General features: G+C 35.5%; 7 protein-coding genes, 1 non-coding gene and 1 pseudogene across 11 annotated transcripts; 1 reads left to right on the top strand and 8 right to left on the bottom strand.

The window, feature by feature from the left end:
* Nucleotides 1-13,567: 13,567 nt before the first annotated feature.
* Nucleotides 13,568-15,683, bottom strand: LOC132190067 (gibberellin 2-beta-dioxygenase 6-like). Its single transcript, XM_059604949.2, has 3 exons — nucleotides 15,190-15,683; nucleotides 14,467-14,788; nucleotides 13,568-14,098 (listed from the first exon to the last, which is right to left on the bottom strand). Exons 1-3 carry the CDS (start codon nucleotides 15,648-15,650, stop codon nucleotides 13,862-13,864), a joined length of 1,020 nt encoding a protein of 339 aa, XP_059460932.1. The 5' UTR covers nucleotides 15,651-15,683; the 3' UTR covers nucleotides 13,568-13,861.
* Nucleotides 15,684-50,726: 35,043 nt separating this feature from the next.
* On the bottom strand, nucleotides 50,727-53,251 carry LOC132190346 (gibberellin 2-beta-dioxygenase 6-like). Its single transcript, XM_059605313.2, has 3 exons — nucleotides 52,621-53,251; nucleotides 51,393-51,714; nucleotides 50,727-51,173 (listed from the first exon to the last, which is right to left on the bottom strand). The coding sequence occupies exons 1-3, from the start codon at nucleotides 53,079-53,081 to the stop codon at nucleotides 50,952-50,954; spliced, it is 1,005 nt and encodes a 334-aa protein (XP_059461296.1). The 5' UTR covers nucleotides 53,082-53,251; the 3' UTR covers nucleotides 50,727-50,951.
* Nucleotides 53,252-71,583: 18,332 nt separating this feature from the next.
* LOC148583587 (small nucleolar RNA snoR100) lies at nucleotides 71,584-71,695 on the bottom strand. The gene has a single exon (XR_015909262.1). It is a non-coding gene; the product is annotated as a small nucleolar RNA snoR100 (small nucleolar RNA).
* A 1,392-nt stretch (nucleotides 71,696-73,087) lies between these two features.
* On the bottom strand, nucleotides 73,088-75,468 carry LOC148583586 (putative L-type lectin-domain containing receptor kinase S.5). The gene is made up of 4 exons (XM_088510457.1): nucleotides 75,366-75,468; nucleotides 74,441-74,643; nucleotides 73,914-74,397; nucleotides 73,088-73,245 (listed from the first exon to the last, which is right to left on the bottom strand). The coding sequence occupies exons 1-4, from the start codon at nucleotides 75,466-75,468 to the stop codon at nucleotides 73,088-73,090; spliced, it is 948 nt and encodes a 315-aa protein (XP_088366583.1).
* A 5,225-nt stretch (nucleotides 75,469-80,693) lies between these two features.
* LOC132189621 (uncharacterized) lies at nucleotides 80,694-85,267 on the bottom strand. Its single transcript, XM_088510456.1, has 3 exons — nucleotides 84,543-85,267; nucleotides 83,384-83,520; nucleotides 80,694-81,115 (listed from the first exon to the last, which is right to left on the bottom strand). Exons 1-3 carry the CDS (start codon nucleotides 85,250-85,252, stop codon nucleotides 80,694-80,696), a joined length of 1,269 nt encoding a protein of 422 aa, XP_088366582.1. The 5' UTR covers nucleotides 85,253-85,267.
* Nucleotides 85,268-87,889: 2,622 nt separating this feature from the next.
* UAP56A (DEAD/DEAH box RNA helicase family protein) lies at nucleotides 87,890-94,516 on the bottom strand. Of its 2 annotated transcripts, XM_059603899.2 has the most exons (12): nucleotides 94,357-94,516; nucleotides 94,064-94,182; nucleotides 93,400-93,500; nucleotides 92,423-92,595; nucleotides 92,070-92,301; nucleotides 91,846-91,964; nucleotides 91,233-91,289; nucleotides 90,931-91,115; nucleotides 89,794-89,938; nucleotides 89,627-89,710; nucleotides 89,467-89,530; nucleotides 87,890-88,314 (listed from the first exon to the last, which is right to left on the bottom strand). In XM_059603899.2, the coding sequence occupies exons 2-12, from the start codon at nucleotides 94,174-94,176 to the stop codon at nucleotides 88,304-88,306; spliced, it is 1,284 nt and encodes a 427-aa protein (XP_059459882.1). In that variant the 5' UTR covers nucleotides 94,177-94,182; nucleotides 94,357-94,516; the 3' UTR covers nucleotides 87,890-88,303. The 2 variants fall into 2 exon arrangements, with proteins under 2 accessions (XP_059459882.1, XP_088366500.1); XM_088510374.1 differs by lacking the exons at nucleotides 94,064-94,182; nucleotides 94,357-94,516 and having other exon boundaries at nucleotides 92,423-92,729; nucleotides 93,400-93,488.
* Nucleotides 94,517-96,804: 2,288 nt separating this feature from the next.
* Nucleotides 96,805-98,500, top strand: LOC132189915 (protein BUNDLE SHEATH DEFECTIVE 2, chloroplastic). 3 transcript variants are annotated; one of them, XM_088510487.1, is made up of 6 exons: nucleotides 96,816-96,895; nucleotides 96,987-97,081; nucleotides 97,179-97,242; nucleotides 97,370-97,466; nucleotides 97,768-97,814; nucleotides 97,900-98,007. In XM_088510487.1, exons 1-6 carry the CDS (start codon nucleotides 96,838-96,840, stop codon nucleotides 97,908-97,910), a joined length of 372 nt encoding a protein of 123 aa, XP_088366613.1. In that variant the 5' UTR covers nucleotides 96,816-96,837; the 3' UTR covers nucleotides 97,911-98,007. The 3 variants fall into 3 exon arrangements, with proteins under 3 accessions (XP_059460736.1, XP_088366613.1, XP_088366612.1); XM_059604753.2 differs by lacking the exons at nucleotides 97,768-97,814; nucleotides 97,900-98,007 and adding an exon at nucleotides 98,071-98,500 and having other exon boundaries at nucleotides 96,805-96,895; XM_088510486.1 differs by having other exon boundaries at nucleotides 97,768-98,011.
* LOC132189914 (putative carboxylesterase 17 pseudogene) lies at nucleotides 98,204-99,854 on the bottom strand (annotated as a pseudogene).
* A 1,654-nt stretch (nucleotides 99,855-101,508) lies between these two features.
* Nucleotides 101,509-105,611, bottom strand: LOC132190393 (SPX domain-containing protein 1). The gene is made up of 3 exons (XM_059605367.2): nucleotides 105,144-105,611; nucleotides 103,538-103,664; nucleotides 101,509-102,011 (listed from the first exon to the last, which is right to left on the bottom strand). The coding sequence occupies exons 1-3, from the start codon at nucleotides 105,429-105,431 to the stop codon at nucleotides 101,656-101,658; spliced, it is 771 nt and encodes a 256-aa protein (XP_059461350.1). The 5' UTR covers nucleotides 105,432-105,611; the 3' UTR covers nucleotides 101,509-101,655.
* Between the last annotated feature and the right edge of the window lie 1,631 nt (nucleotides 105,612-107,242).

Raw genomic sequence — 107,242 nt, 5'->3', positions numbered from 1 at the left:
TTAAAATATTGGACAAAAGTATCATTTGTGTTTATCATATTATATAGGTATCATCTTACGATACTTTCACCAAGATATCTGTTTGATTTATACTCAAAGGAATAAGATCATCTTCATTTCAAATGAAACGAATACTATTTATTTTATAATGAAGATTTAGAGTTATATGTATATGAAATCAATATTGGCATGACTTTAAAAAAAATTAAAGAATGTGGAATCATGTACATCATTATAAGTACTAACTTAAAATCTTAACCGTGAAATTGATATTATCAATTTCATTTGACATGGGGAGGATCATTGTCTGAGTGAATGAACATGTAACCCTTCAAAAAGACATGAAACATATTTATTTCATATTTGCTCACTTCAAGCATTTAACCTTTTTCTTTTTATTTTTTCAAAGGTTTGCATTTGGTAAAGCCTTTTGAAGTGACTTTTTTTTTTTAAAAAAAATTTTATTAATATTAAGAAATTATTGATGTGATATAAAATGTAAAAACAAAAAAAAAAAATTATAATGTTTTGAAGTTGACTTTTTTAGAAAAAAAAAGTGAGGGCGGGGGAAATGAGTTTGCCAAACGTCCTCTTATGATTTCGTGCCTGACGGTTTAGGGCTTATTTCAAGTTTTTAAGTTTAGGATTAAAATTCTAGGGTTTTTTTAAAAAATCCTAAACTTAAAATGCTTGAAGTTTGACCACACATACTAAACTTGATGTTTTAAAATTCTAGGGTTTAGGATTTATTCAAAGTTTTTAACCTCCTAAACCCTGCAATCTATTCCATTTATTAGAAATTTGACCACACATACTGACTAGTTGAACATTTTAAGTCAATTAAGTTAATTAGCTAAACAAATTGATTTTAAGCTCAAGCTCCAAACATTAATGCTAAGAGTTAGGCTAAAAAACATTCTCATGTCTCTCTTGTATCCCCTAAAATTGATCTGGCTTTTAAAATTATAATCAAATCAAAATTTTATAGTGATCTATCACAAATTCAATAATAATTTTAAAACTACGTTAATTTTAGGAGTAGTTATGGAAATTTCTCTTGTGTCACTCTAAAAATGACATGGTTTTTTTTTTTTTTTTTGCAAAACAAGATTACCTCGTATATCATTAAAATAGAGTTTAATACAAAACTCTCCAAGGAACAAGAGCAAGTTGCTCTAAAGAAACAAAAGAAAAGATACAATCAGAACATTCCTCCATCCATACTCGATCTGGTAAGTTGAAGAGAGCATACTTTGCCCAATTATGGGCCGCTGAATTAGCTTCTTTCTTAATATGACTCACTACCCCAACTCCTTCTAGTGTATAAAACACTACGTGCGTCTTCAACAATCTACCCGTAAGGACTCCAGTTATGGCTCATACGCCTTAGGGCTTGGACTACTTGAAGGGAATCTCCTTCCAAAATGACATCCGGAAAGCCCAAATCGCGACATAACTCCGCCGCCATTAACGCACCCATAGCCTCCGCATGTACTGGCTCTGGTTGTCCATAAACTTGTCTCCCTTTGGTTGCAATAACAAAATCATTGTGGAATTGTGGAATGATATGGCTTTTAAAATTATTATTTGATCAAAATATAATAATAATCTATCACAAGCCTGTTGGGAGTGCGATTTCAATAAGTGCGATTTTAAAAATTGCGTTTTTAAAATCGCACAGGCGTTTGGTAAAACATACTTAAAAGTACTTTTTTTATCAATTGAGTGTTTGGATAACATTAGCATATAATTGCGATTTCATAACCAAATTACCAATAAGGATGAACAAGAAAGAGAGGATGAAGAAAAAAAAAAAAAAGAGAAAAGAAGGGTTTTAATATATTTTAGGTGGGTATTCTTGGTATTTTTTTCATTCCCGTTCTAAAAAAGGTAACTATTGCGCCAAATATCTTTTTAATAAAAATCGTGATTTTGTTTTAAATTCGTACATTTTCAAATAAGCACCCTCTAATCAGCTTATGGAAATCGCAGATTTTTTTACAATTTTAAAATTTGCGTTTTTAAAATCGCAATCCCAAACACCCAAAAGTTGTGATTTGGTTTAAAATCGCAGATTATTTTTTTAAAAACGCACTCCCAAACGCACCCTAAAAGTCACAAGAGTAGCTTCTAACATTACTCTAATTTTAAAGGAACACAATAAAAATATAAGAATGACTACTAAAATTACTCTATTGGTAAAGAGGAATGCTACAGTCCCTCCTAGTATTCTTCTAGTGTTTTGTAAAAAAGTAGAAAAAAAAAAAAAAAAATCTTACCCCACTTATTTCTCATATTTTTTTTGGAAAATAATATTCAGGTAAGATTAAAAAAAAATAATACAAAAAAAAAGGGAAAATTATAGTTTACCTCCCCAAAGTAGACAACGTTTTTCAATTCGAACATTAAAGTTTCAATTTTTGCAATCCACCCCCACAAAGTTCCAATTTTTTTTTTTCAATTTGACCAATATCATCCAAAAATTCCCATATTGCCCCTGCTATTTTTATTTATTTTTTATTTTTTTATGAAAACGAAAACAAATTTAGGGGTGAAAAAATGACCAGATGATGACAAATTTTTTTTTTAAATTTTTTTTATAAAAAATAAAAAAATAAAAATTAGGGGCAATATGAGAAGTTTTGGATAAAATTGGTCAAATTGCAAAAAATTGAAACTTTGGGGGGGTGAATTGCAAAAAATAAAATTTTAGTGTTCGAATTAAAAAACGCTGTCAACTTTAAAGGGGTAAACTGTAATTTTTCAAAAAAAAAAAAAAAAAAAAAAACATTTTAAAGTAACAAGCAAAGTGCCTCAATAAAAGGACGTTCAAAAGGCTAGATGTTAGAATAGCGGGTCGTATTTTAGCTTTTTTTTTTTTTTTTTTTAAAATATTATTTTTTATTATTTTCTTGCCCATACCCCACGCTACCCAATAATGAAAGAAAACAGTCTAATAATTTAAGTTTTGTAAAACCAAATATAAAGGAGAGATAATTTTTTATTTATTTATTTATTTTTAGAAAAGAAAAAATACGCTTTACCCCTAACTATCATTCCATTTGCACTTTTAACCCAAATGTTTAAAAAGTGACACTTTATCTCCCAAACTTCCAAATTATTGCAATTCGATCATTCTAACTTTTTTTTTCCCCAAAATGTCCCCATCCCAAGTTACATTTTAAAAAATAAAAATAAAAAAAATTAAGGGGTAACTAGTCTGGGGTGGTCGAAGTCACTCCCAGGCCCAATTGGGGTGGTTGACCACCCCTTAATTTTTATTTTATTTTTTAATTTTTTAATTTTTTTTAACTTGGAGATGGGGCATTTTGGGAAAAAAAAAAAAAAAAAAGTCAGAATGGTCGAATTGCAACAATTTAAAAGTTTGGGGGATAAAGTGTCACTTTTTAAATATTAAGATTAAAAGTACAAATGATTAGGTAGTTTAGGAAGGTAAAATGTATTTATCCCAAAAAAAATAAAAAAATTAAGAACTACGAAAGCCTCATATATAGCACACTATAAACTCCCAAAAAGATTAAAAAAAAAAAAAGATCAACAGCAAGGAAACGAAAGCCTCTAAAGAAATAGTGAAAAAAGATTAAAAATGGTGAGAAACTATTGAAAAATAAAGTAAAAAAGCTAAGGTTTGACATTATAGATTCATGGAGAATTTGGTGGTCTTTTGAACATTTATCAGCCAAACATTAGAGAGGGAGATGGTTTAACTAAAAGACAAGTTGAATTTAAAGCAAGAACAGTTCTTCCAAGGCTGCTAAGAAAAGTCTTCCATAAATTATAGGTGTCTTTTTCAGGCTACCAAAGACCATGAGGTGGACAATTTTGAGCCATTGATGAGTCAAAGATTGATGAAACTACTTAAGATGATTAGTCCCTGACTGCGACATGCCGTGTCTCTCGGTCTGATTGGAAGTAAAAGCCTAAAAACTAAAGGGAGACAGATTGCTGATTCTTTACCAAACCATTCATGTTGGCAGACTTCATTATCTCAAAGGCCTAATCCATTTGTTATGCTATAATATGTGTAATTACTATACTTAATTTATATATAAATTAGAGGAGTTAGTTAGGCAAAAAGATGAGACAAAATTGTTCCAATTTTACAATTTAAAACGGAGAGGATCAATTTCCGTGCAATGGTGCTCTTTTACGGCTGGTGTAACTCTTACGAGAGTTATGCATATTGAATGGATACAAGTATTCAGGAAGCTATCCTGAACAGATATCTCGGAAACGTATTTGGTAGAATATATTAGAGTATCTTTAGGAGTCTCACCAAATTTTATTCACCTACATTTTTTGTTATTTTAACAATTCACTTTTTTAGGGCATCCCAGCAGTCTCACTATTTTAATAATTCACTTTCACTACTCCATTTAAATATTTTTTTTCAAAGATTTGTTTATTTTTTATTTTTTAACTATTAAAAGAAGAAATAAACAAAAAGTAAAAAGGAAGAGAGATAAATAAGTTGTTTAATCTGGCTTACATACTGTTATTTTAACTGTAGTGTAAACAATGGTTAAGATTGAATCTCAAAATTGATTTACTTTTAAAAGCTTTTAACGGAAGAGAGAAAATGAAAAAAGATTTTGAGAGATTCAATCTTAACCGTTACTTAAACTACATCATACATGCAACATGTAAGCCAGATCCGTTGTTTAATCAATAAGTGAGTGAATAATAATTTTTAAATTTGGTGAGTACTGTTCACTTCACTACTTTTTTTTGTTAAAGTAATGAGGCTGAAAATTGGACATTTAGGCCATTTTGCTTAAATTGCCTCACCAAAATAACTAAAAAATGGTTTTGCTGAGGCTGTAAAGAGTCTCTTAGGGATTTGATTTTAGAAATTTGTTGTAATTAGTTGTAATCTCTTACAATTATATTTGATTATCATTAAATCTGATTGATTTTATTGTAATCAGATTTGATTGTAATCAAATCACATGATTTGGTTACCATACTTACCTACTCCAATTTTTTCTATAAACATGTATTGTAAAAATATATCAAAATATAAAAGCAAATATATCAAGGAATAAAAGCAAATATTACAACAAATATTTGAAATAAAATCCCTTCATATATTCTAACATATACCATTATATGAAATTTTGGTGCAAGAGGGTGCACACTATCATGATGTGATCATCCTTCACATACTTTGATATATTAATAAATGCGGAGGCGGAATCAAAAAAAAATTTGCGCAGAGAGTCGGAACCTATATAGATTTTTTAGTTCTTCATTTGCTAATATATCAAACCCATCAAATTAGTCAGAAAAATCCAACAATCAAAGTAAATTCTAAAAAATATTACTTTAAAATAATTTAAGAATTTTTAAGGTTATCAAACCCCCTCCCCCGAATAAATGTAGATGTTGGAATATATTACTAAACTTAAGAGGTTGGAAAATAAGGAAAAAAAGAAAAGAAAAAAAATCCAAAATAGGTGGGAAATCCACTAAACAAAACAATAATACGTGGTTTTGTTTTGTACTTAGCCGGCAAAGTTTGACTTAATTAGGACACTGTATGGCATGTGATTGGAACATTAAACATGCTAATTAATACTTTTTTTTTTTTAATTTTTTTTTTCTTTTGTGTTTTTTGTTTGTAGGTAATTGCAAGTGGCGACGTGAAGTCAATTAATGCTTTCTAAATAGGCTGTATATGAATGGTCAAATTACATAAAAGATAATGTAGAAAATAGATGGGTATAGATTTATAATAATAATAATAATAATAATAGTCCATTATGATACCTACCCTAGCCATAGTCTCCGTCGTGTGTGCATAAATTCTATCTATTTAGGCAGGGTGCCCCTCAACATTTTAAAACTCTCTCAAAAGTATATGTTTTTATGAAATAAACTTTTTTAATTTTGTTTTTTAGTTCCTCATTTGCTAATAGTCTGTTTCCGCCCCCTGTGTTTAGAGGAGATTTTTGTCGTCCAAAAAAGAAGAAGACCAAGAGATGAACCTTCGAAGATGTTTAACATATATTCATGTCTTGGTTTGGTCCATGGCCAACTAGTCCATTGCCCATAGGACATGTTAGTTGACTGACCACTTCCATGGAAATTGTCAATCCATAGTTTTCTTTTGCCATTTTTTTGTTGATTTGGTTGGAAAGTTAAAATATGGACATCACATTTAATCCACTCTGTGGCATGAAGTTGTTACTTATTGTCTTTTTGTTGAAGTATTAAATTTATCATTTTTTAATAATATAAATTTTTGGGTAAAAGTGGTAGTTTAAATATAGTATCGGAACGGAGGTCTTATTCAAATCTTGATTCTATAATTTATTCCTTATTTTAATTAAAATAGTTTACGTGTTGTACGATCGTACATGGGCATGTAAGAGAAAGAGTGTTAAAATATTAATTAAATTATGAAATTTGTCATTTTCTATCAAAGTAAAGTACTTTTGGAGCACATTTAGTACGGATAAATAGATCGAGAAATAGAATAGCTATTCTTCCGATAAATAGATCGAGAAATGGAATAGCCTGCTTATAGAAATCATATATATATTTTTTCCTATTTTAGATTAAGTGCTTTTTAATTCGCAATGCCAAACGCTTTACGTTTTGCGTTATTTTTTAAAAACACAAATTATTTTTACAAAATCGCAATCCTAAACGCATCTAGGATAATCATCATTCCAGTTTGGTCATTGGAGTTAATGAGTATAATTCCTAGTTATATTTGTTGATCTTGGGGCACTTGCCCTTCTTATATGGAGCTATCAGCAGCTAAAAATCATTATATTCAAGTATATGTTACACTACATTTAAGGATGGTCAAAACACCTCGATAACCAAGAATAACTACAATTATCTTGAGAAACGGTAAGTTCTTAGTATCTATTTTTCCGTATGTAGTTTTATATCTTACGTGTGACAGGATCTCAAGGCGTTCATATATTGGCTTAAAAACTAAGTTTGCCTCCTATTAAAATTATACTTCACCTTTCATTCATACTTTTTATCCCTCTCAATAAAAATTTTTGGTTCCGTCTATACCTACCGGCAAGTGATATCACAAGTTGAAGTTGAGAATGAAGATGATATTTTGCAAGAAATTCTCGAAGAGTTTAAAGAGAAGATCATGAGGTGGAAATTGTTGAAAATGTTGTAGGAGATCTAATTAAAGTCAAATGTGATAGTGAGCTCAGCTCATGACCCACAAGGCTCAGGTTTCCATTAATCTGCCACCATGATAGTGAGCCCATAACCTACAAGTCCTCGTTACTACTATTTTCGTACTTTTTGAAATTTTAGAGTTTGGGAATTTATTTCCTTATTGTTAATTATTTTTAGGATCAATTTAATAATGTTAGTATTTTTTGAAATCTTTTGTTTGGAAGTAGAGGGAATAAGGAAAATGTTAGGTATTCTATTCTTTAAGAGTATATTATTTTCTTAAAGGGGAATGCTAAGTGTTCTCTTGGTCTTAGGTGTATATTATTTTTTAAAAATCAAGTGAAAAAAATAAGGGTCAATTTCTTTTTTGCCTTTTTAAAAAATAATATACACCTAAGATGAGGAGAACACCAGGAGAGCACATGATAGCATTTTCTTTTCTAAAAATTGGGTGAGAAAAATAATTAAGGAACTATTTCTTTTTTGTGTTTTTAGAAAATAATATCTACCTAGGACCAAGAGAACTCCATGAGAGCACCTAACATTTTTCTTTCCAAATATCTTGTGAGAAAAATAAGAGACAGTTTCTTTTTTTGGCTTTTTTTAAAAAATAATATTTACATAAGATGAGGAGAACACCTAGCATTCTCCTAAGAATAATTCTTTTACCATACGTTTCTTATTTATCTATAAATTTTTCACGTTTCCTTTTTTTTTTTTTTTTTTTTTGACATGTTCACACAAAAGGAGGGAGATAAATTCAAACTAGTGACATCCGCTTCATTAGGCGTGCATGGTCCCAGCCGATTGGATTGAGTCAAATATAAACAGCAAGAATATTTCATTTATGCATGTCGGTGAGATTTATTGGAAACTGAATATTATAAAATTATATTTTTAAAATATATCAAAAAATAATTGTTTATGAAGAACCCCTTACTGCATCTTGAACCATTTTATAAATCAAGTCATCTACGTGAGCACTTATCGTACAAAAAAGTCCAAATCAACTAATGAAAGTGAAGTTAATTCGAAGCAAATAGTTTATATAGAAATGTGTGTATTATAATGGGAGATGGGTCTTGGCATTAGGGCCACGTTTGATATGCAGAAATATACCAAAAAAAATTGATTGACTACCTTATTAAAATAGTTAATCCGTGATTTGGTTGCGCTGCCACCTCATTAAAAATAGTTATTCCTTTGAAAGAGGTTGAGGAATAAGGGAATAGGATCCTCTCCATTTAAAAATCCCTCCATTTCCTCCATTTAGTACATTTTAAAGGGTATTGCATTTATTGCACTACCATCATTAAAACTTTTGGACAACACTACCCTTCAAAATGCACTAAATTGAGGAAATGGAGGGATTTTGAAATGGAGAGGATCCTTTTCCAGGAATAAGTCTGTCTCCATTAAATGAAATAGTCCTAAAAATAATATTCCCAAAAAATTATTTGTCATTTTCTCCTATTGGTGGTTGACACCTCATTTTCATCAATTAGGTACCAATTGTTGAATAAGGATGAAATTGGTTTCATTAAATATCATTTAGTATATTGTTATATGACTGTCATACATAATATAACTTAATAATATAGTAGTAAAAATAAATCATCAAATCAGCACTTACAAAAAGATTGGATTTTTTTATTAAAAAAATTCAATATATTAAATTAATATATATTCTTAAACACGTGATTTTCACACAAAAATGAGAAGAAAAGCTGAAAAATCAAATAACAAAAAAAAAAGAAAAAAGTAGGAGTTACTTGTTTCCTAATCTTGCATACAAGGACTCAAAATGCGTAATTGCATAATCCAAGCAATAAAACAATTTTATAGGGGAGTGGACCCCTATTTTCTTGCTCCAAGTAAATGAGTAGGGGAGGGCACAAATTACTTTTTTATTTGTTTGTTTGATGGCACCTTTTATTTTAGGAAAAAAATATATATAAAAAAAAAATCCTCCAAACTGATAGTCATTTACGATAAAGCTCCATAATATTCAAGAGATACTAAAGTAGCCTATCAAACTACCAAAATATATCAAAAATGTCACATATTTTTTTATATTCCTATAATACCCCCATTATTTTAACAAATAAAATAATAAAATAATTGTAAAAAAACAAAAAACAATTTTTTTTAAAAAAAATACAAAATTAAAAAAAAAAACCAAGGTGTGAATAAAAACAATTTTTTAACGGAATTTGATTTCAGGGACTAAATTGTTTTTTTTTTTTTTGGAATATCTCAAGAACCTTTGATTTTACTTTCATACGACACGAAGCAATTTGTAATTTAGGCTAACTACAGTAACTAATTATTTATTTATTCCAAAAATCATTTTCTTTTTTATATTTATTCGCCCATTTCTTAAAAAAAAAAAAATTGTTTGTTTTTTTTTTAACAATTTTTTTTGTATTTTATTTGTTAAAAGAATATGGGTATTATAGGAATATAAAAAAATAAGTGGTGTTTTTTTATACATTTTGGTAGTTTAATGGGCTATTTTAGTACATTTTGAACATTATAGAACTTTATCGCAAACGGCTGTTAATTTGGGGGACTTTTTTATATTTTCCCTTTATTTTATTTATAAAGCTTCCTTCCTTTATTCATTTTAATTCTTCCATATAAACAATTGTATTCTCCCATGTCTCAACATGTTAGTACCGAAGTCTATACTTTTCCATGCTGCTTGCTGCGGACGAAAATACTCTTTAATGGTAGGGTTGATGTTGTGTAATTTTCTGGTCATATTGTTTGTAATTTGGACCAACAAGTATGAGAGGATCTCTTACGAAATTTATTTGTTTGAACAAGTCTCGGACTGAACATGCAATTGTGAGAGGCTCTTTATAAAGCCTGCTCGTGGATCCTCTCACAATTCCTTACACAGAAGTGTGAGAGAGCAGAGAAAAATGGTGTAAGCAGATAAAAAACATAAACCATTTATGCATCATAAAAGTTTAACCTTTTTTGGTCAACTAAAAATACTTTTATGTTTACGTACACCGCACTAGACACTCAATTAAAAAAAAAAAAAAAATTTACGCTAAAACAAATGGTATTAAAAGTATTGATTAGGGTCCGTTTGAGATTGCGGTTTTAATAAGTATGATTTTGAAAATTGTATTTTTGAAATCGATACTTTTTAAAATCACAAAGGCGTTTAGTAAAACATGTTAAAAAGTATTTTTTTTTTATCAAATATTTGTTATTCAAAATGGTGATTTTAGTTTAAATTCGTGCTTTTCAAATAAGGAAATTCTAGAATATTTATAGAAATCGCAGATTTTTTTTTAATATTTTAAATTAAGTGCTTTTTAAATCGCAATGCCAAACGCCTTACGTTTTGTAATATCTTTTAAAAATGCAGATTATTTATGCGAAATCGCAATCCCAAATGCACCCTTAAATTTACTCATTCCTTTCAGCTTAACTTTTTGAAATAAGTGGTAATTTAACAAATGAAACCTAAATTAAGTTAAAAAAATTAATGGAATATAATATATTAAATTTACGTCTATCTGTAAAGTTAAAAAGATTGATGTTAATTTAATAATAATAATAATAATAATAAAAAATTCAACCTAGTTTAGACAAAACTTTGTCCATGATCAACAATGATATAATTTGAGGTAATTTATTTGGTGCTCCAATGCGCGCGTCGTGGAACAACTGGATTATGGTAAATAGTTTTTGTTAAGGATGTCGGTGGTTCCTTGCTTTACATTAAGAAATGATCCTGGAAAAGCTGTTGTGTTTGTTTAAAGTTAACAAACACATAAAATTGTCCACTGCAGGGAACTGGGTTTTTACCATTTTCACATGAAAATTATGGTAAAGCCACCTACCTTTGTATATCATAAGGTACATGGGGCTCCCACAACCTTGTAATCTTGTTTGTCTACCCCCATAAAAAGGTTTGTTTTAATTGTCTGCTTTTGATGTGGGTCTTTCTTTTTTGTCTCTCCCACAACCATCATCTCCCTTGTCTCATTTTACACTATTGGTACCTTTTTATGGATATTCCTTGGCACCTTTGGCACCAACTGGGGGAGGGGGGTTGGGAAATTTGGGCTGCCATCTATTTCTTATTTATTTTTTAAAAAAGGGTCCAAGGTTGGAAACTAGCACCCCAGCCCACCATTCAGTCCACTAAACATTATCAAATAATAAAAAAAGAATAAAGGAATAGATTGGTAGAATTTGAGTCCAATGGGTTTGTGTTTGGACTCCAGCGGCATCAGTCACAACTTAAAACGATTAAAGGGAGATTGTCTTTTTGTAACAGTCATATTATTTCAATATAAATCAGTAGTATTTTATATGAGTATGTTAACTAGTGGCGGATATAGAAATTCGTATTAGGAGAGGCGGGAGAGGAAGAGTATGGGTTAAGATAAAAAAAAACTAAAAAAATTACCATTAAAAATGTTTTTTTTTTTAAATTGGGGGGGGGGGGGGGGGGGGGCGTGTGCCCTTGCGCCGCCCCCCTTTGCATCCGCTACTGAGCATGTGTAATATTAAAGGTCTTATTGTCGTGAAAGTTCTCCCAAATTCTTGTCCAATACATCTTCTTTGTTTGCTAATTTCCTTGCATTGGATTAGAAGTACTAGTATTTATCCATGCTAGTACAAAGGAGATTATCTTTTTCTATGCCGAAAGTTTTCACATCGTGGTTTCTTAACACACTGGATTCTATTTCAATTCGGGGTTAAGACATTTGAACATTAGGTTTTGAGATTTCATCGATTCATTATCAAGTTACCACCCCTCGTCTGAGATATTGGGGAAATATGTCCCTCATTGAATTTGCGAAAGCCCAATAAAAAAAGAAAAAGAAAAAGGGTAAGCTAGTCAATCAACATATGAATCATATAGAAAAGTACCCATTACACAAGAGTTTATGAGTGGCATGACCATTGTCTACTTATTGTCCAATTAGTTAACGTTGTGTCACTTTAGACCAATAAATGAAAGCCACGTAACTTTATATTGTCACATCGTGTGTCAACTGTACGTGCCACGAACGCCATGTGACATATATATATATATATATATATATATATATATATATTCTAGACCATGTGAGGGCGACACCATGCACTATAAAATAATTAATACCATTGAATTCCAACCCTTTTGATTGAAATGGACAGGCCACCACGCACTACGCCGATGACTGTTTCTTTTCTTGTTGATTCAATATCTAATTAATTAATTTCCGGGTTTCATTTTCCTAACAATCGAAAATGGACAGGCCACCGACATTTGGAAACTTTCAACTCCTAACTTGCAATTATTTTCTGCTTTCTGTCGACTTAAAGACATTTGGAAAAAATAATATTGTATATCATAAAGATATCATAACCAAAAAGTATAGTTAAATGAATTATGGGTCTATCAAGACTTGGTCTTATTTGCATTAATATATCTACCAAAAACATAAAAAATGATAGCGACAAATACAACTAATTTGTTTAATATGATATTATATCTACATGGAATCAATTTTTCTAATTAAAATATTTTTGCAAGTCATTATACATTGAATCCATATAAAGAACACACGGATCTTACAAAGCAAAATGTGTTTTTTTAAATATATTTTGTGGCCTCCAACAATTTTTAGTAAAGCATTAGAAGTTTTTAAATTAAGATTGTTTTTTGGAGACTTTTTCTTTCTTTTGAAGCATGTTTTCGGCGACCTTGGCACGTTGAAATGTGCTATGGTAAGGCACTCATATTTTTAGGTGCATAATGATGAGCTTTTATGAAGAGGAAAATAAAAGTTGCAAAAGCAATATTTGCCTGTCGGGTTACGAGTCGATCTGATTCATTTTATAGTCCAGATTATGTTTTATTGATGAAGAGGACAATAAGAGTTGTAAAAGCAATATTTGCCTGTTGGGTTACGATCTTGTCAATTTCATTTGAAAAAGATGATTCATTTTATAATCTTGGTTAAATTATATATATATATATATATATATATATATATATATATATATATATATGTCATTTAAAATCCTCGATGTAGACCGAGGATTGTGTTTGCTTGGCAGAGGAAATTAATATTGTGTTGAAAAGCCTGAAAAATAAACTTTTTAATATCATGACTTTTGAACTTCATAATTTGTGTTTAGTTTTTCTGTTTTTATGATTTTACATAATGTAAATTTTTGAGGTTTACAAGATAAGTAACGTATGAATTAAGGTTGATTTTTTTTTTCTCTCTCTAAATTTTTCACTTATGCAAGTGAAGTGAAATTACAAAAACTCAGACTATAAACTTTTGACTCTTAATTTCTTGCAAATTAAGTTCAATGAATGATAATAAAAAGATTATAAAAGATCCAATAATCTACACACCTCTAATAATTCTTTAACTTAATTATCTCATTATAAGCAAATCCAAGATAAAAGTACACACACTAATTCCGTTACAACTGAAAGAGTAATGCTATTTCGCAAACTGTTATACAACTGCCATATATATATAACTAGGATGACATGACATGAATATCATCAATCCTTAATTTTATTTTCTTTTACAAGTGCTGATTCAAGTATGATAGTAGATAGAATATCAATCTGCTAATTAAATAGTATTACGAAAAAGAAAAAAAAAACCCCAAAAAACAAGATAAATTAAAACATACCAGAACCCCATTATGGTGAAGAGGCCTGGGTAAGCTTGAACTTTTCAAGTCCAACCTTAAACCCAAGGGTCTTGATGTCTTGTTGTACTTGTGCTCGGAAATCACCATGAGTAAACGGCTTGTACTTGGAGCTCCGAATCACACTATCTTCTTTTGGGAACACAAAGTAGCCAATAGAGATCCTCTCCCTATCTTTGTTTAACCTAACTCTGTGTTTCACACTCTTGTACTTGTCGTTGCTTATTGCCTACAAATACCAAAGAGTCATCAAACACTAAAAAACAATTTGAGAAATGCTTCTTTGTATTATGACGTCCATTTCGTGTACATCTCTGCTAAGTTGGCATATTCTATCCCCCTTAATTAAAAAAGGAAAAGAAAAACATTAATAGTGGATGAAACATGCCAAATCAACTAGTGTAAATAAGCATTTCTTAAAAAATCAATTAACTGAACAAACGTAACTTGTTCAACGACTATTATACAATCGGGATGACGTGGTAGTGGAAAGTTTTTGTTGATTCAAAGACCGAATTTCACTGTCTCGTAATAATCGTATAACAGTTTACTAAATAGAATTTTTAAGGCGTTAATGCATGGTAATTAATAAAGCACCTGCATCATATCTCCGAGGTTGACAATTAACGTGTCGGAAATAGGTTCAACTTGGAGCCATTGGTTGTCTTTGAGGACTTCAAGGCCAGCAACTTCGTACTGGTTCAATATGGTCAACAGCGAGCTGTCTGTGTGCACCTCTATCCCCCATGCAGAGTTAGCCATTGAGCGTAATGGATAGCGGTAAACACGTAGAAATCCTGTACATTCATCCAGATGGGTCTCGGATTCTCCCGGATCCAGATTGAGCTCCATCACCATTGTTTTAAATATGGTTCTACCAAGTCTACCCATGTGCTTTCCATATTCTTCCGCTAGCAGTCTTGTGATGGTCAAGCATATACATATTACATATAAAATCATATCTCTCAGCTTTTTGTTTTTCATGATATCTCAATGAGTATGATCATTTTTCCACATTTGAAAATCAAAACATCATTAACAGCAGTCTTGTGCTGTTAATGATGTTTTTATAAATACATTAATCTTATTCTAACTATATATTGCATCAAAACATGAAAATAATAATCAAATTATACTTAAAAGGATTTTTATATATATCTAATAAGATTTTATGTAATCTTTTTATACTGCGCATAAAATCTAGACAGTCCAATCAGTAGGGGACTCTTCCAAAAATTGTCACAATATATAATATCTTCCCACAATAGAAAAAAGGAAAGGGGACAAATTAGGGGAAAGAAATTAAAGTGTTGTACGTACCTGAAGGAAGCAAGCGTAGGATGTTGAGGTTGCAATTGGGAGAGTTGACCAAGAGGAAAATGGAAGCCTTCAACCCAATGGATATTTTGGGGGCCTGTCAATAGGGCTGCGCCTGAAGGGGAAATAGCAGTGGTGCCCCAAAGGTACGACAAAGGGCTACAAAATATCTCCTTTTTGCATTCAAATGAAAGAGAGAAAAGCTCTTTGGCATGCTCATGAAGTTGCCTCAAAAGGGACGAGGGAACTCCATGGTTCACCAAACGAAAAAGTCCCCAATCTCTACATGCCCCCCCAAGCTCATCATGGCTCAGGCAATGGAGATCTATGACAGGTATAGTAAGCTCCGATTCTCCGACCGGCTCGTCGACTTTCTGATGACTACAACTCTGGTTGTTCTGCTGCCGGAACATGGGAGGGTAGGTCTCCAGCTCCAAGTTCATTGTAACTTCAGATTCAGACATGTTTTGCAGTGCTACAAAGGCATATATAATATTACAACATATATATAAATATAAAAAGAAGATGTTCATTTGTGGGGAAAAAGGACCACTTTAGGCTCTATTACGACACATGTCCTCCTGGTCCCTCCGCACCGTTTTGGCTTAGATCGATCGAACACTGCTCTGTCTGACAAGTGCCAAAACGTACAAGTCTCCTGATCTTACACGAAGAATATGAATTACTATTTTTTAATAATTGATAATTGAAAATGGGGGTGGTTAGGTGAGGTTTGAAAATGGAAAAGAATTAGGCAAATTTTTATACTTATCGGCTAGCTAGGCAAGTTTTAGTGTCCCATCTTAATGTTATAAGGTTATATTATATGGAATCTTAATCCTTAATAAATTGTTTGTTAATTAATTAAGAGAATTGGTTTTTTTTTTTTTTTTTTTTTTTTAAAACTCCTAATTTGACGAAAAAGAAACAGGTCCTCTCTTTACCTTATAAACATATGCAATTTCCAGTAGCTTAATTTGTATATCTTAATTAAGAAGGGCATACTGTTTTATGGTACATGTTTACAAGATTTAAAGAGGGTTTTGTTACTATGCATGGATTCTCGTATGTTGTTTTTATCAATTTACTGTGAGAATCATGATATTTAAGATTTAAGATCGAATTTATTGAATATTATGTTGATTTATTTTACATGTGATATCAGAAGGAGCCTGAATTTTCGTTGAGTGATCATTATATGTTGGAAACTAATGAATTCATAGTACATAAATTGCACTTGCTCTTAATTGTTCCATTGTTCATAACGTCATATATACATTTTCTTTATATTACGTTTTCGTGCCACCAGTTTAACATTGTTTGTGGAAAACTCCCCTCATTTAATTCATGAAAGAAATATTTTTTTGTATTATGGTGTTCATGTCATGTCGCATAACGTTCGTACAAATTTTGTTTACAAATTTTATACTATATGCAGAATGTGCAAATTAAGTATAGTCCACCATGCTCTCCGACAAGTTTTGCATACAAAGTATGGGTGTGTTTAATTATTTGATGTCCACATTTTGTCTTTTAGTGAGATCTTTTGAGTCGGCCACTTGTGTTCTCTTTTAGAGTAATTATACATTACACTAAAGCTCATTTTATTGTGCAAAACTTTCAGTACGCTACTTACAAATATCTTTGAGTGCAGGTACAATGTACGTTATGGCGGTGAATGTAGTCTTTAAAACATTAATTGTTTTATTTCATGTGTTGTTTTCTTGTTGATTAGATACATGGAATATGTCTGTCACATTGTAATAGGGTGTTCATGCATTTTTTATTAATCGCTTTGTAATTACTAACCGCTAACCGCTAACCGCTAACCACTTTTGAATGTAGTCTTTAAAACATTAATTGTTTTATTTCATGTGTTGTTTTCTTGTTGATTAGATACATGGAATATGTCTGTCACATTGTAATAGGGTGTTCATGCCTTTTTTATTAATCGCTTTGTAACCACTAACCGTTAACTGTTAACCGCTCTTAAAAGCGGTTAACAGGGTTTTTGAAATTAAACCGCTAACCATCAACTGCTTTTTTAATATATATATAAGACCAAATCACTACAAAAAACTACACAATTTGTAACGTGTCTACTATTTATTACTTTTTGCCACGTTACCATTTAGTAACGTGTCAATTTGTGACACGTTACTAAATCGAAAACTTAATAAAAAAAATTAAAAAAAAAATTCGAAAACTTTAGTAACGTGTCAACTTTGACACATTACTAAATCGAAAACTTTAAAATTTTTTTTTAAAAAAATCAAAAACTTTAGTAACGTGTCAAGTTGACACGTTACTAAAATGGTAACGTGTCAAAGTTGACACGTTACTAAATCGAAAACTTAAAAAAAAAAAAAAAAATCGAAAATTTTAGTAACGTGTCAACTTTGACACATTACTAAATAGAAATTTAAATAAATAAATAAATAAAATTCGAAAACTTTAGTAACGTGTCAAAGTTGACACGTTACTAAATGGTAATTACCAAATCGAAAACTTAAAAAAAATAAAATAAATTTAAAAAAAAAAATCGAAAACTTTAGTAACGTGTTAAAGTTGACACGTTACTAAATGGGCATTAGAAGCACGTGTACGCGCCAGTCCCTCTTTTTCTCTTTTTCTTTCTTCTTCCCTCTTTTTTCATCCTCCCAGCCGCACTTTTTCTTTCTTCTTTCTTCTTCTCTTTTCCTCCCAGTAGCTCTCCGTCGTTTTCTCTCTTACTTACTCTCTCCTCTGTCGCCCAATGTCTCAGTTGTGCTCTCTTCGCCAAAATTACCTCTGGCCGTCACTCTATCTCCCTCCGGCAGTACTCCGGCCGCCATACCCTCTGCATCTCCTTCGATCTCCTCTCCTCAGGTATACATATGCGTTAATATGTTGATTATGTTGTTGATTTAATCGATCGATCTCAGTTATATTGACTAATTGTTAAGGGAAATTTATGGGTTAGTAACATAGTATGTATGGATGATTTTCGATTATACCCACTTAATGATTTAGCTAAAATCCCTAAAAAATTTCAGAGCTCAGGCTGTAAATCGAGAAAATTTCTCCACAGTATTTGGGTTGCTTCAAATTCGGTTTTGAATGCTACCCATGAGAATACAGCTTCCTTTTTGGGATACCCATTGGTTAAATTGGTAGATATTGAATAATTTTTGGTTGATTTATGGTGGGTCTTTGTTTTATATAGCCGATTAGGGTGTTCTATTTGCTCTTGCTGAAACAGATGTGGCCAGGTTGAATCAGAAAGTTGCAGAACTCTACTATCTGGGTTTGCATTTAATAATTTTTTGCTCTTTATACAAATACAGGTTGCAAAAATGACATACTTTCTTATTATTTTTTAGAATTCCTTGTTTGACGTGTCATCATACGGTGGTTTAAGTTTAATCCATAATTTGAGTTTTAAGGTACTTCATTCCTTTTCATACAAATTGCATATGCTAAAAAGATTTATGTGATTAAAATAAATTGGGTGGCTTGCGTGAGGAACGAGGAACGTGTTGTAAAGAACATAATAATTTTTTTTTTTGTATTTCTAACATTTTCCAAGTCTTATTAAAACGCCATTAATTACAATATTGATGTTATAAGCTTAGCTTCCAATAATGCAATTTAACATAGGAAGAAGTCTCATATCTCTCTACTTAACAGGAAATGACAATGAATAAAGGCAACTTTGGTGTTGGGCAAGGACCACCTTATGGCTTGGGGGCTTGGCTATCTGGTAGTTCCGCCCGTTGTTAATACGACATTGCGTGGTATCATGATCAAATGATAGTCATTAAATAAAAATACAAATTGCACTTGTGCCATGTTTTTAATTCAAATTATAATTAATAAATTTGAGCTCAATAATGTTAATAAATTTGAGCTCTATAATTATTAGGGTAAAGTCTACATATCTCCCTCAAACTACCACCCAATTGACAATGCCCCCAAAACTTTCAATTGTGACAATGTTTCCCCCTTCCCCCAAACTACAAAAACATTGTCAATTTCCCCCCAAGACTCGCAATAAGACAAAAATACCCATATAGATTTCTCAATAAGACAAAAATACCCTTATAAATTGAAAAAAAAAAATATTTAAAAACAAAAAGTTTTAATTTAAAAATAATATTTTTTTGAAAAAACAATTTTTTTTGTAACGAAAATTTTTAATCTTTTTATTTTTTTTAACTGAAATTTTTATTAAAAAAAATTATTTAGTTTTAAAAAACGAAAATTTTTTATTTTTTTTAGGCGTAAATTTTTATTTAAAAAAAAAAGAAAAATTTTAATTTAAAAAAAAAAAAAAAACCTGACCACCGTTTGGATTTTTTTTTTTTTTGTTCGTTTTAGGTTTTTTCTTGAAGTTTTAGTATTTATGTTTTTGTTTTACTAAGGGTAATTTCGTCATTGGAGGGAACATTGTCAATTGTGTGGTAGTTTGAGAGGGGGGGGAGGGGTATGTAGACTTTCCCCTAATTATTAAATACAAATACAGGTTGTACAAATATAGGTTGCACAAGTGACGTACTTTCTTTTTTTTTACTATATGAAATCCACACTTTGACACCTAAGATTCAGTAACGAGTAGATACTTCCGCATGAGCATAATCTATTTTCTGGTTAAATATATTACGTATGATTTCTTAGAACTCGCTGTCCGGCCTGTCATCACACGGTGGTTTATGTTTAATCCATAATTTGAGTTTTAAGGTACTTCACTCATTTTCATACAAATTGCATACGTTAGAAAGATCCACATGATTAAAATAAATTGGGACGCTGGCACGAGGAATGAGGGTAATGTTGTAAAGAACAAAATTAGTTTTTTTTTTTTTTTTTTTTTTTTTTTTTTTTTTTTTCAAGTCTTATTAAAAGGCCATTAATTACAATATTTGTGCTATAAACTTAGCTTCCAACAATGCAATTTAACATAAGAAGAGGTCCATATCTCTCTACCTTACAAGAAATGACAATGAATAAAGGCAACTTTGGTTTTGGGAAAGGACCACCTTATAGCTTGGGGGGCTTGGCTATAGGGTACTTTTGCTTATAGTTAATAGGACATTGCGTGGTAGCATAATCAAAAGTTAACTATTAAATAAAAATACAAGTTGAACTTGTGCCATGTTCTTAAATCAAACTATAATTAATAAATTTGAGCTCTATAATTATTAAATACAAATATAGGTTGTACAAGTGACATACTTTCTTATTATTTCTTAGAACTGCTTCTCCGACCTATCATCACATGGTTGTTTACGTTTAATCCACAATTCGAGTGTTAAGGTACTTCACTCCATTTCATACAAATTGCATATACTAAAAAGATTCATGTGATTAAAATAAATTGGGAGGGTTGCAAGAGGAACGTGGCACATGTTCTAAAGAACATAATAATTTTTTTTTTTTTTGTAATTCTAATATTATTCAAGTCTTATTAAAAGGTCATTAAATACAATATTGGTGCTATAAACTTAGCTTCCAATCGTGCAATTTATCAAAGGAAGAGGTCTATATCTTTGTACTTAACAAGAAATGATAATGAATAAATGAGACTTTGGTGGTGGGCAAGGGCCACCTTATAGCTGGGGGCTTGGCAATAGGGTAGTTCCGTCCCTAGTTAATAGCACATTGCGTGGTAACATTATCAAAAGATAATTATTAAATAAAAATAAAGGTTGCACTTGTGCCATGTTTAGAGCTCTATAATTATTAAATACAAATACAGGTTACACAAGTGACATACTTTATTATTATTTCTTAGAACTTCTTGTTCGACATTTCATCACACAGTGGTTTAAGTATAATCCATAATTTGAGTTTTAAGGTATTTCTCTCCTTTTCATACAAATTGCATATGCTAGAAAGATTCATCTGAGTAAAATAAATTGGGAGCTAGGCTTGCACTAGGAACGAGAGACGCTTTATAAAGAACAATATATATTTTTTTTCTTTTGTATTTTTAACATTTTTCAAGTCTCATTAAAAGGCCATTAATTACAATATTGGTGCTATAAACTTAGCTTCCAATAGTGCAATTTAACATAGGAAGAGGTCTATATATCTCTACTTAACAAGATATGACAACGAATAAAAGCAACTTTGCTTTTGGGCAAGGACCATCTTATAGCTTGGGGGGCTTGGCTATAAGGTAGTTCCGCCTTTGAGCTGCGTAACGTTAATAAATTTGAGCACTATAATTATTAAATACAAATACAGGTTGCACAAGTGACATACTTTATTATTATTTCTTAGAACTCCTTGTCCGACATTTAATCACACGGCGGTTTAAGTTTAATTCATAATTTGAGTTTTAAGGTACTTCACTCCTTTCCATACAAATTGCATACGTTAAAAAGATTCATGTGATTAAAATAAATTGGGAGGCTTGCACGAGGAACGAGGAATGCATCATAACGAACATAATATATATATTTTTAACATTTTTCAAGTCTTACTAAAAGCCCATTAATTACAATATTGGAGAGGTCCATATCTCTCTACTTAACAAGATATGACAATGAATAAAGGCAACTATAGTTTTGGGCAAGGACCACCATATAGCTTGGGGGGTTTGGCTACACCTTAGTTTCGCCGCTAGTTAATAGCACGTTGCGTAGTAACATGATCAAAAGATAATTATTAAATAAAAATAGAGGTAGCACATGTGCCATGTTTTTAATTCAAACTATAATTAATAAATTTGAGCTGAATAATATTAATAAATTTGAACACTATAATTATTAAATACAAATATAGGTTACACAAGTGACATACTTTTTTGGGTTAATAACTTTTTTTGTACCTGAGTTTGCACTTTTTTATTTTTTCTTTCCTGAGTTTTAAAACCGTACAAATCTAGTACCCAACCTATGAGAAAAGACAGAATCAGTACTTCTGTCAGTTCAGTCAACGAAATTAGCACGTGTTACTCCCATAATATGCTACGCAGCGTAAAAAATTTAGGAGTGGCCGAGCCACCCCCTTGGCCATTTGGGGGTGGCCCCCCTTGGCCATGGGGTAGCCTGGCCACCCCCATCTGGCCAAATGGGGGGTGGCTCGCCCCCTCCTTCCCCCCCTTTGGCCATGGGGTGGCCGAGCCACCCCTTGGTAATGCCGAGCCACCCCTAATTTTTTTTCTTTATTTTTAATTTTATGCCATGTGGCGTATTATGGGAGTGACACGTGTTAATTTCGTTGACTGAACTGACAGAAGTACTAATTCTATCTTTTCTCATAGGTTGGGTACTAGATTTGTACGGTTTTAAAACTTAGGGAGGAAAAAATAAAAAAGTGCAAACTCAGGTACCAAAAAAGTTATTAACCCTACTTTTTTATTATTTCTTTGAAAACTCCTTGTCCGACCTGTCATCACACTGTGGTTTATATTTAATCCATAATTTGAGTTTTAGGGTACTTCACTCAATTTCATACAAATTGCATACATTAAAAAGATTCATGTGATCAAAATAAATTGGGAGGCTTGCAAGAGGAACGAGGGAAACGTTGTAAAGAACATATATATATATATATATATATATATATATATATTTTTTGTATTTCTAACATTTTTCAATTCTTATTAAAAGGCCATTAATTACAATATTAGAGAGGTCCATATCTCTCTATTTAACAAGAAATAACAATGAATAAAGGCAACTTCGGTTTTGGGCAAGGACCTCCTTATAACTTGGAGGACTTGGCTATAGGGTAGTTCCGTCCATGGTTAATAGGACATTGCGTGGTAACATGATCAAAAGATAATTATTAAATAAAAATACAAGTTGCACTTGTGCCATGTTTTTAATTCAAACTATAATTAATTAATAAATTTGAGCTAAATAATGTTAATAAATTTGAGCTCTATAATTATTAAATACAAATACAGGTTGCACATGTGAAATACTTTCTTATTATTTCTTAGAACTCCTCGTCTGACGTGTCATCACACGGTGGTTTAAGTTTATTCCATAATTTGAATTTTAAGGTACTTCACTCATTTCCATACAAATTGCATGCGTTAAAAAGATTCATGTGATTAAAATAAATTGGGAGGCTTGCATGAGGAACGAGGAACACATCATAACGAACATTATATATATATATATATTGTATTTTTAACATTTTTCAAGTCTTATTAAAAGCCCATTAATTACAATATTGGAGAGGTCCATATCTCTTTACTTAACAAGATATGACAATGAATAAAAACAATTTTGGTTTTGGGCAAGGACCACCATATAGCTTGGGGGGCTTGGCTCTACCTTAGTTCCCCCGCTAGTTAATAGCACATTGCGTGGTAACATGATTAAAAGATAATTATTAAATAAAAATACAGGTTGCACATGTGCCATGTTTTTAATTCAAACTATAATTAATAAATTTGAGCTGAATAATATTAATAAATTTAAACTCTATAATTATTAAATACAAATACTGGTTGCACAAGTGACATACTTTTTTGGTTTAATAACTTTTTTGGTACCTGAGTTTGCACTTTTTTATTTTTTCTTCCTTGAGTTTTAAAACCGTACAAATCTAGTACCCAACCTATGAGAAAAGACAGAATCAGTACCTCTGTCAGCTCAGTCAACGAAATTAGCACGTGTTACTCCCATAATATGCCACGTGGCGTAAACAATTAAAAATAATTAAAAAAAAAAAGAAAAAAATTTGGGGATGGCCCTTGGCCATGGGGGTAGCCTGGCCACCCCCATCTGGCCGGATGGGGGGTGGCCGAGCCACCCCTTGGTGCCCCCAGGGGGGGGGGGAGCCGAAACCACCCCTAGTAAGTACTGGAGGTGGCTCGGCCACCCCCATGGAGCCAAGGGGGTGGCCGAAACCTCCCCCAACCCTAGTGGGTACTGGAGGTGGCTCGGCTACCCCCATGAAGCCAAGGGGGTGGCCGAAACCACCCTCAGTACAAGCCAGATACTGGGGGTGGTTTCGGCCACCCCCTTGGAGCCAAAGGGGTGGCGCGGCCACCCTCAAATGGCCAAGAGCCACCTCCAATTTTTATTTTTATTTATTTTTAATTATTTTTAATTTTTATGCCATGTGGCGTATTATGGGAGTGACACGTGCTAATTTCGTTGACTGAACTGACAGAAGTACTGATTCTGTCTTTTCTCATAGGTTGGGTACTAGATTTGTACGGTTTTAAAACTCAGTGAGGAAAAAATAAAAAAGTGCAAACTCAAGTACCAAAAAAGTTATTAACCCTACTTTTTTATTATTTCTTAGAAAACTTCTTGTCCGACCTGTCATCACACTGTGGTTTATATTTAATCCATAATTTGAGTTTTAGGGTACTCACTCAATTTCATACAAATTGCATACATTAAAAAGATTCATGTGATCAAAATAAATTGGGAGGCTTGCAAGAGGAACGAGGGAAACATTGTAAAGAACATAATTTTTTTTTTTTTTTTTTTTTTTTGTATTTCTAACATTTTTCAATTCTTATTAAAAGGCCATTAATTACAATATTAAAGAGGTCAATATCTCTCTACTTAACAAGAAATAACAATGAATAAAGACAACTTTGGTTTTGGGCAAGGATCTCCTTATAGCTTGGAGGGCTTGGCTATAGGGTAGTTCCATCCATGGTTAATAGGACATTGCGTAGTAACAAGATCAAAAGATAATTATTAAATAAAAATACAAGTTGCACTTGTGCCATGTTTTTAATTCAAACTATAATTAAATAATAAATTTGGGCTAAATAATGTTAATAAATTTGAGCTCTATAATTATTAAATACAAATACAGGTTGCACATGTGAAATACTTTCTTATTATTTCTTAGAACTTTTCATCTGACGTGTCATCACACGGTGGTTTAAGTTTATTCCATAATTTGAGTATTAAGGTACTTCACACATTTTCATACAAATTGAAAACGTTAAAAAGATTCAAGTGATTAAAATAAATTGGGACGCTTGAACGAGGAACGACAGAAACGTTGTAAAGAATATAATTAGTTCTTTTTTTTTTTTTTTTTTTGTATTTCTAACATTTTTCAAGTCTTAGTAAAAGGCTATTAATTACAATATTGGTTCTATAAACTTAGCTTCCAATAGTTCAATTTAACATAGGTAGTGGTTCTGATGCAGCTTGACTATGTGGAAGCGAAAAAAACAATGCAAGAAGAAGGATAAATAATTCTTAGATCTTGAGTCTATCAAGGATCTGAGAATTCTTCGCAAAACAATAGAGTCTATCTAGGGTTTTAAGGAAAATATGAAGAAAACTCCTATGAGTAATTCTTATTGAAAGAAAACTGATCAAATAACATCAACCGTCTTTTCAAGAGGCTATAATTATGTATTTATAGTCTCAAAACCCCTAGTAATAATAAAGAATGGAATCAAGGCTTCCACATCCCTAATCCTAGTAAAACAAGTAAACTAAGTTGGTTTAAAACAAATAACAGCGGAAAAATAACATAGGAAGCCCCGAGTGCGCTCGATCGCAGGTAGAGTGCGATCAATCGCACTACCAGGGATTGATGTGACTGGGCAACTTCAACTGATAAGCAACTTCAACTGATAAGCATTGGGGTTGATCTTCTTCACAATCTCTACCGGACCAATCTTGCGAGCCGGTAATTTATTGTACTCGCCAATAGGAAATTTATCTTTGGTGAGCACCGCCCATACAAAATTACCTTCTTCAAATTCCACAGCAAGTCGCTTCTTGTCCGCGTCTGCCTTGTTCTTGGCTGTAGAGTCTTCGAGGTTCTTGATGGTGAACTTGTAGCCCTCTTGTATATGTGCAATAAGATCCTCCGCCTTGGTATGTATGCGCTTTAAATCAGGGAGAGGTGCTAAATCCAGTGGTGCCCGTGGATTACTTTCATAGATAATGGTGAACGGACTAAGGCTGGTGCTTCGGTTGACGGATCGGTTGTAGGTAAGCTCAGCTTGGTACAACTGCTGGTCCCATGACTTGAGGTGTTCGCCCACTAAACTTCCTAGCAACACCTCCAACGGCCGATTAACAACTTCCGTTTGCCCGTCCGTTTGTGGATGGTAAGCATTACTGAAATCAAGTCTCGTGTGAGATAACTGCCACAAGCACCGCCAAAAGTGGCTAAGGAATCGCGTGTCGTGGTCGGAAACTGATAAGTGCTAAATATTGCATATTTGGAACCCTTTATTTACATTAGTTAATCCTTTAGCTGTGTCGTTATTTAATATTTTGTGTTAGTTTTGTGTTTTTAGTATTTTGTAGGTCATTGAAGAAAAACTACAGCTTTAAAGGGAAAAATGCGAAGTTTGGAAGAAAGCATACTTTGAGAAGACCTAGATGATGTGGTTAAGTCTAACCAAATCCAAGAAAAGGTTAAATCAGATTAAAGTTCAGATTGGATAAGATTTCGGATCGGATTCAAATTCAGATTCTGCATATGTCTTAGTATTTTGACCATAACTCTCCGCTCAAATATCGGATTGAAGTGAGTCAAACGGAATTGGAAAGCTAGCTCAAAATACTACAATTTGTTGTGAAATAGGATTTTCGTAATTCGTACAGTTTCTATGCCAAAATTGCCCCGCAATTAAAGGACACAAATCTGGACGAATCCTATTCCGATTTCAGACTTCTATTTTAACTGGGAGACAGACCTCCGAATTATCTAGGTTTACTTGGGCTTCTAGGACTTCCCTAAGCTTATAAATAGACTTCTTTGCATTCAAGAAAATATACACAATCCCAGAGAACAAAATTCTTTTGTTTAGTTTTTCTTTAGGTTTAGATTTAGGTTTAGATTTTATTTTTTACGTGGAGCTAAATTCCCAACTAAGGTTGGGGATGAAGCCTCACCGATGAAGAACAACATCACCTTTATGTAAGTTTTTATTATTCTGATTTTATTGGGTTTTTTATTTCAATTGTTTTATTTTTAATCAATTGTATTGATTGATTCTTGGATATCTCTTGTGATTCAAGGATACATGTGATGATTTGAGATAATTTCATATGATTGATTGCTTGGCTTTTAAATCATAAAAATTGGATATCCCTTGTGATTTGTTCTACGGATACATCTGGTGTTTCAATTGAATTTGGATTCCTTTTGTGATTTGGTCAATGAATGGATACATGGGATGGTTTTGATTAATTCTTTGAAGTATAGTAAAACATATCTATGATTTAATTTGTGAGAACTTCGGATTAATATTGATGAACATAAAGTATGTTGTTATGATTTGGTGAGTGTGAATTCCCAAACCTTAGTACCTTTATCCTTAGATTTACTTATTTTATTTAGTTTATGTTTATCCTTTAATTTTCAAAACTCAAAAATCAAAACCCTTTTGGAACTAAATTAGGATTTAATTAGTTTAGATATAAATTGTTCTTTCAAAAATACAATTCTCTGTGGGATCGACCTCGCACTTGCAATCCATTAAACTACAATTGATTCGTGCACTTGTGAGTTAAATAAATTTGCACAACAAGTTTTTGGAATCTTATCCAATCTGAACTTTAATCTGATTTAACCTTTTCTTGGATTTGGTTAGACTTAACCACATCATCTAGGTCTTCTCAAAGTATGCTTTCTTCCAAACTTCGCATTTTTCCCTTTAAAGCTGTAGTTTTTCTTCAATGACCTACAAAATACTAAAAACACAAAACTAACACAAAATATTAAATAATGACACAGCTAAAGGATTAACTAATGTAAATAAAGGGGTCCAAATATGCAATATTTGACACTTATCAAACACCCCCAAACTTACATTTTGCTAGTCCCTTAGCAAAAAAAAAACGAAAAATAAAATGAAAGCAAGAAACATAAATCCTCTTTCGTGGGAGAGACGATTGCATTTAGCATATGCAATAAGCCTTTTAAACCCCTAGGCATCCCTAGTGGACGAGTGAAGTCTCGTGAGGGCTTAACAGGAATGATACCCACAAACATTGTGCACTATGTTGTTAACAAGAAAGAAGTTTCACATGAACCATGGTTCTTATTCATGAGCAAACTTAAAAAGACAAACACCATCATAATAGTCAAAAGGAAATCCAGAATCAAATCACTCATAAATGGACAATTTAGACTTCATATGTTCTGAAATGTGTAAAGTGTAATTAGCATATAATCATGAAGCTTTCAGCTTAAACTCAAGACAAGTTCCATAAAATTTATAAGAATCCCTAACAAATGAAACAACCAAGGCAAGATATGCATTTTTTTTTTCAGAAACGATGGACAATGGAAGGCCGTGGAGGCGGTAGACCTCCCGAAATATAATTGCGCCACATTCACGGCATCGGCAGTCTTTTTACACGCAATAAAATGAACCATCTTAGAGAATCGATCAACTACAACAAAGATAGAATCATTACCTTTTTGGGTCCGAGGTAAACCCAACACAAAGTCCATGCTCACGTTAGTCCATGGGCCCTCCGGAATGGGTAGTGGCATATATAACCCGGCATTTGTAGCCGCTCCTTTTGATACTTGGCACACCCTCCAACAGCGCACCAACTTCTCTACCTCCTTTCTCAAACTTGGCCAATAAAACTTCTCCGCCACCAGCTGGAACGTTTTGTCCCGCCCCATGTGCCCTTCATTATGGCGCTCTTGAATAATCCGCAACCGGAGACTACCCTCGGGGATGCAAAGCTGAGTGCCCTTGAAGAGGAATCCATTATGCAGCCCAAAATCACTCCGATTGCCCAACAACACCTCATCAACAATTGGGCCAAAAAAAGGGTCAGTTGATAAAGAATCCTTTAAAAGGTCAAAACCAATTACCTCATTCGCCATGGTGGTCAAGAGTGTCGACTTCCGGCTAAGGGCGTCGGCCACTTTGTTCAAAGCTCCCGACTTGTGTGTGATGGTGAAGGAGAACTGTTGCACATATGCCGCCCATTTTGCATGGCGGGAGGAGAGCTTATCCTGACTATTGAGGTGCTTTAACGCCTCATGATCCGAGTACAATATGAAATCATTGTAGGCGAGGTAGGAACTCCAATGCCTCAAAGATTGCACCAAGGCGTAGAACTCCACATCATAAGTACTATAGTTGAGTCTTGAACTACTCAACTTTTCACTAAAAAAACGCCACCAGTCTCCCACCTTGACTTAGAACCGCCCCAATGCCGGCTTTGGAAGCGTCACAATGCAACTCAAATGGCAATTCAAAATCCGGAAGAACAAGTAGTGGAGCTGTTGTCAACTTGAGTTTAATTACCTCAAATGCTTCGGTCGCTACCTCACTCCAAGAGAATTTTCCCGCCTTCATACACTCCGTGATAGGTGCCATGATGGTGCTAAAATTATGAATGAAGCGTCGATAAAAGGACACCAACCCATGGAAACTTCTTACCTTGTGTAATGTGGTAGGAATGGGCCAATCCCGAACGGCCGCCACTTTTGCTTCGTCCACCGCCAACCCGTCCTTAGACACCACATAGCTAAGAAAAAGCACCGAATCTGTAATGAATGAGCACTTGGCCGGTGATGCGTAGAATTTTTCTTTCCGGAGCACTTGAAGTACTTCCCTCACATGTAGAAGGTGTGTCTCTCGATTGGGGCTGTAAATGAGTATGTCATCAAAGTATACGACGACAAACCTCCCAATAAAGGGCCGAAAAGCTTGATTCATCACCCTCATGAATGTACTGGTGCATTGGATAATCCGAATGGCATGACCAACCATTCAAAGAGTCCTTCCCGCGTCTTAAACGCTGTTTTCCACTCATCATTTGGTCGGACCCGAATTTGATGGTATACACTCCTGAGGTCCAGCTTGGTGAATATCTTTGCCCCACTTAATTGATCTAACAAATCATCCAACCGGGGAATAGGGAACCGATATCTCACGGTGATCTTGTTTATGGCCCTACTATCCACGCACATCCTCCATGAACCATCCTTCTTAGGGGTGAGTAAAGCCGGTACCGCACAAGGACTCAAGCTCTCCCGAATGTGTCCTTTGGCTAATAACCCCTCCACTTGCCGCCTCAACTCTTCATGCTCTTTGGGGCTCATGTGGTAGTGTGGTCGATTGGGTAGGCTCGATCCTGGCACCAAATCAATTTGGTGTTGTATGTCACGAAGAGGAGGTAACTCATCGGGTAACTCAACCGAAAATACATCTGCAAACTCTTTGACTAACCCCTTGGCTTCTTCCGGCACCTCTTCTACCTTCTTACCTTCTTTACACACTAGTAAGTACCCACAATCCGCTTCTAGCATCTACTTAACGAACTCATGTCTGGCCAACAATGTTTGACCCGTTCCGGTGGAAGGTTTGGGACATTTGCCCGGATCGGGTAGGAGAGTGAGCTTCACATTGTCAACCAAGAAGCTGTATGTGTTCTTCCTCCCGTCATGATGCGCATTCCTATCATATTGCCATGGTCTCCTAAGTAATATATGGCACGCATCCATTGCCACCACATCACACCACACTTTATCCTTATATCTTTTCCCAATTGAAAAACTCGCAAGGCAACGTTTAGACACAATTACCTCGTCTCCTTTCTTGAGCCATTCCAAGCGGTATGGTGTAGGGTGCTTCTCTGTTGCAAGGCCCAATTTCTGAACCGCTTCCTCAGCCACGACGTTCTCACAGCTGCCCCCATCAATAACAAGTTTGCACCCCTTGCCTCCAACCATGCAAATTGTATGGAAAAGATTATGGCACTGTCCATCATCTCCTTCTACCTTCCGGGGTGTATAACATATCCTTCGCACCATAATAAAGGAGTGTCATCCCTAGTGGCAAATTCTTCTTTGGCCTCATCGTAATCATCAAAATTTGCTGCTTGCTCTTCTCCATCGCCTTGTTCATCGAAGGCTTCTCCCGAATCGACGAGTAGGGCCTTTCCATACTTCTCACCCTTGCGACAATCCGCCATCCGGTGGCCCATCTCTCCACAACGAAAACACTTGGGCCCGGTTGCTGCTCCGGATCGGCTTGGCTGACCCATGGGTGTGGGGTTCTTACTTGGGTCATTCACTTGGGAAGGGGTCTCCCGAGTTGTGAACGGAACTCTTGATCGGTTGTAACTTCCACCGCCACTTTGTCCAAAAGAGTTGAATGACCCACGTGCCGACGCCTTTTCAATTAACACTGCCCTTTGATGAGCCTCCGACACCTTGGAAGGGTCAAATAGGTTCAATGTGTCTTGAATTTGAGGCCGCAAACCCCCAATATACCGGGACACTAATTGCTCTTCCGTCTCGGACAAATCAACTCGTGTCAATAATTTGTAGAACTCCTCCTTGTATTCATCTACGGACTTCGAACCTTGACTCCAATTTTGTAGCCGTTGATACATGGTTCGTAGGTAATTGTGTGGCAAAAAGGCGGGTCGCATCTTTCCCAATAATTGTTCCCAACTGTCGAGCTTTCTCTTGCCCTTGCGTGCCCTAGCTTGCTTCAACTGCTGCCACCATGCCGCATCCCTTCCCCGAAATTTGGTTGCGACCAAAGAAACTTGCCGATCCTCCGGCACATCCTTGAAGTCGAGAATCTCTTCAACTGCCGCCACCCAATCCAGAAATTCCTCGGGTTCAAGACCCCTGTGGAATTCTGGAATCTCAAGTTTGAACCCGTTCTCTCACCGATTAGCATGGGCTTGTGTAGGGGGTCTACGGCCCTGCGTTCTGCGCTCCGCAAAAGGGTTTGCAGATCCATACCCGTCGTCGTCTTCATATTCCTCCTCCGGCACACGTGGTGGGGGTCGACGTAGACGCTAATCATGGTGGCGTGCGTCGGCCAGTTGGGTGGTGAGGTCTTGAATTTGATCCCTCATAGCCCCAATCTGCCCTTCCTCGCGCCTTCCCGGTGTCGCCTCATGTTCTTCATGAACTGAATCGTCGCGTTCGTACACGTCATGCAAAGTTGCAAAGTGGTTGCCCTTCCTCCCTCTTGTGTTTGGAGCCATGGAAAATGACTGAGCTCTGATACCAACTGATGCAGCCTGACTATGTGGAAGCGAAGAAAACAATACAAGAAGAAGGATAAATAATTCTTAGATCTTGAGTCTATCAAGGATCTGAGAATTTTTCTCAAGACAATAGAGTCTATTTAGGGTTTTAAGGAAAATATGAAGAAAACTCCTATGAGTAATTCTTATTGAAAGAAAACTGATCAAATAACATCAACCGTCTTTTCAAGAGGCTATAATTATGTATTTATAGCCCCAAAACCCCTAGTAATAATAAAGAACAAGAATCAGGGCTTGCACAACCCTAATCCTAGTAAAATAAGTAAACTAAGTAGGTTTAAAACAAATAACAGCGGAAAAATAACATAGGAAGCCCCGAGTGCGCTCGATCGCAGGTAGAGTGCGATCGATCGCACTACCAAGGACTTGTGCGCTCGATCCTGTGATCGATCGCAGGTGCGGTCGCAGTTCCAGAGAGTTCTACACTCAATCCTGCGATCGATCGCCGAGACAGGGGCCATCGGTCGTAGTTCCAGGAACATCAGTCTCCAAAGCAGGGGTGCTGCGCTCAATCGTAGTCAGGGTGCGATCGATCGCAGTTCCAGGGGATACTCCTTTTGCTGCACGACTTTGGGATCTTGTCACCATCTTCTGGGGTGTCTTCACACATTTATCCCTCCGGGTCTTCCTCATATACTCCCAGGCATTGTAGTCTACATCAGGTTCATATCTCTCTACTTTACAAAAAATGACAATGAATAAAAGCAACTTTGGTTTTGGGCAATGACCTCTTTATAGCTAGTTTGGGGGGCTTGGCTATAGCCTATAGGTTAGTTCTGTCCCTAGTTAATAGCACATTGCGTGGTTATATGATTAAAAGATAATTATTAAATAAAAATACTGGATGCACATGTGCCATGTTTTTAATCCAAACTATAATAAATAAATTTGAGCTGAATAATGTTAATAAATTTGAGCTCTACAATTATTAAATACAAATACTGGTTGCATAAGTGATATACTTTCTTATTATTTCTTAGAAAACGCCTTGTCCGACCTGTCATTACACGGTGGTTTATATTTAATCCATAATTTGAGTTTTAAGGTACTTCACTCATTTTCATAGAAATTCCATACGTTAAAAGATTCATGTGATTAAAATAAATTGGGAGGCTTGCACGAGGAACAAGGGAAACATTGTAAAGAACATTAATTTGTTTTGGTATTCCTAACATTTTTCAAGTCTTATTAAAAGGCCATTAATTACAATATTGGAGAGGTTCATATCTCTTTACTTAAAAAGAAATAACAATGAATAAAGGCAACTTTGGTTTTGGGCAAGGACCACCTTATTGCTTGGAGGACTTGGCTATAGGGTTGTTCCGTCCATAATTAATAGGACATTCGGTGATAGCATGATCAAAAGATAATTATTAAATAAAAATACAGGTTGCACTTGTGCCATGTTTTTAATTCAAACTGTAATTACTAAATTTAAGCTATATAATTATTAAATACAAATACAGATTGCAAAAGTGACATACTTTCTTATTATTTCGTTGAACTCCTTGTCCAACTTGTCATCGCACAGTGGTTTAAGTTTATTCCATAATTTGAGTTTTATGATAGTTCACTCCTTTTCATGGAAATTGCATAAGCTAAAAATATTCATGTGATTAAAATAAATTGGGAGGCTTGCACTAGAAATGAGGGATGCGTTGTAAAGAACAATATATATATATATATATATATATATATATATATATATATATATATATATATATATTGTATTTTTAACATTTTTCAAGTCTTATTAAAAGGCCATTAATTACAATATTTGTGCTATAAACTTAGCTTTCAATAGTGCAATTTAACATAGGAAGAGGTTCATATCTCTCTACTTAACAAGAAATGACAATGAATAAAGGCAACTTTGGTTTTGGGCGAGGACCACCTTATAGCTTGGGGGGCTTGGCTATAGGGTAGTTCTGCCCCTAGTTAATAGGACATTGTGTGGTAGCATGATCAAAAGATAATTATTAAAAAAAAATACAGGTTGCACTTGTGCCATATTTTTAAATCAAACCATAATAAATAAATTGGAGCTGAATAATGTTAATAAATTTGAGCTCTATAATTACTAAATACAAATACAGGTTGCACAAGTGACATACTTTCTTATTATTTCTTAGAACTTCTTGTCACGTGACACTACTACTTTTTCCTTACTAAATAACACAACGAAAAACACTTGATAAATTTTTCTTTTTCTTTTTATAACCAACACTTGCTAATAAATCCATACCAAAGCTTCTATTATCCATCATTATGACATCACAACTTTATCCCCAATACAATGAGTCATTGGCGTCATAAATACAACTAAACTAACCATGCTTACTTATAGAAAGATGACTCTTGAAAAGTAAAAGCTTCCTGCAAGCCTCCAGGGTAAAACTCTAATCAGGCATATGGATCCTTAGCGACAGTCTTTGCAGTGACATCTGTAGAATATATCATTATGGTTTTACAAGTAAAAGTGTGAGTCTACGGCTCTATAAGTTCAAGCAAACTAACAATTTATAATGTGAGCCCATCGTTATTTGAAAATCAATCTTATCACCAATGTTTACTAAACAACCATATATGCAAGATTTTCACAAATGAGTTTTAATAAATGTATGACTAAATGGTAAACTAGATGATAGATAATTTGATACATAGTAATAAATCGTAATAATATTTTCTTGCATTTTCTTACCATATAATTAACTTCACATTTCATAATATGAAACGGTAAAACAGTTCATAACAAAATGAGTAAAACATCAGTTAAAAATCATCATAATTGAAGTGCATAGCTTTGCGCATGCATAACATATCATACCACAACATAAGTGAATTTATACTCCCACTTATCCCCTAAAGTTTGCTAAGTGTTACCTTAGTTAACCGCAAGGTTTCTAATCATTTATCCCTCTCATAGCTTTGAGGTGTTGAGCGTGTAACTCCACTCAACCGCTAGGCTGTTAGGCAACTTTGTTTCCCCTTCCTAACATCAGGGTGTCAGGCGCATAATCCCCCCTTGTCGCTGGGCTTTACATGCATTCATACATAATATCATATTTTTCATAACATTATCCTTTTCGCAAATACGTTTTCCTTCCAAAAATCAACTTCTTTTCATAAATTATTTCATTTGGAAACACATTTTCATTTAACACATATGCAAAATATTTCAAAATATATTCATACGTGTAATTAAAATAGCTGGGCTCAACAAAATATAGTTAACATGCTTCTATAAAATAATGCAGGGTCAAAAAGTTTAAACTCACACGTTTGAGCTTATATTCCTTAAATGCATTCTCCTTCGCCAGTACACTTTCTGCATTAGTATTGTATTTTTCACATTAGCATGTATTCTCTCATTTCATTCCTAAGCCTCAATTTAAATTGTAGGATCCTTAAAATACCTCAAGAAACATTATTTTTCATGCTTTGCCCTTATCCTAAAAATTTGGGCATCATAATGAAATGTTTACAATATCTTGGTACCAATTGGGCATCATAATGACATATCTAAACATCTTAATACTATTTGGACATCATAACGACTATATAACTTCTTTTTTTTCTTCGTATTTTCATACGGGCATTACTACAGCATCAATGTAATATTTACTAAAACTCCCTAACATTACTTGGGCATCAACAACGGCGCTATTGTAAAATGCCTAATAAAATTTAGGTAGCACAATGATACTATTGTAAAATACTTAATAAAATTTAGGTAGCATAACGACGCATTTGTAATATTTAAAAGGATGATTGAATATAATATCATTTTCTGAGATTTTCAATCACACTTTTCCGAGTAATTTAGATGCGGACATGCCACCATCCGGGCCGATCTCTTTAAAAAGTAGTTGGCAATCTTGTGTCAAGGTGATGTTGTTTTGAGATTCCCTTTTGATTTTATTTTATTTTTTCTGGGTTTTTCTATTTGGGGTACTAAAATGTTTACAATATCAATATCACCTTTACAAATTAATCAACCATTAAAATGTAAATTATCAAGCAACAATTCATAAGAAATGAGCCTCCAATTTGTAAGAGGTTATATATATATATATATATATATATATATATATATATATATATATATATATATAAAAGCTTATAAATCTTTTAGGAAAAGTGGAAGTAAAATGTTGGATTTAAGATTCTGGTGAGAAGAAACTGGTTGTTGGACAAGATCCAATCCAAGAAAATAGTGGGATCTATATTTTCGGCACTATTATAAATTTATACAGGAAAGAGACACTGGCACGTACACGGGTTTCCAATGCCCATTTAGTAACATGTCAACTTTGACACGTTACTAAAGTTTTCGATTTTTTTTTTTTTTAATTTTTAATTTTCAATTTAGTAACGTGTCAAATTTGACATGTTACTAAAGTTTTCGATTTTATTTTTTATTTTTTATTTTTTTAAGTTTTCGATTTAGTAACATGTCAAATTTGACACGTTACCATTTTAGTAACGTGTCAACTTGACACGTTATTAAAGTTTTCGATTTTTTTTTTTTTAATTTTTTTTTTTCAGTTTTCGATTTAAGAACGTGTCAAATTTGACACGTTACCATTTAGTAAAGTGTCAACTTTGACAAGTTACTAAAGTTTTCGATTTTTTTTTTAGTGACACGTTACTATTTAGTAACATATCAACTTTGACATGTTACTAAAATATTTAGTAATGTATCACAAATTGACATGTTGCTAAATGGTAAAGTGGTAAAAAGTAATGAACAATAGACACGTTTCAAATCGTGTAGTTTTTTGTAGTGAATGGTGATGGAAGTAGAATTGAATATGTTTATGTTTGTGTTCCTTGTTTGGGATATTACTCTAAGGCTTTTTAACAACTGGTTTTTCCTTGATTTTCATATTTGTATTACTTTGGGTTAGGAATTTGATCATCCTGATGATTTTCATATAACTATGTTCTTTTTATTTTTTTATTTTTTTTTTTATGCTGATAGCATTTGGGTTTTTTTAGGTACCCTTTACATTTTTTTTTTATATGGGCTCATTTTGGAGCAAGCCTAATGTGGTATATCACAACCTATTTGCTTGTTAAATAGTGCATATTTTGATGCCGAAAAGGCACATAAAAGGCCAAAAGGGCTAAATAAGCCCAAAACTAAAAATTGGACCCAAAAAAAAAAAAAAGTGGAAAAAAACATTTAAAGTGAGCCCAAAAAGCCTAATTCTCAATTTCGGCCCAAAAAGAAAGCCCAAAAAAGGGGTTAGTAAAAAAAGCGATTAGCTGGATGCAGTTAACTGCTAACCGGGCGGTTAGTAAAATGTACTAATTGCTTAAGCAGTTGTCGTTAACTGTTTTAGCCACTAACCACTAACCGCAACCACATGATCACCCCTACATTATAACTATTCGTTTTGCATTGTTATTGTTTTTAATTGAGATCTATATACTAGTTTGGTGATCATCAAAGTGATCAAACTAGAAAGATTAAATGACAATTAATACCCATATACTAGGTTTTAAGAGAATGACATTGAAATTTTTTACTATTTTTCTAATTGCATGAATATTTTGGATTGGCTAAGAGGTGCACTACTTTTCAAGTGATTGATAAACCGAGATAGATAATTAATGTGTATCCTTAATTGAGAGTTGAGACTGAATATCCAACGGTAACAGACCTATTCGAGTTACATATACACGATTAATTAGTTATTACTAATAGGTGAAATGGAATTTACCATAATCCATAATGATCATATTTTATTATATCGTAATTTTCACCCAAGGTAAATTGCGGTAATACTACTTATTATTTAATATAATATTATTTTATGTTTGACAATTCAAAGTATTAATATTGTGAGCATTTATTTGATTGCAGTGTCAATTTCTATTTCGCTACATTCACATGATTTGTCTGTTCTTATTCTTAAAGGAATGAATTTCTTATACTAGTCTGAACAAGTTCAATTTCACTTTGGTGTTCTTAATCTTGATTTGGCACTTCAGACTGAAAAACCACTTACTATTACTGATTCAAGCAGTGTGGAAGAAAAAACTTTATACAAGTCTTGGGAAAGATCAAACAGATCAAGCATTATGTTATTCGAATGAGCATAGAGAATAATATTAAGTCAACACTTCCTAAATGTTACAGCGTCAAATAATTCTTTACAATTGTACATGAAAGAACGTTTCTGATCAGCTGACAAGTCTCTTACTGAGACATTGATGGCTGAACTTACCACCATGACATGTGATGACATACGATAATATTTTCAGTTGATGAACATATATAATTTATTTCGTACATATGCAACAACATTTTGCAGCGTTAGCCATAGGCTCATACATATATAGTTTTATAACAGTCATGAGTATCAAAATGCACATTTTATATAACAATAGTTGTATTAAATAATGAAGCATTTATGGTGGTTCTATGAGCAATTACTTATCTTGACGTCGTACTTCGCGTTTCTGTAAGTCATACTCTATTATTTTTAAGACTAAGAAAAACCTTGATCTATTGTTAAAAACCCTAATCTTACACTTACTTTCTAGAATGATCTATCTTTTTACCCCAAAATCTTGTTTTCCCTTAATACATCCTACCAAAACCAAATTTGGTTTTAAAGCAATACTAACCTAAGACTCTTAGAGGTTAGAAAAGTCCTAAAGAACACCATATTGTTAAACTAATTAATGATTAAGTGATTAAATTTACATTTTCTTATAAGTTTAAACTTTTGGGATAACTGTGATTTAAACGGTATCAGAGCCAAAGATATTGAGATCAAACCTTAATCACTCTGTCAATTCACCTCCCATTTAAATTAAATATTCCACGTGTTAGGTCTCACCTATCAAAAAAGAATTTGAGCCTACACGTGAGGGGGAATGTTAAACCAATTAATGATTAAGTGATTAAATTTACCTCTTTCTATAAGCTTAAGCTTAATTTTGAGATAACTGATAATTTAACACATACATCATACATGAATGTTTTAAAGCAAGCAATATAACAAATATAACTTAAAATCATCGAAGGTCTTCGCATAATCACATCCCCTTAGTTAAACAACCAAGAAAAATGTCCTAAAGTGTGGAAAAATAGGTGTTTTAGCACTGTTTTAGGTTTGGAAATGCAAATAGTCTTTTAAGTTTACACATTTCATGTAAGATTAAAACTTTTATACCTAAAAGACCCAAATTTTAGTTGTTTATAAAAAGAAGACAACTAATCACAATTAAACACATAAATCACAGTTTAATACATGATCAACAAAGGTTATATATATGGTTGTATGCTTTCAAAATGTAACTTTCTTGTATGCAGCACTATTTTTCTGTAATTTCATAATTTGTCGAGGCCATTGAATTCTAGCTCAATTGGTACCTTCCCTTTACAAGGACAAGATGAAAGGTTGAATGAATTAATCACCCTTTACTAGCCATAACTGATCTGGTTTAATTTGTGAATCTCAGGAACTTTAGAGTAATTGAGTGAATTTTATCTCTTTTATCAATATTTGTGGTTTGAAGGTAAATATATGATGATTAATTAAGGAATAAGCTGGTTATTAGTGAAGCTATTACTTTTTATAATTATGGTGTATGTCATTTCTGATTTGATGGGTTAAAGTAAGAAGAATCATTGAATATCAATTCAAAGATCATTGCTGAATCCACTCACAAAACACTAACAAATCTCGCAACTTTGAATTCTCCCACCAAACACCAATTATTCTTGCAACTTTATTCGACCACCATTGATAAGGTTAGGACAAACATTTGCAAACATATGATACTCTCCCACAGGACTAGTCAACTTCTTATAGTACAAAACAAAACACACATCTTTTTCAACAAAAGTTTTCTGGAACTTGTAAATTGGCCTCCAATTTGCAGAAAGAAAATAATATCAAAATATTCATCAATGAAATTTCATTTCTCTTGCTGGTTTCAAGTTCTTAGTGCACGGTATATACCATATATATCTAATAGAGCTTCTGGATTTAAGAAATTTCTTAAGATCTAGTTTTGAATTTTACTCTTTATCGTAGAAAAGTAGAATACGTACCGTATTTATAGAGTAATATTAGGTTCATTTAATGAGCAGGTTAATATTTAAATAACATTCAAGAATATATATTAACAAATTTCGTAGCCCAAAAAAGCTTTTCTATTACCCTTTAATTACCCTTTATATATGTCCCCAAAATACCAGAAAAAAAAAAAAAAAACAGCTGAAAAAAATATATAAAAAAAAGAAACAAGAAAAGAGAAAGTTGGGATGACCGAAACCATCCCCATGAGTCATTTGGGGGTGGTTGGCTACCCCCATCTGACCGAAATCGGGGTTGTTTGCCACCCTATGACCTATAAGGGTGGTTTGGGGTTCAGTCGCACCCCATGCATGTGGCCAAATGACCCAAAACCAAATCTTTATAATTCTACATGTCTACAATTAATAATTTTTTTACTCTAATGTCCTCTCCACTTACTAAAACCATTTGGAAAATTTGAGCACCAAAAAAATAGTTTTTTTTTTTTTTTACTTGTGTCTACAATTTTGAACAATATCTATTTAGTTGTTTTAGAAAATTAAGTTCTACTTTAGGTTCACTTGTGAAAGGAAATTACTTTTCTTAAGAGCTGATTTTGCGCCATGCATATAGATTAATCTCCCATATGATTCTTCCATCATTTAAGTTCTTTATTATGGGTGGTTTTTTTAGAGAAATGATAAAATTCATTCTTTCAACCATTTCTATATAGTGAATGGATGAATCAACTATTAAATTTATTTCGGACTCACATGAGTCCACAAATTCAATGATTGATCAATAATTTGCAAAAAGATATAATTAAAAGATAGTTATATAACATACCTCGTCTTTTTAGCCCTTGAGATTTTGCTCTCTTATCAAAGTTGTATCCGCTAGTTATAACAAGTAGATAATCTTTTAAATCAACAAGGCACAAAATAAAAATTTCAGTGAATGAAACGGATCATAAGATTAGGATTTGAATATTAGGAACCTATAAGCATCGGTACTAATTTTAAGAGTCTTTTAAGATTATGACACTAGTAATGTTACTTTTCTCACCCATTTATCACTGGCTAATGTAACACATTTTAAGTAACCTGCCATATGATATACATAAAAATAATAATAATAATAATAATAATAATAATTTAAAACACATTACGTCACTCGTGTAAATGAGTGCTCTTACGACAAACAACCACAAATGGAAAGAACATTGTTAGAATTAGAGTCTAGTTACGAAATTGAATCGAAACACAAATTTTCAACACTACCCAAGAATCTCACTACGAAGATGCAAGCCACTACTTGTCAATTTCATTTGCATATATATATATATATATATAGAGAGAGAGAGAGAGAGAGAGATGCGATCTCTAAGAGTGATATTGGACTTCAATCTGATTTGGCGATGAGTAGTGAAGCAATGCAGATCGCCAGTTTTAGAGCCAAAATTTGTGGTTGTGGTGGAAGCAGAAGAAGAAGAAGATATGGATACATATACTCCAGGACCACAAGGCCGAGTCTCTGGCAACTCCATCATCAAAGGCTCGTTTGGGTTCAAAAGAATATGCACAACTTTTCTGATCGTCGGCCAGAAAGTAGAATCCGGGTGCAAACATGCAAGCCCTACAATCACCTTTCTCTTCACTTCCTCTTCTTCATATTCCTTCTAGCTTACGATATTTTTATAAATAAATTAAGCTTGTTCTAACTAGATATTAATATTGCATCAAATCATGTAAATAATCAGATTATACTTGTGATCAAATTATACTTCAAAGGATTTATACATATCAAATGAGATTTTCTGTAATCTTTCTATACTGCAAAAAAATCTAGAACAGTCCAATCAGTAGGGGACTCTTCCGTGCGATTTTTTGCCCACCAAAAATTGTGCAAGTACTCACAATAATATCTTCCCACAATCCACCAATAAAAAAGAGACAAAGGGGAAAAGTTGTGTACGTACCTGAAGGAAGCAAGAATGGGATCTTGAGGTTGCAATTGGGAGAGTTGACAAAGAGGAAAATGAATGCATTCAACCCAATGGATATTTTGGGGACCTGTCAATAAGGCCGCGCCAGAAGGGGTGATACAAGTGGTGCCCCAAAGGTACGACAAAGGGCTGCAAAATATCTCCTTTTTGCATTCAAAGGAAAGAGAGAAAAGCTCTTCGGCATGCTCATGATGTTTCCTCTAAAGAGTCGAGGGAACTCCATGGTTCACCAAATGAAAAAGTCCCCAATCCCTACATGCCCCCCCAAGCTTCTCAGGGCTCAGGCAATGGAGATCTATGACAGGTATAGTAAGCTCCGCTTCTCCAACCGGCTCCATGACTTTCCGATGAGTACTACTCTGGTTGTTCAGCTGCCGGAACATGGGAGGGTAGGTCTCCAGCTCCAAGTTCATTGCAACTTCAGATTCAGACATATTTTGCAGTGCTGCAGCAGAGAGTACTACGCTGATCCTACAAAGGCATATATAATAGGGTTTTTTTTTAGTACCTCGATTTGCACTTTTTTATTTTTTATTTTTTAGGTTTCTAAAACAGTAAAAAGTGGTACTTGACCTATGGAAAAAGACAAAATTGATATCTCTGTTAGCTTAACGATCTGCTATGTGTCACTCCCAAAATATGCCACGTATTCTAAAAAAATAAAAATAAAATAATAAAAACTAAACCTAAAAAAAAAAAATTAAAAATTAAAAATTGCTTGGGGTGGCCAGCCACCCCTATTGTGGCCAATAGGGGTGGCCGGCCACCCCCATTTTGGCCAATAGGGGTGGTCGGTCACCCCCATTTTGGCCATTGATGGTGGCTGAGCCACCCCCAAGGCCGGTTTACTTCATAAACAACTCCTCCCCTGCCCTACTTCATCAATTTTCCCTCATTTTTTCTTTCTGACCAAACACTCGCTCAACTCTCACCAATGGCTTACTCAAGCTCTGCTTTGAAGACCATGTCTTACACTGCCAAACTGGCCAATCTAACAAGATCGCATCCAGCTTCTACACCCACTTGCACACTCCTGCCTTCCAAGCTCTCAAACCCATCTCTCACCGGAAGCCTCAAACGCCACTCGATGCCGCCACAAAGCTTCAGCTTTTCACTACCTAAAAGATCATTCATTTGCAAAAGCCAGGCCGACCCATCAAGCTCTACAAGACCCAATAATTATTTCTCACTTACCCACTAATTTTTATACCACAAATTAGAGTTTTTGGTTGGATTTTTCTCAATTTGACCATTTCGATTTTTCTCTATTCTTCGTTGCAGCCAAAGTTCATGAACTGTCCGTGTGTGAGATCAACAAGCGTGAGCATGGAAGCCCTACCTACCTCCGGTTGAGCCAGAAATCTGTCAATTCCCTTGGCGATCTCGTCCAAGTAACAAAGTAATTTTCTGACGCTCTGTTTCAAAACCTTTTTTTTTTTTTTTTTTTCCTGTTTCACAGAGAAATTCCACGATTTGTATGCTTAAATCTATCCATGAAAGAAGATTATGCCTTTTTCTACTTTCTTCGGTCACCCCCTTCTTGGCCCTTGGGGGTGGTTCGGCCACCCCCAGACTGGCCTTGGGGTGGCAAAATGGGGGTGGCCACCACCCCCATTGGCCAAAATGGGGTGTCGGCCACCCCATGCATTTTTTAATTTTTTTTTTTTTTAAGGTTTAGTTATTTATTTATTTTTAATTTTTAGGACATGTGGCATATTTTGAGAGTGACACATGGCAGATCGTTAATTTTCTCTCGCAGAAACTAATGAAGGTATCGATTTTGTCTTTTCCCATAGGTCAGGTACAATTTTTGACTGTTTTGGAAACTTAGGGGGGAAAAAACTAAAAAAGTGCAAACCGAGATACGAAAAAAGTACTTAACCCTATATAATATTACAACATATAAAAATAAAAAGAAGATGTTCATTTGTGGGGAAAAAAAAAAAACTGGTTTTATTATTATTACTAAGTCTTCTTCCACCAAGTCAATTAGTATCAAAGCATGCTTTATTCTAATCATGGCCAATTAGAGCAATAGTGATGACTTTCTCCAACAACGTTGTTTGTAGGGAATGAGCTCTTTCGTGAGCCGAATTCATGGGGTATCCAAGTCAAGGTTATCTGGATTTAATATCCAACTTGTATAACTATAAGAACTTCTATAAAGATGCTATTCGTGAGAGAGATATTGTTTCGAGAGCCCACTACTAGCAATACATCAAGCAATCAGAGGCTCCTTGGAGAGATGAATTACTAGAGTTCTAGTAGACGATACAATGGGAGATGTGCCAATTGTGGGGGGACGTTGGAACGTATGCAGATGGGTCTCTTTTGGAATCACAGGAACAATGATGCCAAAGAGGACAATAGGATCCGAGTGAAACCCGTTCAATTTTCTTATGTTGGCAGGTTCCTTGACAATGACGTAAGTCGTATTCGACCTGTCCGTAACCATATTTATGAATCTCCAAATAGGCACTCCGCTTATGAAGAGAATATTAATTATGATGAAAATGATGTTGAGGCTGTTAATTTGGTTGAAAAAGTAGAGTTGTGTTGTTACCGTGCACAACAATGATGAATAATATATAATCGAAAAGAGAAAGATCAAGAGAGAGTCGAGACATAGATTTACGTGGTTCAGCAATATGTCTACGTCCACATGAGAGTGTGGCTATATTTTACTATTCAATGATTTAGGGTTACAACATAACATATTTATAAGAAAATCCTAATTTTAAGTATTTTGGAAAACCCTAAAATATCCCCAACAACTTATTTGTCTCTAAGCCCATATAAACTAATTACACCTAATGGGCTAGTAGTAGAATATGAGCCACTTGTTCAAACAATCTTCACTTTGGTGAGTATTCACCTCTTTAAAGATAATCAAGTATTGGGCCTCCACCTGGAACTAATAGGTTTGGGAATGCCGCCTCCTCTCCTCTCCTTTCTAACACCTAGAGACATTTGTCAAGTCCATGCAATGCTTGAACTTGTCTGCGGTAACATGCTTCGTCAAAATGTTCACTGCATTCTCAGAAGTGTAAATCTTTTCAAGTAACAATTCACCTATAGCAACCAATTCTCTGATCTTGTGAAACTTCACATCAATGTGCTTAGTTCTCGCATGATACACCTAGTTCTTTGCCATGTAAATGGCACTCTAACTCCCACAATACAATAGAACTCCACTTTCCTGAATACCCAGCTCCCTGACTAACCCTGTAAGCCACAAAGCTTTCTTTGCAGCCTCAGTCTCTGCCATGTACGATGCCTCAGTCGTGGACATCGCAACCATGGACTAGATCATAGACCTCCAACATGTGGGTCCTCCTGCAAGAATGAAAACATAACCCGTGGTCGACCTCCTGTCATCCAAATCCGTTGCATAATCTACATCCACATATCCCACAACTGACAATTCACTCTTATGTTTGACAAAAGTGATGTTGTAGTCTTTAATACCTTTCAAATATCTAAAAATTCATTTAACTGCATCCCAATGCTATCTCTCCGGATTTGCCATGTACTTGCTCAATACACTAACTGCATGAGCCAAATCTGGCCTAGTACATATCATAGCATACATCAAACACCCCACTGCATGGGCATAGAGGATGTTAGACATGTCTTCAGTTTCTTCAACTGTCTTTGGACACAGTGAAGTAGACAAATGGAAGTGATTCGCCCAATGTGTACTCACCGATTTTGCATTCTCCATGCTAAACCTCTTAAATACCTTCTTTACATAGCCGGCCTGAGATAGCCACAATTTCTTGGCATCCCTGTCCCTGGGAATCTCCATCACAAGAGTCTTCTTCGTTACACACAAATCCTTCATGTCAAATTCTCTTCTCAACAAAACCTTCAGTTTGTTGATCTCTACTATGCTCTTAGTTGCAATAAGCATATCATCCACATACAGTAACAGAAAAATAAATGAGTCATCATCAAGGCTCCTCACATACATACAACAGTCATATTCACATCTCTTGTAGCCAATTCTGATCATGTAGGAGTCAAATCGTTTATACCATTGCCTTAGACACTACTTTAGCCCATAAAGTGATTTTTTCAATTTACAAACCAAGTGCTCCTGTCCAGGTTGACTAAACTCTTCTAGCTGCTCCATGTAAATCTGCTCCTCCAAATCACCATGGAGAAAAGTTGTCTTCACATCCATTTGCTCCAATGCCATGTCATAATGAGCTACCAACGACAATACCGCTCTGGTGGAAGTATGTCTGACCACTGGAGAAAATATTTCCTCACAATCAACACCTTTCTACTACGAATAACTTTTTGCTACTAGGTGAGCCTTAAACTTTTCTCCCCCTTTTTCTGATATTGCTTCCTCTTTCTTGAACACTCATTTGCACCCTATTGCCTTCTTCCTCTTTAGAAGGTCCACCAAATCTCACGTCTGGTTTTTATGCAAAGACTCCACCTCTTCCACCATAGCACCCACCCATCTGCTTTTCTCTTTGCTATTGACAGCCTCTTGAAAAGTAGTAGGATCTCTGCTGCTGATGACAAGAGCATAAGAAACCATGTCTTCAAAACCGTACCTGGTTGGTGGCCTGATGGTACGTCTAGGCCTGTTTGTGGCCTGATGGTACGTTTAGGCCTGTTTGTGGCTATAGTGTTATGCTCCTTAACTTCTGAAGTAGAGGTTTCTGTACCCTGAGAAGTGTTATCATGCACAAGAGTCTCTAACTCCACCTGCACCACCTATTTATCACTGGTACTACTTTCCGGCACCTGCTGCTTTTTACCTTGAGTACTCGTCAATATGAAATTTTCATCAAATATTACGTCTCTACTGATCACCGCCTTGTTTGCCTTCGGATCCCAAAACTTGTAACCCTTAACCTCTTTTCCATATCTGAGAAAGACACACTGTCTAGACTTTAGATCAAGTTTCGATCGTTTTTCACTAGGTATGTGTACATAGGCTGGACAATCAAATACTCTCAAACTAAAGTAATCTACCTCATTACCTGTCCACATCTCCTCTATAACTTTTCCATCTAGTGTTACCCTCGGTGACCTATTGATCAAGTAGCATGTCATACTCACTGCATCTGCCCAGAAAATCTTTGCAAGTCCAGCATTTAACCTGAGACATCGTGCTCTCTACAATAGACCTGTTCATCCTTTCCGCTACACCATTTTGCTTTGGTGTCTTGTGTATTGTGAAATGTCTCTTTATATCATGCTGCTCATAGAAATCCCTGAACTTGTCATTTGAGTACTCAATGCCATTATCTGTCCTGATGCACTTAACCTTTTCCCCGGTCTAGTTCTCGACCTCTGCTTTCCACAACTTGAACTTGGTAAACTTTTATGATTTGTGCCGCATGAAGTACACCCAAACCTTTCTAGAGAGATCATCAATAAAGATCATGAAATACATATGTCCTCCATGTGATGTTGTCCTCACTGGTCCCCAAACATCAGAATGAACATAGTTCAGAATAACATCTGTCTTATGTGTGGCTATCTTAAATTGTACCCTATTCTGCTTCCCTAGAATACAGAACTTACAGAAATCAAGCTTGCATGTTTTAGCACCCTTTAACAAATTTCTCTTATGAAGCTCCAACATAACCCACTCACTCATGACCCAACCATATATGCCAGTACAATTGGACTCAGACTCCATATAGGCGATTCCACCTACAATTGTACTTCACCTTCAGTTTATAAATATTCTTTGTACTTTTCTGCCCTCTTATCACTACCATTGCATCCTTAATCACCTTCATTACTCCACCTTCAGACTTATAACCATAACCATTTGAGTCTAAGGTACCCAATGAAATCAGATTCTTTTCTACATCTGGTACACGTCTAACATCACATAATGCTAACCATACCATCAAACATCTTAATCTTGATATTACCTATGCCATTAATATTACAATATGCACCATTACCCATAGTAACTACACTAAAATTAACTGACTTGTAGGTGTCAAACCAATCTCTGTTGGACATCACGTGAAACGAACATGCTGAGTCCAGAATCCAAGAATCCACAAGTTGCTCTGAATTTGATGCAACAGAAAGCATATCACCATTAGCATCATCTGAATTTTCTTCTACTACGTTCACAAAACTTGAGGAACCTTCATTCTTGTCGTCCTTATTCTTCTTCAGGCTTAGACAATCCCGCTTTATGTGCTCTTTCTTTCCACACTTACAGCAATTGATGTCCTTTCTCTTTCTGGACTTTCACCTAGAATTCTTGTCATTTGAACCACCCTTATTGCTACTTCTTCCATGCTCTTAGTTACTCTTTACAACTAGCCCTTCTCCTTGAGAACTTTCATCACTGATTTTCTTCCTCTAATGAAAAGCCAACAGAGCTCCTGTAACATCCTCTGACTCCAAGGACTCTTTCCCCCATGTCAGAGTTGTAACCAAATTCTCATACGTAGGATAAGTTGAGTGAATTCAATAGCATCAATGCCTTGTCTTCGTCTTCAAACTTAACATCAACCCTCTTCAAATCGCCGATTACCTGATTGGACATGTTGATGTGTTGGCTCAGATCTGAGCCCTCTGCCATCTTCAAGCCGTACAACCGTTGCTTTAGATAAAGCTTGTTCGTCAATGACTTTGACATATATCGACTTTCCAGTTTCAACCAAACTACCGCCGGAGATTCTTCGTCCATGACATGATACATCACGTCATGCCCTAAACAAAGTCGAATAGTAGCCATCGCTTTAGCCTCAAGTTCCTTCCAATCTATGTACCTTCTAGTTTTGTCCCATATAACGCCTTCACTATCCCTTGTTGCACCAACAAATCCTTGACACGTCTCTGCCATAACCTGAAATTACTAGTTCCGTCGAACTTCATCACGTCGAATTTCGTAGAAGATGTGCCAATCACAGCCATTGCAGAACTAGGCTTTGATACAAATTGTTGTTACCGTGCACAATAATGATGAATAATATGGAATCGAATAAAAAAAGATCAAGAAATAGTCGAGACACAGATTTACATGGTTCAGCAATGTACCTATGTCCACAGGAGAGTGCGGCTATATTTTACTATTCAATGATTTATGGTTACAACATAACATATTTATAGGAAAACCCTAATTGTAAGTATTTTGGAAAATTCCAAAATACTCCCAACAACTTATTTGTCCCCAAGCCCACATAAACTAATTATACCCAATGGACCAGTAGTAGAATATGAGCAACTTGTTTCAAGAAGTTGCCATCAAAACCAAAATTCTCACTTCCGGTAAACCCTATTGAATCTAGTAAATTCATTAGCCCTCCCACTTATAAGAAACTCAACCTAGTGATTACTTAGGGTACTACAAACCCATTGGACAGATTCAGCTTGGAACCAGCTTGGTCGGGTTGGTGGATCGGATCTCCATATTCATATGAGCATGTGGCAGTCACGTGAGATGTGTGGTAGAGACGCGCCGAAACTACTTATGGTGCATGAGAGCGCGTGGAGGGGAACTACTGGCTCATGGACCCATCCTCGGTGCGTTCAATAAGATAAAAATACCCTATATATATATATATATATAAAATGAAAAATTTTAATTTAAAAAAAAAAAAAAACAAAAAAAATTTTGAACGATTTTTTTTTTTAAAACGGAAATTTTTATTGTTTTTAGAAAATGAAACTTTTTATTTTCTTAAACGAAAACTGTTAATTTTTTTAAAAATGGAAATTAAAAGGTATTGCCGTTAGAAATTAACGGTTAAATCTGATGAAGAGGTTCCAATTAACTGCAATTGAAAATTCAGTGGTTCAAATTGAGAGATTTTGAAGTTTGAGGAACTTTTCAAATCGCGTGGTAATTCAGGAGTCTAAAGTGAAGTTACTCCAAAAAATTATAAAACAATTTTTTTTTCTTTTAAAAATGATTTTTTTTTTTTAAATTTTAAATTGGCCACCCTTTGATTTTTTTTTTTTTAGGTTTTTTCTAGAAGTTATAGTATTTTTATTTTTATTTTTATTTTACTAAGGGTAGTTTTGTCATTGGGGGAAACATTGACAATTTTTTGTGGTTTGGGGGGACATTATCAGAATTGAAAGTTTAGAAAGAACATTGTCAATTGAATGATAGTTTAAGGGAGTATGTGAACTTTTCCCTTAAATTTAATAAATTTAGTGACTAATATATTATTACATCATTTCAAATTTTATACTTAATGCCTCAATGTAGACCGAGTACCCTGAAATTAACGTACGAAGGTTAACTTCTTCTTCTTTTTTTTTTTTCTTTTTTTTTTTTTTTTTTGTACTCTGCATTTTTCACTTATGCAAGTAAAGTGAAATTACAAAAACTTAGATTGTAGACTTTGACTCTTAATTTCTTGCAAAATTAATTTCAAAGAAAAAAAAAAAAAAAAAACCTCCAATAATCTACACACCTCTAATAACTCTTTAATTTATTTCATTATAAGCAAATTCAAGATAAGCTACACACACTAATATCACCGCAACCTTTATTCGTGACACTAAAAAAAAAGGAAAAATAAAATAGTAATGTTAATTAGTAAACTATTATACAAGTGACATACAATTGGGATGACATGATAGTGAAAATTAAAACTTCATTTTTTTTTCTTTTACAGGCACATATCTAAGTATGACAGTCATATATGAGTCTACTAAATAGCAGTATCAATTGAAAAGAAGAAAACCCAAAACAAGACAAATCATACCAGAGCCCCATCATGGTGAAGTGGCCTAGGTAAGCTCGAACCTTTCAAGCCCAACCTTAAACCCATGGGCCTTGATGTCTTGATGTACTTGTGCTTGGAAATCACCATAAGTAAACGGCTTGTACTTGGAGCTCCGAATCACGCTACCTTCTTCTGGGAACACAAAGTAGCCGATAGAGATCCGGTCTCTATGTTTGTCTAACCTAACTCTGTGTTTCACACTCTTGTACTTGTCGTTGCTTATCGCCTAACAATATCAAAGAGTCATCAAACACACACAAAATACATATATTTTTTTGCATTTTGACGTCTATCTTGCGTGCATCTTTGTTAAGTTAGCATGCTCCATTCACTACATACCAACTCAGTGAAAATATACGGATGAACTCCAAAATGCAAATAAGTATTTCTCGAAGTGCCATTTATTCAAAACTACTATACCACTACCATACGAAGTAAAACGCACCTGCATCATATCTCCGAGGTTGACAATTAATTCGTCGGAAATGGGTTTAACTTGGAGCCATTGATTGTCTTTGAGGACTTCAAGGCCACCAACCTCGTACTGGTTCAATATGCTCAACACCGAGCTGTCTGTGTGCACGTCTATCCCCCATGCAGAGTTAGCCATTGAGCGTAATGGATAGCGGTAAACACGTAGAAATCCTGTAGATTCCCCCAGATGGGTCTCGGATTCTCCTGGATCCAGATTGAGCTCCATCGCCATTGTTTTAAATATGGTTCTACCAAGTCTACCCAGGTGCCTTCCATATTCTTCCACTAGCAGTCTTGTGATGATGAAGCATATATATATAATCCAAATTAGTTTTGCTTTGTATCTCCCAATAATATCTCTTTACAATCCACCAATAAAAAAAAAAAAAATACTATAATAACTTTTATAATGTCTTCGCACAAAACAAGACATTTGTGCCTTTCAATGAGAGAATAACACATCAGTCTGAAGCAAGAAAAATAAATATTAGCAAAACACATGATCTAACCCTTCTTTCACTTTTTTGCCTAAAAAAAAAAAAAGAAACTCCCTCAGCACACAGCTACCAAAAAAGGCACACACAACCACCGCTCACGCCAGACGCTGCCACTGACAAAGACAAAGACAATTCCACTGAGAGAGATCCCGGCCAAGATCTTTGAGAATGGCATAATTGTATTTTTATAAATTTTTATGTGCACTTCGTCTTCGTCCTCTAGAGGATTGTAGAGCCCATTATTGTACATAGACCGCTAGGAGTGATCGGGGAGATCCCGACCATCAAAATCCAGAGATCCCAGCTTTCACAAAAATGAATAATTAATGGTCTTCAAAATCTAGAGATCCTGGCCTGGGCAGTGGATTTTTTGGATCCGAGCCTGGGTGGCAATGTCTAGCGTAGCTCTCTCTCTCTCTCTCTCTCTCTCTCTCTCACACTGGAATCGCCTCTATCATTCTCAGAGATCCCGGGCCCCCAGCTTGGGCGGCGAAGTCTGGCATGAGCGATGGCTGTGTTGAGAGGGTTTTTTTTTTTTTTTTTGTCAAGGCTAAAAAGGGTAAAAGAAGGGTTAGATCGAGTGTTTTGCTAATATTTATTTTTCTTGTTTCAAATTGATGTGTCAATCTCTTGTGGAGGGCACAAATGTCATAATTTGTATTACGTATAGAAGTTAGAAAGAAAAGTCATGTACGTACGTACCCGAAAGAAGCAAGCATATGATCTTGAGGTTGCAATTGGGAGAGTTGACCAAGAGGAAAATGGATGCCTTCAACCCAATGGATATTTTGGGGACCAGTCAATATGGCCGCGCCAGAAGGGGAAGTAGCAATGGTGCCCCAAATGTACGACAAAGGGCTACAAAATATCTTCTTTTTGCATTCAAATGAAAGAGAGAAAAGCTCTTTTGCATGCTCATGAAGTTGCCTCAAAAGGGTTGAGGGAACTCCATGGTTCACCAAACGAAAAAGTCCCCAATCTCTACATGCACCCCCAAGCTCCTCAGGGCTCAGGCAATGGAGATCTATGACAGGTATAGTAAGCTCCGATTCTCTGACCGGCTCGATGACTTTCCAATGAGTACTACTCTGGTTGTTCTGCTGCCGGAACATGGGAGGGTAGGTCTCCAGCTCCAGGTTCATTGTAACTTCAGATTCAGACATGTTTTGCAGTACTGCAGTGAGTCCGACGATGCTACAAAGGCATATATGATATTACAACATATAACTATAAAAAGATGTTCATCTTCATTGTGAGGAGACCAGGACCACTTTAGGCTATATTACGACACATGTCCTCCCGGGCCCTCCTCACCGTTTTGGATTAGATCCATGGAACACAGCTATCTGACAAGTGCCAAAACGTACAAGCTAAGTCGTCCTTGGATATATAGTTCCTGACAGGGCCGCCCATGGGCGATTGGCTAAACTTTTAAATGGGGCATTTTATTTTTTTTAATATTTATATGTTAATTAAATAATATTTATTTTAATATTATTATTATATTTAGAGTTTTTATTTTTATTAATTCTTACAAAAATAAACACAACAATAAAAAAATCAATTTTATTTTTTTTATTTTTTTTTATGAATCCTTACCTCTTTGATACATCTGTTTCAAACAAAATCCACAAAAAAAATTGACAAAAACTCATACAAAACCTACAAGAAAAATCAAGTACAGAAATAAACATTACAATTTTTTTTTTTTAATGAATCCTTACCTCATTGATATACATGTTTCTCTCTCTCGCCTAAGCTCTCTGTCTATCTCTCTCTCTTTTGCTTAATCTCTCTCCATCACGTTCTGTTTTGAGTGAAACTAAGGAAAGAGAAAAAAAGAAGATAAGAGGAGAGGCTCTCGGCAGTAGAGAAGAAAAGAGAAAAAGAAAAAGAAAGGAAAGAAAATGTGTGGTTAGGTAGGGTTAAAATGATCTTTCAATATCAAATAATTTCGGATGTATAGGTAGATAGACTTTTTTAAGTATAAGGATATTTGCTTTTTTTGGCTAATTGATCTTATTTTACCATGGGCTTATTGTATTGGGACCTTATTAAATTGAGGCGTTTTTTAAATTACTTACTTATCATGATTAGAGGCCTTAAGTTTTTATTTTTTTTAAAAAAAAAAATTAGGCCTAATTAAAAAAAAAAAAAAAAAAAAAAAGGGCCTTAAATTACAAAAAATAAAATAAAATATTAAAAAAAAACTTTGGGCAATTTTTTTTTTTTTTTTGGGCCTTATTAATCCGGGAGCCCTAGACGAACGCCTCACTCGCCTAGTGGTCTAGCCGGCCTTGGTTCCTGATTCGCTTAAATGGCTGGGTGCATGTTCTGCCTATGTACAAGAAGAATATGAATAACAATTTATAATTGAAAATGGGAAAGAATTAGGCAAGTTTGTGTAAGAATTTAATTAATGTCCCATATATCCTAATGTTATATTATCTAATTCTAATTCTTAATAAATTGTTTGTTAATTACTTAAGAGAAGTGGGTTTCTATAGTTTTGTCCTTTAGTGAGATCTTTTAAGTCCATTTTAGTGTAATTACACATTACTTACGTACAACTTACAAGTATCTTTTAGAGAATCTCTAGCAAAAGTAGCCAAAATAGCTATTAAAATGTACAAATTTTTAATTTAACTACTCATTTTTTGATACACACTTCAACGTATTTTTTATTTTACTATTTATTTTCTTTAAATATTATTTTGTGTGGGAGAGAATGTGAAAGAGAGGGTGATGCAACGTGACTTAGTGGTGACTTAGTGAGTTGCAGCGAAGAACAACAATAAAGTAGTGGATAGGTAATTCCAGATCTTGAGTCTATCAATGATCTAAGAATTCTTCTAAAAACAATAGATTCTATCTAAAGTTTAAAGGAAAAAAATAAATAAACTCAACTCTAAGTATTCGCATTAATGAAAATCAATAATAAACAACAACTGATAAACTAGAGGCTATAAGCATGTATTTATAGCCCCAAGACTCCTAAACCTAATAAAATATGACATAAATACCCATAAAACCCTAAACATAATAAAATAACGAAATAAAGACTCCCAAAACCCTAATCCTATTAAAACAATGAACTAAAGTCGGTTTAGTCTAATTAAAACGCGGAAACATAGCAAAAGGCCCTGTGTGCGATCAATCGCAGGCATAAGGGCTATCGATCGCAGGCACAAGGGCTATCGATCGTACAACCAGAGGCCTGGTGCGCATAAGTGTCCCTGCGTGCGCTCAATCGCAGGCACGCGAGCGTTCGATCGCATTTCCAAGGGCTCTGCAATGTATAGGGGTGGGCACGGGTCGGGGCGGGGCGAGTACCGGCCTTTTCCCCAACTCGCCTCGCACCCTGCAGGTTTGGAAATTTCAACACGCCACCCAAGCACAAGGAACAATATCCGCACGTGTTCGGGTATTGCGGGGCAGGGCGAATCGGGGCGGGTATTGTGGGTTGTGCAGGTTCTTTTCCAAATCCTCTCATTTCTTTCCTCTACCAGGTTCTCTTCTTTCTTTTCCTCTTTCTTCTCCTCCATTTTCGTCAGATCCTCTCAGAACCCCGAGAAACAAACACAACCCTACATCAAACCATTCAAACCTATAAACACTGAACTCTGAGAAACAAACAAACATACACAACCCTACATCAAACCATTCAAACCTATAAACACTGAACTCTGAGAAACAAACAAACATACACAACCCTACATCAAACCTATAAACAATGGAAAAGAAAACCAAAGAATGATTCATGAAAGAGGTCTAGAGAGGGAAAAAAAGAAAAAAAAAAAAAAACCTGGATCGACAGGATTGTGGTCTGTGGAGGTGGGAGCAGCGCAGCAGCAGTGGTCAGAAGAGGTGGAGCGGCGGCGTAGACTAGAGAGAGAAGCAGACGAGAGGTAGAGAGAGCACATTGAAGAGAGAGCATGGGAGAGAAAAGGGAACGAAGGCAGAAGAATAGAGAGAGAGGCTGAATAGAATAGGGTTAGGGTTTTTTAGTTTTTATACTTATGCGGGGCGAATCGGGGCGAGGTGGGTACCTGCTAAAAAAAACACCTAAAACCATCAACCCGCCCCGCTCGGGTTGGAAGAATCCTACCCGAACCCGCAAAAAAACACATAAAACCCGGGCGGGGCGGGGCGGGGCGGCTTGGGAGGGTTTTTGCCCATCCCTAGCGATCTGCATCATTCTCCCTTTGTTGGAGAGAATTTTCCCTCAAATTCGGCTGGTTCTTTCCACGGTCCTTTGGATGTCCAGTCAGTTCATTCCATTCTCCTCTTCTCAAAATCACAACAAGGCTACACCCCATAAAAAACATGATGGCTTTAATCATTAGCAGACTGGGAAAATGATGTTGAAGGCCCCGCTCCTCACCTTGCCGTGTAGATTTGCCATGCTTTTCTTGTGCCTTGTCTTTCCCATATGCCATAAAAATCTTCAAATAACTCGCAACGACCCCATCACTTTTTGATAAAACATTCCCCTTCGCCATATCAATCTCATTACAAATTTGGTTAGGATAATTTGACAAAATAGCATCTACCCCGATGAAATCAACATAATTAATTGGCGTAATACTCAAATCAAAGGCTTTATCCTCGGAGCTCCTATCGAGCACATGATGTGTAGAATTTTCATAAAAAAATTCAAAAATTGCAAAACTATCCGAAAGATTTACCTCTTCCAAGGGTTCCTCTTCTTTATGAAAAATTGCAATACTCTCTAAAAGGTTTACCTATTCCACTTGTTTCCCTAATTCTTCAAGCTCTTTAGGGCTCTTGATGTGGAGTGGATGATTAGGAAGTTTAGACTCCGGCACCTCTTTGGGTAATTCTGCTCGTAACATGTCGACAAATCTCCCCAACAACTTCGTTATCAGTCTCGGTACCACTTCCTTAATACCGCTTTCCTTGTCCGTCAACTCCTACTTCAATATAAAGGATTGACCATCCCCTTGTGAAGGTTTTGGCTCCGCCCCTGGGCTAGGTAGCAATGTCAAACTGATTTTACCAAACATGAAGTTGTACGCGTTCTTTGTTTCATCATGGATAGCAGCTTTATCATATTTCCATGGCTTTCCCAACAATAGGTGACCCCGTCTCCATGTCGACAACATAACACCAAACAATATCCATAGACTTAGCTCCAATGGAGAAGGACACTAGACAACGTTTAGAAACCGTTATCTCGTTTCCTTTCGTGAACCATTCCAACCGATAGGGAGTATGATGTCTTTTGGTCTTAAGCCCCAACTTGCGAACTGCTTCCTCCGAGACTATATTCTCATGACTCCTTGGATCAATGACAAGCTTGGCCTCCTTGCCTCCTATGGTGCATATAGTTTGAAATTGTCGGCACGTACGTTTAATGTATCGGGACACCGAATTACACTTGATCTCTGCCCCATCCTTAGGCACCATCTCCGCCATCTTCCTAGGTACTTCTTTTTGTGGAAATTTTCTATTTTTTTTTTCTGTTGCCATGAACTCTTTGGGTTGCAAGCAACCTTGGAATTCCGGTCTATCATGTTTGAATCTACTCACCCGCTGATTGGCATGAGCTTGTGCAAAGTGCTGACGTCCCTGCATTCGGTGCTCCGCAAACAGGCTTTTAGATTCATTCCCATTGTGACTACACCAGTTGGATACTTTGGTAGTAAGGTCTTCAATTCGATCCCTCATAGCCTTGAGTCAATCCTCCGTGTGTTGCCAACGTTCAGCGATGGATTTGCCATCCGCCTCCGCGAATCGTAGTCTTCGTTAGCGATGACAATTGTTCAGCCCACCGCCCATGTGCCGTAAACGAATTGCAAGTTGCTCCTTATGTGCTACCTTCATGCACATGTGCACCTCGTTCATGTCTGCACAACGGTCACTCCTCCCCATTCATAGAAAGTAATTGAGCTCTGATACTAACTGATGCAACGTGACTTAGTGGGCTGCAACGAAAAACAACAATAAAGTAGCGGATAGGAAATTCCAAATCTTGAGCATTAATGATATAAAAATCCTTCTAAAAACAATAGATTCTATCTAAAGTTTAAAGAAAAAAGGGGAATAAACTTAACTCTGAGTATTCTCATTAATTAAAATTAATAATAAACAAAAACTAAAAGACTAGAGGCTATAAGCATGTATTTTATAGCCCCAAGACTTCTAAACCTAATAAAATATGACATAAATACCTGCAAAACCAAAAACCTAATAAAATAACGAAATAAAAACTCTCAAAACCCTAATCATATTAAAACAATGAAATAAAGTCGGTTTAGCCTAATTAAAACGCGGAAACATAGCATAAGGCCTCATGTGCGATCGATCGCAGGCACAAGGGCGATCGATCGCAAAACCAGAGGCTTGGTGCCCTTAAGTGTCCCCGCGTGCGCTCAATCACAGGCACGCGGGTGCTCGATCGCACTTCCAGGGGCTTTGCGATCTGCATTAGAGAGAGAGAGAGAGAGTAAAAGAAAGAATGTGAAAGATAAAAAAAAATATTAAACAAAGTTTATAATGTGAATAGTGAATAGGCTAATTAGCCTATTTACTATTCACACTAGATGAAAAAAAATAATAATAATAAAATAAAATAAAAAAAGGTTAAATTGCCTATGTTGGAAACGAAAAAGTACTCATAATAGTCAAATTTGACTATTATTAAGGATTTACCTATTCTTTTGGATATGCTCTTAGTGCATGTTAGAAACATAGAAGCATTGGCAGATATTGCAATAGCTTTACTTTTGTGTACTTGCAACTCCCAAAATTAATCTACTACTCTAAATTTATTGATGCTATAAATAATTGAGATCAATGTTTTGTCCTTAAAACACTGATCATTTTATTTCATGTGTTGTTTTCTTCTTGATTCGACACATGAATATATTGACTATATTAATATAATCAATATTAATGGTACAATGTAACTAATCACTTCACATTGTTATTGTTTGAATTGAGATCTATATTATGAAATAGTTTGATGATTGTCAAAGTGATCCAACTAGAAAGAGTAATAGATTTCAAGTTATATGTTTGAAACTTAATACCCATATCCCAGGTTTTAAGATATTGACATTTGAAATTTTTGACGGTTTTCCTAATCACGTGAATATTTTGGATTGGTCGAAAGGTGCACAACCTTTCAAGTGATTGATATATTGGGATAGGATAATTAATGTGTATCCTTAATTAAGGGTTGGAACCAAATATTCCAAGGCAACAGACCTATCGAGTTATGGCTGCTTAATTACTTACTAAAAGGTGAAAGGAAATTTACCATAATGATCATATTTTAGTATACTGTAATTTTCACCCAAAGGTGAATTGCGGTAATACTACTTATTATTTAATAAAATATTATTTTATGTTTGACAAATCAAAGTACTAATATAGTGAGCATTTATTTGACAGTAGTGTCAATTTCTATTTTACTACATTCACATGCTTTGTTTGTTTTGATTCTTAAAGTAATGAATTTCTTAGACTAGTCTAAACAAGTTCAATTTCACCTTAGTGTTATTGATCTTGATTTGGCACTCCGAACTAAGAAATCGCTAGCTATAACTAATTCAAGCAATGTGGAAGAAGAGACTTTATACAAGTCTTGGAAAAGATCAACCAGATTGAGCATTATGTTTATTCAAATGAGCATAGTGAATAATATTAAGTCAACACTTCCTAAATGTTAAAGTGCTAAATAATTCTTTACAACTGTGGAAGAACATTTCCGATTAGCTGCCAAGTCTCTTGCTGGGACATTGATAGCTAAACTCGTGGTGACGGTACACCTGAGATGCATGCCCATATTCTTGAAATGAAAAATCTAGTTGCTAAATTCAAGGCTCTTGGGATGAATGTGGATGAGTTATTTCTTATGCAATTTATCTTGAATTCCTTACCTCTTCTGTATGGACCTTTCCAAATTCATTTCAACACTAATAAAGATAAGTGGTATGTAAATGATTTGGCCAGTATACTAGTAAGTCAATGAGCCAAAAAGAAGTGGAAGAAGCCTAAAAGGGCACAAAGATAGAGCCACCTAAAGTTAATAGACGTCCTCAAGCAATTGAGGTTCATGAGAATGAACAAAACAATGTCAAAAGACAATTTTGCAAAAAAAAATTGGCATGTTCAGAAAGATTGTCACAAATGCAAGGCATGGTTCAAAAAGAAATGTAAGCATTTAGCTTGCTTATGTTTCGAATCAATCCCTAGTGTAGTTCCTTCTAATACTTGGTGGATTGACTTAAGTTTTATTGTTCATGTTTCTATTTCAATGCACGGCTTCATTACAATCCAAACTTTAAACACAAATGAAAATTTCATAATCCTGAAAAATAAGGTTAAAGTTCTAGTTGTTGCCATCATAACCTTTGGTTTGTTTTTAGATACTGGTTGTTATCTAGATTTTTTTCTTTTACACTTTATGGTCCTTCTATTTCTCGAAATTTGATTTCTTTAACTAAACTTGATCTTAATGACTATTACTTTACATTCCGCAATAAAATATTCAATTTATTTAAAGATGCCTCTTTTGTTGGTTATGGGAATATATGTGATGATTTGTATAAATTGAATCTTATTAGTTAGGGTTAAATACATTTCTAGTACATGTGGTTTAGGTCAAAAACAAAAAGCAGCATCGATTTCAAAAAGTGGCACAAATGGTACCTATATTCAAACGAAATACCAACTTGATACTTCTGTCAAGGTTCTGTCTAAATTTTTAACAGAGCTCCACGCCACCACGCGTAAAAACGTGACAAGTCCTATGACTTGTCACTATATCACAGGTGATACCTATGGTATTTATGCCAAATCCGATACCAAAAATATTAAAAATTAAATAAACATAATTTAAACCAAATTAAAACAAAAACAAGATCAAACCCAATATTAAACCCAAATCAATGGAAACCCATTTATCATTTCTCCCTAAATCAATTGAACCCCAATTTTCTGTTCTCTCACAAAAATGCAAGCGGATCATGATGTACCAACACAACTGCATTGGTGGAGGGACCGTGCTACCGGTCTCCAAGGATTTAGTTCGTTGAGAACAACAAATTAAGGTGCTTGAGTTCTTGCCTTGTGCGCTGAGATCCAAACTCAAACCCCCACCCCCTCCCCTCTTCCATCCCCACTTCCTCAACCAAACGTGGCTTCTTCGGCAGCATAGGATCTTTTTCAGTGGTGGGTTTCTCCACCACCATCTCCTCCGTCCTTGACTTTGGCAGTGATGAGGATCTGATCTCCTACGAAGTGGTCGATTTGCTAAAGAAAGGTGAGGTTGAAGAGCTTCATACTCTCACCGGAGCTTCATACTATATCTCACCCAACTCGAGCCATAGACAAGAAAGTTGATATTGATCTCACCCAACTCGAGCCATACTCGCCCGAGTTGGGTGAGATCGAGTATCAACTTTCATTTAACAGAGCTTCATACTCCTTGGTTCTAATCAAAACCAAGGATCTAAACTATCATTTGACAAGCAAGCAAAGTCTTTAATCAAGAATTTTCTTTAAGATTCCAGTCGTCATGTTCTAAGCGAGTATGGGTCATCTACAAATTTCCCTTTGTAAAGAAAATAAATAGGAGTTTGGAGCTTGCGGAGTTGTAACACATGCATGCGGCACACCAAGACTTCCACCTTAATTTCCTTTGGATCTTTGAGCCACTCGTATTTTTTAGAGGAGAACAAAAAAATTAAGGTTTGATTGATTTGAGGATTTATGATTGCTTTTTTATTGTTTGTTTAAATTTTGTTTATGAAATTTTTTATAAATTTCACCATTTGACGTGGCGTCTAAACTCCAAGTACCTGCTGTGACATAATGATACATCGCATAAAATGCTGAGTTGTGAAGTAGATGTGGCACACGGGATAGGTGTTGCGTTTTTATGTGTGGTGACATGGAGTTCCATTAAAAGTTTAGATAGAACCTCCATGGAAGTATCAAGTTGGTATTTTGTTTAAATATAGGTACCACTTGTGCCACTTTTTGAAATCAAAGCGGGTTTTTTTATTTTGGCCCAAACCACACGCACCATAAAGGTATTTAACCTTACTAGTTATTTTGTTGAAGGCCTTTTAACCCTACATCATAATGTTGGAACTAAACATAGTATGATTATTGAAAATTCATCAATCTTGTGGCATAGACAAGTGGGTCACATATCCAGAGAAAAAATAGAGAGATTAGTAAAAGATGAGATTCTTTTGAATCTAGATTTTACTAATTTTGGTGTATGTGTGAGAGAGAAAGAGAGAGAGTGTGGATTGTATTAAGGGAAAACAAACCAAACGCACAAAGAAACGTTCTACAAGAAGTGGACTAGAGTACTTCTTGAAAGTGTCCATAGAGACATTCGTGGACCTTTTAACTCACCATCTTTTGGTAGGGAAAAGTATTGTATCACCTTTATTGATGATTTTTCATGTTACTGTTATATTTATTTGTTGCATGAAAAATCTTAAGTAGTGGATGCCTTAGAGGTTTACATTACTGAGGTTGAAAGACAATTAGATAAAAAAGTGAAAATTTTCAGATTAGATATAGGTGGTGATTATTATGGAATGTATGATGGATCACGTCAATGCCATGTCCCATTTGCTAAACTCCTAGAAAAACCATTGCATTTGTGCATACTAAATTATGTCAGGTACACCTCAGCAGAATGGAATAGCTGAAATGTGTAATCGTACCCTAATGGATATAGATAGGAGTATTTTAAGTAATTTATTTTTACCCATTTCATTATGAATAGAAGCCCTTAAGACCGTTGCATATTTATTGAATAGAATTCATTCTAAAGCAGAAACAAAGTCTCATTTTGAACTGTGGATTTGAAGGAAACTTAGTTTGAGACACTTACATATTTGGGGTTGTCGAGTGAAGCTGGAATTTATAATCCACATGAAAAGAAATTAGATTTCAAAACCATTAATAGTTACTTTATTGGTTATCCATAAAAATTCAAAGGGTATATGTTTTGTTAGGAGATAAAGCGGTTATGGAGTTTTACAAAGAGTACATTAATATACATAGTTGAATACCACACTAACCCAAGGGCCTAAGCTGATGAGCATGGATTTACTTAGGTATATTAACTACTATTTTTCTTTATATTTTCTCAATATGGGACTTAATACTCACAAGGGTACTCACAACAAGTTTTATTGTCCTACACATAAAACGAAAATTGATGAAACCGGTAATGCTAGATTTCTTGAGAATGGTGAAATTAGTGGAAGTGATAAACCATGAAATGCGGTTATTCAAGTTAGGACTTAGGGTACACGTCCCACTACTTCTAAAGAAGTTGTTCTTATAGTTGTAGAATTGTTTGACAAGCCCTTTGGCACAACATTGGTGCCACGGTGTGGTACAATAGCAAGCCACCACTAGTGGCAAACCAGGTCCAATCCTAGGTGATCCACACCACTAATGATGCCAAATCGGGTCCAACCCCCCCGTGATCCACACCACTAATGATGCTGCAGGATGTGACCACAATCCATACATGGTTGCGCCGGTCACCCTAACTAATGTATTCAAGGCATCCTAAAAGTACCCTCTCTAATACATCAGATCAAGTCTTTATAATGTACACACACTCCAAATTTTGTACCTCTTTTTTCCCATAGCTGTTTGAAACACAATAATATTTTTAGTTGAGTTCCAACACTTATTTCGTACATAAGTGTTGGAACTAATGGCTCATGTTAGAATACCAATGGTTGGCCAAATAAACGGAGCAGAGTGAATGGATCGAAGCAGCCCATGGGCGTAATTAAGTTTGCGGGGGGAACAATTAGGTTGTGGGGGTATGGGGCAGCACCCCCACGGTACAGTACGGGGTATTTTAGGGATTTTCAAAATACGTCCATACAATTAGGGTTTATATATATGTTATGTACGTTATAACCTTTAATCATTAATAGTAAAATACAGCTGCACTCTATGTGAACGTAGGCACATTGCCGAATCACGTAAATCTGTGTTTCAACTCTCTCTTTTTAATTCCATATTATTCTTCATTGTTGTACATGGTAACAACAATAAGCAACGAATATAAAGGAAGTTATAAACATTATTTGTAGCGTTAGTTATAGGCTCATAACATAGACTTGTAAAAGTCATGACTATCAAAATGCACAGTTTATATAAAAATAGCCATATTGACTAATGGACTATTTATGACGGTTTCATGGGTGATTACTTACATTGACCTCGGATATATCAAAGATCAAACTTCGCGTTTCTATAAGTCATACTCTAAGCAAAACCCTAATCAATCGCTAAAAACCATAATCTTACTTTTACTTCCCAAAACGATTGATTATTCTTCGGGACAATCTATCGTTTTACCCCAAAATCATGTTTTCTCTTAATACAGCCTACCCGAACAAAATTCAATACTAACCCAAGACTCTTAAAGGTCACTCTAAAGAACACCATACTTAAAGCAAGAAAGATTGCAAATATAAATTAAAATCATCGAAGGTCTTCCCATAGTCGCATTTCCTTTGTTAAACAGCCAAGGAACATGACCTAAAATGTGGAAGGATAGGTGTTTTAACACTGTTTTAAGTTTGAAAATGAAAATAGTCTCTAAAGTTTACACATTTCAATGATTTCATGTAAGATTAAAACTTAGGTAAAATCCACTTAACCCCCTCAAACTACCGCCCAATTGACAATTTACCCCACAAACTATCAATTACAACAATTTAACCCCCAAACTACCAAAACAATGACAATGTAACCCCCCCCAATGGTAACAAAATGACGAAATTACCCTTATATAATTTTCAATAAGACAAAAATAACCTTAAAATTTTGAAAAAAAAAAATAATGGTAAAATCCACTTAACATTCTCAAACTACCACTCCAATGACAATCTACCCCTCAAACTATCAATTGCGACAATTTACCTCCTAAACTACCAAAACAATGATAATCCACCCCCAATTTTAACAAAATTACCCATACTAAAATAAAAACAAAAATACTAAAATTTATTTATTTTTTTCAAAATTTTAAGGGTATTTTTGTCTTATTGAAAATTCTATATGGGTAATTTTGTCATTTTGCTAGCATTGGGGGGTACATTGTCAATTTTTGGTAGTTTGGGGGGTAAATTGTCGTAATTGATAATTTGAAGGGTAGATTATCATTAGAGTGGTAGTTTGAGAGGGTTAAATGGACTTTATCCAAAAATTAAATTTTAGTATTTTTCTTTTTCTTTTAGTAAGGGTAATTTTGTCATTTTGTTAAAATCCGGGGTACATTGTCATTGTTTTGGTAGTTTGGGGGGTAAATTGTCACAATTGATAGTTTGAGGAGTAGATTGTCATTGGAGTGGTAGTTTTGGGGGTTAAGTAAACTTTACCTTTAAAACTTGTATATCTAAAAGACCCAAATTTAAGTTGTTTATAAAAGGAAGACAACTAATCACGATTAACTTTCTTGTATGCAGCACTAGCTATTTTCTGTAATTTGATAATTTTGTCAAGGCCATTGAACTCTAGCAATCTAGCTCAATTGCTACCTTCCCTTTCCAAGGACAAGATGCAAGGTGAGGTCAATTTTTGGTTGAATGAATTAATTACCCTTTACTAGCCATAACTTATCTAGTTTGTCAATCTCAGGCAATTTAGAGTAATCAAGTGAAATATCTCTTTTATCAATCAAAAAAATATTTGTAGGTTCTCAAGGCATAATCTGCTGCAAAAACATATATTGTGGAGGTTTCCTCTTACAATATTTTTGTTATATATATATATATGATGATGATGATGATTAACGACTAATTAAGCTGGTTATTAGTGAAGCTATTACTTTTTATAATTATGGTCTGCATCATTGCTGATCCACTGACCACACTTAACTTTTTCATGAAACTTTATTTGCCAAATTTCGTTACTTTTAATTATCCCACTAAACACCAATCATATATGCGGTTGCCACCTTGTTTGTGATCTCTTTCTTAGAAGTACTCTTGCAACTTTATTCGACCACCATGGATACGTTAGGACAAACATTTGCAAACATATGATACTCTCCCACAGGACTAGTCAACTTATTATAGTACAAAACAAAATACAAATCTTTTTTACCAAAAGGTTTTCTGGAACTTGAAAATTAATTGGCCTCCTGTTTGCAAAAACAAAAATCAAAATATTCGTCAATGAAATTTCTCTTGCTCGTTTCAACTTTTTAGTGCACCATATCTAGTAAAGCTTCTGGATTTAAGAAATTCCTTAAGATCTAGTTGTGAATTTTATTCTTTATTGCTATCAATACATTAATATACATAATTGAACACAAACTCTAGCCTAAAAGCTTAAACTAACGGGCTAAGGTTCACTTAAGTATATTAAGCATTCTTTTATTTTATATTTTCTCAATGTGAAACACAACACTCACAAGTGCACTCACAACATAATGTAGGGCTGAACATCGATTTCAAACACAGAAGGGAATTAATTTACTTATTTTTGTGCAAATTAGACAAAAGTCGTTAGACAATAACCTTTTCTTTTTCATTTTTCTTTTTTCTTTTTCTCTCTCCTGCGCCGCCGCCCTCTTTTTTTTTTCTCCTTTTTTTTTTTTTTTTTGGTCACTCAAAACACACACACACCATACGTTTCTTTTATACTAGAAAACAAAGGATTTTGTTTTGTAGCTCATGTGTTCCTACATAAGAGGGACCATTCAACATGTAGAAAAGTACAATATGTACGGTATTTAGTGCTATAAATGAGCCGACACACTCGACAGTTCACTCGATACCCACTCAGTTAAACTCGACCCGAACTCGAGTTTGACATTGTACAAGCTCGCTCGTTATTGTTGAAACTCACTCGATTAGCTAGTAACACATACACGGCTCGCTCGATTAAACTCAACGGGAACTCTTGAGTTTGACTCGTTTAAGTTGTAATCGCCCGGCTCATTAGTCCGACTTGTTAGCTCGTTCATAGATCTTGTATATATATATTCAAAATATATTAATACATTACAAAATTTTAAATTTAAATGCGTATAATAGTAATTAAGTAGTATATGTTATATAGGCTATTTAATATGTATATGTGTATGTATAACTATTAGTTAACATATTAACTAGTTAGTTAATAAACTAACACTTTGAATAACATAGTGATACGATCTAAATCTCATTTACAACATGTATGTTTGATGATATTAAAGTATTTTAGAGATCGATAATATGGGATTGTGTGTGCTTTGATGTCTTGTGAGTGTTAGGAAATCTACCAGCATGATCAATCTGATAAATAGAGAGTACGTATATGAATCTACCATGATTATGAAATAATTTCAAAGCAAAATGAAATGTTCGGAGAACAAGCTAAATGGATGAGAATCTCTAAATGGATGAGAATCTTACCTTTATGTAATAGTTGTATTTTGATTGAGTTGGAATAATATTTACTAGTTACCCTAATTTAATTTTGAGATTTAACATGTTTTCTTGTTTTGTAACATTAGAATTTAAATGTTAATCTAAACTAATTTGAAATAAATATTCTTTACTTCCAAGTTAGTATATTATATATATTGTATCATTTGTATATACACTAACGATCTTGTCGTGCGTTAAGAATACTCTCGATCCCGATCCTTCAAGTTTCTGCATGGTGACATTCCACGTCACCATAATCTTAATTAAACAATTAAATTTAATTAACTTAATAAAAAGATTTTAAGATAAATTTTAATTGTAACATCAAGAAATGTTCCTTTCTTGCTGCTTAACTTAATAACATAATACTCTCCAAGGGGTAGCTCAATTGGCTGTAGACCACGGCTCATGAAGCGGAGGTTATTAGTTTGAATCTCCATCTCCCTTCCTTTGTGGACATCTCAAAAAAAATTAAAAAAATAACATAATAAATTTAAGGGTAAAGCCCACTTATCCCCTCAAATTACCACCCCAATAACAATCTACCCACAAACTATCAATTGCGACAATTTACCCCCTAAATTACCAAAACAATGACAATGTACCCCCCTAATACTAGCAAAGTGATGAAATTACCTCTATATAGTATTTTTGTTTTTATTTTAGTAAGGGTAATTTTGTCATTTTGTTAAAAGTGAGGATACATTGTCATTGTTTTGGTAGTTTGAAGGGTAAATTGTCGCAATTAATAGTTTGAGAGGTAAATTGTCATTAAGGTAGTAATTTGAAGGGGTTAAGTAAACTTTATCCTAAATTTAATTTTTTTAATTTTCCTTTCGTTAATTCGTTTTCTTTATTTTTTATTCTTCCAACAAGACATCTCGTTCTTTGCTTTCGTACGCACTCCTTTTGATCAATATCTAGACTATTTTAATTTCAAATATATATATATATATATATATATATAGCATGCAGAATCCAAAGGTAAAGGTTGTTTCCACGCCTGTTTCGATTGCTCAGAGAACCTTTAAGAAAATAAGAAATATATTAACTGCCATGCCATGATATTTTTCTCTTTGTCTGCATGTGTGGTTTTGGCGATGAGGTGAGGTACGGATGGAATAAATGGAGTGGTTTTGGCGGGGCATGAGGGAGAGCATCAATGTCCTGGACATGTACGTCCAAGGGTGAGCATTTACATAGGCAATCCAGTTGCTTGTGAACCTTGCCCTTGTCCTTGTCCTTGTCCCACATCCAAAATTAGATGGCCCAAACAATTGAAGGTTAAGTGTTTGCCAACTAATAGGTAGTGAATGGAATCACTAAAATGCCCTTGGTTCTCAACCATTTGAATTTTAAATGGTAAGAAGAAATCAATTTTTTAATAATAAAAGCTAAGTCATGATTTATTAAAAAAAAAAAAAATCCAAACCAAGTAGCTTTAGCCAAGCTTGAGCTCGCACAAAGTTTTTAGCGGGTTACTCGAGCTATATAAGGGCTTGGCTTGAATTTACACCGTTGTCGAGCTTGAGCTTGATCCCGAGTTTCCAAAAATTTTAAACGAGCCGAATCGAGTTGAGGTTTACCTAGCTCAGCTCGAGCTCAAGCTTGGCTCGTTTATTATTCCTCCTAAACGAGTCGATCCGAGTTTGCCAAAGCTTGGCTCGGCTCATTTACGGCCCTAAAGCGGTATTTATAGAGTAATGTTAGAAACCATCTTTTTTTCCTCTTTTTATCCTCCCAATGTTAGCCTCTGTTTGTTTCAGTGTAAAATGATTTCCATAAAATGTTTTCCATTTTTTCCGGTGTTTGGTTTCTATTTTTGATAATCGTAAACCATTTTTCGAGTTTGAGCATCTCATTCTCAAGTCAACAGACCCAGTTGAGACCCCACCGAGACCCACCAAGACCCGCTCAGAACTCGACCAAACCTGCCCGACACCCCACCGAGACCTGCATGGGACTTGCTTGGGACCTGCCCAAGACCCACCTGGACTCGCCCGAGGACCCGCCAGGACTTGACCGGGACCTTGCCAAGACTTGACCAGGACCCTACTAGGATTCGCCCGGGACCTCACCATGACTTGACCGGGACCTACTCAGAACCCCGACAAGACCTGATTGGGACCATGCAAGGACCCGACCCAAGACCTCGTCGAGACTCAATCGGAACCCCACCAAGACCCAACCAAGACCTCGCTGACACTTGCTAGGGACCCGACGTCAAAAAATATTTTTGACTGAAAACATTTTCCTGTAAAACATTTTTCGATATTTGGCGTATACAAAAAAAATGCGGGATCCCAGTCGGGTCCTGGATAGGCTTCGGTGAGGTCCTGGGTGGGTCACAGAGGGTCCCGATCGGGTCTTGGCATTGTCCCAATTTGGTCCTGGCCAAATCCCAGTGGAATCCCAAGGACTCAGTTAAGACACCTCCAAGACTTGGTCGAGACATTTTCGTAATTTAGAGTTTAATATGATTGAATGAATATATATATATATATATATTGTGATTTTTCATACGCGCCAAACACCATAAAATGTTTTCCAAAAAATCATTTTTCAAGTGATTTTAAACATAATCTTAAAAGGTGATTTTTACTTCAAAACAAATGTAGTCTTAATGTAACTTTTAAAATCACCATTGAATTTGAGATATATCACATATTGAATTTTAATCCAATAGTGATTTTAAAAGTCACATCAACTTTAGGAGAATAAAACGATAGTCTCTAGCATTATTCATAGTTATATTTATATGCCTTTGTTGGTAATTAGGATGAGATTAGATGGCTTAATTTGTTTCTTGATACTGAGATTTGGTTTTGGGTTAGATCTGTTTCCGGTTTTAGAACATATAATATATAATCCTGTGTCCTGTGATGATTTGTTATTGAACTCTTGAGAGAATCAGGAATTTTGATGTTGTTAGCAATATGTCTTGGATGGACAATTACATTTTTCTTTGATTTGGATTGTCCCTAGTAAAGCCAGGTCAGTTTTTTTCTTTGTTATGGAAATCTTTAGATATTTATTGCTTTGCCTAAAGGTTCATATAATGAGCTGGTTAGTATTTAAATAACATTCAAGTATATTAACAAATTTCTGAGCTATATATATTCCTAGTTGAAAAAAAATTTCAATTACCCTTTATATATTCCGACGTTGTGTAGAAACAGTAGAATTTCATTTTTCTCAATTTTTAAAGAGAAATGATAAAAGCACAATTTTTTGGCATAACTTTGGTCCAACTTTTCTCTTATTTTTTATTTTTTAAAAAACGAAAATGAAAAATGAAAAAAAATTCTGAAGCAATAACCATCCTATGTGGTCCTTTTTTTTATTTTGTATTTTAAAAAATATATATTATATTTTTCTTCATAATAATGACCTTTTTTATTGGGTATTTTTTAAAAAAAATGATCTTTTTCTTCATAACAATGGTCATTTAAAAAAAAGAATGGTGATTATTATGAAGAAAAATACAATTTTTCTTAGAAAAAAAAATACCAAGTATAAAAAAAATGACCACATAGGATATTATTGCTTCAGAATTTTTTTTTATTTTTTATTTTGTTTTTTAAAAAAATTGACCACATAAGAGAAAAATTTGGCCAAAATTGTGCCTTTATCATGCCTCATTTTTAAATGTAAATTAATGTTATGACAAATATCCTAAACATTCTAGTAACTTTTTTGGGGGCGGCCAAAAGCACTCTCATGAGCCATTTGGAAGTGGCTGCCACTCCCATTTGACCAGAATGGGGTGGGTCGCCACCCCAAGGCCAGGGACAAAGCCAGAAAGTATTATGGATAGGGGCCAAGGCATCATTTTAGGGGAGGGGGAGGGGGGGGAGAGGAAATGGGTGGGGGAGTGGGGGAGGCAAAAATTTATTTATTTTTACCATTTAGGATAGTGGTCTAATGGCGAAAAGAAATTCCTAAAGTGGTTAGATACACATTAGGGCATGGTTTCGAATCTTTATGTCTGATTAGTGTAAACCACATTGTTTTTCATTGATGCCCTGGCAAGGCTGTGTCAAAATATGACTCAATTAAACTTGAAGAAGCTATTGCGGTTCATACTATTTGGGCCCTTCTTATGCGACTCCTCTAATGGATAAATGTTACTATAGTCACATCTAGTTAGAATAGTCACAATTAATCTCCCCTGCATGCCCTTTTTATGACAAAAAAATATTTATAAAAAGAAAGAGAATAAATATGTGAGCCACAACCAGGCCCCCAAATCAAAGCCAATAAGCAATAAGGCATCAGATGGAGCAGGCATGTTGACCCATGAACTCCATGTATTGTACGGGTATCTTGCATAGACTATTCCTACCAACCTCCATGGATACAAAACTAGTAAAAATAAAATAAATAAAAAAATACAAACTAAAGATCCGGATCCGAACCCGGATTGAAAATCATACGAATCTCAAAGCAGCAACTTTGAGATGAGACTACAATGAGTTCAAGCAACAATTTTTTGGGTAAGAACAAAAAATGTAATAAGTAGGGCCAAAAGTACATTTTGGGTAGGGGCCAATTTTTGTTCTAGCTTGGGTAAGGGCCAATTAACTAAAAAGTAAAAACTAAAATTTGACCTCCCCTCATTCCATCCCTCCTGCCCCAAGACCTATGGGGATGATTCAGCCACCCATGTGGCCAAATGACCCAAAACCAAATTTTTATAATAAGCGCTTTCTATGCATGGGAATTCTTTGCTCTCAGGGCCAAAGAATAAGTGCTACATATGCATTAGATGGTGTCTGTTTGGTGCAGATCTGATCTTAAACCTGATGAATAGTCATGGCTTAGCAAATGTTGTTGCCTTTGTTTAGCCTGATTGGTTGATGACTGTAACTTTAGCTTCGGCTATGATTTGGTTTAGAGCTTTTTGTTCTGTTTGTAAGAGTTCTTGCTCAAGACCTTTTATCAATAAATGAGTATGAAATGTTTTCTCTTTCAAAAAAAAAAAAAAATCCTTTACTCTGGGGTCCTCTCTACTTATAATTAAAACTATTTGGAAAATTTGAGCACCAAAACAATAATTGTTTTTACTTATGTCTACAATTTTGAACGATATCTGTTAAGTTGTTTTAGAAAAATTAAGTTCTATTTTAGGTTCACTTGTGAAGGAAATTGTTTTTCTTAACAGCTGATTTTGCGCCATATTAATCTCTCATAAGATTCTTGCATCAATTTTTTTTTTTTTTTTTTTTCTAACTGAATTCAGGAAATGATCACAATGGAGGATCTTTATCACTCTTGATCCGAAAAGAAGAGAGAGTAGGGAATCCTAACCAATAAAAAACCGAAAAATGGGTTAACTCCCAAACAATACATCCAAAACGAAAATAAGAATGCAAAGTTACAAACAAACAGATTCTTGCATCATTTAAGTTCTTTATTATAGGTGGTGTTTAACCCTTGAGATTTTGCTCTCTTATCAAAGTTGTATCCACTAGTTATAACAACTAGATAATCATTTAAATCAACAAGGCACATAATAAAAAAATCAGTGAATGAAACGGATCATAAGATTAGGATTTGAATATTAAGAACCTATAAGATTACGACAATTGTAATGTTACTCTTCTCACCCATTTATCACCGGCTAATGTAACACATTTTAAATGACTTGCCATTTGAGCTACATAAAATAATAATGCAGAAGCCAAGCCTGTTAATATCTTGCGCCTGGTTTTCCAGTCAAGAAATCATCCTGTTCCAATGAAACGATCCAGGCTGCCGTTTGGCATGTATTCATACACCAGGAGGAGATGCACCTCCTCATGGCACCAGCCGTGGAGTTGCAAAATGTTTTTATGCCTCAGACGCCCAATTGTGCATATTTCTGCCATGTACTCCCTTTCACCTATTTATAACAGATGACAAATGTAGGAATTATTTGGGATAATTTATGGAGGTTCAAAAATATCAATTAGATAATTAAATTAATCATTTCCTATCAATTCAACATAGTATTAGAGCCAACGGTCATGAATTCGAACCTTGTCTTCATCGTTCATATCCCATTTCAATCAAAAGAAATGCTAGGCGTACTATCAAGTGCAATGAAAACCAGTCCCATTGGATGAAATAACAAATGAAAGTTAAATATTCAAGGTGTTGGACTTTACTAATTAAGGTGGAGTTTGAACCCACACGTGAGCGGAATGTTAGAATATAAATTAAATGATTAAATCAATCAATTCATGTTAGCTTAAGCTTTTAGAATCCGTAGTGATTTAACATAGAATCAGAGTTGAGATCAGAGAAGTTGTGATTTAACAATAAAAACCCAGGAGTTAATGCTGAATGGTGGAAGCAGTGACATTAGAGATTGATTAGTTCATGATTGACATTTTATATAGAATGCCCTAGTTCTAGTAAGCCATGAATTATGGGAAAACAGAGGAAAAAACCACATGTTGATGTATGATTTCAGAACTTCTCTCAAATGGTCATGATCCACTCAGGATAGTACTTTTTACTAAACCCATATAATTAATCAAAAAACAATCAAACAGAAGTAGAACAAACCTTGTTTTGAGGTTGCTGAAATCTTCTTGACAGCAATGGTCTTCAGAGGATCCTGGAGGACACCTTTGTATACACTCCCAAATCCACCCCTGCCCAACAGGTTTTCCTTTCTGAAGTTTTGAGTAGCCTTTGAGAGCTGCTTGTAGGTGAACATCTTAGGAACATTTGCAGCACTCCTCGATTGACTTTCTATATCCTCCCTCTTCCTAATCCTCTGACTTTTCTTCTTCATCTTTCTTAGAACTAATGGAAGGATGCAAATGCAAGCCACTAAAGTCAACAAACCCAACAAAATGGGAGTAACAACAATGAACACGGTCTTGATTTTGTCATCTTCAAGCTTTTTGTTGAGGGAAGAGAATGGCAGCGGCACTGATGTGAAATCCAATCGATGACATGATGGCTCTCCGAGAGTCTCCCGGTGGCGGCGGTGAAGCCGACGAAGACGGAGCCGGGAACTGCATCGGACATGATTATTGGATGGCTGAGAACGGTCAGCAGGGGGTCCCAGAATATCCGACAGAAACATGGAACATGTTTTTCCAACCATTATAATCAATTTTGAGCTTGATATCTCTTCCACTTTTGAGGTCGATGCCGGCGTTGTTGAGGCTCATTGCTGCAACTGGATTTGTGATGCTTGTTGTGTCAATGGCAATGTGGTTTTCATCCGGGTCGAATTCATTCTGGAAGGTGTCCAGCTCCACAGCTAGTTGTTGAAATACACCACCTGCATTTATATGATAGCAAAAAAAAAAATTTATGTTCTAGTGTAAGATTTTGTAGAAAATTTATCTCTAATCAGTATTAGAAAGGTAACAATGGGTGATCAATCCATATATTATGTGACAAAATAGAATTTGAGAATACTAAATGTTTGTGCTATCTACTAGTCAATATTTTTTTCTTTATTAAGTTATCGGCTCTCCCTCATAATAACGGTCCAAATTGCTAGTAATTTGAGCATCTAATTACTAAAATCCCTAATCCATCTAAAAATTAACAACGATCCTTAAAATTAGATTGTAGTGAAATTCGAGTAACTAAAGATAGCCCCAAACAGGTGAGTTTCGCACTTAGGCTGTGTGCCACAAATGGGCTCTGTAACTCTCCTTTCTTAAACTGTTTGAATTGTTAAGGAACCAATAGAGTCTGTTTTATAGTTGTTCTTATCTTTTAGTATTATCCTTATAGTTGTTCTTATCTCTTCTCTTTAGTGTTCTAGTTGTATTTGTTTTACTTATTTGTATTGAATTAGGTCTCCTAGTTTGTATCAAGTTTGGGTTTGTCAAACTTGATTACAATTGTAACTCTTTGCCTATATATACAATGAGAACGAAGCTGAGACTTCATTCCGCCAAAAGCAATTTTCTTTGCTTTCTTTCATGGTATCAGAGCCTTACGGTTCATACCCCTCTCAATAAGATCCTTGACCCTCTCAAATTTTTGGGCCTTCTTCAACGGAATCAGCTTCTTCTCCAGGCAAATTCGCAGCTCTTCTTGCTGCCCTCAGATCACCTTTTCTCTTGCCGCACCTGCTGTACTGCACCAACATTGCCGCACTGCACCAGATTGCCGCACCTACTTTCTTTCTTCTTGCTGCACCAAATTACAGCCTCATTGTTGTTCTTCTCCTTGCCGCACTAGACCATAGCCGCATCTCCTTGCCGTGTCCTTGATACTGCACTCATGACGCAATCCAGCGACGCTGCTCTATCCTTCACAATGCCAAACATTGCGCATCTCTGTCAATCCAAGCTCGATGACAGCAACTATCTCGGATGGGTATTTCAATTTAAGCCCATCCTCAAAACTAACGGCTTGATGGGCATTGTTGATGGCTCTGAGCCATGCCCACCAAAGCTTATTCCATCTTCTCCGGACAAAACTACTCCTGATGTCCCAAATCCAGAATATATTCTCTGGGAAAAGAAAGACCAATGTATTCTCAGTTGGTTCATTGCAACCTTAACTGCTCCACTTGTGCCTACTATTTATGGGTGTAAAACCTCCAATCAAGTATGGAAAACCCTTGCCACTCGTTATGCTTCTCCATCAAGGTCTCACGTCACTCAATTGAGACGCCAACTTCAGACTCTCAGACAAGGTAATAATCCATGTGTTACCTTTATTCGAAGTGCAAAATCCTTGGCTGACCAGCTAGCTATCGCCGGCAGCCCCATCACCGATGATGACCTTGTATCCTACATCATTGGTGGATTAAGCTCCAACTACAATTCTTTTGTCATGACCTACTCCATGATAACAAAGAATACCACTATGTCTCTTGAAGAATTTCAGTCTGAATTACTTGGACACGAGCAACTCATTGAACATCAGGCTGCCATTGATGAACCACAATCCTTTGCCATGACTGCTCAGAAGCCAGGTTACAAACAAAGATTCAACAACCAAAGGAAACATTTCTCCAATTACAGAAATTCCTATCCCTCAAAGAAGACTTTCAACGGATCTCCTGGTATACTCCCAACCCCTGCTTTCTCCCAAGGAAAAACTATTACTGGAAGCACTAGCAACTACACTCCAAGAAGCAATTCTCCCAACAACTACACTCCAAGGAGAAATAACTACACTACAAGGAGAAATTCTCAACCTGGCATCCTCTCATCCAACAAACCTCTTTGTCAGATATGTGGCCGCTCCAATCATCAAGCATTGGACTGCTTTCATCGCATGGATTATTCATTCCAAGGACGACATCCACCATCTGAACTTGCTGCAATGGTTTCCCAATCCAACGATCTACAAGATGAAGATGAATGGCTTGCTGACAGTGGAGCCAATACTCACATCACTAATGACTTGGAAAATCTAACTCTGCAGCAACCATATCAGGGTAATGAGACAGTAGCAGTAGGTAATGGTAATGGACTTGGTATCTCCCACACTGGCTCTTCCTCTTTTCTTCGCTCAAATCAACTCCTACATCTTAAAAATATCTTACATTGTCCTGATGCTACAACAAATTTACTTTCAATAAATAAATTTTGTCGTGACAATAATTGCCATTTTAAACTAACTGATACCTATTTCTTGATTAAGGACAACCTCACAGGGAAGATCCTCCTACAAGGGGCAAGTGAAGATGGTCTCTACCCATTAAGGCTACAACACTTCACCAAAAATAAAGTCAGAGCATTTACTGCGCAAATTGGGATCAGGGTGTCTTCTTCAGTTTGGCACAACCGCTTAGGGCATCCAAGTCATCAAATCTTGCAGCATCTGCTTCACAACTACTACCTTCCTGTGTCTTCAGTTAAGTCGAGTCAATCTATTTGTGTTTCATGTCAATTAGGAAAGAGCAAAAAATTACCCTTTATTGAGTCAAGTCGTATTACCACTGCTCCATTGGAGCTTATTCATAGTGATGTATGGATTTCTCCTTTATCTTCAATCAATGGAAGCAAATGTTATGTTATCTTTATTGATGATTTCTCTAGATACACCTGGCTATTTCCTCTAAAACTCAAATCAGATGTTTTTGAAACCTTTGTTAAATTCAAGTGCTTGATAGAAAATTTATTTTCCCTCAAAATTAAACAACTTCAAACAGATGGGGGTGGTGAATACACCTCTCATAACTTTACTAAATTTCTGTCAACACATGGTGTTCTTCATCGAGTCACATGTCCACATACATCTCAACAAAATGGAGTTTCAGAAAGAAAACATAGGCATATCATTGAATCTGGTCTTAGTCTCCTAGCTCAATCCCACCTTTCTTCTAAATACTGGGTTGAAGCTGTCAGTACTGCCGTGTATCTCATCAATAGATTGCCTACCCCTACTCTCCAAAATTCAAGTCCTTTCACCAAACTATACAATAAGGAGCCAGACTACACCTTTTTAAAAACTTTTGGTTGTGCTTGTTATCCTCTCTTAAGACCCTATGCCAAACACAAATTGGAATTCAGAAGCAAACAATGTATCTTCCTTGGATATTGTACCCACCAAAAGGGTTACAAGTGCCTTGATCCCATCTCCAATCGTGTATATGTCTCTAGACATGTTATTTTTGATGAATTGGTGTTCCCTGCACAGAATAGAGCAGCATCTTCATCCCCTAACGGATCAGATCCTTCCCCTACAGGTATTGTTCTTGATCATTCTCATTTTTACTCTATGAATAATTCTGACTCTAATACTGTTCAGACCTCACCCCCAATCACCTTGCCTTCCCCAGCACAAGTACCTATTCTAAACACTCCCCTGACTACCCCTACTGCCGAATTACTACCACCTACCCCTGATCCTATCCCCCACCTAGATCAATCCTTACTTCAGCTTTTGCCTGCACCTACTGAACCAGCCTCTCCTCATATTGTCACAAGATCTATGACTGGAAACTCCAAACCTAAGTCTTTTCCAAACTATCAGCTATTCCTATCCTTAAAATCAACCAAGCATCCACTAAAATCCTTTCATGCTACACCCTTGCCTTCTATCCCTACCACATTTGCTCAGGCTGTTTCTAACCCTAAATGGTTTGCTGCAATGGAAAGTGAACTTCAAGCTTTAGTTGACAATGGTACTTGGTCTCTCTGCCCTAGACCTTCACATCGAAACATCATCAAGAATAAGTGGGTTTTTCGGCTAAAGGAAAAATCAGATGGCACTATTGAAAGATACAAGGCAAGACTAGTGGCCAAGGGTTTCCAACAAAGAGATGGTATTGACTACACTGAAACCTTCAGTCCAGTTATAAAACCAGCCACTATACGGATCCTACTATCCTTAGCAATCCACTACAATTGGCCCCTCAAGCAATTGGATGTCTCTAATGCCTTCCTTCATGGTTACTTGAATGAAGAAGTCCTCATGGAGCAGCCTACTGGTTTTGTTGATGCAGCTTTTCCAGATCATGTTTGTAAGCTCAAAAAGGCCCTCTATGGTCTAAAGCAAGCCCCACGAGCTTGGTTTCATAGATTGTCACAAGCTCTTCTCCATCTTGGTTTTGTTGGATCCTTAGTAGATACCTCTCTTTTTATGCTTCATCAAGGCTCTGTTCATATTTACATACTGATATATGTTGATGATATCATAGTAACAGGTACAGATTCATCTATCATGGAGACTCTCATCCACGGCCTTCAAATGGAATTTAAGTTGAAAGATCTTGGTTGCCTTTCATACTTCCTAGGCATCCATGTCCTTCGTGACAAAACTGGCTTGCATCTAAATCAAGGTAAATACATTATTGATTTACTTGATCGCGTGCAAATGCTTGGAGCAAAGCCCTATGCCGCACCCTGCACTTCAGGCAAGAAGCTCACCAAGCTTGATGGTGATACTCTACCAGATCCCACAACCTATCGTCATATCATTGGAGCTCTACAATACTGCACACTCACAAGACCTGACATAGCCTACACTGTCAATCAATTGTGTCAATTTCTCCATTGTCCAACTACAGAACATATGAAGGCTGCTAAAAGAGTTCTAAGGTATCTCAAAGGCACACCAGATCATGGCCTTCACTTCACTTCAGGTCCTCTTCAACTTCAGGCATACTGTGACTCTGACTGGGCAGGGGATCCTCTTGATCGCAGATCCACTACAGGGTATTGTGTTTTCTTCGGCTCCAACTTAGTATCTTGGCATGCCAAGAAGCAGCCTGTTGTCTCGAGATCTAGTACCGAGGCTGAATATCGTGCAATGGCCATTACAGCTGCTGAACTCTCATGGCTTCGAATGCTACTCAAAGAATTGCAAGTTTCTCTCCATGATCCTCCTGTACTCTGGTGTGATAACATAGGAGCTATTGCTTTAGCTTCTAATCCCATCTACCATGCTCGTACCAAGCATATAGAAGTTGACTACCACTTCATCCGTGAGAAAATTCTTCACAAAGATCTTTGTGCTAGCTACATCCCAACTCAAGATCAATGTGCTGATATCTTTACAAAGGGCCTTACCTCCTCTCGATTTCTTTTCCTCAGAGACAAACTCATGGTTACTCCCCCTCCCATTCGTTTGAGGGGGGCTGTTAAGGAACCAATAGAGTCTGTTTTATAGTTGTTCTTATCTTTTAGTATTATCCTTATAGTTGTTCTTATCTCTTCTCTTTAGTGTTCTAGTTGTATTTGTTTTACTTATTTGTATTGAATTAGGTCTCCTAGTTTGTATCAAGTTTGGGTTTGTCAAACTTGATTACAATTGTAACTCTTTGCCTATATATACAATGAGAACGAAGCTGAGACTTCATTCCGCCAAAAGCAATTTTCTTTGCTTTCTTTCATGAATTTCAATAAAATTTGAACTAGCTATTTTCCTCCGAATCCCATAAAAACAATTATATATCAAATATGGTATTCATTGTACATACGAAATAAAACTAAGATTATATAAGCGACTCTAACAAATTTTGACTCTAATTTTGACTAATCCTTTTAAAATATAGTGCAAATCCAATTAACATTTTTTTTAGTCGCTACATTTTGTTTTCATAATATATGCAATTAATTGGTATTTTGAACGAATAGCTACTATTCAATCCGTTAAAGTATTGATTAAATTATTAAATTTACGTTTTTACCGATAAAGATTTTTAGTTAGAATCTTGTTCACATGTGCCTTAATTATTATTTTTTTTTTTTTTTTGACATGTCCGCACAAGAGGGGAAGGGGATTCGAACTAGTGACCTCCGTTTTATTAGGCGTGGTCCCAACCGATTAAGTTACCTCTTAGGGACGCCTTAATTATTATTATTAAAAAGAATTTGAGCCTACAAATGAGAGATTTTTTTTTTTTCTATTAATTTAAGCTTTTGAAACAAGTAGCGGACATAGAGTTACCTTTTGTAGACCCGTCAAGGAGTCCGAGATAGGAGCCATAGCTACCTGGCGCCAAAGGACGATGATCTTGTGCAAAAACAAATGCCATTCCATCTCCGGCACCGGTGGAATTCGGGAAGGCAGAAATCCTAACAGTGAAGGTGGTTGAGATAACGCCGGCCATGCAAGCACAGGGTGGGCGTACAGAACCCGGCCAACCTTGTTGAGCGGCAGAGTTGGTGAGCTCGAATTGCCTTGTTGTTGTGGGTCCGGCGTAATGCTCAAATACCCATCGCCTGCAATCACAGAACCCATGCAAATAAGCTCCCCATTTCTGCAACTTTCGTTGTTGAATGAGGTCAAAGAGAAACTGATAGGGTCGAGCGGGGAGCTTGAAAAAGCTCGAGCTACAAAGGCAGAGAGGAGCAAAAAACAGAGCATGGTTTTAGCTGATTGCAGGCATAAAACAAAGCCCATGGGCATATATAGTCATCACTTTTGAAGCTTATTTTGTTCTTGGTGATTATTTCTGAAATAAAGGTAAAATTTTAGAAAAGGGTTTTGAATAATTAGAAAAATCTAACTAAGTTCCATAATTTGTATGCTTTTGAAAGCTGTATCCACTCCAGTAGTAATTGGCTTCTGACAAAGAAATGCGAGTTTTTGGCTCCATATATTAATATATGAAATTCACCAAAAGCCTAATGTGATGCCCCAAAATACCCTTAAGAAAATGATTTATTAATAATAATCACTTGTTTTAAATCAATGAACACCCCCATAATTTTAAAGAATTATAAAAGTGTTCCCCTTTTTGTGAAAATCATATTTGAAAATAGCCCCAAAAATTAAAAATTAGCTTTTGACCAAATGTTCGCTGGGAACCACTAAATGTTCGAGCTCAACCCTAGTGCAAAGGTTCGCAAGGGACTATACCAAACAAAATGGTACTATAGCAAAAATTGATTACTTAAGGTTTTTTTGCTATATATGTAATTTTTGCACTAGTTTTGTGTAATAATATATGTAAGGCCTTAGGAGTGGTTCGGCCACCCCAAGCCAGCCTCAGGGGGTGGCCGAACCACCCCTAGAACAGCTTTGGGGTGGCAATGGCCAAAATGGGGATGGCCAGCCACCCCCATTGCCCAAAATGTAGTGGCCGGGCCATCCTATAAATTGTATTTTTTTTTTTTAGGGTTAAGTTTTTTAATTTTTTATTATTTTTAAAATTTTTAATTCTAGTTTTTTAATTATTTATTGTCAAATGAATCATCAAGATAAAAGAAAGGTACCTCTAGATTAATTTATATTTTTCGACAATTATTGGTACCTTCCCAAAAAAGAATAATAAAAAAAAAACACTTCAGCGGTCAAATACAATACTAGTTTTATTTTTTTATTGGCACTTTCTGAAAAAATAATAAAATAAATATATTGAATAAATTAAAGAGAGAGGGTCTACAATTAACCCAGATATTTTATAAACCAATACAAAGGTGTATATTATATATATTGACCAACCCTTCTTACCCTTCAAATTTATTCATCAAGAAATTCCATATTGGCCATGCATGCCCCCACAATGACAAAACTGGATTCAGATCCCCTGCAATTTTTAGGAGAATTTCAGTTTTTGAAATTTCAGATCTAAGCCATTCATTTTCATTTAAGAGTCATTATCATGCCACATGTCCCACTATTAATAAAATAATAAAATAATGATGATTATTAATATCATTAATATCATTAAAAATTTATTATTATTTTATTAGTAGTGGGATATGTGGCAGAATAATGACTCTGGGATGAAAATTAATGGTCTAGATCTGAAAGTTCAAAAATTAGAATTTCTTTAAAAATTCCAGGGGATCTAGATCCGACAAAACTTTAGTCTAGTCTAAAGTGATGCCTAACCTCTTATGCTAGGCCACTTGTGCAATCATGGAGTTCATTTACAGCGAAGGGTGAAACAATGGAGCTTAGAGATATTTTCAATTGTTCACTTCTTTTTTTCTTTTTTCTATTCAAATAACAGATAGTGAGTTACAATGGATCTAACAACCACAAAATAGTGGGCACCTCAACAACAAAACACAAATAGAAAACGCAGTATAAAGACAGTAATAATAATAGACAGTAGGCAATGGTTTTCATTCATGATCCCATGAGAATTATAAACAAGCCAAGCCTTTCTAAGGGCCACACAAGGCTGTTACAAGTAGCAAAAGGACTCGATAAAGAGTCTCATGCGGTGAAGGCAACAACCACCACTAAGAGGTTGTTACAAGAAAGGTACTGCATAAAACCAGATGAGAGCCGTTGAAGGATGAACACCGACAGCAAAAGTTTCCTCCACAAAATCAAACCATATCAGATCAGGGAAACAATAACCCACATAAAATAGAAAATACAGCAAAACACAGCATAAAATATAGAAAAAATACAAGAAAAAAACAAACCACTTAGGATAGCAGCACTAGGGGAGGAGAGGCGGTTGGAGGTTTCCGGGGGGCGTGTGAGATGCATGCGCCAACGAGTGTACACCACGCGCTGGCATGTGGATGGCAGGACAGAGAGCGGCTGGCTGCAACAGAAAGCTAGGGAGCAGCAGGAGGAGGTGGACTAGCGCGTTTGGCAATGGGATCGATAGGGAAAAGTAGATCGGGTTTTGAAACCCGATCTATATCCCAGGCGACAACTAGGAGTGGTGGGGGCTGGATGGCAGAAGCCAGGCGGCACAGTAGTATTGGAGTGGTCGTGGATGACGAAAAGCGAGGGTGGAGGAAGGCGATACTGAGGAGCAGTAACTGATCTGGTAGACAAACAAGAAGACAAAAAAACAAACGAAAAACAACAAAAACCATGGAAAAAAAAAGGTTTGGGGGAGGGGAGGAAGGAAAATGCAAGGCCTTTCCCTCGTCCCCAGAAATGCTGCACAAGGCGGTGGAAAGAGTCCCACTGAGGAGATGGCTGAAGAAAAAAACCCTAGGTTTTTTTAGAGCTTCCCTCTCTACCAAATTGTTTACTTTGGAAACATACTTCTATGTGCTTGTTTCTTGATGTGCCAGTGAAAATCATTATTTCACATATTTTAGACACCCGAACCTTAGAGTGAGAAAGAGAAAAGGAGGAGAGAGAGAGAGAGGGGGGGGGGGTGTATTTCTTAGAGGCTTTGCTTGGAGAGCTTCTACCATTATGGTACAGAGCAAAACCTAGCTTTAACAAACTGTTTTAATGCATGATGTTAATTAGTGTTTACATTCGTATTTAACTATACTTGAAGGTTTTCTAATCACATGAGTTAAAGATTCTTGGTGTAAGATTTAGATTATTTTTTTGGTAGACTCGAAAAGAGTCAAGAAGCAGGTTCAACAATGTTTTTGGACGAATAAAATTCATAGAACAAAACTAATATAAACAAGAATGACGGTTTCACTAGATGAGGTAAAATGGAGAGGATGATTTCATTGTCCATATTAAATTTCATATTTGTCACATAGCAAATATATTGCCATGTTATTTAAGATTTTTAAATGACATGGCACAATGTATGCCATTCGATACAACAAAACAAAAATTTAACCGTAAAACGAATCTTCTTCATTTCACTTTAATAAAATTCTATTTCACCTAGCTCGACCGGCCCTCAAACAACTAAAACAGAACTCCTTCAATTTCAAGTGAAACGGGGAGGATTCTTATCCCAAACATACAACTATGTTAAGAGTGGAAGATTGGAATCCTGAAACTAAATTTATCTGAAAAGAACAAAATCAACATTACCATTTCTTTCCCTCCAAAGATAATACACAACATGCAGCAGCAAACATCTACTGATCTCGGCGCTCATACTTCCGAGCCCATATGTGTTTGCCATTGACCCGAAACTTTGATATGCGTTTCCCCTTCAACATTCGATCAACAAACGTAACAGACCGCAAAACCATTCGAGCATACAAAGGTTGTTCACTCGAAGGAACAGTCTCCATTTGCACACTTTCCACACAATCCCCAAAAAGCTCTGTAAAAAGCTCCTTCACTTCTTCTTCCAACACCGGAAAGCCTCGTGAAAATGTCAGAAACATTGTCCTGTCGTCCTCCGACACATCATGGCCATCGGCCGGTTGCCAATCCCATAATCCTCCTGCAGAAAAACCAGTACTACTGCTCACAGGCGTAAGTACTACTGTGATGGCACCAAACAATGGGTGGTTCAGATTTGCTAGTGAATTAGCGCCAGCAGGAGGTAGAACATGTTGTAGAATATCGGTAAAAATATGGCAGCAAATGTTGTTGAGAAAACTCTTTATCCCAGTAATTGCAGAAAATTTGTTTTGGGTGAACATTTGCAAAGATATGTCTCTTTCCATAAGTGCTGCAGTTAGGGGAATACCGGCAGCCGCGCGAGGAAGGTTGGATTCTAGACACTTGAGGCATAAAACAGCTTCATTTGCTAATGCACCCACAAGAGCATCAGGCAGCCCGACCATTTTTACAATAATGTTTGGGTAATTCTTGTCTTCGAGCCAAAGCCAAAGAGCCATGACAACCAAGGATTCTGCAGGGTCTCGGTTAAAGTTTGTGACAAGACGAGAGAATATGTCTCTGTCAATTTTGTGGTAGAGGTGGAGCTCTTCCACGCTGATCATCGACACCATCAATGACAATGTATGCATGTATGTATGTATGTGGAAGAAGCAATAGCTAGCAGAACTGCAGAAGCATAAGTCTTTTATGTGGATGGATGGATGTATGACAATATGTATGCATCATGAGAATGTCTATATCTCAATCAATACATCTCTGACAAGCCATGTCAAAAGAAGTCTCATAACTTAATTTCATTCAAGTGTTTGCATGCTTTTCATGTAAATCTTTTGTACGTGGCTTCAAGTGATAGGCCTGCTTGTGGCATCTGTAGTTTATGCAGAGTGACAACTAATATTACTCCTGGTGCTTTTATGAACTTCCCTTCTATGGCTCTCTTCACTATATGCTCTCTTAATTAATTACATACCCACACAAAGCCTTGATTATGAATGATATCCTAATCCTGAATCCTTTAGTGTTTATGAACTACTTATAATTATTAGTACCCTGCTCTGCCTCTTTTGGCATAAAATCTTATTTGAAACTCATGAGTTGACTCTCATATTTAAGTGACATCCATTGCACTTTGTATTTGTTGGCCACGTTTTACAGGATTAGTTATTTTGATAAATATATAATGATTCAGGAAAAACGTTATTCACGTCTTTGTTATCATTTTAAAAAGATTAATCAAGTTACCAATGAAGCTCCTTAGAACCACTTATAAAGTGTGTATATATATATATAATCAAAAAAAAAAGTGGAAGGACATAGAGAAATTGATGAAATCGTTAGGACTATATCTTGAATATATTGAAATATATTAAATTGTATTACAATAGTCTTTATTTATAGAGAATTATGGAATGGTAAACAAGAAACCTTGGACTAACCATGTTTTCCAAAAACAAAAGAAAATCTTTAAAATTAGAATTTTATCCTTCAACCAACCCCCCACCCCCCAAAACAAAACAAAAAAAAAAAAACCTCTAAATGTTAGTTCCGCCCCTGAGAATAAATCTACAAGGAAATAGAATAAGGTCTATCCTAAAATCTCCTTTCAAACTTGAGGGGTAAACTTGAGTTTGAATAAGAAATTGATTTTTTTTTGTTGGAACTGGATTGGTGCGGACAACACTAAAATCTAAGTGTGAGATTGGCCTTCAAAACCGTTGATGAAGCTATTGATAATCCTATGCAGCAAGAAATCAAAGATGAATGTGAACTCAAATGAGAAAAGATGCAATACTATGCAAGCAAAGTTAGACAAGTGGGCTTGAAAGGCAGCAGGAGGACAGTCGCCTACAGTAGTGGCCAAAGGAGGCTGATGAAAGCGTTTGGTGGAGGCAATGGCCAAAGAGACACCAAAGGTAGTGATCGGAGGAGAACAGTAGGAAGCGGCCAAAAGACCACTTGAGGAGATGACTGAGGACTATTAGAGGCGGTGGCCAGACAACAGTAGTGGCAAGACGACAATAATGCCTTATAGGCAAATGTTGTCAAAGAGAGGCAACTATTGGTGATAGTGGTGGCCGGAAGACAAAGGCCGTAAGTTGTCGAATGAGTTGCCAGTAAGGTTGCCAAAAGAGGCCCAACATGAATAATTCTATAAATCCCTCTTAGTTCCTCCAAAAATAAGATAACTTTAAAAATTATCATTTAATCAAAATTCAATAGTGATCGATCACAACTCTAATGATGAATTTAAAAGGCACTTCATTCTTAAAATATCACTAGTAAAATAGTCTAGCGAACAATAGAGAAGGCACAACAATCAAATTTGGGCAGTCTAATTGGGGTGAATCGGCCCAAAACCTAGTGAACCGAGTAGAGTTTCTTAATAGACTAGGTCAATGGGTCGGCCTAACTAGCCCAAACCCTAGTAGGGCAGGCTGGTTTGAACCCGGTAGATGGGATAGTGAGGTTAAACGGCCAGAATCAGGTGGGCCAAGTCAAACCAAACGGACCAAGTTGATTGTTGGCTAAAACGACATGAACCTGGCGGACAAGGTCATGGATCAAGTCGTAAAACCTAGAATAATTCTAAGAGGCCTACTTGTGTCCTACTAAGAATGATATGACTATTAAAATCACCATTAAACTTGTAATTGATCATTATTAAATTTTGATCCAAGAATAATTTTAATAATCACATCATTCTTAGTAGAACTGTAGAACACAAATAAGCCTCCTAAAATTACTCTCAAACCTGTGGCACTTACAATTATCAACAATAAATGGTTATGGTCACTGATAACCTCCCTCTTATGTGCAGTGAGATTTTGGGTCAGGTGAGAAAGATTTAGGCGTACTATGGTTACAAGAAGGCAGAATAAAGGACAGTCGAAGTGGGAGGGGCAACAGAGCTTCGGGGTGCCAGACAAGTCTTACAGAGTTGGGCCAACTCTATCAAACCAGTCTCCTTGCGGGCTACGTTTCTAAAGAAATTGTTCCAGGCTTATCAGACCCAATAAAGCTTTAGATTCAATCACGCTACATAAACTCGAGCAATTTCAAACTGCCCAAGATTTTTAGATCGATCAAGCTACACCAGCATACAACGAAATAGCAAGCAACAGATACCAAACCGATACCAAAAAGAGCACTAGCATCTTGCCCTGTGCACGTAAATCCGATTGCTTGAAAACTTCTAAGAGCAAGCATCGTATTTGTCTGACCCTATCTAAAACAACAGGATTTCATTTTAAGTCGCACATACAAATGACGTAATTAAGCAGCTCTGATTAATACATATTACCGCAATCAATGTCAGAAATCACAATGAGAGACTATTGCAAAGTCCTAATCGCAATAAAACCTAAATCCTCGCATGCTGTGCAACCCGCAACAGTTTAAAGGCTACATTTAACTCCAACGCAGAGTACACCAGATTAAAAAGAGCCACGCCATATCCCAAGCCAATGGTTCCAAGACTGGGTCTGCAGGGCACCCATCCACCTACAGTGTCCAAGTGAAGCTTCGGTGTGCACATGCAAAGCCTCCACCTACGAGGGCACTGCAAGTAACAAATTTGGAAAATGGTCAATATATACCCTAGCAACGCTCTTTTGCAACATCTAAGAAAAAGAGTAAACTAGTAGAAGGCCATTATATTTTATCCCCAAGTCAAATTGCTAGCATTCAATAAAAAGAGAAGGAAACACGTGATAAATCAGCTCATTCAAATAACACTCTAACAAGAAAACAATTGGGACATTGCAAGCAAGATGGAACAGTAGGGACGGGTGCACAGAAATGGAGATTTGAATAATGCGACAAAGTAAGATGATACATCACACTATCATGAATGACCCGACACCACATCTGGCAACCCCGATTCAAAAGGTTTTGGTGATATCAAGTTTCTGTGGGTATTTTGGAAATTAACATAATCATATAATGCCATATTAAGAGAACCTCTTTCCAAATATAACTCACTGTCTCTCTCACATATAAAATCATTTGCAATAAAATTAAAAACAAGTGTTGTACATATAAAAAAACTGATGCTCCTCAAATGACATAAACATGAGTTAAAATAACTAAAAAATATATTTTAATTCTGGGAAAACTTCTTTTTTTTTCCCTCTTGGATCATAAGTTGTCAAGATTTTCAATCCCCTAATAAAAACCCTTTTGAATAATAATTTCAAAGATCTGATAGAAATTGTGCTTATCTCATACAAGAAGACGCTACCAGTTTTTTTATAGATAGGGAAAATTGTTTTTAATTTTATTAGCAATAATATGATACGAGAGGTGCTCTTTGAGATATACTGGAGAAAGATTCTCCTCAACAATAGAACCAGATTAGGAAAAGATTGTGTTTATTACCAAAAAATAACCACACAACTCAACATTACCAAAAGCTTTTTGAGCCAGTAAGTGGATTTCAAGAATTCAAATATATTTTGATGAATAGGTTATCTATAGATGTGCACACCCCCATCAAAATTTCTCTGGAATAATTTTTTTAAAAAAAAAATTCATGCTAAAAAACAAAATAATTCAGAAACAAGATTATAAAACTTCCGTCAAATATTCTGAATTATATAAAACCCAAATAGCTTGGCAACTCCAAATTTCACCTAATCGAATAAATAATTGTTCAAATTGTTGAAAAATAAGAGGCATCACATCACTATCAAGTGAAGTTCAGAAAACTTACTGTATGTAGAGGTATCAATCTGCTCAGGAAGTTCTTTTATATCCACCTCAAACCTCATCTGAACCTGCAATCATCCAACCATGAAAGAAAAATTAAAACTAGTAATAAATTGACTCATTGAGCAACAAAACATTGAAAATTACAAAAGAGAATCTCATACATTATTGAGAACCTCCGAGTCAGATGCAGATGAAACGAATGTAATTGCAAGCCCTTTGGTGCCAAACCGACCAGCCCTACCAACCTGTTAGGAGCAGTCAGAAATCTCAGGAATGATAATATAACAGTACCTAATTACTTAAAAAATAAAAATTAATTTGAACCTACCCTGTGCAAGTAAGTGTCTGCTGAATCTGGCATGTCATAATTAATGACAATGTTAACACGCTCAATGTCTATCCCCCTACCAACCAAATCTGTGGCCACAAGAATCCTCGACTGCCCCTCCTTGAAACCCTTATAGCGTGTCAACCTAAAAACAACCCATTCAGAATAATCACAGCATTCGAAAAACACATGATGTTCAAGCAACAATGCTATTTCATCCCGAGAACTAGGACACGAACCACATTAAGATGAAAAGACAATCCAGTTGAACTCTTAAATGATTGAGCTAATTTTCCAACCAAAACAAAACCACAGATGAACAGAAGGAACAGCATATGGTACTAAAACAATAACCCAAGAATATAAACTCTAAAAACATAAGAAAAGAGACTTGGTAACACTAACAAAAAAATAAACAAATACCATAAACTAATCCATAGAGGAGCATTTGAAGAAAGGACATATCAAGGGTACATCACAATCACTACTAATTTTCCAACCAAAACAAAGCCGCAGATGAACAGAAGGAACAACAGCATATGGTACTAAAACATTAAAACAATAACCCAAGAATATAAACTCTAAAAACATAAGAAAAAAGACTTGGTAACACTATTAAAAAAATAAACAAATACCATAAACTAATCCATAGAGAAGCATTTGAAGAAAGGACATATCAAGGGTACATCACAATCACCACTAAATCAAGCACAAACGTAAAGCCAAAAAGCAATGACAACAGCCACATACATTTCTTGTGAAAAATTATTAAGATTTAAATTATCAATCATGCATATCCGGTATGCACAACTTGTATCATTGAATTTGCGTCTTATTGAACCAAAAATGCTAGATTTATAGCCTACAAATTATAGGCATTAGAAATCCACATCAAGTTACCTCCAATTCATGACATAATACAATATCAAGGCAAGAGCATAAAACATATACACTAATTCTATTATTTGCCAAGATGATATCAGATTAAATACATAGAGCATCAATAGATTGAATTACAAGGTAGAGAATGGTTGAAGAAGCTGTATAAAATATGAACGACTAAACAGCACAGCAGCATAAAATGAACAATCAAAATCATAAAGAATTTTGAAAGACAGATTAGCCTCCAGTACAAACCTTTCCTCTTGGGACATCCCAGAATGGATGCATATAGAGGGGAAATTACACTCCTTCAGTAGCTTGTTCAGCTCAGCCGCTCTACTGACACTTTTGACAAAGATAACAACTTGATTAAAGTCCAACGCATCAAGGAGGTCATTCAACTTGCGGTTTTTCTCCGACTCGCTCAATTTGATGTAGTGCTGTCATTTAAATTATGAAAGGTAAGCAAGCAATATCAAAAAAACTAGCAAAACAAAACAGATAATCAACATTTTTTCTTCTGAGCAGAACGTAATCAACATGCAAGGATATAATACCTGAACAAGACCATGAAGGGTCAACTTGGCCTCGTCATCAACATAAATTTCCATTGGCTGAAAGGAACAAATGGGACAGTAAATCATATTAGAGCCTTTCCTCAAGCTAATGGAATCCAGAACGAAATTAATGATGGATGCACATCCACTGAATCAAGATCCTGCTCCATCTGCTGTCTCCTCGAAGGTGCTTTTTAAGTCGTAAGCACCATTGACACAACAGACATCTACTATACAACTGACAGCACAACCCAGGTAGATAACAATCCTCCACCATCCCCCTTCTCTTGTTTCATAACTTCACTTAAACATAAAAAAAAAAAAAAAAAAAAAAAAAGCCCAACACCCATGCTAATAAAGTAAAAAGACTACAAAAAGAGAAGGAAAAATAAGCACAGAACCTTAAGACACTAATCCCAGACAGTTTTGGGAGACTAAAAGATTGCCACCGGGTTACTCAACCTCCCATAAAATGACTGGATATATTGCGAAAACACAACGCCAATTGGAAGCTAACAGTGATGGAACAACCAGATTTTAAGATCTCGGAGAAAGCGGGCATTATGAAAAAAGAGACTTCTAAATTCAAGTAGTACTGGCCATGGAACATTACTTCTTGCATAAATCTCTTGCAAACTGGGCGGATTTCTTTGCTGAGTGTTGCAGAAAACATCATAACTTGTTTATCATGAGGAGTCATCTTGAAGATCTCCTGCACATCTTTCCTCATGTCTGCAGAACATATAAAGGATACATTGATTAAAGTTCAACCCAATGACTAAGACTAGACAAGAACTTGACATCAAAACAACAAGTTAAGCATTTCAAGGGGCATACCAAGTGATTCAAGCATTTTGTCACATTCATCCAGAATAAAATGCCTCACATTCTTCAAAGAGAGATCCTTCTCTCTTGCCAATGCCAATATTCTTCCAGGCGTTCCAACAACAATATGGGGGCACTCATTTTTCAGCAAATCCTTGTGAACTTTGATATTGACACCGCCATAGAAGACAGCAACCTTGAGATCGGTTAAGTAAGTACTGAACCTCTCGAACTCATGACAAATCTACAAAATAGAATGATAAAAAAAATTATGCAAGGGACTATACAATCCAATAAGCTTAATAATGTAAAGCAAATGCATTTAAATTTAGCAGCCTTGTGACAACTGAAGATAATGAATATACCTGGTAAGCCAACTCCCTTGTATGACACAGAACAATTGCAGAAACTTGTCCAGTAACAGGTTCAATCTGCTGCAAAGTTGAAAGAACAAAAACAGCAGTTTTCCCCATTCCAGACTTCGCTTGGCAAATGACATCCATACCCAGGATAGCTTGAGGAATACATTCATGTTGCACTGATGAAGAACCAAAGAAAATTGGATTGAAGGAACCATCGGTAAGTAAAACATAACCTCTCTGATCCTTTTACGTAAAGGAATACCAGACCACTAAGTGCTTCGAAATCAAGTTCATGACAATAGAATATTACCTGAAAAAACATAAGATTGAAATGATTTACAGGAGCACAAACCAAAAGACCAAAAAATTTACTAACAAATAATATTGCTATACAGGGAAAAAAAAAAACGCATGCTAAGACACAAATTTTGCAATCACCGTTATGATTTCAGCAAATTCTAACTATGTTAAATTCAATAAAATACAAACAGAACAGATCTCGAAACAAAACTATCTTAAAGAGAATAATTTAAGATATGCTACAAAGAATAATTTTTTTTCACAAAAAAAGGGGGCAAACACTTCACTTAGACCAAAGGGATTCACTGGAACAGAAATTAAAATTGGAGGGACTAAATCAACATATTTCTCTCTTATAAAAAATTCAAAACACTTTATAAATACGCAATTAGAGGAATCATTAACAGAAATTTGGTATCTGAGCAAATAGGCATGAATAAATACGTAAAGCAAGCCAAATCCCACAAGGATACTTACCGTGTCTAAAAAAGCATAAATCATATAGCAATGCAGGATCACAGAAAAATCTAAAACTAACTATGAATATTTAGACATGATGTCAGACATTTACAAAATATTTTAAGCCTTTTTCGTGAGTTTCCAAAAATACTTGGCAAATGGTGATCAAGTAATACAGCTTCACTAACAAAAATAGTTGAGAAAATGAGTAGATAGTTTGCCTTCGGAAGGATGCTCAAATCCTGAGTCCACAATAGCTCGAAGAAGCTCTGGCTTCAAAAGGAAGTCTCTGAACCCTGAACTGTGAATTCCAACATAGCCCCTACACAAAATCACAAATGAAAGAAACGCATTTAGAAACACGCACAGAACAATACTGCAATGGGAGTTTCTCAAGGTAGTATATACAACTACCAACTAAAAGCAAAGAAAATAATGAATACTTGCACGGGATCATGCCATAACAAACAGCCATGCTAAGTTTTCAAGAGTCGTAAAAGCAACAGTTTGATTCATACTCCTTAAAACCTTCCTATAATAATATGCAAGCAAACAAATGGTCAGACTACACAACCAAATACTCAAAGTCAAGTTTTACATTTCCTTTCTTTTACCCAAGCAGCCAAACAATTGATCGATTTCCCATCATTTCCTAGACTATCATCAACCATCCAGGTAACAGAAACTCGACATGAAAATGGAAAGTACACGGTCATACTGAAACAAACATAAACGAATGTATTCAAAGTTGTGTTCCATTTCCTGTCCTATCAGAGCATCCAAACAATGGGTCAACTTTCCATAGTTTCCTAAACTATCTCGTCAACCAAACCAGAACCAGAAATTCAGCCACGAATCGAAAGTCACAGGAACTACTCTACTTACTTCTTGGTGGCTTCGCCGTTAACTTTGAGCGCCGAGGCCGGTGCATGGGCTTCTTCGTCATCGTAGTCTACAAGCTCCTCCTCGTACCCATCGGTTTCCCTGGTTTCTCCCATATGAATCTACACACACATACACACAGATTAGTAAATAGCGTTTCGAAACACGGAATCAATGAGAAGGGGGTACAAGATTTGGTTTCTCAGAATCGATATGAATACAAATTAGGGTTTTAAAGACGAAATCGAAGGAAAAAGTGATAGATTAGGGTTTGGAGATGAGAAGATTGAAATTACCTGTGAGACCGTGAAGAAGTTGAAAATTAGGGTTAGGGTTAGGTTTTGTTAGAGTCTGCAAAGGAAAATGGTTAGCTGAAAAATAAATTTGGGGAAAGAGATTTTGAGAGAGCGGAGACCTCGACGAGAAAGAGAGAGAAAAGTATACAGCTCCTAAAGTGAGTGATAGGGTTTGGACTTTGAGGGATCGATTATATAAGCGAGATGTCTTCATATTTCCGTGAATGCCCTTTCCGTTTGTCCATAATTCCAAAAATTACATTCGCGGCCTTTAGAGGCCAAAAGTACTGTATCGTCATTTTGTGTCATCTCGAATATAAAGTAATATAATGTATTTAAAAAATAAGAAATTTTTATTTTTATAATAAGTATCTCATTTCAAACCAACACGTTTTGACCTAAAAATATCTCCTATGTATTTTCAGAAAAACAAAAGAGGGTAAAACATATCTCCTACGTTTTGACCTAAAAATATCTCCTATAATAAATATCTCTTAAACATTGTATTTGAAAACAAAATTTAAGGTAAAAAATAATAATAATAATGTTTTTTTTTTTTTTTTTGTCAATTGGTCCCTCCACAAAAAAAATTTAACCCTTAGTCTCTTCCCAAATTGAAACTTGGGTTCGTCCCTGATCAGGGGGTCATAGTAAAATTTCTTGCACGAAGTATGCATGTGTGTTTGTTTTGGTGGGAACCTGGTTTTTAATCATTTATTGAATTTTAATTAAAAATATTACAATTATAATAAAATAGTTATGTTATGCTCGTGTACAGAATTCTTATGCATGCCAATAATATCACTCTTACCTAAAAATAAATTTTAAAATAAATGTATTCTGTTTAGAATATAATTAACCTTTCGGAATTTTGTTTTATATTTTTCAAATTATCCGAACAATTTCTAAAAAAATTGTGGTTGAATCAAACCCACAGGAATCAACACAGGCTCAAGAATTGTGAACAAACCTAAAGAAATCCAAAAAACCAAAACTTCAACTACATAAACCATAAACAACTACAAGCAAGATCAAACATCAATGGCTTAGCAAACTTTGATCGAGCGATACGAGCCATTTTTGCAACCGATCCGCTATAGAGAAATTAACAAGGGCAATGAGATGCACTTGAAGAATGAACGAGGTCGAAAAAAAAAAAAAAAAATCACTCACCTCATCTTTATTCCCACCACTTGAATTGTAGGTCAAGTGTATCGTGTTTGTTATTGTGCCCTTAAACTTTGCCAAACGCATAACAACAGTGTCAAAGCAAGTTTTGAAGTTTTAAAACAAAAAAAAAAACATGTTTACAAAACGGCAACCAAACATGTTTGTTTATAAGTTTTTAAGAGCCTTTATGAGTTCAAAAAAGTCCCTTTTTCATATGGTATGGATTGGTTGAAAAGCATGAAAGATATGTTGTTACAAGGGGATGACACTGTTTTGTGTGTAACTTTACCAGTAGACAATCTGTCAGGATGAATCAACTAAGGGTTCATTTAGTTTGCGGAATATATATATATATATATATATATATATATAAAAGCAAATAAGGGATGGGTACAAGGATTAAAACACCAAACGGGATCTCCAACAGTACACACAAAACAAAAATTATAGTGCAGGAAATACACATAAATAATAGGCAATGGGTCATAAATGACCCGGGCCTCTCTGAAATGGCCACTAAAAGTGGTTAAATAAGCAAAACCCGGAGACACTAGAAGGTACCCCACGAGCAAGCATCAAACAAGACATCCAAAAGGATGCCGGTGGAAGGAAGGCACTGATGGTTTCCGAGATGGATCTGTCGGAGAAGCAAACCGGTTTTCAGCAACAAGAATCCTCACAAACAAGCCTAGAGAAAGCAACACAAGGTAGGAATACAAATAAAAAAGCATAAATAAAATCCAAACCCAAAAAAAGCAATATCTGCGAAGGTGTTTATGAAGTCACATGAACGCGTCAGACCCATGCCCCGGCGCATGGCTCCTAGGAGGAGGAACGGAAGGTGGAATGCGTATTTTATTATGAAAGAGAATAGTTATTACTAAAAATAGAGAAGATTGGAATAAAATAGTTATTCATGTTCTTTAGTTTAGTAACAATATACATGCTCTAACGGGAATTGAACCAAAATTACAAAAAACTCCACATTTTTGTTTCAACTCATATTAAATTAAAAAATAATAATAACAAAAAATAAAAATAAAAAACCTAAAAAATAGTGGGTGGCCGAACACCCAACAAAAGCGGAAGGGGGCAATTACTGACATTAACCCACCAATCCATTCCAGCCAACGTCATTCAATCTGATCCATTGGGCTTCTGGCCCAGATACCCATTTACCATGATGGTCCAAAGCCTATCTTCAACCCCTGGCCCGATTCTCAGCCACGTGTCTTCTAAGCAAATAAATTAAACCACACAGAAAAGAAAAATCTACTGCTCTTCTTCAACCTTACAACAGGCTCTCTTTCAATGGCGTCTGCTCTCTCCTCTCCACCATTAACTTCCGTCAGAGCCACACCAAGACCAGGTCTCTCTCTCTCTCTCTTTGAAGTTACTTCTGCAAATTTTGTGTTCACTTGAATTGAGTTGTCTCATTGTCTGTGTATTCAAATGCTTAGGAAAATGCATGGGCAAGCATAACAATCAAAGCCAGGTTAAACATGATGGATTCCAACGTTCTCCAGCTACCAAATTTCGCAATCTGAAAGCTAAGGTCCTGCCTTTAATACCCTTTAAAATTTTTGCGTTAAAATACTAGTTAAGTAATTAAATTCATATAATCTAACATATGTTGCTTGATATTCAATTAGGCTGCAAAAAGTAATCCAAGCGCCAAACCGAATAGCGTGATTTGTAGTGACTGTGACGGAAATGGTAAGCTTAGTACTGTAGTTGTACATTTGTGCGTGGCAAAGTTCTCTTCTTTTCAAGATGAGAAGGAGATAAATTGAAAGAATATGTAGAGGTTGGATAGATTTTAGTTATTTTGGCCAATGGGCAGGTGCAGTTCAATGCTCGCAATGCAAAGGTAGTGGAGTCAATTCTGTTGATCTCTTCGATGGACAGTTTAAAGCTGGTGATTCATGTTGGCTTTGCGGGTAATTACTTAAGTTCTTCCTTTTTTTTTTTTTTTTTTAATGTTTTATTATCAAGCCATTGCATAAATTATTTCTTCTATTGTTGTTAAAGTATTAATTAAATGATTAAATTTACCCTTTTTATAAGCTAGCTTTTGGAACAACTCGTAATTAACATGGTATGAGAGAAAAAAGTTACGGCTTTTTTCATCATTTATCTTCTATTTCAATTAAAATGGTCCATCTTCATTAAGAATGACCAAAAGCAGTTATTTTTGTTGCAACTCTTTAGTGAGTGACATGTTCTTGGTGGACTCTCTAGGTCTCTTGCCAACAGAAAATGGTTCATATTGGAGGGCAGAGGGAAAAGTGAGTCGTTAACTTGCACATAGCACAGATGAACTTCTTTTCTTAGATCAATCCTCTTCTCATGAAATTAATTTGTTATATTCAGCTAAATGCTAGAATTTGACCACAATGTGAGCGAGTTTGGAATCAAAGAGGGGGGATGTTTCAGCTTGTTGTTGATGTAGTAGTCAATGTGTATATATTATTCTATCATTACCTATTTCTTTAACTAGTATTGTTGCATCATTGTCATTATGATTCTTTTTATCCCGTGCAGAGGGAAAAAGGATATGTTATGTGGAAATTGCAATGGAGCTGGTTTTGTTGGAGGTTTCTTGAGCACTTATGATGAATAGAAGTTATATGATTTGGTCCACAGTATCCTCGGAGCATGGTTATATTTTTGCACATATGCATTAACGTAGCCATTTATTGGGGCATGTATGTCAACTTTGTGCAAAAGCATGCAACAGAAAATGATAGTTCCCCCTATCCATCCCTGTGAAAGTTATCCTACTTAATTGCTGTGAAAGGTAGATTTCAGTTTGTTGTTTCAGTCATCTGTATTACATAATCAGCCTATTTGTTTAGGGTAGGAGACGGAGGATTCTGCAGGCTGCACTGGCAGTACTGCAAATTTGGGAAATGATTCTGTTTAATATTGATCCAAAAATTAAAAATTGATTTGGATGTTTCATTTCCATTCATTGCTTGAAAGCCTTTTCATTTATTTAAAATTCCATATATAGTCAGTCCATATGAACACTGAATTCCAAGAAGACTATAAATTCTTTTCATTTCATTTTAGGATGTCAATAGCTCTTCATGAACTCACTCATTTGTCGTAGGAGCAAGCTTGTTGCCTCAGATTCAGGATGAAACACATGAAATACATGCGACTCCTCCACAGCCTCCACTAGCCTCACCACTTTAACCCCGTTCTTCTTCAGAAATTCTGCGTACATAACTCCTCTTTCCTTTAAGAAATCCAAGCCAGCCACAAAAACCACCACAGCCGGAAACTGACTCCATTCAACTGCAGAAAGTTCTGCCTTCTCAAAGTTACAACCATAATAATCACGGTTTGAGCCTTCTGGTATACTCAGTCTCCAGAACATGTCGTTGCTTGCAACAGATTCTGCTGCTCCTTCAACCATCTCTTTCTCAGTCCTCTTCTCGCTCCCAAAGTACGGATGTATCAGCAACAGACCATTGATTTTTACGTGACAATTGTTGTTCTGAATGGCTTTGATAGCAACATGGTGTGCAATGTTTCCTCCAGCACTGTCCCCCGACAGAAACACATGGGAAAGGTCAGCTTGCTCAAGCCAAGGTTCAGATCCTACATTGTGACCAAGCCAATCCAGTGAGCTATAACAATCTTCATATGCTACGGGGAGACGATATTCCGGAGCTAAACGGTAGTCGACAGAGAGAACAATGGATTGGGATGCAACAGAGAAATCTCCCTGGAAATGATGGTAGCCAATCCATGTAGTGGAGCCAATGCAAAAGCCACCACCATGGAAATAAACCACAACAGGAAGTTTACCTGAGAACCCATGACTTGGAGTACTGGGAAGAAATAACCTTCCAGTAACTGGCTTTGATGGGTCAATGATCACATCCTTGAACTTGTATCCATTAATTGGCTTTGGTGAGGCTGGGACAATTCCAGGCACAAAGCGTTTTACAGATCCATCAGAAAAGACTTGAAGGTATCCTGGTGCTTCTTCCACTATGGACATTTTTTAGGTTCTTCTATGTCTAGTTTCTAAGAGTTGTGGGGGAGTTATAGTGGTTCATAATTGGGAAGATAAAAATAAGTTTTTGTATATTGCAAGGTTAGGTGGTGACGGCTTGAATGTTGTTTTGGTGTTTGGTTGGTCATGTAAAGTGCATTTGGGTTCCCGAGCGTGTTGCTCAGAGATTAGGTTGGAATTCAAAAGAATTCGGTATGATTGAGTAATCCTATAAGTCATTTTTGTATTCTTCTTGTGTCATTTTAAAACTGATGTAGTTTTTTAAATCATCATTGGGCTTATGATTGATCACTATTGAATTTTGATCAAATGGTAATTTTAAAAGTCACATCATTTTTTGAGTGACACGAGAGGAACAATAACTACTAACATTATTCCGCATGATTTTGAAACATACATTGTCTTAGAGCATTTACAATAACTAATTGCTTTTCAAATACATTCTACATCCAATTATCTCTTCTTCTTTTTTTCTTTTTTTTTTCTCGACCATTTAAAAATATTTGTTCATTCTTTCTCTATTTGAATTAAGTTTCTTAAAAATATATCTATAATGTGTATAAATTTCTATGGCTTAGATCCTTTCCATGTGGTTTGCCACTCTGCATTCCACATACAACTACATCTGTGATGTCAAAGCATCCCTTTCCACCAAAAGTATGTCCAAACACATTCTTTATATATATATATATATCAAAAGTATAAAAAATACTAGCCATTAACAATACATTATAATTTCATAGATGAGCTTTACACTAGTTCCCTCATAATTGGGCCTTCATTGATTCAAATTTGAAATCACTTTAGAAAATTTCTGATCATCTAAAAAGGCTGTATTAGCCCAATTAAGGTTCTTTGATAGCATAAGGTCATAACCCATTCCTGAAATATAAGATATTAATGCAAAGATAATAATAAGCATACATAGAAAACTCATAAAACTTAAAGTGGGTATCAAGGAATACGGAAATAGAAGAAAATTCGCTTCTTGAAACTAGCTTGACTTCTTGATAATCACTCCTTGACTGAAGAACCCAAACCCAAACAAATTATGAGTTGATGAACAGTATCAACCCACGTATGACGAGACATTGTAACAGATTTTGCATTTTCTTTGCATAATCGGATCAAGAGTATTTTTGGAGGAATTATTAGCTATTTTAGCTAGAAATGCAAAATAAATAAACCATTGGAGATACTCTTATAAAAATAACTATGCTATAACTTATTGACAAGTGTTAGCATGTGATTGGAGTCACATCAGCCACTAAAAAATATTTCAAACACATTTCAATTGCATGCCGTAAAAGAATTATAAAGGAGTTTTAAGTTTAGCATTATTCTTTAGGTAACTACCTACAAAGACATCTATCGATTAAGAATTGTAAAAAAGAGTGTGCCAACCAAAAAAAAAAAAAAATTGAAATATTATTATGTTATCTTCTTTTTCTTTTTCTTTTTTTTTTCCTGTGCTCACTCTCCTATCTCACACTTATACTACTAAGTAATATCTGCCCTCAACTTTTTTTCTTTTTTAATGAATCGTGATCTAAAGACTAATCAACATTGCCAAGAAAACTTATCATAAGCAGATGAATAAAAAAAGGAAACAAGGTGAGCAGGAAGGCAAATGCACGACTGGTGGCACCAGGTGGGAACAACATGAAAGGCACAGCTGCAGCCTGCAATGCAAGTCAACAGGCAACTGCGAGATACAACCCTCAAAACTTTGCCAAGTGCTAAAGACAAGAATAAAAAAAAAAAAAAAAGTTGAAATAAGTGAAATAATTAACACAAGACAATCTCAATGAATTTCTCCCATTAATTTTTTTTGAATAAACCAGTAGAAAAAATCAATTTATTTTCATCACTTCTTCAGCATCTTTGCTTGGCGTTGCTATTGTTCACCTCAATTTCAGTTGGATTAGCATCATTTTAGAAGAGAGATCAAAAGCACATTCAAGATCAGAAATTTTCTACAAATGGGGAAAAGGGATTATCCAAAGTACCCACCAAGAGCGTGGTTATTACATACAACCGCAATTTCACAATGTAAAGTACATGTATAAGGGAAGAGGAGAGAGAGTACTACTCCAGAACTATTCGTCTGCTTGTTCTACTAAAGCTAAATTTCTCCACTCCATAGCATTATTTTGCAGAGGGGGCAATGAAAACACGCTCACTGTTGAGCTTCCGCTCCTGACCTCCTTTAAGACGCGCAATGCCGATTCCGTTAGCTTCATGTACATGCTCTCCATATGCCTGATTTCTGCAAGTTCCCGGCTCGCCAGTTCATTATTGGAGAGAAGATGATCCAGCATGCCCTGACACTCCTTCACAAGATCGTTAAGTACATCAGTTGTGTAGAATGGTTCTTGCAAGACCTTTTGGATAAAAGGCAAGCGAACGAGAGCACCACTTCGCTTCTCATATTTCTTCAGTATCTTTACTAGCCCTGTGTATAGGATAACAAGATCATTAAAAGAGGAGGAGATGCCCACCATGTTGTCAAATAGGAAGAAAAAAAAGATAATAATAAAGGCAGAGAGCTGACACGTTCCGCAGTCAATAATAACCATCAATTCATTTGACCAATTTCTTTTCCAGGCCTCCCAAAAACATCTCTATTATCTTCCTGACATCTGATTTTGCAATTTTTATCTCATACATTATATCAGTCTCGCTCAACTATATACGTATTAAAACTCATCCAGGATTTTCAACTGATAATTAGTTTTATATCATATAGAATTACTTATAGTTTAAACTGCAGACAAAGTGAACACAGATGAGTTTTTCCCACAAATTCCTTCAATATAGAACCAAGGAGTCAATATTTTGACTAAAAAACCTCAAATTGTCAAGCAATTAGAACATTCAAAGCCAGTATTTTTTTTTTTTGACATATCCACACAAGAGAGAGAGGAGGGATTCGAACTAGTAACCTCCGTTTCATGAGGCGTGATCTCCAGCTGATTGAGCTACCTCTTGGGGACAACCAAGTATAGCCCCCCCTCCCCCCCCCCCCTCCAAATTACACAAACAATTAATCATTTTATTTTGTGACAAAGCAAATGTTTATCCATTGTATTTCAATTTTCTTTTCTTTTTATCAGCTTTATCACACTCCCCACAAGGATAGTTCAGCTAGCATAACATACAAATTTTGTAACACACTGATGTTATGTTATATCATATATTCAACTTCGTGTGACACACTTGCATCAAGGGACATTCATTCTTACCAACTAGAGGAAGTAAATGAACTATATTTGCTTAGTATAGGACAATGCCGGAATGTATTAATGTTCTCATAAAACATGAAATAAGCCACATATTTGCAAAAATTTTGCTCCATTTGTAGGAAACAAGTTGAGAGGGATCACAAGAAATAGGCTCTAACACACTCAAATGAAAATTTCTTGCTAAATTCAATATGAATCTCTGCATGTATGTATGTATGTATATGTCGTGCTCATCAATTACTGCTATCACTACAAAGTTAAAGCATCACACCTAAACACTCCAACACTCTCATCTCTCAAAGCCCATTTTGCCTACTCAATATTTACACAGAATTCACATCTTTTTTTTTTTTTTTTTTTGATAAGACACAGAATTCACATCTTCAGATGCTACTTAGGGTTTTGGCTAATGTAAAGGAAAAAAAATTCGTTTACTCAAATTCTCTCCAAATAATTGTCAAGGATAAAAACTAAACCCGTGATATTTAACAAGTTTATCTTACCATGTTCTCTTTACCATACTATTACAAACATGGTATGCTATTTTATGTTACTAGTAGTTTGTCGGGCTAGTCCTAAAATCTATTATTATTTTGCATTACTATCATTACAAGAATCAATTCTAGACTAAAACCTATAATTAATTTGAATTCCAAGTTTTTCACGAGCATGCATCTGCATTGACCAAAAATTGCTTATTAAATAGGCTAATAACACTGCCCTGAGAGACAAGTACCTATGTAGTTAAGTGCACTGTAATTCAATAAGAAAACCATCTCGCCATGAAAATCCGCCAATGTTCTCCATATTTGCATCAAATCTTCATCTGAATCCTCGGCATTTGCTATCTTATCTTGCAGTTCCTGCAATTTCAACCACAAGCCAAACAACTATCTTAAAAGTTCAGTTCAGAACACTTGTCCATGCATCTGACATCCTCACGTAACCGAAGGGCACACCCCATAGTGAATAACATGTTCCATGTATAGAACCAAAGACAGACAAAAAGGCGAACCAAGATATTTCTAAAGAAACTTAAGACAATACCCAAATGAATCATGTCAACAACAAGGAGCCGAGTGCCATTAAATGCCAAACAAGAAAGCATGAATCTTGGATTAGAGTGATAGTGCTGTGAAATGCAAGATTTGTTGGACAAACAAGGATTTGACAGTTGACAATTGTACAGATTTAAATTAGATAAGAGCACATTGGAGACACAGAAATTTTAGGCAGTTAAAAGCTAAAATCAGCATGAGCCCAAAGTGTAAGAACTAGCAAAGCAGTCCTTGTATAGTGGCAATCATAATAATGCCATATAAACACCACGAAACCCAACTTGGCAACAAATGACTTTAGCTAACCATCCTCCTTCCTCAAGCAAGCAAAACCTGCCCGAGCTCCTTTCCTTTATATTGTTTAGGAAAGGGAAAAAAAAAAAAAAACATAATCTGCCAGAGACAAAACAGTATGGCAAGGAATTGCAATCATAATTTGGCCAAGGCAGAACGGAGTTTGAGGATTTTTCATGCTGGATTGACTTAGTCCATTTTTTCATCTTTTGTGATCTGTTGCTAGCCAATCTTTTCGTACAGAAATTTATAGAAAGAGTAAAGCTACACACCACACAAACATCCCACAAAACCACAGCAGACTATGAACTGAAAAACACCAAAAAATAAAAAATAATCAATCCAGAATTTCATCCGCTTTCCATTGCCTTTTAAGCCGAACAGACAGCCAATCTTTGAAAAAAGAAAAAAAAACTACTCAGATTCTTAACCAAATTTCCAAGCCACTATAGTTTAACAGAGGAAATCATTATTCTTCTTCAATCTATATTTATACGATTCCCAATATTCCCAACAGACGATAAAATTCTCATTTCTAAACAAAATACCCATCGATTTCACAGTTTCTCATCTTCCCGACCAAACTTCCTAACAAAATTCTAATCAGAAATCCAATTCTTCATATTCTAACAGGAAACTGGAAACCCATGAAACAAGCAATTCACCCAATTCCCATTCCCTGAAAAACGTAAACTTTTCTTCAAACTCCCATGTATATTGGGCACGAAAAAAAAAAAGTTTTCCTAATTCTGAAAACCCAACTCTAACCCTCCCCCGACCCCCCCCCCCCCCCCCCCCAAAAAAAAAAAAAACTAAAAATTCTCATATTCCGAACGAATTCCTTCATAGTCTAAACACGAAACCCATGAAACAAACCAATTAGCTCAATTCCCATCTTCTTAGAAACGCCTTCTTTCTTCTTTTTTTTTCAAAACTTTTATGTTCTCTTTAATTCTACAAACCCAACCCTCTTTACCCCCAAAAAATCACCTTCAGTCGAATGACGTACTCCTCCTCCTTGTCGACAAAGAAGGCGTTGAACTTGTCAATCTCGACCTCCAAGAGCCTAACGAAATCAACGACCTCCCTCGACGGCGCGCAATCAGGACCGTCGGATTCCGGATCCAATCTGCGCCGTTTGTTCCGGTGTTCCTCCTCCTCCTCCTTTGGGTAGATGAGCTTGAGCTGCTTCTTCAGGTCCTTGTACGACAAGAACTTGTCCCGCCACTCCGGGAGCGTCTCCTCAATCAGGCTACTCAGGATCTTCCAGAACTTCATACTCCCCGCCCGCAGGTGATTACCGCCGTTCCAGAGCTGGGTTTTGAGATATGACAACGATAACAGGAGCGAGAGAGAGACACGAGAGGTGGTCCAGGTGGAGATTGCATTATATAAAGGAATTCTGTTTGGGAATTGGGAATATTCGGAATGTGGGGAATTTGGGAATATACGTCGGGCTGAAGCATCAGAGAGGAATATCTTTGGGTTTAATCCTCTTCCACCACCGGTGTCACCGTTAAGCTAGAACCATGTCGTTTAACTTTTTGTTTGAATCATGTCGTTTTATGTGTATTTTTGTAGTTTCTATGGCAATTACTAGGTAGGTATAAATGTCTTATATATTATCTTATCTATGATTCTTCATGTTCCTCGTATTCTTTTAAAGATGCTTGTGCTTTTATATACAATGGTCTAGAAATAGACAAAAAATAAAAAATAAAAAAATGTTGTTCATTTCTCATTTACAAAAGAGTTGTATGCCAATAAATCATAATTTTATTTTCTCATTAATTTTGTGTACTCTTTTCTTTTCTTTTTTTTAAATCAACTAAAATAGAAAACATAATTGTATGTTTGTTAGTGGTTTTTGAATTTTAAAAGTTTAAAAACTGTTGGATGGAAACAATTTAGTGTATGGTTTGCCTTTTATTTATGTGAGAGTTGTGTTTATCCAAAGCATTATCACAATGCTTTTCCCAAGGGGGAAAGCAAGAAAGGCCTCAAAACCAATTGAATTGGTGCTTGATTAGTTTGGCCTAAAATAGCTTAGTAAAATGGATCAAAGTCAAGCTTAGTCTAATCATTAATGCATACATGCATTTATTTCGTTATATTTAAAATTTCTAGAACAATCTTATTAATAATAATAATAATAATAATAATAATAATATTTTCTTTTATGAACTTAGACACGCATAAAGTTTAAATCCATGTAGTTGTTGTAGGAGATTTTTGTAGAGCAAATTCAAAGTTTGAGAATCTAGAATTAGCATGTTTTATTATTATTATTATTATTATTATTATTATTTTTAAAAAAACAAACAAACAAACAATAACTCAGTCTTGTCATCTTATTGGAATTGTTATCTTGGCATCAGAAAAAGAGCTGAGATGGGAATTTGAGGGGATTGGGTACCCGAGATTGTAGAGGGGTTTGACTTTGTTGATGATTAAGGGGATGTGATTTCTTAATTATCTCACAATAAATTTGTCAATATTAACTAATTTTTATTTTTTTTTAAATAATGACTAATTTAAAAGTTAGTTGAAACTGACACGTCAACATTATGGGATAAAAATATGATTTTTAGCACTATAACTCGATGTCTTATTTGTAGTCTCTTCCGGTCTCCGTTTTGGTGATTTTGTTTTAGATCTATATCTAGTTCTTTATACTCAGATCTACTTGTCCTAGCCGGCTTTTCCGCTTTCCATTGCTTCTGCACCGATCAAGTAACGGAGTCTTGCGTGCTGGAGAGTGTTTCTCATGCACCAACATGTGGATCTCAAGTGCCAAGTTGTGCCTTCCCGAGGATGTCTGCGATGTTGTGCTCCTCTACTGCTGCTTCTTATGGGGTTTTATTGTTTTTAGTTTTTGCTTTGATTTATTTTTTGTTCTTTTTGTCATGATCTTCGGGTCGAGCACATGAGTTGTCTCTTGACCTTTGGGCTGAGGAGGATTAGATTGGTGTGCGAATCATCTCTCACAGCCGAAAAATAAGTTTTGAGAATTTGGGCTACCCATGTCTTAGATCTAGTATGCCCAGAATAGATATGTTTCATAACTAAAGTTGTGCATGGGTTAATTA

This window comes from Corylus avellana, chromosome 9 (assembly GCF_965113065.1).
Source record: "Corylus avellana chromosome 9, dhCorAvel1.hap1.2, whole genome shotgun sequence".
NCBI lineage: Eukaryota > Viridiplantae > Streptophyta > Magnoliopsida > Fagales > Betulaceae > Corylus > Corylus avellana.
Note: the sequence above shows the minus strand (reverse complement) of the source record. Positions and strands in the feature narration are given on the sequence as shown.

Coding starts and splice junctions, on each gene's coding strand:
- LOC132190393 (XM_059605367.2), bottom strand. CDS start 105,431: ATGAAGTTCTGGAAGATCCTGAGTAGCCTGATTGAGGAGACGCTCCCG. Junction 103,665..105,143: donor AGTACGTCATTCGACTGAAG/GTGATTTTTTGG, acceptor TTGAAATTGCAG/GAACTGCAAGATAAGATAGC. Junction 102,012..103,537: donor CAGTGCACTTAACTACATAG/GTACTTGTCTCT, acceptor TCCTATACACAG/GGCTAGTAAAGATACTGAAG.
- UAP56A (XM_059603899.2), bottom strand. CDS start 94,176: ATGGGAGAAACCAGGGAAACCGATGGGTACGAGGAGGAGCTTGTAGAC. Junction 92,302..92,422: donor CAAGGGAGTTGGCTTACCAG/GTATATTCATTA, acceptor TCTATTTTGTAG/ATTTGTCATGAGTTCGAGAG. Junction 91,116..91,232: donor CCCTTCATGGTCTTGTTCAG/GTATTATATCCT, acceptor TTTAAATGACAG/CACTACATCAAATTGAGCGA.
- LOC132190346 (XM_059605313.2), bottom strand. CDS start 53,081: ATGTCTGAATCTGAAGTTACAATGAACCTGGAGCTGGAGACCTACCCT. Junction 51,715..52,620: donor CATATGCTTGCTTCTTTCGG/GTACGTACGTAC, acceptor CATCATCACAAG/ACTGCTAGTGGAAGAATATG. Junction 51,174..51,392: donor ACCTCGGAGATATGATGCAG/GTGCGTTTTACT, acceptor TGATATTGTTAG/GCGATAAGCAACGACAAGTA.
- LOC132189915 (XM_059604753.2), top strand. CDS start 96,838: ATGGCGTCTGCTCTCTCCTCTCCACCATTAACTTCCGTCAGAGCCACA. Junction 97,082..97,178: donor TTCGCAATCTGAAAGCTAAG/GTCCTGCCTTTA, acceptor ATATTCAATTAG/GCTGCAAAAAGTAATCCAAG. Junction 97,243..97,369: donor TAGTGACTGTGACGGAAATG/GTAAGCTTAGTA, acceptor GCCAATGGGCAG/GTGCAGTTCAATGCTCGCAA.
- LOC132190067 (XM_059604949.2), bottom strand. CDS start 15,650: ATGTCTGAATCTGAAGTTACAATGAACTTGGAGCTGGAGACCTACCCT. Junction 14,789..15,189: donor CCTACGCTTGCTTCCTTCAG/GTACGTACAACA, acceptor GACCATCACAAG/ACTGCTAGCGGAAGAATATG. Junction 14,099..14,466: donor ACCTCGGAGATATGATGCAG/GTGCTTTATTAA, acceptor TGGTATTTGTAG/GCAATAAGCAACGACAAGTA.
- LOC148583586 (XM_088510457.1), bottom strand. CDS start 75,468: ATGTTGGTGCAGTACAGCAGGTGCGGCAAGAGAAAAGGTGATCTGAGG. Junction 74,644..75,365: donor AGCTGATTCCGTTGAAGAAG/GCCCAAAAATTT, acceptor ATATAAATGCAG/GTGGTGTATTTCAACAACTA. Junction 73,246..73,913: donor TTCAGCAACCTCAAAACAAG/GTTTGTTCTACT, acceptor TGTTATAAATAG/GTGAAAGGGAGTACATGGCA.
- LOC132189621 (XM_088510456.1), bottom strand. CDS start 85,252: ATGGCTCTTTGGCTTTGGCTCGAAGACAAGAATTACCCAAACATTATT. Junction 83,521..84,542: donor AAGTATGAGCGCCGAGATCA/GTAGATGTTTGC, acceptor TTTGTCTACCAG/ATCAGTTACTGCTCCTCAGT. Junction 81,116..83,383: donor TCGCCTGGGATATAGATCGG/GTTTCAAAACCC, acceptor CTGCCTTTGTAG/CTCGAGCTTTTTCAAGCTCC.